The 135,755-nt window shown below is 40.1% G+C and overlaps 2 protein-coding genes across 5 annotated transcripts in view; both read left to right on the forward strand.

Annotated features, from left to right (window-relative positions):
• The first annotated feature begins 29,659 nt into the window (after nucleotides 1-29,659).
• Nucleotides 29,660-121,002, forward strand: ANO1 (anoctamin 1). Of its 4 annotated transcripts, none has more exons than XM_067296266.1 (26): nucleotides 29,660-29,792; nucleotides 67,957-68,135; nucleotides 72,388-72,714; nucleotides 74,945-75,043; nucleotides 76,656-76,807; nucleotides 78,129-78,183; nucleotides 81,171-81,222; nucleotides 83,883-83,948; nucleotides 84,440-84,495; nucleotides 86,093-86,134; nucleotides 91,405-91,469; nucleotides 92,721-92,855; nucleotides 94,380-94,540; nucleotides 98,285-98,367; nucleotides 101,071-101,142; nucleotides 104,595-104,669; nucleotides 106,320-106,521; nucleotides 107,238-107,349; nucleotides 108,069-108,126; nucleotides 108,232-108,332; nucleotides 108,796-108,941; nucleotides 110,908-111,060; nucleotides 113,036-113,088; nucleotides 115,200-115,384; nucleotides 117,188-117,293; nucleotides 118,277-121,002. In XM_067296266.1, exons 1-26 carry the CDS (start codon nucleotides 29,735-29,737, stop codon nucleotides 118,535-118,537), a joined length of 3,054 nt encoding a protein of 1,017 aa, XP_067152367.1. In that variant the 5' UTR covers nucleotides 29,660-29,734; the 3' UTR covers nucleotides 118,538-121,002. The 4 variants fall into 4 exon arrangements, with proteins under 4 accessions (XP_067152367.1, XP_067152368.1, XP_067152369.1 ...); XM_067296269.1 differs by having other exon boundaries at nucleotides 29,665-29,690; XM_067296267.1 differs by lacking the exon at nucleotides 83,883-83,948.
• Nucleotides 121,003-133,824: 12,822 nt separating this feature from the next.
• Nucleotides 133,825-135,755, forward strand: part of FADD (Fas associated via death domain) — a 4,782-nt gene continuing 2,851 nt past the window's right edge. The window contains exons 1-2 of the mRNA XM_013959598.2: nucleotides 133,825-134,295; nucleotides 134,720-135,755. The exon at nucleotides 134,720-135,755 is cut by the window's right edge and continues 2,851 nt beyond it. Coding sequence (XP_013815052.1) covers nucleotides 133,998-134,295; nucleotides 134,720-135,006 — 585 coding nt within the window. The 5' untranslated portion in view covers nucleotides 133,825-133,997 and the 3' untranslated portion in view covers nucleotides 135,007-135,755. The remainder of the gene's footprint in view (nucleotides 134,296-134,719) is intronic.

A 135,755-nucleotide genomic window follows, 5' to 3' on the forward strand; every position in this document is an offset into this window, starting at 1 on the left:
AGTCACCTATGTGTGAGCAACTGAATCAAGCCCACAGCTTCAGTAAGTCAGAACTATGATCTGTGCTCAAAGCCTGGCGCTTTTGTTGCAATTTCTGTCAAAATCGATGCAGTATATAGCTGGTGATTTTTGTATTAGCAGTTTGTTTCTGTATTCCTTCTGTGAGAGACAAACTGCCACAGTACTTGATCAGATGAGTGATTTGTTGCATCTTTTTCTACCAAAATCTGTATAGGCTTTGCTGCTCAGAACAGTATCAGATTCAGTGGCTTCATACTGCTAAAGGTTGCTGCTGGAGAGCCCAAACCACTGTTTTCATTGCTAGTGATCACTGAAGTAACCAGGTTGTCTCTCAGAATGAGGTAGCCAACCATTGGGCAGCAAATTTTTGCCTATGAAAGACTAACTTCATGGACTTTGGACAGTAGGACATCTATTTCTGGGCTTCCCTCCCACTGCATCCTGACCCAAGAGCGGCCGGGCATTGCCCTTTGAAAGCTGCCCAGATCCAGTTCCTGTGGCTCTGCAGCGCGGTGCGCAGCAGTTGAACACTTGCAAGCCCACGGGGGCTGCTGTCAGACAAGGCTCTTTGAACTTACACACCATGCGCTTGACTCCCAGGACCACCAGCTGTGGTGTCCCAGGCAACGCTGCTCTGTTCAAGGCAGAAGCCCTTCAAAGTTGGGGTCATCCTTGTCCCTCAGGGGAGGAAACAATTACTACATTTGGTTTCCATCTGCTCCTTGGCCCTTCTGGTCAGTGAACTCTGCAGAGATGTGGCTGTCACATGTGCCTTTCCAAAATTGTTTTCCCATAAACATAGTGTAAAGGATTCCTCCTTGGTCCACATTGTCGCTCCCCCCGCTGCCACCAAGGGCAGGCTGCGCACCGCTGACTCACACTTATGAAAATCACATTACGAATAAGAGGACTACAGAAAGACAGAAATGGAGCAACAATTCTGTCAGCAGCTTTGGGTAGGCAGCCTGGCTGTCAATCTGTGCTGCCACCCATGCTCCTGCATAGCATCACAGGACCATAGGACAATTCAGGTTGGAAGGGACCTCAGAAGGTCACCAGTTCAAACTCCTGCTCAAAATGGGGTCAGCTCTGAGGTCAGATCAGGTTACTCAGGGCTTTATCCTTTAGGGTCTTAAAATCCTCTCTGGACAACATGTTCATCTTCACTTCCACCCGTTATCATCCATATTTGACAGATTAAAGCCAGTGTGGATACACCTGTCTGCTAAACTCACTCCTTTGGCTTGTCCTGAAAGCTCTCATTTTTCAGTTAAATAAATTGAGGAACAGAGAAGTTTTCTTGGCCTCCAGCAAGTTGCAAAACTTCTCTGTAAATTTGCTGCCTACTTCAAATCAAGCACCAGCAATGTCAAGATTTTAGAGAAAAGAGCGTTTTCCCTTCTTGGGGGGAAAAACATAGACAGAATTCAGGCAGATCTGCTATGCTTAATCTGCTTCTGACCTCTTCCAAGAGGGGAAGTTTCTAGTTCTAGTTTCCAGTTTCATCTAACCTCTTCCCAAAATAGTGATAGCTGCAGAGAATTATAGCCAGCCCATTTCTGGGATTTTTGTTAGAAGCCAGTACTGATCTGAAAAAGAAATGATCTGATAATGAATATACATGTGCATATTCACAACTGTGAGAATCTGTTGGCATATATTTAAAAGCACTAGGACAAGATGATTACCCCAGAGCTGCTGTTTGCTGGTCACAGAATGCATGGGTGTCTGCTCTAATTTCTGATAAAACAACAAATAGTAATAAAGGAGCGGGGATGGTTTTTTTTTTTAATTATAGTTAGTAGGAAAATAGACAGTTATGTTAGGAAAATATACCACTGCTATTCTTGATTCATTTTTTTGCTCGTCCTGCAGTGGAAGTGAAAGTTAAGGATGAAGCATGTACTCCAAGGTAATTTGTTTTCTGGGATTAATTCTGTTCCTTCATTTTTCACAACATACTATGTACTTTTAAATGACATCAAAATCATCAACTGGCATCACTAGAGACAAGTTAATTTATGTCTCCCGAGAATCTGGCTCCACACGTCTCAGAGTGGAGCTCCCTTTCTGCAACTCTTTCCTTTTTTCTTTGCTGTTATCTCCCTTGCTGTCTCTTGTCTGCCGCAGAAGAGAAACCAATGGCTCCGACCACCCACGGTGAGTGCTTAGCAGCCGTAAAACCCAGGTGCCAAGATGCAAAGTGCTTTTTCTCCAGTAGTGGCATCTCCTGTGGCTGGTGTTAGGAACAAGGTCTGACGGCAGCCAGGAAATTTCCTTTAAAATACAGAAGAAAAACATCCTTGTAACATTTCCCTTGGTCTGAATGTTTCCCCTAGGGAGTTTGCTACTCTGTGATACATATGAAAAGAGGATCTTATCAGGGTGGGCGGGCATGTTCCCCATTCAAGGCCCTAATGGCTCGGGTTGAGCGTTCTCAGCACTTTATGGGAAAACAGCCGTGGCCCACCTTGGCTTTTATGGGAGAAGAGGAATGTGAATCAAAAATTAAATTCACATAACATTGTGGGTGGCCTTCTCTGCTATGCAGAATATCTTTGTGTATGCACATGTCTGCCATGACTTTGAGAAAGAGCCTTTTACTTGTGTAGCAACAAACTGTCATAAGTCAGAGTGTTTACGTTCCTAAGTACTATATCATGTTTCCCGACTAAGTTAATGAAACAAATTAGACAAAACTCCACACAGATTCCTGTATTCACAGAAGACTTTGTAAAATTCTTACAGATTCAGGTTATAGTAGCAGCTAAGTATGCTAAACTTTATTCTCTGTTTGCTAAAAAACATAAGCTGGACTTGCCTGCTCTTCACTTTTACATCTCAAAGAACAGAGGACTAGTTTATAACATTCTTTACAACTACCTCTTTTTTTTTTTTTTTTTTTTTTGCTTGTTCAAAAGTTACAGTTTTCAAAGTAATCTAATAGATCAGTCAAATTCACTGGGGCCTGACCCACATTTAAAGTTAAGAATATGATTGATTACAGAGTGCTTTGAATACACATCTTCCTGACTTGGGTCATTAAGCAAATGAATAATTTTATTCCTTCAATAAGAATGCTGTAAAAGCCTAAATATGAAAATGTTTGCCATGCTGGATCCTTAATATGGTGTTCTCCACAGAGGAGGTATCATCAGATCTTGGGAATACTCTGCTTATAGTCAGTAAAATGTGTGCCAGAGAGCTCACTCGGAGTACAATGGGGCTGCACTTCTGCATTTGTGCCTTATTTTTCTGATCGGCTTGGAAACACAAGGAAAATAATGAAATATCTGTATCTGCATCCAAACTAAAGTGTTTCCACAAAATACAAGAGGATCTTGAATTTCAAACTGTTTTTGCATACCCATTTAATGTAGCTTTAAAAGTCAGGCTCAGAACTGGTTACATATTCACCTTTTGTGGCAAGGCATTGTGGAAGACACTTCAGCATAAAAATGAATGAGTGTTACTCAGGAGATACTCAGGCATTTACCCTCCTCAGCTGCTTCAGTAGATGCTGCTTCTAAGAAGGGACCTAAGAAGTTCTTCACCCATACAGTTCCCTTGACTCTGACGGAGTAGGTCATACAAGTAATTGATCCCTGAGTGTAAAGGTGGTTCAGAAGCTGGCCTTTTGCTATCATACTTGTTAGGTGATCATTTAAGAGTTTCAAGTTCATTCAGATTTTCTACAGTTAGCAAACTTTAAATCTGTATATAAAGAATATGTGATATACAGTGTATATAGACTATGAATAGTAAGTTAGGTTATTCTTAAATTCTTAAACACTTTTCTAGATAAATTAAAATTTTGATATTTGGACATTAAGGACTTTTTTGGTTTTTGACTGTCAGCTTTATGATGTCTTATGCCAGCTTTTTGTTGGTTTTCAATTTTGCAGATATTCAAGGTCTAATTTGCTTAGTAAAAGTTGAACTGTGCTGTTTTACTAGTCTTTAATCCCTCTAATCTTTCTCTAACAAATACAATATTGCTGAAAATGCATTGAAAATGCTAACCAATATGTAATGATATCCACTAGCATGTCTATTAAAAAATATTCCTCCAAATTCAGCACTGCGTCTAACATAGAAACAATTGGATTCCAAACTATGCATACTTTCAAGAGCTTACTCTTGGTATCCATTTTTAGAAATACAGAACAATTCCTCCAGCTTTTTAAATAGCTGAGACTTAATGTGCCATAAAAACATACTGTAAATATTTCTGTTGCTGTAATGGTGTCTCAGTTACCACAAAGAGTTGCTAGGATATTATCTTCCTCAGGAAGTTTGTTGTGCCTTTATGAAGGAAAACCAACAGTCATTTTGATACATTATGCAAATAATATCCTGTTTTCTCAACAGATTCCTTTGGAGCAATCAAAAAACCTCCCGGTCTCTGAGCATCTAAATTACTATATTCTGCTGTTAGTATCCTTGGAAGTAACACTTTCCCTCTTTTCTCCAATGATTGCAATAGTAAAGAAACTCCTAATTAATTAAATTTAGTGCTAGAGATCATCGTGCAAACATACGTGTAGGGAGCATTTTCCAATCCAAAAACAGGAAAAATATTTAAAATGTTATAAATAATATTTATCATCAAAATAATATTTAGAAAGAACACTGTTAAACTGCAATGTCTCAGTTTTTACCTGATGGTTATCAAGTATGATATATTTGATGAAGATGAGGATACGTAATAAGGTGCTGAAGTTAATTGTAAGAGATAAATGTTGCTGTAAAACTTCTGCTGACCTCTAGGTAAGAATCTGTGATAGAATTTAGCGTTTTTAGAGTAATTATAATAAAAAGAGGAAGCTGGTTTCCCTTTAACACACAACATTTCCTCCTGAGTTGTGTTTGAAGTTCCCAAGTTTTTTATGGGATGTGCAGCAAATCACTTTGGACCTAGTTTAATTCAGGCAAGCCAGAACATTGCTGTTCTGCGTTTTGCCATAGAAGAGTGACAACCAGAAAGCAAATTTGAAATAAACAGGAAATGAAGTTGCCTGGTCTTATTGTCTTAGAATCTAAGTAGGCTATTATAGAAAATAGAATGATTAATTGAAAACATTAGTGGTGAAATGCTCATCTGGAAATACTAGCAATATTGAGAGGCTTATAATGTCTGGCATGTTTGCACAGGAAAGGTAAGATACAAAGTCCTTAATTTAGGACTGTGCTATGTACATTGGTGTTATTCTAAACAACCCCTTTAATTTATTCTAAACAACCCCTTTAATTCCTCACTCTGCTCAGTAATGAGTTCCTCGATTTCAAGCTGTTTGTCTGAATGAGGACTGAATGAAAGTTAAGTAAAGGCATCCAAATTACGGCGGCTGTCCCTTGCTGCTAAAGACTGCTAGGTCAGTTTTTGAACCGGAATGAACTTGACTTTTGCAGAGCTCGGCTAGCCTCTCAGCTGGCTTAGGTCCGCTGCCTGCAGCCCTGCGCATTGCTTGGCGCTGGCCGGAGGCGAGGGCGAGCACGTGGCGTGGCGTCCCTGCCCCAGCCAGGCTTGCTGCCACCAGTGCCGCAGGATGGTCTCCCCACATCTGCAACCCAAATTCCAGGGGAAAGTTATTCAAACAAGTATGAAATGACTGATGCTAGCTCTACTCAAGCTTCACTCATTGCTAATGTGCTTTGTACTGGCAATTTCTGTGCAGATTCAGAAAAATGGAAAGGATGAAAGGAAGTATTTTCCGAGATGATCACAAAGGAACCTGTGGTAAAGCTGTTTTTGTCCAGCCCTGGGGTTCAAGAATGAGAAATGCCATAATGGATTCATTACATTTGTTCTTTATACTAAGCGAATTATGAAGAGGGATTAGATCTCTTCATAGGGTTTTAGTGGCATACATTTCTTTGGATTTATGCAGCAGTGATCCAGGAAAAATTTCATAGCTCTATGTCCTAAAGATACGTTTCCTTTTTTTCAATTTAGCATCAGGTACAGAAAATTATTCCCAAATGTCAGTATCAAACTGATTAATGCCGATTGATCAATCTGAATTAGTTGAGTTTTAGTGCCACTGCACAGGAGATGCTTTAGAAATGACAGGAGACCTTTGCAAAGCAGCTGTGAGGGCCCTCCCCATCCCTGAAAAACACAGCTCCTCTTGGCTTTGATAAAACTGGCAGCAGGTCATGAAGAAAGCAGCGACCGTCCTGCAGGGTTCTTGAGACTTGATTAAATGGGGGTGAAGTTTGGGTCTGGCTGGGGAAAGCGCTACTTCAAAACCAGGTTGTGGACGTAGCACCACACAGGTAAAAGAGCCAAACAGAGTTCCCTACCACCACCTCCTTCTAGCACATGCTCTGTATCTTTTGAAAGTTACACCTGTTCATCTTCTGCATACTTTCTTCTCCGCAACACAGACTCCCAGATACTGGAGGAATTGATCCCTTGAGCCCGCTTGTCCTCCTGCAGGGCTGAGACTAAAGCCAGGTGCTCATTGAAAATCCAAAATATCAGGTCCTGCTCCGTGGTTGCAGCCACAGCCTACCTGCGTGGTAAGAGCGCTCCAAGCTCTGTTTGCCCGAGTGGCCTCAGAGGTGTTATTAAAATGAAGCTAAGGATGAAAAAGCTGTTTATTATTTCATCAAAGGAAAACCACTTTAGAAGAATATTTAGATGGGGAACTCTATTAAAAAAAAGAAAGAAAAAGTGAGACCCTGAAAGTGCCAAAATTTGGCCTGCCAAGACCAGCAACATTCAGACATGGATGTGGGTGGGTACATGTGTGCAGCACACATTTGATAAGATGACCTTTGATTCAATGCACTGGTTCTGCTTATAGAAAGCTTTGAAAAGGCACAGTTTACTGGGCTTTTTTTTTTTTTAAGCATTTCCCTTAAATTTGCATCTTTCTATGACAGTCCATACTATAGAAGCCATCCTGCAAAATTCTCAGAATACTTTCAGATAGTATTTCATCATGATTATTTGTATTGTGATAGTGCCTAGAGATGGTCCAAATTAGAGAATAAGATTTCTAGAAATTATGGCAATTTAGGCAAAACTTCTGCTCTTAAGATGTACAAAATATATATAATGGAAAGACATGCTGGAAGTATTTGTTATCAGAACTAAATTTGTTTTGCTTCTTTTAAGAACAAGAACTACATTATATGTATGTATTTAGCATTTTTACCACTAGGCCAATATAGGAAAAATTAAGTATGAAGTATTTACTTAAAAATGCATAGGATAGACATGGAGCTGTAATGTACCCAAACATATACAAGCATATTTCTTGCCTATTCACATGGTGTCTAAACTAGTAGTGGGGTGGTAGCAGGATGGGATAAAGTATACATGTTGCTGTCTTTACACAAAAGGAATCCAGTATAGAAACTTTGTATTATAATGCAGATGTAGAAGTTCATTTCTAGAGAAGCTTGAATAATGTATATGACAACAGTGTGTGTTGTTATTGTAGTGTAGTTAATACAGTATAATACTTGAGTCAAGAATATACAGGAACAATGATTTTCTAAGCCTAAAACACTTTTAATAAAATCATTTAATTTGAAAAGTTGTCATCCCTGTCATCTTCAATGAACTAAGATTAGCATGAATACAGGTACATTTCAGCTGCTCACCATTTATCTGCTCCCAGCTGTTTACATGTGCCAGCCTCCTGCCCTCTTTCCACAGCAGCAGCCCTGTTTACCCAGTAGCCCATCTTCTATCAGTAAAATTCCCATTTACTTTAATGGGCCAAGGTTTCATTAAATCTTTGTATTTGGCATAGGGTCCCAGTTTTTGGCAAGACCAGTTCCCATTAAAATCAAAGGAAGCTCAGCTGCCAACTCGGTGGCGGGAGGACTGGAGCGAACCCTTCTGCAGTGGAAGCTGTGTTGGTCCGTTCAGAAAATGGTCTGGCTGGGTGGAAGAGGAAATATTTACATTGCCATACTAGAATTACTTTATTTTATTCTTACAGAAAGAGACACTTCCATTTGAATGGCAGACTTAATTGAACAACAATTCCTTGGCTGCTTTTTGAGTCAAAAGTCAGCAGCAGTTCACAGAAACAAGGCAGAAGTTGAGGTAAGAATCCAGTGGACAGAGGATGTTAGGCTGGATTTAAGAAGGCCTGTCTTAAAAACTTAGATTTCTCTTTTTTTCTTTTCTCATCTGTTTGGTTTTTTTTGTTTGGTTGGGGTTTTTTACTCTCTGCATTTAGAAACAGCTACTTACCGTAAAGAGTGAAAATGATAGTGTAGGGCTATTCATATGCGAAATAAGGAAAGCAAAAATTTGCCCTTCTGCCAGCCCACAGGCACCCAGCATTGCTGCTTGCAGAACCTCAGAAGTTACTGGGAATCTCAAAGTCGTAAATAAGCTACTTATGCAAGGGAAAGGAGTTAAACATACCGGGGCAAGTTTATCCCTGGTGTGAGTCAGCTGAAATCTGTTGTTTTACACCAAAGATGTCTGCAGCATCTGTTTATACCTTCTGCTTTAGTGTGTTAGCCCTCTAAAGAGAGCAAATTCACTTGGAGAGCAAAGAGTGTTACCAAATACTTTGTTTGTTTTGGTATGGTGTCTGCTGTATAGTAAGAAGGACTGCAGCTCATCATCGGATTAAAAAATTTCCAAAACACAGCTATGTTCAGTCTTTTAAAATTAAGTAGATACACATTCTTACTTCCTTAGGGAAATGCATTTAAAAGGAGGTTGCTTTGCAATGGGAGGTGAAAAGTAATTTCTAAAGCACAGTAAATATATAAAAGAGGGAATAATATAGGCCACCTAAACTTCTAACTTAATATTATTATACAGCAATTCTCTATGAGATTTGCTGAATCCCAAGTTCTGTTTCTGAGCAATAGGACTGACCGTGGGGTAAATATTTCTGTATTTACAGGATGAATTTCTTAAAAGACGCAATGTCAGTGTCTCCTTCCAGCTACAGTGGCACACGTATAATAATGATGATGCCAGCTTGAACTAAGACTGAACAACAAGGATCAAATACAGAAATCTATACTTGGGCGAAAGCCCTGCCAACACTAATGCTTTTCTACTTCAGTAAGGATTTCAGGTTTGGGCTTTGGGAATTATTGACTTAGAATAGAAGCACATTTTATCTGTAATTGATATAAAGTAAAAATCTGAGCTGTGTGAGGTTCTGGTATCAAAGTATGAAAATAGATTAAGCTCATCTAGTTTTAGATTTTGTGACTAGCTAAAAAGGCAGACTTACCAAAAAGCTTGAGTTAGTGAACCTCACAAGTAATCTGAGTTCAGTTTTGAACTTAACAGCTGATTCATCTCCCAGGCTTGGAAAACAGTGTGAATCATTGTGGTGTGTATAGTAGCTCTTCAACACTGGACAAAATTTAGTCTGAACCAGTAGACATAGTACTAATTTATATTAGCACATACAGCAATACCCATTGTTCCATTGTGCCAGGTGCTGTATGTAGGTATGTTCTGAGACATCCATGCACTCCAGAATCTAAAATCCATGTAGGCAAGGCAAAGAAAGGAAGCAAAGCTACTTTGTTTTACAGATAAGGAATGGAAGTATAGGGAAAGCATAAAACTTGCTTAAATTCACCTCAGAACTGCGGTAGAACTAAGGAATGGGCTCAGTTTTACTGAGTCCTAGTCCAAAGCTCTTAGTTCACCAGCTCTTTTTTTTTTTAATTAATTTTTTAAAGTTTTTTAGTTTTATTAAAATATTGTAATGATAATATTCAAATATGATGAGGGTTTCTAATAAGGTACAATCTAGGCAGACCAAGAATGGAAAAGGAAATAGGCACAGAGAGATGCCAAAGGTCACACATTACGTGAATAATAGAAACTAGATCCTTTGAGTACCATCCTGCTCTCCCTTTTCCTGCAAATTTTGCTGTACTTTTGAATCCTTTGAGACTCGAGATATGGAAACTCCCATGGACTAGCACTAAGAGACGGGCACAAGAGTCTTCACTGCTTTGTGAACCAATAGGTCAAGTTTCTTACATTTTCATTTGGAATATGATCATATTTTGGAACTACTTCATAGAAATTCATTTTTAAATTTAGACCTAATTATACCATATGTGTTGTTTCCTGCACTGTGGATGTTTTCAAAGCACAAGCTACCTTACATTGATAAAACTCATGAAAACTAAAAAGCAAGTTTTTAATGCCCTTGGTGAAATGTCTCAAAAGTCAGTGAAGTCCATAGCTTGGACTGACTTTAAAAATGCTCCTGGACTCTCAAGGGTAGCTCTTGCATAGCAGCAGCTCTAAATAACATGCAATAACATCTTTGGCTAGAATGAACCCAGTGGTCCTTCCCTGGTGTGACAGAGTTTTCTACAGCAAGGGTAAAATTCACCTTCTCAATCAGGAAAGCTTGCTTGCTTATCAGCCCCAGTTTCTGAAACGATTTACCACAGAGCTGGTGACCATCCTAAACATCACAATCTTCCAAGAAAAGTACAAGGAACATGTCTTGAATGTCAGTCTTTCTCTAACTTGCTTGCACAGCTGTGTGCCTTTACATGCATGCCTGTGAGCATGTGTGCATGTATATTATAAAAATAAATGCCACTGTGCACACTTCTCCCACTGGGAAGATGATGAAAGAACAAATGTGTGGCAGGCATTAATCATGTTGCTTAATCACTACTGAAGGGCATTCAGACAAAGCAGGAATGAGTAGGGTAAAAAAAACCCTGGAACAGAAGAATTTTGGTGTGCTAGATCAGAGTTCAGGAGGGGCTGAACCCATCATGGCCACTGACTCTCACTCACAGGCAGAAGCTCTCCAGAAGGAAAATGAGAAAGAAGAGACCTCAGAAAGAAATGTCAGCATAGTCATTTTCTCATAGGACTCTTCTTGGCAGCTGGAGACGGTGACTCTGTGATAACATGCTAAAGTTTTGAAGGGGGATTCCTCCGGAACGGAAATGTCCTTACAAGGACCATTTTCCTAACTATATTCAAGTCTGTGGGAAACTATTACCCTATGACAAGTTCTTCTAAACTAGATAGGATTTATATTTATTCTTAAATTACGGTTTATTTTTGGCAACTCCCCCACTGTGACTTGACATCCCAGAAACAAGACCCTTTGGATTCTCAGAAACCAGAAAACATGCTAACAAAACATTCAGAATTGTCTTTGTCAGTTTACTCATTTAATAATTTTTTCTTTCCATTCTACTATTCCTTTCTATACTAATTCTGGAACTGCTGGGATGTATATCAATATGTTAATAGCCACCTTGCTGGAGACATATAATCCAAATCAAGAGAAGGAAGAAAAGGAGTTCTCTATCTGCTTAATCTGATTATATTTCTATTTTATGAGGTTTGGATTTTGTAGACTGAGACTTAGAGTTAAAGGCAGGTGCTGAGTAAATAGTTATCTCGGAAAATATCCCCAAAGTATTCCATTTGTGGATGTAAATCTGAGCATGCAATACAAGTTTTGTGGTTCCTGAGTTTTGTGTTTAGAAGGTTTTATTCACTCCACTAAATTCCAATTGTAATTTTACACAGCTACAGAACTGTAACAGCTCATATTTCATGGGTCTGATTGTTACAGTTTTTTTCCTTTCTCTGCAAACCTTACAATCTTAATCTGAGATCTAAGAATAAGACTGGATTATTTCCTAATTACACATCCTCTCAAGAAGCAATAGATTTGCCCATTTGCCACATTATGCCTTCAGTGATATTTCTTGAACTCATGAATCCCTGGAACTCTATCAATATGAAGCATACTCATGTAATAAACTATTCTGCTGGTTATGTGCAATGTAAGAACACATTCTAGTTCAATATTTTAGTGGTACTGGTTGTTCAGACTTGGCAGTAGCGATGAATGGTGAAAGCTGCTGCTATTAGATGATGAATGACTCCGAGCACATGTAGCTGACACTTTTCCAGCCTTTCAGAGCAGGACCACAATTTAATGTGTTGTTCAGTACTTTCCCTATTACTCTTCCAGTTTTCACACAAGGGTAAGAATTCGGTGCCTCCTGTTGTTACATTTCTCTTTGGACTCTTTTGCTATGTACGCTAACAGCTCTTTTGAAAGTGAGTTGACAAACTAACAATTCAGGAGCCCTTTTTACTGGTGAAGTGAAACCCTCTCCCAAGCAAGAGATCATGCTGCATTAGGTACCACTCTGTGCCTCTTTGAGGGCTAAGGAGCACCAGCAGAGAGCTCCTTTGCCAGCTCCTCTGCTGGAGCGACGGAAAACATTACTGCATGGATGATGTGCTCAGACGTCTGCTCTGGAGCAAGCAAGCCAGAGGTTGAAGCAACTTTAGACAAGCAATTTGGATTGAACCTTGTATGTAATGGGCACAAACAAATCCAGAATAAAATGCTCCCACATTTCAGGGTTTTTTCCCCCCAAATATTCCTACCATTATTTGTGTTAGAATTTAGCAAAGGCAGAATTAGCTCTTGTACTATATGTAGTCACATCAAATAATTGCATTTCAGTGACCATAATTTTCAGTAACAAAATGGAAAATTTGCCTCAAATGATGCCAAACCAAAAGCTTTAGTGCTTGTGTTTAGCTCAGAATTTAGAGTTTAAATTTACACTAATAACCAGGCAAGCTGGAGGTTTATGTTAGTACAGGCAGGTTGTCACATGCCGGTAAGCAGGCAAGAGCAATTCAAGCAAGTTAAAATCGGTAAACTCCCTTTGTTATTGAAATTGAATTTGGAAAAACAATGTTGAATTTAAAATTTTTAAAAAGGTAAAGAGTATTTCTATTTCACTTTTAAGAGTGTTGCTGTTTTTCACAACCATCTTGAATGACTCAATAAGAACACGGGCACTTATGGAGCCAGGTAACATGAAGTATTAACAGTCCCTTGGCAAACTTGATCCCATACCCAAAACCCATGAGTTTCAGGGGAAAAGAATTGGAGCCTTTCACTCAGTCAGGGTGTGCCACAACAGCTATTCTCTATATGTCGTCTGCAAGATCCCACATCTGTGAGAAAAGAGGGAGTAAAGCTCAGATGCTAGTGCTTCAGTGCAGGGGTCTGAAGAGGGTGAACTTTCTCCTTTGATAGTGTATTTGTACAGGTAGAGGCCCTATTTTTGAATAAAATACCTTATTGTGCTATAAAACTCCAGGGAATGTCATGCTGGTGGATTTTTACTGCTAGCACCTCCAACACTTGTGCTTTATATGAACCTTGGCTGAGCGATGTCTTATTGAATGAATTCTGTCTCCTTGAGCTTCCACAATTGTTTCTTTTATTCCATTTAAAACATGCTTATCATATATAAAGTTATTCATATGTGTATGATTTAACAGCTTAAGAATCCAGACCCGCACCCAACACATGGGCAAGCACCGACATGTGTCTTGCAAGCTTAGCTCCTTCCCCCTGTATAAATGCCATCAACGCGCTGGGAAGCTATGTGGTGATTCACATCTGAACACTGTAGAGCAGTACAGAGCTCTTAAATGCTACATCTATGTTTAGACATCGATTGCTAACATCGATTCCAGATAACTAACCTGGAAAATGAGATGCAAAGCAACGTGAAAACCCTTACACAGACTACACGTCCAGTCACTGAATGTTGCGTTATCGAAGATAAATAGAAATCTTGGTTACAAAGCTTGAAAAACCTCAGGGATGGAATGCTTGTTGAACATAATACTGTCTAACTAATTCCTCTTTTGCCAGCTGTAAAATTCATCTCCTCATTAAAAAAAAAGGTCAAATAAACAGAAGTTTATGAAATGTATGTTTGTATTTAAAACTGTTTTGCTGTTCATTTTCAGATGACTTTGGAGACATGGCCTGTGTTATAATACCACTTCCATTAAACATTGGAAGCTCGACTTTTTACAAAAAAATTCACACAAACATTCTGCTTTTAATCCAAACATAGGGGTTACGAACTGAACCTTCAAACAGAAACTTTCAATATTTGGCTTCTCAGCTCAGTAGCACCAATATGGTATGCCAACTGTCATGTGCTGCAATTAATAATTGTTGTAAAAAAAAAAAAAAGGTCTTTAAGGCAGAATACCCACTGCATATAGCCTGTCTGCTTTTTTAACCAAATAAGGCAATAGGGCATTACACTGTTTATAATAGCAACATGAAATACGATGTTTCAAACTGTTAAAGAAAACACATTTAAACTTTTCCTGCCCATTTCCAAGTTTCTCTAACTTCTAAAAAACTGGCTATGAGTCTCTGGCAGATTTATAGAAACCTCCGTTTTTCGCTTTTCAAAACACTTTAACAAAGCTTCAGAGATGAACAACATATCACCCAAGTTCTGGCATTTATATAAGGATTGCACACACAGTTTAGAAAGAGTAAACATGCAAAAATCAATTCCAGGGACTGACAGAAAGCGGAACTAATTAAAGAGGCCTAGGCAACAGAGATCATTTTCTAAGACAAACATGCCAATATTTGCCACATAAATAAGGCTGGTGCTATAGTGAATCTGGTGATATTTATAAATATACATTTCATCCCATAACATTTTGGTAATTAGAAAATGAATGCTAGTAAAATGAGTGTAAATACTTAAGCCCTACACTAGATGACTCTCAAACTACTGCTTTAGACTCTTATCAAAACTTAAACATTACACTACCTGACAACACTGTGAAGCCCTTTAATGACCAAGTGTTTATTACTGTTCCCACTTACCATTGTAACTTTATTGACTTAGCTGGAGTTGCTTTCGATTACACCAGTGTAAGATGGACTCAGACCACGTAGTTCTCTTTAAACATTTTTGTTCCTACGCTTTTCTTACCCTGAAAATCTGGTAGCTGTTTAACGGAGCTGCCTTAGGTGCTCCTGGCTGTGATGCCAGCCCGACACAGCGCTGATTGCCCCTGCGTCTTGCTGGAGGGCTTCCTGGCGTCAGACCCAGGACAAATCAGACAAGCTCATCCTCCGGGTTTTATCCATACTGCTAGTTGGCATTATGTGTCGGAGCACAAAATTTAAGTCAGTGGGTTTCCACTTTCCAGAAGCGAGAGCAATGAAGTGTATTTGGGATGGAATGGGTGTCTTCCTCAGTCCTGACAAAAATCACAAGAGGTATAATCATTTTAAAAGTCTTTCACTGCTGAAGGTGGCGCTGGTATAGTCTGTCCTTTCAAATAGTTCTCACTAGTTAAGTGTTTGTTGTTCAAGACTAACAAAGCGATGTTCCACCAGAAACTATGGCCAGCGCTTTCCTTTTTTTTCACGTCCAGGTCTTGTTCTTTTAAGGCAAGGAGTACAAGTATTTTACTATTTCATTTTGTTTTTAGTGTGGTGTGCCACTGAAATGCAGCCACTTGAAGAGGCAGCACCCACTACATCTGCCACTAGAGAACAGACTTCTCCATGCTGGTCCCAAATATGAAAGGTGGGAAAGGGCGGTGGGGGTGAGTGTATGTATATGTATGTGCGTTTTCCAAGCTCCAGGCATTTCTATGTTCAATTTCATTACCTCTTCCAGATTTCCTGGTATATTTTATTATTCAGTTTATCTGAGACTTTTAATTGCTTCTGAGTTTTGCACATATCAAATGCATTCAGGAAATACTTTAACTAATTTTAAACTACAGTTCTAGAGCTCATGAATAGTGTAATAAAATTCTGCTCTGCAGATCAAAGTTCCTTTTGTCATCAATACAAATTCAGCATGCAAAACACATGGGAAATCTGCAGCAGACCTGCACAACACAGATGATAAAGAACATTGTGGCTGGAGAGCTTCCCCTTTGAGTGCGAGTTTTCGGGTTTGGCAAGGTTAAGACCACTGTAGGTACTGTGACAGTATTGCCTTGATACGATGGAGATTCTCTTTCTATTCTTTCCATTGTCTCAGGTAGAAATTAAAATATAACAGCAAGAAAGCCAGGTTGTATTCATCATTTGACTTTATTTCTACTTGGTTGGTTAGTAATAGAATTTCCTGTCTGCAGGAAAGTTCCATGTTTTGGAAAAAACACTGTATTTCAGGTTGATTGAAACAATATATGGAATAGCTGACATTTTAATTTATATTACAAATCAAGTGAATAAAATAAAGTTCAGAAAGTTTGCATTTTTGTCTGAAATGAAATTTTATCAAACCTGACATCCATGATGTTGGAAGTTTCAGTATTCACAATAGGACATCTTCTGACTTTTCTATGTTGCTGCCAGTTTGGGCTCTAGTTGACATTCAGCAGCATGGTTATTTTGGGTGTCATAAGTAGCCTCCTGCTCTTCTCCCTTTCCAGAGCTGCCTCCTGCTCTGGACCATCACCAGCATGTGTGCTGCCCTGTTGTGGTTCGAGGAATGGATTCAGCAGAAAACAAAATGAAACAACAATTTTTTTTTTCATTAGGTTCAGTTTCCTGACTACTTTCTCAAATGCTTGTGAAGCCATAGTGCAGGGGAAGGAGGAAGCACAGCAATAAAAGGGCCAGCACGGAGAGACGCGATGGCTTAAGCCAGCATTGCTACCAAAAGCTATTCACATGGAACCATAGTGGCTGTAAAATCTCATTTTCATGTATGGACTACCTTGCTTCTTTAGGACAATGTGTCCCAATCCCCAAAGAGTCAATTCATATGTTATAGGGAGATATATTAAGAACCATGCATAGATGAGAAACAGATGTTTTATGTGAACGTTAAAAATTCCAGGACAGTTTTTGCAATGATAGAGATTGCTCTGGTGTCCTTGGCTAGTTTCCCTGGTGTTGTCACTAGTATTGTATATAGTTTGGATACACTGCAGAGATGGATGCTTCAGTCATGTTTAATGTAAGGCATCTATCAGAGGCATCTCAGGAGTCTAGGGTACACATGTAAACTAGCTGTAGATAAAAGAGGGAAAGAACATAAATGAAAGGAAAGCAGATTCAAATGTTTTTAACTAAGGGAAAAGAGCAGGTAAATATAAAAGCAATTGTAAGAATAATATGTAATGACTCAAGTGAAAAACAAGCAAAACATGCAGATGTGAGTGAATACCGATTACTGAGGCCCTGAGCAAAAGCATCAGGTGATGCCTTGTATCTGCTGTAATCCTATCCACTTATTCAGCTGGAAACCAAAGTGAATGAGCCCTCCCTGTGAATGAGCTAACTGTGGTACAAAACAGCAGCATAAGACAGGGACAGGTTTACTTGAAGGGGAGACGCTGGGCAGCTTAGCACAAGCAAAAATCAAGCTTTTGCAAGTACAAGAATTAACACTGCCAACAGCATTCACAAAGAAATGTCTGCATCATAAACACAATTGGAGACATGTGGCATAATGGAAGCAAAAAACACTACTATTTTTGGAATTAAGTAAAAAGAAAGGGAGAAAGATTTGGCTTAGGCAACAGCTGGACACTCCTAAACTGACCTGCTCCTCATCTTGTCTCCATCCCACCAACTATTTCAGGTTAAGAAAGTGAAAAAAAAAGCCCCTGTCACACACCTACAAAGTCTGCTAAGCTTTGTTAAGCAAGAGACTTCCCTGATTTAAGGGGCTGATAAGTGCAGTTGGAGGCCACTGTTTTTAAGGCTGGAAAAGCAAGGCTTACATCTCAGGTTTGTAGAAGCGATGGCCTTTTTTTCTAGTAACTGGGCCTGTTGTCAGTAATGTACGACGTAAACATCTCTAGATGAGACCTAAGGCACAGACAAGTTAGCTGACTCATACGCACAAGCCAGGTAGTTAAGAGTGTGAAAAGGAATTGGATCTCTTGGCTCCGGCTCCTGTGTTTTATCCACAAAACCATTCTTAAGTAACAAGGTACTTTTGATTATCTGATGAATATAAAGAATACATTACATATTCTCTTTAATGCAGATATATTTACAAGACCAAAAGAGTTTTCTCCATCTGAAAAACACAAATTATCTGTTCTACCTGCATGAAGGAAATCAAAGGCTAACAAGAAGCAATATTTTCACATCTGCAAATTGGAGGTTATCTGGACAAAGAAACTCAACACCTGTGATGCCACTGCAGTACAGGTTATACTTGCATGCATTTAATGTGGGGGTAACTCTAGTACCAAGCCCCTTCTCCCACAGCAGCACCCCTGCCCTGATCTCCGTGACCTGCCTGTCTGCCCCAAAGCCCTTCTGCCTTTTGTTCTGCACAGCCATCCCTATCTCTGCTGTTGTGCAGATAGTCAGAAAGCACAGGTTATCCCATCTGCAAGTTTCACGAGTGGACATTCACCAATAAGCCCTTCCTAAGCTTGGCAGACAGATGAGCATGGCAGTGAACAGGCGGTTCATAAGCTGCATGGATACAGAGAATGGGAAAGCAATTCTGTGCAGGCCCAAACGTGGTAAATTATCAGGAAAATCTTAACTGTGAGATCTGTGTCATTGTAGAATGATTTTCCCAAGCAGAATAATAGATGCTTGAAACTGTCATATTTGGATCATCATCATTTGAATGGTATGATTGTCCAATGTATGGTATGACTACATTGCTAACCCATTTTAACTCTATACAGGATTATGCAGGGCTCAGCTGCCAATTAAAAAGAGCAAAAATAGTCTGTCATTTGAAAAAGCTGCATTTCCTCCTTGTAACTGTTACCTGCTGAATTGGGGTTCCTGCTTAAATGAGCTCTCAGTTGGGGGAGTCCGTTTTGAGACCTTCACCTGCAAAGTGTTAAATCCTTTGAAAACTAGTTCAAACAGTGTTTGTGTGGGCTGGGAAGAGGGAAAGGTCAGGCAGATAATTACCTTGAGAACTACAGGAACACACAAAATCCAGGAGGAATGAGAGTGCGCCCAACAAAGCAGGAAATGCCTAAGGAGGAAACCCCCAGTGTCTGAAGTCAAAAAGAAAAACGTAAAAGTTAGAAACAAAAACCATTCACTGAGGTCCCAAAGGTGACTTGTTTTCATTCATGATGCTACAATGTCGTGTTCCTTTGAAAACAGCTGTCTTTTATGAGCCACAGTGGGAACACAAAATGAATAGTAACCGAATTTTCACATACGTAACCTTAAAATCCGTCAGAGGCTCTTGCAGTGGGACTAGAAAAGCAAAGCAGAAGTTTAGCAGTTAGAAACCTGAGCGCTCAGATTTTCAATCGCCCTTTTGTAGTGATAGATCTCAGAGCATCGCAGTCCTGCTCTCAGGATTGAAGTGATGCATGAGCCTTGCGCTCACCCTCCACGCTGGGACAAGTCCCACTTGCTCGTGTATGCACATAAACTTATTTTAATAGATCAGATTACACTAAATTAAGAATGTTTAGATCTTAATTTGTGTTTCAAGACCTCCTTTTCAGTCAACCTCTTTGAGGAAATACAAAGAAATCAAAAAGAGATTGCAAATTTGATTAATACAAACATCATAAACATTCCTATATTAAAAAATGCTAATGGTCAAAAATGGTAATGGATTGATCTTTACATTTTTCGGGGTTTTCAATGATTTTTCTTAGAAGCTCTGTTGCCTCTCTATAACACAAACCTTCTGAGAGAACCATCAGCAGTCACAAATAATCCCACTTCTAGCTAGTAGAAGGAATGAGGCAGCATAATACGCATGCACCAGGGATTTACTTTTCAAATCATATCAGACAAAAAAATGATAAAGCATTGCGTTGCTTCTTTCCTTTATTTTCAAAATCTGTCTCATTTGAAAAGTCTATCGACGTTTGTAACAGTTTCCTCTTACTATAGGTGAATAGTTTCTATCTTGCTCCACTAGCTAGTTGGTGCCCCCTTGTGTTTGAAAGAACACGATAAATATCAATTGTGCTTGTAAAACTTTTAAGCCATGAGATTCATGGAGAAGAACTTAAATAACTATGGCTGATCAAGACATTAAAATCAAGGCAAAGGAAAAGCATTTTTTTAAGTTTTTTTAAAGAAATGAAAACAGATTTTTAGCTTGTAATTTTTCAAAAATGTTTTAAAATATTTTCAGATGTGACCAAAACCACTAATAAATTAAAGATGTTAATATGCTTACAGTAAACAGATTTTTAAGTGAAAAAGAACAAATGTGCAAAAAGAACCTTGGGATTTATTCTCTTTATTCTATTCTGTTCAGGTTTATATTGTTCTCATGCATATAATCAATGAATTAATTGGAAAAAAAAAAACCAAATCCAACAAACAGACCAAAACAAAAAGCAAAAACAAAACATAAAGTTTCCCAAGGTAATCCCTGTGCTTCAGCAATACTGCGCTCATGCCTGTATGCAGGTAACATGCAACTCCCTTCTTCTGTAGTCCTCCTGTCTCAGTCTCTCTGCTTCTTCCACTACACTGTTTATTATCAGAGAGTGACAGATATCTGAGGAGTTGTTTTCAGGTACTGTTATTTTAAGGTGTGTGGGTTGTCAGGCGTGCAGATGATATGAGTGAAAAAAAGGGGTTGTGGCAGAATCAGTCACTGCAAGCTCTGTTACCATGTCACTGATTCCCGTTCAGACCTTGTGCCGTGCACATCACTTAACTTCTATAGCTGTCAATATCTTCAGCTTCAAAATATGTGCTGGCACCTGTCCATAGGATCTCAACCTGCTGTTAAGACATTGCAAAAAAACTGAATGTGAGTCTCTCATTTTTATTTTATCACTGTGAAATGTGATGTAATAGCTCATAGAGAAAAAGGGATGTCTGCAGTAATTAATGACAAGATCTCCCCCCTATTCTTGTGCAGGAATACAGGACAGGAAGAAATACACTTTTCAGTCCCAGCATGAACACAGATGGATTTGGATCAGCAGGCATGCTGCCAAGCACATATTTCATGGGGATCCTCGTTTATGGCAGAAAATTGCATCCATCATGTCTGTTGTAAGTTGGGAGTGTAGGACGAAGCATGTCAGCAATGGAGCAGCTGAAAGAGCTGCCAGACTGTGGCAACCAGTTATGAGAAGAGCAGTGACCAGCCACAGGTTGGGTGGGTGGCAGCCGTCCAAGCACAACACAAGAATCCAGCAAGTTTAAGAGCGGTCTTATGTTTTGAAAGGGAATATGCAAAGACTGATCTTGAAAAGTATATGAATCACCAGAAATCTGTGTGAATGGCTCTGTTTCCCGCTATGATCCACATAAGCAATATGTGCAGAACTTCCTAAAACCCCTGAAGTTTAATTTTTACCTGTGGTCAGCAGGAGGCTGCTGTGATTAGAGTTCTTCTGGAAGGCAGTGTGCCTCCTCAAAGGGAAGTCCTTAATCTGGCACCTCTTGGATTGCAGTCCTGGCAAAAGTAACAGTGAAACACCCTTTCTTCTTTTCCTGTGGGTAGATATCTGTTTAACAGTTTCCAGGGCAACTTACATGTAATTAAGTCCCAAGTGGTGCCATTAAGGGGATTTGCTAAGGCTAGACAGAGAAGGTGAGATGAAAGCTAAAGAAATGGCCTGTGTGTTACACCTACCCTGACATGTGGGGAGAGCCAAGCCAGGAAGTGCTACTTCAGTCTAGGCACAGAGATTAAAGGGTTTACAAAAGTTTACAAAGACTCCTTGTTGTCCCGTCTTGTCCAGCCCCCTCCTCTGGTCCTGCAGCCGAGCCCACCATCACCTGCTTTTGTGTCGCCCTTCCCGCTCTGCCTGACTTCCTGCTCCGTCTTATCGGGAACACACAGAACCTGCTGTCACCCTCTTGTATTTAACACGCCGCTGTGCAGGTGACACACTTTGCTGGTATTAGTATACTGTGATGTATTACACAGGTTTGTTACTCCTAATTATGCAGCTGGGGATAGCCAAGCTAGCTGTATTTGCAGATATATTGCTGTAAAATGTGTGCTGTGTTCACTCTGGCCAGGAAACAATCACTGTTGCATTATTTTATTTATATAAATTCAAAGCATAATGTAAAAATGTTCATATGCTTTCTTGGATCCCTTTGATATTCAAAAATAAGTACATGAGCATGAGCAGGCTAGTCAGCTCTCCAGGATCAACTGAAATGCGTACCGACAACGTAGACAACTATGCCTAATGACTAAGGCCAGCACTCACCGATTACATGTGATTTTCTGTCCTGCTATGTACCCTGCCCTGGACTAATGATTGCATATTAAAACATTCTTTTCCAATTCTTTTATATATTTATTTCTCTCGGTAACTCTCCTGCAGAGACACTCAGGTTGGAAGTTGGAAAAGCCAACACAACTGTTTCTTTAATCAGCTTGCCATCCTCAAATATTCTCATGCGGGTCCTTGGATATTCATACTTTGGAAAATACTGGTGAATTCATCTGAACTTCCTATTGACTCAGCCCTGAACCGGGTCCTAGATACTTTGTTCCCTTCTCTCCAGGGAACCTTCACGGAGTCCTGACTGAATTCATGCTTCGTGTGTTTAAACCTCAAACTCTTTGGAGATAATATATTGATATTGAAATAGATAATGTAATCAGTTAAAAAGAAAACAACTAACAAACACCTGTTACCAGCAGTTGTAACTATTTTTAAGTATGAAATTTAAACCTACCATTCAGTGATAGTCACATGTGTAATTTCACTCTAATTTTTGATGTCCATAAAAGTGCCTTATAATATTTGTATGTTAAATACCTGGAAAATAATTGCTGTATATAGACCAGTGAGACTTGTGCTACCATTATCTAAATCTGAAAAAAAGCAGCCCTGTGATAATATGTAACACTATTCAAGCATTAGTGCAGCAGCTTCTCTGCTGTTACACAAGGATCTGGTACTGTCATCACTTCAGTTCTTCACTCATTCCCACAAGCCCTGACTTGCTGCTCCTTGTGAACTGCTGCTGTGAAATTATGGTCTTAAATCACCAGCCACCATTGCATGAAGTGCACCTGGGAAAGGAGCCCAGCAGCCTGGGCAGAGTTAATAAAGGTGCCCACATCTCCCCGGCTGTGGTCAAGCTACCAAGTGGCAGCACCTGGGAGGAATGGGGCAGCCTGGTGGGGAGGGAGAGATCCCACTGGTGTGGTGGGGCAAGAAAAAGGCTTTTTGCTTTTTCATCTCTCTGCTCATTAGAAGCATGGTGGTGGAAGTTGGTGTAGGACTCTGGGTGTGATCTCTGTTATTTGCGGTAAGTGAGTGCCTAATTTAAGGTGGTGAGAAGAGTCCTGGGTGGTCACGTGGAGGGGCTGGAAGCACCAGCACGTCCTTCTGGAGGTGCCATCAAATTTCTGAGTGTTTCAGGATCTAATCTCTAGTGGCCAACAAATCTCTAGCGCCAGTCAAACTTCTAGCTGTTTCAGTGGCATATCTGTTGATAAGTAATGAGGGTATGTGAGTATTTAGGTCCTGGCATGTAAATATGCAAAAACTGTTGATGTTCATGGCAAAACTCTGGTTAGTGTTAATGAAGTATTAAAAAGTTCCTCTCTTTGTGGCCTTTTAGTCTGCACAGGCTGCTACAGTGCTATTCCTGACACCTCTCCGCCCTGTAGATGTTGGGAATAGCACGTGGGCTGCAGCCTTCCAGGGCCCAAGCCACTTAAAGGGTATTAGTTTGAGTCATTATTAGTGCTTCTTTGTAAGAAAACTTTTTGCTGTTTCATGTATGAATGGTGCAACAATTTCAGGTTAAAAAGTGAAGTCATAGTGGAACACCTATACTAAATGTGTGTCTAGGGAGACGCTGGCTTCTGTAATTGTAGAGTGGCACGCCAAGTTCATCCCTTTCTTCCTTGTATGATCCAAATGATAGTGAAGCTATAAAAGTCGCTTTTAGTAAGTAATATTTTTTTTTAAACTTCATTACTTAAGACCTAAGATACAGAGGCAGGCCACAGCATGCAGCTGCAGCTTGCAGACGTACACGCCACAGACTGATTTTTGGCTTTAGACTGTACACCACAAAGGAATAACAAGGTATATCTAAATTACTATTACTTTTCTAACCTTAGTTACCTGAAGCTTTGGTTCAAGCAGATAGTAATCAATAGCTGCTGCTAAGGTTTAGCCACATAGATCGAAGAGAAGGGAACATACATTTTCACATCTACTGGAAAGGGCCATGGACTGATGGACTTGCACAAAAGTAAGGAGGGACTGAGATTTAGAGGTTAGGATTGAGTTAGACCGGACCCAAAGATAGAGAGGGCTCTGTTTCACTTCTCCACGGCTCTGCCAGTGCAGCTGGGAGAGCACTGCGGCTGTCATAGTTTCCTTGCACCAGGAGCAAGTGAAGTGCAGGCGACTAACTGTGACTCAGACAGGTTTGAGTCAAAACTTCTCTCTCACCATTCCTGTGAAAGCTTACAGCATCTTCTAATTTAATTCCAAAGTCCTGGCTGGTCTCTTGGGTGGTGTTATTTTCAATGGTAAACTGCAGAAAGGAAGAAACAGGAGGTTCCCCTAACTTCTGTACGATGACACATGGAAACTCTTCACCAGCATTAAAGGGAAAACCCTGTGCATATCCACAGTGGCTAATAGTAACTAGTAAAAGCATTTCAAGGAGAAATTAAGAAAGAATAGTTTTCACCTACGCAGAAGCAGGGTGTTTTGTTGTTTTAGTCTTTTTGCTCTCATGCAGAAGAACTGTATCTTTCCTTACTCTTACTTGTCTGAAGTTGTGAAAATCAGGCATCCTATTTCTTTTTTTAATTTAGGGAACATGAGGTGACCCCCAGCCTGCTTCTGTTGTTGGCACAGGCAAAGACCTGCAAAGCAGTGGATTTTTTTTCAGTATGGACACTGTCTGATTCAATTCTTAAACTGCGTTCAGCTTTGAGCATGTGTTTGGCATACTGGACATTACTGCTTACAAACTTTAATATTTTTCTCACTCAACTTTGGAAAATGTTGAAGCATGAAGAAATTAGAAGGGAGAGTTCACAGAAGTAATATTAAATATAAGCATGCATAAAAACATTTGCAAGGTTGGGGTATTGAGGAAATAATAAAATTATGTTTTTAGCAGTATTCACTTACTAATTTCAATACAGAACTATGCTTGACTTAAATGAGATCTCATAGCAAATAAAATATTTTGTGCTGTAGGTGCATCAGTGCTTTAAAAATGCTAAGTATTATACAGCCAAAAGACTTGCCATACTCTGTTAGGTCTGAGGTCCATCTAGCCCAGGACCCAGGGTCTGTCAGTGGTGAGTAGCAAGAAAAGGAGATAAGAAACAGAACATCCTTCCCCACAAATGCCTTTCTAACAGCCAGAGGCTTAAGAGCTTACTGAGCTGAAAATTATATCCAGACTACTTTGCACAATAGACACCACTGGACCTATTTTTCATAAATGCTTCATATCTCTCTTAAAAAACAAAACAAAACTATGCTTCTGACTTCAGTTGTATTGCATGAAAATGTAATGATGCTGTGTATCCACAGTTTTATTATATTTGATAATATATAATAATTACTTAATATAATCAGTATAGTAGGTGGAAAAAATGCAACTTCCTGGTTATCTTAATATTGCCACCTGCCAGTTTCTCTGCATATGCCTTAATCTTTATTTTGTGACTAATCGCCTCCTGTTTTCTCTCTTCCACATTGGGTGTGATTTTACGGATCTCCTGTATCTGACCCTCTACCTCATACATAACATATCTATTAACTCATGTGTGTCACAGGCAGCCCGGGAGCGCCTTGCTTCCCGTGCCAAGCGAGAGGAGGCAGGGGACCCCGGTGTGCCCTGCCGCGGCCAGGCTTTGCTTCGCCCTCATGTGACTGCGTCCCGGCAGCGCACGGCAGCGGCTGCCAGGGATGTGGGCTCTTATCTCCGGGCACCCCTGGCTGCCGGCCCGCGGAAGGGGAGCGGGAGCGGTTCCCTGCCTGCAGCCGCGCTCACCTCCAAAGCGTGAGAACGCCCATAAAAGCAGCCCCGGCGCAGGCGGCCGGCCGGCCGGGATGGCGCTGCGCCCCGGCATTTCCCACAGCGCGAGCTCGTCTGCGCCCCATCGCAGGCGATGAGCACGCCGCGTTATTATTGCTACGGAGGTACACAGTGCATTTTGCAGGAGCAAACTGTAAATATTTCCAGCAAGTGCACTTACTATAGGTGCGGATGCCAAGGAGCACTGTCTCCTTCCTAATTGTTAAGAAAGCATTTTTGTTTTATTGCACAGACGGGTAGGTTCTCCGTCCCTTCGCAATCCTTCTGGGCAAGTATGTGTTGAGATGGCACCCTGGGTATATCACACACTAAGGAAGAGCTCTGTGGTTGGCATCTGTTTCCTATCAGCGCAGCAGCCTATTTTAGCCCACAGGGCTCTTGAAAAGACAAATTGTGCTCCCTTCCCTTGGGTGCACAGTCACAGCCTGACCGGCCCTGCCGCTCAGCGCTGTCACTTCAGGCGCAGAAGGGGTCCAAGACTTTGACACTCGTCGAGCTCTGAAGCCCATGACCTGCCCGGGAGCAGCCCAGTTAGTCTCCACGGGCGAAGGCAAAACTGTGTGGAAGCAGTATAGTGAAGGAGGCAGGGCAGGCTCTGCTTCAGTCATGCTTTTTCCCATTACCTCTATAGCCATTTCCAACAGCAGGCTTACCCTGAGCAGTTAAGGGATCTGCTAGATCTCATCTAGAGGAGTGGGAAGGAAATTTGCCCTGCCTGCTAGTACTGCTGGGTACAGCTCAGCTTCCACAATGCATGTGGAGAAGATTTCCATCTCCACCTAAACCTGGGTCATGCCAGCCCAGGACCTCCTAAAATAATACTAGGCTTTTAATGTATTTGGATGTTCAGGACACTTTAAAAATACATGGTTGCTCATTAACACTCAAACAGCTGGAATGAGGTGGTTCTGTCAGGTCAACAGCTTTCTTCTGTTTGGTTGGTTGGGTTTTTTTCAGCATGTGACTGGAATATAAATTTGATATTTGAAATCCCGCTGGTCAGACTAAAACTTCTAACCCCTCCCTTACAAAACGGTGTCACTCATCAGCTGATCAGCCTTTGGCTAGGCTTTCTGTAGAGAATTACTTTTGATAGAGGGACACAGAGGGAATACTTTTGATAAAGGGACACGGCAAGAGCCTGCTGTGGCTGCCCGTGTGTGGACACACGTTTGCCTGGGTAAGGCTGCTCCTCTCTGTCCTCCCAGATTCCTCACGGTCAAGGCAAAAGCCAGCAATTGCAGTTTTGAATGGTGTCTGACCGTACATTGACGAATGTGACACCAAGTACCCTTCAATTTTGTTAAGTGGATGCTTTCACACTTGTTTCCTCTCAACATTGACTGTTTCATTAGAGGGGCTTCTGATTAAAATGGGAGGCTGGACCCTGGCATGCCAGGTTTCCTTGCATAGTCAGACTAGAAGGACACTAAAAGTGAGGGAGATTTGGGGCCTGTGGGCTGGATTATGGTGACACATACGTAGTCGTGGCTTGCTCACATGGGTACTCCTCAGTATGAGATAGGGTGTTGGAGTCTGGCATCATTTCCAGATTTCGTGTTTCACATTTGTAAAAACAAACATATATGTTGGTCCTTTTCCCGTATTTGGTTCTGTTGCAAATCTCCATCCAAAATAAATTAATTTTAGGCAAAGGAAAAAGAACGCTCTGAAGTGCTTCTGATCTAGAGTTAAGCAAGCCTGTTAAGTGAGGGTTTGGCACATTGCGGCTCTGGAATACAATCTGCTAGCCTGCTCTTCTGCTAATAATAAACTAAATAATGTGCATTTTAAAAATAGTCTAAATCCATACTTTCTCAAAAAACCACAGAAGTTAAAAAGGAGTAAAAAGATATTAAAACTTAGCCTAAAAGTATCCTGACTCAGTTTCAAAGCCTCTAGGGATTATATTCCACGAAGAAAAAGTCCATAAGCATAAATTCCCTTGTTTATGTATTTATCTGAATGTGTTTTCTATCCATGTCAAATCTCCAACTCACCCAGGGAAGATTCTTTTACCATCTTTAAAATACAGTCTCACAAAAGCGTCAAAACCATAATCTGTTACGTTTTTGCTAACGAAGCAGATTTGAGAGTGGAATTAGGACTGCCGTCTACCCGGGAGCGGCCGTGCCTGCTCACCCCAGGTGCACAGCCAGGCATTGCATACCGCGGTGTTCGTGCCCCGGTGGCACCCTGCTCTCTGAGCAAGGGGTGAGGAGGTTGCTTTGCCCTGTGGGCAGGGCATGGTCCAGGTTTTGGTTTGGTAAAACATGGTTATGGTTTGGCACAGCTTCTTCCCAGTCTGCAGGAGAAGAAAGGTGCTGTCTGCCCACTCGGCAATGTCCCTTCTGCAGCAGGGACAGTGCAGGGCAGCGAGGGAGGCAAAGCCTGTGGGCGCCGCCGTGCAGCAGAGTGCGAGGAGCTCGCCCTGGGATGGTGATTATGCTGTGCCTATGTGCTACTGTCAAAAGTTAGGAAACTTTTGCTTCCACTTCTGGTGGATGCATTTCCTTCTGGCAGAGCCCTGAAGTCTTATCCGATCCAAATCTCCATCTCTGGATACATTTATGAGGGTTAAGTTTTTGCTTGAGATCAAAACCAGAAAAAGTGGTCAGAGAGGGGTGCAGTTTTTCTTGCCTCAGTTTCTCCAAAGTGGGTTTCTGCACCGTGGCCCAGGATCAGGTGTGTGGGTGGGTGGGGTCTGGAGAAGACCAGGGAACACATATGGGGCATAAAGATAAGCCCAGAACTGGGTTCTCCCGTTTCTGTGCCAATACTGCAGCCAGCTGCTGGCTGGCTGAGTGGCAGTGATTCCACATCCCACACCCACAACCCCCCCAAAATGCGGTGGTATTTTGTGAGGGCCCATACTCGCTGATGGGTACGGGATATTCAGCGCATCCCTTCCGGAGCGGCTGGGGGGAGCAGCACCTCTGAAGCATCACGGCACAGCCAGCTACCCCCAGCAGGTGCAGCCCCACAAAAATCCGGCCTGAGAAACAGGGCCCTCGGCGCTGCCATGCCGGGGCGGGCAGAGGCACGCATCCTTGCGGCAGGCTGGGTGTGGAGGGCCTGGTGCTGCAGAGAAAAGTCCTACCGCTATCAAGTCAGCGTTCTGGGCAAGGGGGACCTTATCACTGTCAGCCCCAAGTTACGGCTTCTCTCTGGTAGAAGACCAAGTGGTGCTTTGAGAAAAAAAATATATATATATATATATATATATATATATATATATAAAAATAAAAATCCTCCCCTATCTGTGTGGTTTTTTTTTTTTTTAACGTGCACAAAAATAAGGGAAGGGACCACGGAGGGGGGGGGGTCAGGCCGGTCCCACCCCGCGGAGCCGGGGGAAGGGGGGGACGAGCACGGCGGGGCAGTCGCGGTGCGCAGAGGCGGCGGCCCGGCGGGGCCCCTCGGGGCCGCGGGCGCGCACCCGGGGCCGCGGGCGCGCAGGGCGCGCTGACCTTCGGCGGGCGCGCTCGCCGCCGCGCAGCTGCCGCCGTCGCTCCGGCCGCGGCCCTGGCAAGGTCAGCGGCGCCGCGCCGCGGGCGCGCAGGGCCGCGCGGGGCGGGGTGTGCGCGGGGCCGCGCGGCCGCGTCACGCGGAGGGCCGGCTCCCCGCGGCCGCGCTCCCGGCGGCCCGGCCCGGCCCCGGCGCCGTTATTTAAAGTCGGGCCGTGCCCGCCCCGCCGCTGGCCGGGGGGCGGCGGGGCGGCGCGTCGCTGCGCTGCGCGGAGCCGTGCGGTGGTGCGCGGAGCCGCTGGCCGCCCGGGACCCCGCGGGCCGGCTGCCCCCTGAATGAGAGCGCCCACCGAAAAAGCAGGAAAAAAAAGAAAAGGCGGAGGAGGAGGAGGGATCCCCGCAAGTTCAGGTTTGGTACCAAGTTGGAGCTGGGCTGGCGGGCGCGGATAGGAGATGGATAAGGATGAGATCCACCTGCGCAGGCTGCCGCCCGCAGCGCCCTGGGGACCGCGTAAGTCTTCCGCGGCGGGGAGGGCGCGGGGCGGCGGGTCCGCGCCCGCGGGCGCCCGCGGCTCCTTCGCAGGCTGCGAGCGGGCTCCGCGGGCGGCCGGGGCGCGCGCTCCGTCCCGCCGAGTGCCGCGACGAGGAACTTGCTGTTAGCGTTTGATCTGCTACTTTTAAAAATCCGGGAGTAATCGGCTCAAAGTGCCGGTGAAATAAAATAGCGCTCTTACTCCCCCCCCCCCCCCCCCCACTAAAGCAGTGTTAAGCCATTTTTGCCTAAGTACATATAGCAATTAAAAGCTCGTCTGACTCAGGGAGCCAGGCTAATGATGAAAAACTGCTACAATACAAAGTATATGAGATAAACGCCCAGTTTGATGATTGCTGTTAATTCATGCTGCGCCGTGGAAGCCTAGCAAGAAAAGGACTTACAAAATGACATGGGTCTGTATCAGATTGTCAGTAATGTTTTTACAGAACTGGCTAAATCATGTATCTCCGTATCATTAACTAATGTGTGCAGCAAGATAAATTATATATATTGGAAAGGGAAAATACATTCCTTGGCTGAGAAGTTACAGACTGTTTAGAGCCAAAGAGCAGATCGTTTAACTGGTAGGGGGTGGGAATTTCCTTGGCTTCCCTCTAGAAATACATCACAGCTCAGCGTGTGTGTGTGCATGCATGTGCACTGGCATATGCGTTTATACAAAACCTACATGCACCCTGTATGTAAATTCATGTACACACACGCTGTATATAAAATCTTCACGCACACACGTTGGAAAACAAATTTTATAAGCACTATTTACTGAACACATTTTTCTACTGGTTTAGAGGCTGTAAAACTAGGAACTTAGATGCTAACCAGGAACATACTGTAACACACTTGATTATCCAGCTGAATTGTATACAAATGAAGTAAATTTAGCATGGCATCATTTATAAATTCCATGCTTTACAATCAAAATTCCAAATCTAACTGTTTGCAGCTAATAATAGCACGGGGAGCCCTTTTCTTTACTCCCTCTTTTTGGATTCCCACGAAAACCATTATCCTAGAGCCTGCTCATTAAATGGCCAAATATTTCACTGGAGTTCAGCCCATTTCTAAAAGAAATACTGTGTAGTCATAGAACCATAGACTAGCCAGAGTGCTCAGAATGAAAAGAGAACTGTTTCTTTAATGTCTGACAGAAAACAGCTGGGCTTTATATCTAAATAATGGGGGAACAAGATTTCTGCATGTCATTCTGTGTATACTTATTTATTAAAAAAAATGAAACTTTTCAAAACTCAACATAGGGGTATACTCTGAAATGGAAAGCGAGTAAAGCATGGGAAGCTGAAGTGTTTTCATAGTATATTAGCAGCTATATCAATAAGAGGACTAAATGATAAAATGGCACGAGAAAGCTCTACCATTACTCATGGGGCATGTGGCTATTTATCATGAGGTAATCACAGTGATAGTTTGGGAGTGCCCTGAGAAATTGTTTGGGTGGCTCTTTATCTTTGAGAAAGTTTACATTATATTTTACAGTGACATTCTCCATTTAATTTACTGAATTGCCCATTAGTGGCATGAACACTGTGTACCAGCTTCATTGATAAATGCAAGGAGCAGCTTTGTTCTCAGAAGCACATCTTTGCATTTCTGTTGCTAACCTATACAAAAAACTTGTTTGTAAAACTGTTCGTACAAAGAAGCTCCTGTCTAATTACGTAACAGATCCATGTATTGCAGTACAATATAATAGTTCTATCCAGTTCTTTGGCAACTTCTGCTTTTATTGCTAGAGAGGCATGCGGGAACCCATTTTTGATGTTTTTACATGGTCCTTATTCAAATAAAATTCCTGCAGACAACTAAGGGAGGAACATGCTTGGAACAAGGAGTTAGGGAAAAATTAGGGACAGGTAGAGGACAAGAGAAGACAGGAAAGCGAAGGGGAGTCTGTACCTGTGACCTGGGTAAATACTGTGAGATACCTAAGTCCAAAATACTATTTTGCATCTCTCTATCAAGAAGCCGATCAAAGTGACCTCAGTTAATTTTTCTGGTCTCTACTGGTGGCATGGAAGGACAGCTACATCCATGCCCTGAAGACCGGTACTTCACCACTGAGGGCTGCCAGATCATTTTATGCGGTTCCTTCTTCATGTCTTGGAGTAACAAGTGTGTGCAATGAAGAAGTGTCAAGGGGCAGAGTTGGGTGGGCTCTGGGGAAAGGTGCTGGCATTTAGCTTCTGAAAGCTTAATGTGCTATCTGTGCTATCATGGTACTTCAGAGAGAGGTTTAGAGGTGTTGGGACAAGTGCTCAGGATTAAGCACAGGATTAGGAGTCATATCTTCACCTCCTACATTTCAGCAATCAAGAATTCCCCAGGTCAGAACCCCCTGACCCCATTGAAGTCGAGAGTTTTGCCACCACTTTAGATGATGTCAGAATCCTATCCTAGAAAATGAAATCTGTTTTCCCTTCTTTCTGTGGAAGAGATTGTTCAGCCCTGTGCTGTGACTTCCAGCACAGCTCCGTAGGTTGCTCAGATGTATTGCACTGCTTCCCATGGTAGCCCTGTAGCTATTTCCGTTAACAAGGAAAATGATGAAGCATATTAAGCTCATAATTAATCAGAGATGACAAAGGACTAATAACCGTATTGATTTAATTAGGACTTCTTTTCCAGCTCTGTAACTTGCAGTCATGCACATCATTAACTTAATATTTTAATTTGTAGTAATGATTTATTAATTTATGCAGATGGGTGCATGTGCAGCTGAAGCACGTCTCCCACTCTGTGCTAGACTGCAGGCTTGTGCCTTGGGCCACTGAGTAATCGCAGGAAGTGTGCCTTGTCCTGTACGAGACTGACAGCAAGCCTGGCAGTTTGGAGAGCTCTTATAGAGCGTACAGGTAGGGGGAAATGTGGCATGGCAGAGTCGGATGTGGCAAACGTGCTGAGGAAGATACATGTAGCTCTATGGCTACTCGCTGTGGCTGTACAGTTATGACAATGAAATATGGCAGAAAAGCGGCGTGCCAGAACAGAAGGCAGGAAAGTATCCCTGGGAAGTAGCAGTTTTTATTGGCATCAAGAGGGGAAAAAAGTCCCTTTTGACTGTAATTGCACCCTTTGGATTCTGGCAATTTTGAGAAAAGGAAATGCTTGGGGACATGCTGTGGTTGGAAAATGAGGCTTGCTTTAAATTAGAATTGCTTTGGGAAGAGGGAAGAAAGGAAGGAACACAACAAATTTCTGACTTCAGTGTGTGAAAGGCTGAGGAGTGCTAAATCTGCTCATCTCCCCTCCGTTTTGGTGGGGATACTTAGCACTCGCTGAGGCATGCTTAGCATTTTATGCACGCAGTGGGGCCCTCAGCAAGCCGCTCTTTCTGATGCACTCCTGACCGGAGCATAGTCCAGTTGGCGAGGGAGAGAGAGGCGCTTCTCACTGCCAGAAGGATTTCTCTCTCCGTGTTGAGAGCGCAGTGCTAGCTATATGCCTGTATCGTATTGTACAGGTGAGGTTTGTGGTTCCTCAGGAAGGGCTTCCAGTTTGCCTTAGCTTCAAGCTAAGCTCAGTAGCTTGTTTTGTTTTATCAAGTAGCTTGTAAATCTTTGTATGGCACCCTCGCAAGGCTGAATGCTCTGTGCTCACTTCATCCTCCACGGGGCAGTCCGCGCAGTGGTGGGGTCTCTGCAAGCCCAAAGCACGGAGCAGGTTTCAGAGGAGACCCTCTCCGAAGTGCTTGGCATCATCCTTCAGCAAGATGATGGGGAGTCTGAAGTACTTAAGCTATCAAACTTTCTTTTCACATAGAGCTGTTCAGTTACTTTATAGGTAAACCATTAGACTGATAAGCTCCATAAGCAAAAGCCACCACTTCTTTTTCTTATTTCCTGTAATCATTCTCAGGGATTCTGAAAAAGTACTCCTGCACACATCATTATATTTTATTATATGGGCTAAATTATCAATAGTATCATGAAACAGTTCTGCATACCTTTGGAGATTACAAAAGCAGTTTAGCTAGGGACAAAGCATGCCAGTAAGGGAATATTCACCTTCCTGGCCTCACCCATGTTTGCCGCAAAACTTCAGATTACAGTAGGACCTGCAGTTCTGTCATAGGTGGAGCAGAACCCCAAGAGTAGTTTTAGAGATTACAGTTTTTCAGGAATTATCAGCCTACATGTCTTGTTGGGACACTATCATACTGTTATTTTCAGTAGTGCTAAGTCAGCTTGTACCAGCTGGTAGATCTAAATGATATACTGCAGTAATGTGAGTAAAAATGTACAATTTTTTCCCTGGACTTTGAAGAGAGAAAAGATAGTGGTGTCTCAATTGTCACTGCAAGGTAATTTATGGTAAATAGAAGCTTTTTAGAAATAACCACAGAGACTGACTCGCTTGCAAGGCTCTGGATGTGCAGGAAGTGAAGCTCCCCGTGCTGAGATGCATTAGTCACTACCACTGCTTCATATGCTAGCCAACATACCGTCAAGGGAAATATGTATTTATTTGTTTGCTTTAGCCTTTGGTTTGTATTCCTCATCCCTTTTTTCTGTAAGTAGTACTGCATCCTGGTGGGAGGGCCAGCCCCACTTCTTGCACCTGAACTTTCCTGTGTCCGTTTGCCTTTATCCTCAGACAGCTAATCTGTGTCCCGGCGTATATTCTTGCTTCTCAGTTGGTCCCTTTCCTTCTGCTGCGCTGTATGTTGTGCCTTTTCAGCTTGCTGTGTTGTTTCTAGTGTCCTATCCCCAGAGCAGCCCTGCCTTTGCTTTGCTGGTGCTACTAGCACCCTGTGCCGGTATTTTCACTTTCTTCCAACTCCCACATGTTCACATCTCTTAACCTTCCACTAGCAATCTGTCCTTCCTGCCATTATGGAAACTATTTCCAAACTTGTATTGATTAAAAAGGCAGCAATAGTGTTAGATCCCTTCTCATTCTCCATAGTATCTTTGTCTGCCTACCTTATCTGCTTGCCTTACTTATTCTTGGCAGCTCTGTATCTATCCTAGAATCTGGTTATACATTCTTATTCCTGTGAGTGGAATATTAATAATGTATATTAATAATCACTGAAACTATTAGACCAAGTACAGATTATTTATTTGAGTAGCATCCGTCCTTTCAGACTGCAACTCCATAAAATAGAACATTAAAAAAAAACCCCGACCCTAATATGAATGCCTGTGACTTTTTGCACACAACTGTAACTGCTCCAAGGGAGTTTTAAAATACAAAACCTGTTATGAAAAGGTGAAGTGGTTTACGAGCATTAATGGCTCTTTTTACATCTTACAAATCATTTAACTCATATCGTGACATCAGTGATTACAGGTTATGTATTCCTGTCTCCCAGTCCTGCTGTCTTTCCTCTGTCTGCAAGCTGAGTGGGATGAAACTTGATGACTATACACTAGAAAGAGGAAAAACTTTGTTTTCTAAACACATTGCAAATATTTGTTGCCTCTTTTACATCTTCATTGACGTCAGTTGATGTCCTGCTTGGAGAACAAACTTGGAATGGGCAATAGGAATCTGTGTGTTGATAAGTAAGGTTCACTAAGTGAAATTCTGTCCAGAGAGAAAAAATCAAACATGTTTTGCAGCACTCAGTTAATAAAAAAAGGAAAAGAATGGCAATTTAATTACATTTCCAGTGCAGAATAAGGGCATGTTTTTGAAAAGTAAGTAGGGAAAATGAGCAGATACCAACTTCAGCAGCATTGTAGAGGTAAAAGTAGCAAACATCAGGTCTTTTGTATTTGTTTTAAAAATCTTATTTCCACCATCAGTCTTTTTCTTCTTTGCTGTTGTGGGAGTTTTATAATTGATCTTAATAAGAAGAGCCAAGGTGGAAGTTGCAGGGCTAAGCATCACTTGTTGTTTTTTTGTGGGTTTTTTTTGTAATTTTTGAAGTAAGGAAAATGGCAGAAACTTGTGCAGTGTAGTGTTAACAATCAAAGAAAAATCTATTCTGTATTTATGTCTGATCAGTTGTACTAGGGCATCTTGGCTGAAAACGTACTGCAAGATGCGGCAATGAATGTGTATTGTGATTCTTCCCGCATTTTGACCCGCAGAGATTCAAAATATGGTATGACTTTATCCTTGTGGTATGAGTGCCCAAAAGAAGTCTACTGCACACTGAAAAAGATGGAAGCTTTTATGCAAATATCACTAAATTCGAGCCAGTGTGTCGCAGCACTATTGTCTCGAAAAGGATTTGTACTGATTTATGCGTGCTATTTTGACAATGCAGCAATAGGAGGAAAAAGAAGGGTTGTGTGGGTGTACTGCATTTACTACTATGTTTCTGGAAGCTGAGCATCCAGATCTGTTTTAAAACATGTATTTGTTTTCATTTAGCGTTGGCGTGTTCTGCTTATATGGAGGAGCTGACGTAGGCCTGGGGCCCTTGGCCCCTGTGTTTAACTTGGTCTGGATGCTGTCGCTGGAAGGTGTGTGTAGCGGTGGGGATGTGTGCGAGGGAGGTATCACCTGTGGTGACGCTGCAAGGATAAGGCTGAGCAGACCCGGTCAAAGGAGCTGTAGCATGTGCAGCGAGCAGGCTCCTTGCAGAGGCTTGCTAGTGGAAACTACTACATTATTGTCCATATCCTGTGTTCCCTGGCACAAACCCTGAGACTGGGCTGAAGAAGGAAAACGGTTCTCTGTGTGTAGTCTGAACGCTGGTATGTGGTCAGCAAACCTCATCCAGATGCTTGTATCTTGATGCATATTTTTGAATGTTCTTTATTTGATGAATGGCAAGAACAGGTTTCTAAAAATAAATTAATGGTTTTCCCTTTTTTTTATTTCCTGTGACTTAATATACTTTATTTATCCATATAGCTACTAGTCATAATCATTCTTCAGCTCACAAGAGTATAAACAGAAATGAGCCTGAGTCACAAAGTAAGGATGTGGAGCCAAGCTTTTTCCAGGTTTTTAGCCAGGTGTAGAAGTTAGAGTCTGGAGCTTGCAGTCTGTTCTGTGGGTAGAAGGGGTTGGCTCGTAGGTTCTGGTTCCAGGTTCCCACGCATTAAATAGGCAGAATATACGTAAAATGCTCTCTGCTATCCTTTTCCACCTCTTCTTCCAAGATGTCGCAAAGAAATGTATCTGGGCCAGCCATGCAAGAAAATCTGAATGGATTTTTATGGTTAGTTTATCACTAAAATAATAAAACCCCAGTGAGATTCCAATTAATTTTTCCCCTAACACTAGATTGGGCCAACATCCAAAACAACAATTACTTTCATTTAATCAACTTGAGCAACCTGTTTTAACAAGTATAGTCTCCTAGGGCATACAGTCAAATCACCATGCTGCTCATAGCATCTTCTAAAGAAATCATAAACGTGAGCCAAACAGATCTGAAAAAAATACTGTTATTGGGGTTTTTAGGGAAATGGTGTCCTTTCTGTGGTGATTGCCAACTAAAATACGAGGCTCTTCTGTACTACAAGAACATAACATGCTATAATTTTGTTTATTCATGAGAAATGTGTAATATCTTACCTAAAACATGCTGAGCATTGTTTCACTTCCCCGAACATAGCTTGAGAGTACCTCTTTGTTGCTGAGCAGCACATCTGTGTGTTATAATGTGTGTTAAATAGGAAAGCAAACCTTATAGGGCGTACTGTACAATATCTGAAGTTGTGCTTGTCTGAAGCTCCGTGTATACAGGTATGGCTAATAGGACTTACTTTGTGTCCTGTGGGAGTCGAAGACTTGCTAACAAACGGAATAATGCAGAGAGAATGTCAAAATATTCCACTTTTTTTAATCTTATCAGAATGACTGATTGTACGGAGGACATGAATTGAGTAATTCTTAATTTTCCCTTCAAGTGATTAAATACATTCAGTTCAGCTCTGCTAAAAGTTTGTGTGGTATACTGGAACATATCATTTGACCTTGTATCTAGTGGAAGATAACATAAGTTTTTCCCCCCTTTGCTATCCATGTGCCTCTTCTGAGCTTGCCAAGACATAACATTTTTCAGTTTCATATGTACTGTGTATCTGTTTTGTATATTGTGGGTAGCATTTCTTTGAATGCCCTGTTATAGTGTACTTTCTTGGGAAGGGGAAATCCTTCTCTTGTTTCTCTTCTCATGAGTAACCATATTTGTTTAGCTTTATCCACAGCTATCCTTAAAATTGCTGTTGGATTGTTTGATGAATGTTTCTCTGAGTACTGTCATGTAGGATATTGTAAAAGTCTTCTCTGCGTCACTCTTAACTGTTGAGTTAATTAAAAGGAATCAAAGTCTCAAAAAACAACAGTCTCCCCCCTGCAGTTCCCCTGAGTTAAATGAAAGCCTTCTGTAAGTATAGAAGGACAGTATTTAGTCCAGAATATGTTGTATGAGGTTACAGGTTCTGGGGTGTGGATGACAGAACCGTACTAGCAGTATTTATAGGCTCTTTGAATTTGTCTGTGAACAGTCTGCTAGGGTTTAATGTTAATGTTGACAGGGACATAGATTTGAAGTGTTATTCCATCTTTTATTTGCTGTCAATAATCCGTTTGGCAGATAGCGGAGACTAGCTAAAATGCGTGAGAGAATGGCTTAAGGTACACTATAAGGACATGCTTCAGCTAACCAGGACAAGGAATTCCATGTTATGAATTTGTATTTCAAGTTCAGTCACTTTATAGAAATATCTTACTCCCATGTGCCCGGAGACTTAAGAGGACATTTGAACCCCCCAAAGAGGAGCAGATCCCATTTCTGAACAGCAGCACTCAAGGATGTGCAGCAGGTTCTCCTACCACTCACATGCTAGGGAGCCAGGCTGAGACGCAAAGGCTGAACACAGAAATTGCTTCCTAACCAAAAAGTGCAAAGTGTTTCTTTACTTACCTACTGAAGGACTTTATAAACCTTAGTGAGCCTTCAGGTTATACAGGAGAGTCCATCAACCCCTTTTTCTTCATACTTGTTTCCTGTTGCAGAACCCATAATATATGATGAGAAAATTTTACTTTAAAATCTCCTGTTGAATTTACAGGTTTGACAGGTAACAGAAAACAAGACTTGTCATTTTAGTTCACTTCAAAATGGGTTCAGCTGAGAGAAGATAATACTTGTGCAGAAAGCAATAATGTACATTGTATAGGTGATATAATGTACATTGTATAGGTGAGAGGTGAAGAAATAGAGCAGCACGTATCTGCCCCAGATTAAACCAGGTAAAACTGCTCCAGGTGCTCCTTAGTTAAGAATTGTATTTAAGACTATCAGGCCATGTTTATTCACTTTGCTATTTACTTTAAAGGGGACTGCTGGCCTAAGTGAAGTAACTTATTTTTTTAATTGCAGCCCATAGTTTTTTTTTTTCTAGAATGAAGCTGGTCTCTCAAACAGGCTAATAATGACAGGTCATCAACTGGAAGAGAAGTTGTGCTGCATCATTACCATTTTTACACTGCTATAGTACCATGTCTTTTGTATGTTGTAACAAAGTATTTTAATTAATCTTACCAGTTTAAGTCCATCTGACAATATAACTGAATAATTAGATAATGAGAAAGACCACATGCTAATTACCAATGGAAGAGCAGAAAGATGTTTTAGTTTAGATTTTGAACATTCTGTTGTTGTACCAGAGGCACAGAAGTTAAATCTAAGCCTTTTAAAGCTAATTGTTTCTAAATGGCAGATGAATGAATTTCACTTTTAAACTTTTTCCTTTTAGCATCTTGCTAACAAACTTTCAGTTAAAAGAGCCAGACTCTTGTTTCCAAAACATAAGATCTTTGTTGTCTTTATAATACAAATTAATGAAAGCTTCCCTCCCTTCTCTTTTCTCTCTTTCTTCAGTATATTTTTCTCAAAATAGTTCATGGGGGCTTTATCCTGCAATTTGCTCTGCCCTCTGGCCCTAGTCCAATAAAACACATATGTGCAAATAGTCCTAATGACTAGTTTTGGTGGAAAAACAAGGGGGCAACTGAGTGCAAAACCCTGCTCTATGCCCTGATAGCTTGCGTGCCGCTGTGTTTCCAAAGGACGTGTGCACCACGCTCACCACTCTGCAGAGGGCTTCCTCCACCAAATGTGGGCAGTAATTTACAATATCGTCCTTAGCCTTTATTCATGCATCTATTCAAGGAGTTTTGAGAACTGTTCAGTTTGAGTAAGATGTGGAGGATCTTCCTTAAAGGTCCAGTGCAGTAAGACGCAGAGCATGTTGTGTTTCAGGTGGCTTTCAGTAAACTCTGTTCTGAAATTCAGGGGAGATTTTGCCATTCATCTTAATTTTGGAAATGAAGCACATGGCTGATGGGAGTTGAGGGGTTCAGTGTCTCACTAGATACAGCACTAAATCTTTAGAGTAAAATCCAGTGAAAGCAGTTCTGGGGGGTATGAGCCTACAGTTGACTTCATTCCTGCAATTTCTGTGTCGATTGCCTTGAGCATGTGCCTCTGTCAGGAGCAGGAAATTCTCATGAAGACTCGGCGGGAAGCTTTCATGCTTTGCAGGTGGAAAATAAAATCGGGGACCTCAATTAGCATATTTCAACCTTTACACGGACATCCAAATGTTTAAAAACATTCAAATCTCATGGACTGTGTGAAGGGTGAATATGTGCTGTCATTTAATAATACAAGTAGGAAAATAATGACTTCTCATAGCCAGATTATTACACTACATATGTCTCCCCTCTGGAGTTTGGATATTGCTATTAGACCAAAGCATGGAGCTATTATTTTCAGCCTTTACCAAGTTGGATACCTTTGCTCTTTTTGTTTCTTTGCACAATGTCTCTTTTGCAACTACTTTCTTTTCTACTCTCTTTTATTTTCAGGATTCTGAAGGGGGAAGAAAAAATGATATTACAGAAACGGAGACAGAACTGGGCCAGTGTAGGGAAAGCGCCCAAGCTATCCACAGAGAGGAAATTCGATCTCCTTTGGAACCTGAATGAGTTCTGGAGCAGTCTCGTTATTTTTATATATTTATTCCCCTGTTTGGCTATTCTGTCTGCTTTTCCCACGTTATCATCAAAGTGGCCCCAGAAGGGACAGTTGTGAAACAAACTATCTGTGAGTACAGGAACAAAAACGGAGCTTTTGTTAAGCTAGAAATGCCTTGTTTTTTGCGAAAACAAACAATTTTAATTGCCATAAGTATTTGCAAATGTTGCTGCTGTCTTCTAAAAGTGTTTTAATTGGGGGGAGGGGGGGGAATAGAGAAAGGCAGAAAGAGCTGCCAGTGATGGTCCTCCTTCATGGAAATTTAGGTTGAGCCGGTGCACTGATGGTGGTTTCTACCTCTCCCTACTTTCTGCCCTTGCCTGAATGCAGACAAGTTTGTAGCAGTGAAGCTAAAGGAAAAAATAGTTTCTTCTCCTGGTTCACATGAACTGCTTTGAACTGGAACAGATGTGGATGTACAGAACTGTCTGCTGACAGCAACTGTTCCATTTATAACCACAGATTTTCTATTCAGGTCTCTTTATCATTTTAACTTATTTTGTGCTTCCATATCCTTTTCCACAATAAAATATTTTTAACTAAATGAGTTTTCAGCTCACATCCAAAACCTTTGAAAGTACAATTCCTTGCATGGACTTACAATGCTGACATTATTGTTCAGTGACTTTTTCTGATAATGATGGCCTGTGGAGGCAAGGTCTAATTTGGGTTGGTAGTATTTTTGAGATGGGGTTCAGAATATTGGCTTATTACCAAATTGGGGGTAGAATTCAGAGTCTGATGTAGTGGTAATAAAATCTCACAAAAGGTAGCTTGTAATATTTTGCTTCAAAGTGTTGTTTCTGTTAAATTTCTGATTTGTTGAGCTTTACACAAATTTGATATACAAAGTAAGTTTGTATACAACCCAAACCAAAATTGCTCCAGTGAGTACAGATAAGAGATTCAAATTCAACCACAAAAATTCAGGCAGCAGTGTTGGTTTTGTTTTGTATTTTTCGTGAACTCCTGCTCTGGAGTGAATTCATTCACTGTTGGTTTGATTAAGTGCTCAGTAATTAATTCTCAAAATGTTCTGTTAAGGAAGAAGATGAGCACTGTAGTTCCCACTGCCAGAGACATGGGGATGTGTCCTGTGATGAAGAAAAATGCCACAGATGAAACCAGCAGTGATGTTTGGTTAGAACTAATCTCCAGCTCTGCACTCCCTTCAGCAGACCATGTGGCCTTTATTACAAAATTAGGAATTCATTTTTTTAGAATTACTTCAGTTTCTCTGTTCTCTAATTTTCTATGGAAACAGTCAGTTGTTTGTATATTGGAGACTGTACTTGTCAAGCTCTTTGTTTTAGTTTGTTGCTTTTGGCCTTGACACGGAAAACAAAAATTTCATCAAAGTTGCAGCAGCAGATAGGATTTTAATCCAAACCATATTAAAAGTCAAAACCCTCCATGACCATGGGGACTCCTAGGGTTCAGGCGTGCTCTGCACTACCTATTCTGACATGAATGCCAGAGAGTTTTCTTAGTAATCTGAAGATGCTTTTCCATTTGATTCAATACCAGCCTTAAACTGGATTATGCAGTTCTGTAAAGCAATGTTTTGTTAGTGTTTGGGTATGCTGAAGAGCAGTCCAGGCAGGCAGGGTGTCCTGGTACCCCCCAGCTACAGCTTTGGCTCAACACTGGGCAAGAAATGCATTGCTGTTGTCTGGCTACCTTGACTCACTCGAGCTGCATTAAGGTAAAGGAAAATAAAAGTAGGTATTCGCAATACCTAAAAGAGATACATATTTAGAAATGTTTCTAAATAACAAATAGATGAAGAAACAGAAGAAAAATGCATGCTTAATCTGTTTGCACTAAGGTAGAATTGGTAAGATCTTTCTCTTCATCTATCGAGCTGGTTGGGTGTAGGCAGTTTTCTAAGGCACAGCCTGCACTTGCTTAGGCTCACTTCAGCTCTGGTGTAACTGCACCTGGGGTGCATCTTTTGGTGTGAGGTGTTCCTCTCGCTATTTTTCCCTTCCCATTATCCTTATATTTTTATTATCAGTTTATACATGAACAAACATACATGATGATGAACATCAAAATCAGAAGCTGTGTAGGAGTCAGACTGGCTTTTGGACAGAGACAGGGTGGTAATTGACCCTTGTGGAGCTGGTGGCTGCCCCGGGAATCCTTCTGCTAGGGACTCGGTAAACAACCTTTTTCTGGGATTCAGGATGGAGTGACATCTCCTAAGCCAAGTGAAGTGAGAATTTTGCTTCCATTACTAGTGCCATGATGAAGGCCCTTATAAGGGGAGGTGGGGGGCTGTAAGCAGAACATGAATCCGACTTAATGGTATTCTGATATGGCACAGGAATGCGGGATCAGGTGATGGGTTGGCTTGTTGCAAAGAAATGGAGAAAGGATCATGCTGATTTTGCATGCTACCATTTTGTCTGTACAGGAGAAAGCTAGGCCATTTGTTGTGGTCCCATCTGTCCATTAGCTGTAGCTCGCTTTATTTGCTCGTTTTAATTTTCATTTAAAGTTCTTTCTAAGAAAAAAATGCAAATATTCAACTGCAAATAATTATTTAAATTTCTTTAAATGTTTACAGTTATGTTACATACTGTGATGGTACAGAAAACCCATCCCACATTACCCCAAGCAGAGCTTCCCTCCTGGATGCTGGTCGTGTCCTTGCACTACCCTGCTGAAGCTTTGCTTCTCCCATGGGCATGTGCCCAGTCCACAACAACATCAAAGCTGTGGTGAAGCCCAGTTTTCAAACAACCCCCAAAGCTGTCCAAGTCTGGATTTTCAGGTTTGATTTGATATGTTATACAGAGATCCTCCTTGCAGCATTCAATAAAGGCTAAAGAGCAGACACTGAGCTCCCAAACGCTAATTGCTGTCTGGACTGAGGCAACTTCTCGCTTATCCATTCCTGTAACTTATCCACATGAGTTGTTTTATCCTCTTTTTAGTCAAAGCACTGCCTAATTCGTCTGGTTTTAATACTGACCAGTACTAAGTTTTTAATGTTAAGAATGTGCAGTGAAGGAAAATCCGTTTACAATTATTTGATAGATCAGTTCCACTTTTGTTTGCATTTGCCAGTTGTATTGACTTTATTTTTAAGGACAAATAATTATGTGGAGTCTGGTTTTAGTCGAGGACCTTCCTGTTTTATGTGAGGAATGGACAAAGACCTGTAGCATCAGAAGAGTACAATTAGGTGGGGGGGGGAAAAAGTGTTCTTTCCTTCCAGCAAATAAATCAACTGCTTCCACCATACAAGAATATATAACAATGTAACAAGTATGGACACTAAGGATAAGCAGACATATCAACAGAGGGAAATCTCTGACTAGTTTTAGGTATGTCACTTGAACATGCGATGTATCTCTGCAGACAGTCTGTCACTTTTATTCCCTAATAACTTTTGACAAGAGACAGATAATACTGCAGAGTTTATTTTAAGGTAGGTTGTTTAATTTTGTGTCTGTTCTCTTTTCTTTTTTTAATTTTCCTGGATACTTTTCTTTTTCATACAAAAAAATCCCCTGGCTATTTGTTAAGTTTGGAGATTTGGGGTAAGTAGCAGGTTGTATTTGGGAAGGAAGCAATGGATGCAGAGAGCAGCTGGATTATATCTGAAGTGTCAGTTCCTTGGCTTTCAGAAAGTGCCCTCAGCTCCCATGCTTCCGCGTGCGGTATTCCCCGGGACACCAATGGGAGTGTGGGGAGCTCGGCAGTGACTGAACCTCCGTTTGCAGGCAAGGGGCGATATTTCTGAGTTGTTCAAGGTTCAGAAGGAAGAACACAGATTTACCATCTTTTTCTGTCTGTCTGTCTGTCTTGATGTATGTCACTTTTTGGGCAGGTGAGCACCTGAGGGTATTGGTTAAATCCTCCTTCACGGAGCTGTGCTGGTCAGTCGTGGTGCTCTTGTATGCGCCAGCCCCCAGCCTTGAGCAGGCTCCCAAACTGTATCATGGTTGTACCCTGGATCGGGTGTCTAAATACATCGATTCTCTGAACAGCACTCGTGACCCCAAGGAGGTGGAAAGATGGGGGTCTCCGAAAAAGAGCAGGCTGGGCTGTTCCCTGGTTTGGTGCCTGCTGAGCTTTGGGAGGGCTGAAAGCGTTTCCGCGTCTTTGTGTTTCCGGCGCGGTTCTCGCAGCCTGCGTGCACCCACGGCCAAGCGCTCTGGCGAGAAGCCGCGTGCCCTCTGCCCCAGCCGCTTCACACGCTCGGGGGTGCCAGCAGGAGCCGTGAGCCAGAGTTGGCTCTAGGCAGCTGCGCAGCTGACTGTGGATGGAGGACCGCTCCTGGGCTAAGCGGGACTGGGAGCAAGGGCTCCAGAGCAGTGGGAAGGCAGGAGCCCGCTTGGGAACAGCACAGGAATATCGGCCCCATCCGAAGAGGCTGCACCTGGGAGGAAGGGGGTTTTAAAGCTCTCTGAAGGGAACAAAGTTTTGGTGATGCTTTCTCTCTTCTAGGTTCCCACCTCACGCACACTGATTTATTATCCATCTATGGCACAATAGATGGAAAGGCATTAGAAAAATTACTCCACAGATTTTGAAGGATGCAGGAATCAGCTGCAGGAACTTGGCATGTCCTGTTAGGCCAGGAGCTCGCCAAAACCCGCATCCTGTCTGCAAAAGTGCCCGGCAGCCTCAGTCCAGAAAGCTGCAAGGAGTGTTATCCCAAACAGATTTGGGATAGTCTGACCCTGAAGAATTTTCTTCCAGGTTCGAAACATTGGAGTTTCGGGTTGTTTGTATGTTTTCAAGTGTTGTTTGAAACACTTCTTTTTAAAAACACACGTCAAATCCCTTTTCAAATCTGGTAATCTCTTTGCACTGGTTATGTCTTGTAGTGAGAGTTCACCAAAGTTTGTGTGAACAAGTGTTTTACTTCACATGTATTCTACTGATGTTTTACAGCATCAGGAGTTTGCAGTGTAGGATCAAGGGATTCAATGTTTGTTAAGAAAGAGGGAAAGATTCATATTGTCTCACTAAATTTATGAAGTAAAATGATAAATCTGGACCATAAGGGTTATGAGCTGTAGCATTTCTAAGCCCTCACATCAGTTAAGTGCTTTTCTGTACATTGTCTGGGGTTTTAGAAGGGGAAATCTTAAAGCAGTACCAGCTTTTGGCTAATCAGAATAACTTTGACTTCCTCTATGCATCAGACCTCCTAGCATTTTTGAGGAGATTCTCCTTTGTTTGTGCACTTCTCTCACTTAAGCACCCATTTAACCACTTATAAGCCTGGTAAATGCAGCCTGAACCTTTTCTTGAACTTGGTAGCATTATTTCTTTCAACCCTAACTTACCTAATATTCTTCTTATAGCTTAAAATGACCATCCTGCTATTCCTTATTAGATGCATTTAGAACTTAAACCCAATTGGATGGATGTGTAATAGGCATATAGGCAGGAGAAGAACTGCAGAAAGTTTATCTGCTAAGAGACTTCAAATGAACCAGAAAAAAATAGTGCAGAGATGCATTCTAGCTTGTGCAGGGCCTCTCATTTTTGAACCTATTAATGTCTTTCAGTCTCACCAAAATGAAAACATAGATGTCCTTTCTGGTGATACTAACACTTCACTTCTATCCCTTAGGCCTATTTCACAGCTGTCTCAATCTCATTTTTATTATCTCCTCTAGTCCATTCACTCCCACTGAAAGGTGGAAGACACTACATGAATGTCTAAAATCGGTTACTATACTAAACCTAATACTATTGCTATACCTATGCTGGAGTAGTAAAGGTAAGCTTTTCATTTATACTCTCTTTATAATGCTTTATTAGGGAATAGCTTGTAGATGGCTAGCTTTTATTTTTCTGAGGGAGGAAAAAGTTAAATAAAAATCTCTCTGGAATAAGTGAAACTGATAGTCACCAAAGTATGTGTTATGGTTCGGAAAATTCAATGAGAAGCTATCACTGCGAACAAGCCAAAAAGGGAGCCAGAAAAAAAATTAGAAAGGGGGTGGAATGTTATTAAAGTTATAATTATAAATATAGGAGGCAGTTTAATATGTTTTTGAAACTCTAATGTGAGCAAGACTTGCTGTCTGAGCATCTGCAGCATAGGGTCAAGGAATTTGGTGTTAAGAAAGAGGGAAAGATCCATGTTGTTTCACTAGGTGTACACAGTAAAATGATGAATTTGGACCATAAGTATTATAAATTGTAGGATTTATAAACCCTTATATTAGAGTATTCCGCTCATTGGAGTTGTGTTACAGTAAGCAGGTAATTGATTTTAAAAAACCAGGCTCCCCCTCTACTGGAATATTTTTGATTCCTGACTAGCTCTGAAATGAGACTTCCCTTGTTTGCCCCCGGTGTCATGTGGTGTGTGAACATGCTCCATCAGCTGGGATGTGGAGATGAATACTTTGGAAAAGGCTTTAGAAAAGTATTTTTCTACCTCTGTTTTCCTTGGTACCAGCTGCTGTTGCACCCTGAAAAGGAAAATGCGAGTTGATTCCTTTGCCTCTTAAGGAAAGGGCATGTTAAACTAATGTTTATAATGGTATGTGTTCAAATTTCATACACTATTTGTTTGGGTGGCTTCGGAAACATTAAGTTTGGAGATAGGCACCAAAGCTTCAGTGAGATCAAGGGATGGGCGCTAGCTATAAGTTGTGTATGTGCAGGAAAGGAGCCGAGTTAGCCCCGTATCTGGGGTGATTGCTGCTATCTATGTCCTGTCGTCTGTAGGAGGGGACTCATGGTGTGGCTTTAATACTCTGAGGGCTGCTATTGATCGCTCTGATACAAATGCACCCTTTTCCCAGGAAGAAAGGCTGGAACAGGGGACAGGTCTCAATGTGCAAGTCGAAGGAGCAGTGGGTGCACAACGCTTACTCCATGTAATTAAACGCTTGGGCAGTGCCAGTGGGCCGCAGCTGCTTTGCAAATAACATGATGGAAATGTGCAGGGACACTTTGGTGGCAGCAAGCCCAGACATACTTGCAGCTGAGAGCACCCTGTCTCCCCTTTGATGCCCCACTCAGTGGCCTCATTTCGAATGTCCTTAAGGTTGGCTGTGTTAAAAAAAGCCAGTGGCTAATTTGCTTAACTGTTAAAAGCTGTAGTTTGTCGAGCATGTATATAACCTAAGGCACGTGAGTAGTCCCATTCAAAAGACTGGAAGTGCTCACGTGTTGCACTCAGGCTTGGAGCTATTACAGACTCGCATAGTCGCTGTTCAGCAATGTAATTAAATCTGCTCTTCCTGAGGGGCAAGCAAGATGGGCTCTTGTCCATGTTCTGAAGTGTTTAAATTTAATGGCAAGTTTCATAAACAGTCCAATAGAGGCTGGCGCAGGTTATTCCAGCAGAGTTGTCCTGATAGCATGTGCTGCTTTGTAGTCTCAGATTATAGGGTGTTTTTAAAATGTACTCTGTATCTTTCTGTTAATTCTTTGTAGAGCTCAGGGATATGTTGTTCCAGTTGTGATCCACGTGCGCCCAGTTGGGGCTTTCGTAGAGGTTTTGAACTTAAGAATACAGGAAACGTAGATGGAACTGGGGAGAGGAACCAAGATTTAATACCAAGTTGATTTTTAATACCAACTTCAGAATTTGTGTGGAATATCAAAGATTCTCTTACGCTTCTTTGTGACACCTGAGGTTATCAAAGTTACACTAATGCCTCTCTCTTGATAGTGAGAAACTCCTCTCTTAGTGGCCTGGCTGCACAGAATGGAAGTGAAATGTGTAACATTAACATTATTTTTTGTGTAAATGGGGGGAATGATGGCTGTTGCTTTGGAGGGTTTTTTCTTTTCTTTTCTTTTTTCTCTTTCTTTTTTCCTCCCTGTGTTGGCTTTTGTGTTCACTTATTTAGCTCAGTTGCTGTCTTAGAAAAACTTGAGAGATCTTTTTATTTGTGTTGAGTGCCTTTCAGGTGGAGGGTGCCATAGAAAAATACTTTGGTTCTAGATGGGAATACAAGAACTTGTATGTTTAGAAAAGCCTGCTGGACTCCAAATCCCTGTCCTTTTGCTTTGTGTTCTGCAACACTGATACTCCTGGGAATACCTTCATGGCTTGGTCCTACAAGTTGGTCAGTAACAGGCCAGACCTAACGGAGGGTGTTAACTTCTAGCCTAAGCGATCTTCTGTTAGCATCAACAAGACAAGTTTTCTGCTTAAATATGCACGCGTTTGTATTTTTCTCAATCAGGATTGCCATGCTTTGTCCTAATTATACTTATTTATTTTCAGCTTCGTTATAATAAAGGCCTTCCAGCAGGTTCCTGCCAGAGCAGGAACTAGAAGTCTGCTCCGGGTTGTACCCGTGACTCAGATTTCACTGAGTCAATATGCATCTCCATCAATCCACGTTGCAAACTGAATTATTAAAAATTACTTCAGTAAAATTTTGCATTTTGACTTCATGAAGGAGAAGTGATTTTAAATGCTGTTTGAACACAGGGAGTTCTAACTGAAGGGATCTTTTATATATCCATAAGTGTTTGTGTTCTGCTCCGCCATGTATTTATTTTAAAGTCTGGTTGTGCATCAACACATTCTCAATCTGAAATGTAGATCTCAGACTTAGATGTTTTAAATGTTTGAACTGAATCCAGTTTTTAAGCACCACAGTTATCTAAGAAGTACATCAAAGTTTCCTTCTCAGTGTTCATTTCTCATTATTATCTATTCTGGAGTGCTGATTGTTTTTCAGTATAATTAGCGCATGTGTCACCGTAAGTTCTCTTTCTGATCTTCCATCAGATGTGCTCTGGTGTTTACAGAGAAAAATCTCATCCCATATCTATGAAACTAAGTTTTACTGTGTCAAAAACAAACTTTTGCCCTGGTTCCACGATTTTAGATATCAGATCTATGTAGTATTGGGTCACTCAAAAGGACCAGTTTGATTTTCTTCGGATATGGACACGTTCTTTGGGTATGGATACATGCATTGCATTTCTATCAAATTAGTCAAAACACACAAACAAGAGTTTATGGTAGCTATATTCTTTTATGCCAGATTTAGGTTGGCTGTGGCAGGGCAGTTGATAATAGATCTGCAGTAAAGCCTGCTGATACTGAATTACACTAGCAGAAATTTCTTGAAACTTGAACCAATAAAGTGACTATATTTCCATTTTGTGATTATGGAGTTTTGGATCTGGTACTAGCAGCCTTAAATCTCATATTGTTAAACCACAGACTCATTGTTATTCACCTTCCTGGAAAAGGATGTGCTTCCACGGCTTGAGGAGAGAATCAAACAAGTGCAAAGAACTCCATTTGGGTAGGAATAATTAGCTGAAAAATTGCAGGATGGGGAAAACTGATTAAATTCCTCAGAAAAGACTCTAGGAATTGCAAACTGAACATAAATCCACAATATCCTATATTGGGGGGGGAGGGGGGAAGGGATGTATGCAAGAGATGATGAGATAGTTCTGCTCAGGCCTGGAGTACTATATCCAGTTTGGGATATCATTCTGCAAGAAAAGTGTGGATCAAACAGCTTGAAGCCCAGAGGAGAGCAACAAAAATGAAAAGAAATCTACAAAAGTATGTTTTAGAAGAAAATAGTGGAAGAATGGTGTTTGCCCAATGGGGTTTATCCAGTCTGAAGAAGGGAAGATTAAAGAGAACTGCCAATTTCAGAATATGCAAATGATACTGCAAAGAGAACTGTTTTCTGTGATTAGTACAGCAGGTTAAAAAGCTGTGTGTTTAGATGGGATTAGATTGAGCATCAGGAAAAAACTTTCGGGTTTGCTGAATTTGAATATAGTGCCTAAATTGCTAGAAGATTTTGAGGGCAAATGAGGCAGATTTCTCAAGACTGTCTTAGGCATAAAGATGTTAAGTCATAGGGCCATCCTGTATGCTGGAACTCATTCCTGTTGACATGTTTTTAGACTGACAGGTAAATGGGCCTTTGGTGCAGAAAGACTTTGTTCTCTTCTTTCTTTATACTGTAATATGCTACAAATTTCCAGTTGGTTTTCTAGGTAGAATTGTAATATATAGGGGAATATTCCCTATCTACTTTCTATTCCGTAGTGCCCTATGTTAATGTAGGAATCTATTTGGAAACTGGAGGGAAAAGTCCATTTTATAGGAGGGAAAAGGAAACAGTGGGAAACCCTCTGTGTGCGCATGACCTGAATGCCAGCAGCTTTCAGGAACTCTTGGGTCATCATGTCCAAATCTTTGCTATTTTGGGCAACCACATCATAGAATTCCATTCATAAATTTCTCAAGTACCATTTTAAAAATAGTTTATATTTGTTTTTTTGCCTCCATTGCTCTGATTCAAACATTGCGCTTCTGATTGAGCTTCATCTCTAATGACTATCTTTGAGTGTTTTAAATATTAATGTAGTCATGTGCACTTTCTCTGTACTTCATTGCCCCTTGACTTCATGATCACCAGAGTTGGGGGGAAGGAGGGTGATGAGGGGGATCCATCCATGAAGGATGGAGTAATTTAGAGCTAGTTTTCTCGCTCAGTACAGTCAAGTTCTTTTATTGTCTTCTAGAAAGACAAGCTTCTCCCTCCAGCGCCACCCCAGTCATTCTATATCTATTTAAATTTGAGTTCATCTTTCCTGAGTAGGGGTGGTGAGAACTGTAGTCGATATCCCGGGGAACACTGCTGTTGCTCTTTCATCTTTACAAGAAATACCCTACATTGTCGTTTGCCTTGTTCTGAGCTATGTCCATAGAGGGATGGATGTACTGTGATCTGCAAACATATAAAAAGCAGAAGTCCTGAAGTATCCTGCAATGCTAGGCAGAACAGCTGTGCGATACTCTGGAGGAGGACAGCACAGATTTGAGCAGAAACTACATCCCACTGTATTGAGAGCCCTGATGGACTTGTAAGGGAATTACAGTCATAGAAAAGATATTTTTGTTGGTGTTCCTTGAAACAGAGAAGTTCTGTTGCTTTTGGGCATAGGGTGGACAGACAGTGGTCATGTAGTTTGGTTGCAAGGTGTCAGCAATGGGTTGTTCTGACACTGCTTGAGTATGTGCTATTCTACTTGGAGAGCTCCTCTACTACCACTAGTGACTAGATGTTCTCAACATAAAGCATCTCCCAGGAGCAATGCGCACATGACTGTGGGAGCAGAGGAGTGCTGTGGTGGCACTTTGTAATACCAGCGTGAGGAGGTGCAGGCAATCCAACAAATTGAAGTTGGGTCTGTGGTAAAACCAGTTCCTGCTTGATTTGCAAGGAAGAAGAGGTGCAGATTGTTTTCCCTTAACTGTCGTGGGAGAGAGGAGCTGATGTACCAGACAAGATTTTATAACGTGATCAGGTGGAAGTATAAAGACTCAGAATATTCCCAGCTAATAAACCTCACCAGTTTCAGTGAAGGGAATCACACAGTCCCTGTGGATAGTAATTTCAGTTTCTGAGAGGAGGTATTTCTAGCAGGAGCTTAGGCAAAAGATCAGAATTAGAAAACTGCAGAAATGTTTTGTTAGGTGTGGCTTGGCTTGCCTCACACATTATATGTGGCTATATTGCACCCACTCCAGAAAGTTTGAGCGTTTCACTGTCATTGAAACCTGAACAGAAAAAAAATCATCTTTGGCACCTATGAAGCAATGAGAAGGCAGACTTGTCAGTAAATGATAAAATCAAAATATGTCGTCCCGTAAACCAGAAGAGGGGGAATCCAGCTCAAGGACTGTTAATCCTGCGATCCCTGCTCCCAGGGAGACGTGGTCCTTGGCAGCCTGGCAAGGGGGTGGTGGTGGGGAGGCAGGACAGGCAGGCGGCAGTGCAGGGCTTGGAGAATGGGATTCATGGCGACAGTGGGGAAATTGGGGCATTTTAAGATATTTCTGCCCCCTCATTCCCCCATGGCAGAAGAGCAGATTCAGCTGTGCTTCAGACACCCTGGTGCAGACACTTGGCATCCCTGCTTAAACTGATAGTTTGCACCCGTGAGGACTATGAATGAGTAGTTGGATGCTGCCAGTGTATCTAGTTTTGTCACATTGCGTCGTTCCTGATGAAGCAACAGCCTCTGTTTAGAAGGGCAGGTTTTTAAAAGGTCATGGCTGGATGGAAATTTTTATCTGCAGAATTGAGTCAATATTTGGCAATTTGTGAATCTTAAAACTGTTTGATGTGCCCTAGTGATGCAGGTGGATTAATGGAAGAAAAATGAATGTCTACACAGAAAGATCCACTTTTTTCCCCCCTCTTTTTTCCTAAGGCATGCTTTCACTTTGGGTGAGCTGCTACTACAGCGTTTCCATATTTAAACAGTACTCCAAATTGTTTATTGAAATGGGTATGTGATACGCCATCTAAACCTCTGAGAATCACATCATAAATTGCCCAAATAAATAGGCATAAGGCGAGAAGCCAAACAGGATATGAGTACTAAAAGGCCTCAAGATTAACAATATATCTCTGTATCTGTCAAACCAGCAAATAATTACTTTACTATCAAAAAATAGCATTTCAGATGTGGTTTTTTCTATTATTGGCTGGTTTTGGTGCTTAGCTTGTTATATCTTGTTTAAAAGGTCATAGGCTGAGTCTTTTCTAAGAGCCTGGGGCCTGATTAGCGAGGAAAAAGATTAGCAGAGAAACCGCTTGATATTTTCTTGTCCAAAGTTTCTGGTAGGGCACTGCAGGAATTGTTACACGGGCTGGAGTAGGTGCTATGAGGCTTTATTTTTATTTTATTTTTTTTTTCCTCCTTTCCCTTGGAACATAATGTTCAGTGGTAACAGCATCAGTCTGTGGATACATTCTTCTGTGATAGCTGGCACCCTAAGGCTTTGGGGCTGATCAGGTCATGTCTAAGTTTATACTTGCTTCAATTTTCATTACTATTAGAGCATCCAGCCTTCTACAAAATACAGTCTTGCTATGTATTTTTAGCCTCTGCTATTCCAGGACATGAGTAAAACACATTTTTTTGTGTGTTTTCTGAAGTTCCCTTGGAGTATATTGTCAGACTACTTTGTCTGGAGCTGAGTCTTAGTTTACTTTCCTTCCTGTCTTTGGTCACTAGGGCTTCAAAGACGAGAACCAGCCCTGCAGGTAGGCAATGAATAAACAACATAAACTGATCTCAGTTATAAATACTTCCTGAAGGAACATAATTAGAGACAAATGTTACCAGGAAAGAAATCTCAATTCCTTATAAACAAAAATCAGCATCACATTAAAATTAGGTAAAGAATATAGAATCAGAAACTTTGCATTTATTGTAATGTTGAAATATTTCTTCATTTAATTATGCATAACTATTGACAGAGATGCAGTCACTATCCAACAGCTTGGGGCACTGATGTCCCGTAGCTATACATTGCTGGTGTGCAAGGTTTGTGGATCCCATCCTCTCCTCACCACTGCCCCAGGAGCTGCTTGGAAGCTGTTCCTCGGCAAGGATTGTTGCCTTGAATTTCTCTAACCAAAACCCCTCCGATTTGCCCCAGTAAATGGTTTCTTAGAAGTTATAGTGCTGGGGAAGCCAATCGTGCACGCATTCTGCCCCAAATGCTGCTGGTGCTGCTGCTCTATGATGGCTCATGTGCAGGCGAGAAACAAGTAGGTGTCATTTGGAAAGCGTTGTCTTGTTTTTAGAGTGGCACCTGGCTGTGCTGTAATGCCAGGGAGGCAAAACGGTGGTGGTGACCGTCCTGCATGTCCTGGCGCGTGGGACGCAGATCGGCGCTGCCGCGTGCGCCCAGCCGTGCTGTGAGATGGGACAGAGGTGCTTGCGTGGCGCCACCGTGGGAATGCAGTTGGGCTCGCAGCGTGTGACTGCGTCTGTATGTCTTGACAAGGCAGCTAGTGTAAAGATGCCTTGATCTTGAGTTGGGCTGAAGAGTGACAGTGTAAAAATAATAATTTACACTTAACCCCTTGGAATTTTTTCAACCACTGTGACTGGTTCAAATATTTTAAATATCGTATGTCTCCCAAATTAATGCACTGTGCAATAGCTGATCCAGCGTTATGACACCTGTTCACTCTAAGTGCCGTTGCTCTATCACATCACTTCACAGAATATCTCCAATACATAGCCAGTCGTAATAAAAAATAGCAACAGTTATGGGTTCCAGAAATCCAGAAGGTTAATAAAACAAACAGTTCAAGGACGTTACTAGCAAACTATCTCCATTAGACTTGAAGTCAGTCAGAATTGCACCACCTTCATTTATATTTATCTAGTTGCCATCTAATCCTTTAAATACTGGTATTGACATAATTATTGTGGCCAGAGAGAAGAACTTTTTTTTTTTTTCCCTTAAGCAACACCAAATTTATTGCAGCTTTAAAAGCCTTCGTGTCATGGTAATTTCTGGAGAGCCTGAGTAATTTTTTAATCTAAAAAGCAAATATTCATGAGAATAGAAACCTAGCTGGCAAAAATGCATCATGCTTTTTGTAAACCATTTAAACTTACCAACCAACTTAGTGTGTGTTATAAAGAGTGATAAAGTTTGCAGATTGCAGTTTACAATATATTTTTGAAATGTTTATGGAATAACAGATATGCTAAAGGACAGTATCCAAATAAATTTCTAAATATTTTGGTAAAATAAAAACTTTCTTTTATATGGAATATTGTTTTTCTAAATGTTTCTATGCTTGAAGATAAGCAATATATTAAAGTTTAATTCCATTTTATTCCACTGTTTAGTTTTTTTCACTGAACTGATAAACATTTACCAGATAAATGAACAGAACATTTTCCTTTAAAAAAAGAAAAAAAGACAGCAAGTGAATTGTTTTTCTATTAAACAAAACAGAAAAAAAACAATAAAACTTTGCCTTAAGCTTATAAACTTAATCACACATTGGAGGAAAATAAATTCCTCTTTTAAATGCTAGAATGAAACTTTGGCCCTCTACGAAAAACAAAGCTACAACATCTTCAACGTCTTCGTCAGGAAATATGAAAATAAATTATGTTTTCTCTCCCTCTTTGTATCTGCATTTTTGTCAAATGCTTGCTCTTGGGTGCAGGTACTGTTCCCTTTCTCACCCAGTTTCTCTCCCTTCAGAGGGATCATCACAGTGCTCATGGCTGTGGTACAGTTTGGTCTGCTTCATGAGTATATCTCAGTGAAGATTTGTGGTGGTTAAAATACCTTTTGACCATTAATAATTTTGAGTGACTCCTTGCTCTCTGATGGGGAGCAGTAAGTTTTCTGTACACTGTAAACATTGTTTAAACACTTTGTGTCAGAGATGTAGAAATAAAATAAGAGAAAGCCATATTTTGGTGAAGCCTTACATTGTACCACATGGGAGCTACTGATACCATTTATTTGCTAAGGACAAACTGTTCCATAGTGGAAGAGTTACAGTTTGGGAATTAACGAAATCTGTGTCTACAAAAGAGATGCACTGTTTGAAATTGAAGGCATCATTTTTAGTTTGTGTTTCAGTGGGTCATATGTTTAAGGTACCCACAGTTGGTTGTTTTCTCAAGGAAAGATGATTTGCTCGTAGTACTAAATATACAGAATATTGAGAATATGTCATATGAAGACTGATGTCTCCCTGCTGATACTTGTAGTTGTGGGTCTGTCTCTATGGATAATTTCTTAAAGAATAATAAGCAAGATAAACAGCAATAGGGAGAGCTGCTTTTATCTGGCACTTTTTTGAAATAAAATACTGGACAACAGTTGCCTTTTATTAGTTCTGGTTTCATTAGTGTTCATATAAAGTGTATAAAATGATCATCTTGCTGACTACAACAATTTTCTTTTTTTCTTTGAGGCTATCGCTTAGCTTCTGCCCAAAGATGTCCTTGTTTATACACAGATTGAACATGACGATCTTTCTAAATATGATATCTGTCTTATGTTCTGATTATGTGAACTCACAGGGTTTTTTGCTGGGGGCGGGTGGGAATGTTAAGTGTCTATATGCTGGCTGTGGACAAAACTGCCTTAATGCAGAAATATGCTTCTTTAAGGGTCATACATTTTGTATGGATTCTGATCTCCTTTTGGGAAGGTACTGCTGCGGAGCAAACAAATAAGGGCAAGCTGGGAATAGAGCCTGGAGATGTGAGATTTTTGGCACAGTTGCCTTTAGCCACCTGCAGCCCCCACAGAGTCCTCCATATCCTGCTGGCTATACTGCTTACAATTTTACTGGAAACTTCATGGCAGTTTCCTCTCCTTTAATCTTTTCAGTGTGGATTGAGTAGCATCCCTTCAAATAATCCAGGCTTTTTAGTGAGTTTGTCTCACTAAACCTAACAGGACAGCAGTGTACACTTAGACTGGGTCTTGACTGCTCATTTGCTCTGAAGATGTAATACAAAGATTGTCAAAGGCTTGTTAAGGAGGAGACCTGGTGAGTGCAGGCTTGTGTCTGCTGTCACTCTCAGCTACCCAGGAGAAGGTATGAAGAACATACCTGTCTGCTCAAACATGTCAAGTGTGCCTTTCACTGGGGGTCTCCAAATGCCTTACAAATGCACTGGCCCGCTCCTTGCCCTTGCCAGTGCTGAGGCGAAGCTGGCTATGGTGACAGATTCGTTTTCTGCTCCATGAATTTTGCTGCCCAAGACGGGACCACCAAGAATGCCAAGCAGGAGTATCTGGTTTTCCCGTAGTGCGTGTCACTGTGCCTTCTGGGACCAGGCAAGCTCGTTGTTGGCGCAGGGCACCTTACTGGAGCATCTCGTTTCTGTGGCAGTCAAATACCTCAGCACTGTCCTAAAAGCAAAGAAGAGATGGCCTGGTTGCATAGTTGCTTCATAGGTCTTCTGCCTCCTGTGAGCCTAAGCTTAGTCTGGTAAGGCTGGAGAATGCAGAGAATGGTCTCAGACAGACAAGACTTAATAGTTCTTTTCCCCCTTACGGTTTTATGTTTTCTTCCTCAGTGAGAGATAGTGAGAGATCATTTCAATCACCAGTGAAATTTAAAAGTTTGTTATTATATAGGAATGCTGCTCTGCATCCAAATTAAAACTGCAGGCCTATGGAGAAAACTTACTACAACTTGGGCAGCATAACATGACTAAAACTCTTCCCCTTTATAAAAGTGACTTTCAAGCCTTGCTTAGCATAGGATTTTAGTTTTATTTTCTGTGGAAAGGTACCTCAGATAGCACAGAGCTGGAGACTGCACCAGGACCTGGGTTGAATACCAACTACCACCATCTCCTTATCAGATCAGCTCCACCAGTTCTGCACACCCAAAAACCATATATAATGTGGAACTCTGCCAGACAAATCCTGACGCCACCCAGACTGGCAGAGGGCCCTGGCTGTTGCCATGCAAAGGTAGAGGAGCTGCAGTTCCTGCACATGGTGATTCTAGTCAAAAGTCTCTTCAACAAGTTAACAAAACCTTCCAAGACACTGGGACTTGTGATGAGGTCCAAGGAATTGTAGCATCTCAAGAGATGTCCTGTACAGTAATGATTATCGTAAAAGTATCATTTCTGATAAGACCTATCCTCTATTGGTAGGTGTCCTCAGACTTAAGTCTATGCAGTCTGAATGCCTTAGTGACTTTGATGTGTGGAAATTTAAGCAGGAGTGCGAATGTTTGAAGATTAGAACTTTAAATTGGAAACCTCTTGGATCAATAACAGCTTTACTGGTCAGTATATGCTATGACTTCAAACCCAGATTGCTGTCCGTGACTAATATTTTAAATTTATTTGGATATCTTTAAAAAGCAGCTGTGAGAGTTTAGCTATGCATTGCCCCAATGTATACCTCAAATCTGCTGAAAATAACTTTCCACTACAAATGACCCATTATTTTTTTCCTTCCTTCTTACTGCACCCATTAGGAACAACAGCCTTCCCTTGGAACATACAAACAAAAATAATTAACATCAAAACGTCCTTCATAATGTACCTAACAGGATTCATAGAGCACAGATGCTTCCTTACCTAATCCATCCTTTTGTTCCCATGGTATGTGTATCAGGACCTGACATTACAGAGTGCATTCAAGAAGGTCATCTTTAGCTGTTTTGGAAGTCAAAGGTAACTCACATAAGTCAGAGGATTACAGCCTTCAGTTTCAATGAATTTTGTGTTGAGACTCCAGTGGTTCTGTTTTCATTACACTTAATATAAATACAAATAATGTTGCAAGAATTATTCTATATGTATATCAAAGTAACTAGAAGCAGGATTTGGCTCATTTTTTTCTATTTTGTTGTAAAGTGCAATCAAGTTATGGAAGTAAAAGAATAATTTATGATACTGTAATCACGGTTTGCAAAGAACAATCTGCCATGGATTTTAACATGGCTTTAATGCTACTGTGTGTGGAATGGAAAAAGTAGCAAATCTGAAATATTTTCCCAATGTCTGGCGATAGAAGAATGCTTCACTTTTATATTTTGCACAGTTACAGTAATTATCTGAAAACAGATGTGCCTAATAAACCATGAAATAGTTGTTGGTAATTGGAAAATATCAAATGTATTTGTCTTAGGTGCGTGTGGGGGAGTGGGTTTTTTTTTTGATCTTGTAAAATATGGAATTTTGCTGAGTCTAGATAAACTGGTAGTATGAGTCCTGTTACTTACATTAGAACTTATATTTGCAGGTCCTTTATGTCATTCCACCCAAAATGTGAATTAAGTATCATTAAATTTTTTAGGTAAAGTGGCTCTTTGTTTTCAGATTTCACATTTCACAAGCTGTTGCATCATATTACAGATGTGTTCAAATCTAGGGCTTAATACTGTAAACAGGGTAAATTAATCTTTAAAAACAAAAATAGAAGGGCAGAAATAGAAATGATGTCATAGCTATGTGTCCTTCTAGCCTTCTTTTAACATGTCACTGATGATAATAGATCAATAAGTTTAAAGCTGTGGACAGCCTTCCGGGAAAGCTCTAGTCCCACCCTAGAGACCTACTGTTGATAAGGCAGTACTGAGAAATAGAAGCAAGTAAGCCAATGTTTCAAATAATCCTGCCAGGAGCTGGATTTTCTCCACCTATGTGTCAGGAGTTGGTTTTTCAGGCTCCCAAATGCTGGACACAGTCTCTGAATGGGCTCTGCCACTGAGTATAATTTGAAGGGCTAACAGAGCTGTCAGCTTCAGCTATATTAAGGTTGTCCTCCATTAAAAGTATTTCTGTTCTGTAAAGAAAACTGTCCTTGGAATCCCATTTTATTTCACTGTTTGATACTTTTTTTAATGGATTGGATCATAACTTCCTTTCTGTTCACTTCATTAAGGTAATATTCTGTACAGATCTAAGCTACAGCCAAGTTTTAAAATAAATGCCAAAGCAAGGAGCTGGGCAAGTTCTGTAATGTCCTACGCAGCCCGTTGCTGCGAAAGATCAAAGGGCCTGGGACCCGTGACGGCAGGCGGGCGACAGAAGAGGTCAGTGTTGCTGGAAGCATTAATCATGTCTGGGGGTAGATCAGTTGTCTTTTACAGCAGTCCTGTGCCTTCCAGGTCAATTAGTGCTATTACTGCAACCTCCTGCATCTACCAAAGTAATGCAACTCGAGGGAGCATCTGGCTATTAGCAAATGGAGATGCAAGAGAAAATTTAAATCATATGATCCAGATGTGGATCTAATCAGTTCTTAACTTCTGGACTTCTTACAGAACAAAGTTCAGGACATGTAAGAGTGCCCCGAGGGGAGCACTGTAATTCCTGACCAGGCTGCTGGTCTCAGGCCAGTGCCTTGTAAACAGGTGTCAGGGTCCCAGAAAAGATCTCCGTGTTTGCCAGCAGTGGGTATCCTCGCTGGCATTCTCCGTGCAGAATTTAATGGGTCAGGAGGAACGACCCATAGGTCAGAGAGGAGGCACACTGGTGTGGCGGGATACTGAGGTTTCCTTGACATTTGCCTTGCCTTATTTTTCTGAGGGCAAAGCAGGGATTTTAGGCTCCAGATCTGACAACCTAGGCCTTTTTATGTTTAAGGGAAAGCAAAGAAGGGAAGGAAGTGATAGGTGAATCACTTGTGAGAAGTGTTTTTTTTTCTTTCTTTTTTTTTCTCTCTTTAGCCCAAGAATTAACCTGTAACTTTGAATTTAGAAGAGATATAGAAAGTAAAGAAATGGTAAGAATGTGCAAAAGGAGGATTCTGCTGCTAGGGGGCAATATATATTAAGCAAAAGCACACCGAAGAGATTTTTCTCAGTATCTAGCAAAGTTTAAAAAAAAATCAAAAAAGCTGACATTTTGCTACAATAGTGTTTCTTCTGCAGGAACAGCATAGTTGCAAAACAAAAAATGCTTTATATACATATTTACATACATAAATACATACACACATATGTAGGTATGTACATACGTATATGTGTATGTGTGTTACAGGCTTCCAGCAGCTTTCTTAATATGTTCACTCCCCACCACAGTAGGATCATAATCAGTTCTGGGGCCTGTGCACAGCACTTTTCCGTGATAATTGATATGAAACAAATATCTTGAGTTTTAGGATTCTAAAAAATAAATGCTAGTACTTCAGAAGCTTTTGTGAAGTACAGGTTCTATGACTCCTTTAAAATGGTTAGCTCATATAACTAGGAACATCTCTTATACTGCATGATTCTCAAATTTTCTAAGTTCTATCACATTTCATATAAGGCAAAAAGATAACTCTTTGTTTGGAGATTTTAAAGTCTTCATTTGCATGGTCATGTAAATGTCCTCCTTTTTCCTCTCTGAGAACAACTGGGACATCTAACTTAGATGTCTTTACGAGTTTTTTGTTCCAGCTGGTTTCTTAAACATAATTCTTAAAAAGAAAACAAAGGGAGTTGAGAGAAACCAGCTTCAACTAAACTATTGGTTTCAGGTTGAGGAGCAAAATAGCTGTTGGTTTGTTTATGTATACTCATGCTGACTTTATGATGCTCATTTTAGTGCTGGTGGACATTTCTGTAAAACTGCATTGTTTGAATGCAATTTTCCATTTATTTTAAAGAAAAACCCATTGCCTGAGAATATTCAGTAGTTGTAAGTAGTTATGACTATAATGTTAATAAGCTGGTTGATCCAGTCTGAGACTAGGGGTGGAAAAAAATACCCAATTGTAGAGCAGATTTGCAGTGCTTGTTCACATGGTCACCTTCAGACCACCAAAGTCAAATGAAGAAGCATTACCTAAATAAGTAATGGTCACAGCACCATGTGCCAGGTTTCTGTGGTAGAAAAGCTGTTGTTAATTAGTGTTAATTATTGCAAGAGGAGTTTGCCTGAGAATGTTTTACAGCTGCATCTGAAGACTGAACAAAGAAACAGATATTTGCCAGTTTGTTTGTTTTTTTTTCTGAATTGAATCTTGTTTCCTGTATTATTCAGAGAGAGAGAGACATATTGGAGATTCAGGAGGAGAATTAACTGGAGAAAAGACACAAGACATGCACACACCCTCCTACTTATTGTTATAATGCAGTTGTCTGTTCTGATCTTCGTATTCACCAGTTTTTGCCCTCAGGTTCCCACCTTTGTGGTTCATATAAGTTTATCTCTTTCAGCTGAATATAGAGCTTGCTTGTTTTCTGTGTGTGTTTTTGTTTGTTTTCATAGCAACTGTTTTTTTTAACTTTTTTTTTTTTTTTAATGTAAGTGAGTCCATCATCCCTGTGGGAAATCTGGGAGAACTGATAATTACCTGTATGGTATTCTTTACAACAATGTGCACCCTACATTTGCTGTTAAGCTTGGCTGTATGGCAGATTTGGAGGATGATTAGGACATCACATTTTCTTTCCTTCCCATCTTTTCCTTTTGAAAGGGATGGGGGGGAGGGGGGGGAGGAATTAAAAAAAGAAAACAATGAATTAAAGGATGGGGTACAACCTCAGTTTTGTTCCACCTTTTATGAGTAATGCAACTTTTCTCCGCATGTGCTACTCTCTACTGGTAGTCACTTTCCTGAGAACAAATAATTGCTGGGTGTCCAGAGAATCATAAATTTACTTCAGGTTAGTGACTAAGGGCTTTTCATGGGGCTAGGATTACTGAAGGATTCTGCTGTGGTTTTTTTTTTTTTCTTTTTTTCTCCCCCCACCTCCAAACAGGTCAGAACTTGTCACAGTTTATTAAAGGTATTGGGTAACATCTCTAGAGAGTAAGGTTGGAGTAAGACAGCAGATTATGTTTAATGGCTGGTGCAGGACATTGGCAAGTTCCTCCCCAAGCAAAAGAACCAGAAGAGGACTTTGCCCAAAAGATGTGTCTCACTGCCAGGCGTGAGCTGGCTGTAAGGTTGCTGCCTGGGTGCTGGGAGCAGTACAGGGCTCATTGCAACTGATGCGTCCTGCAGAGAAATAATTTCAGACTGGCCTGGGTATCCCTAACTTGTCTGCAGTTTGCAAGGCCATTATGGCTCCTGAGCCGCTGCACCTCTGGCTCTGCGCATGTGCAAAACCCTGTGCTCAGCACGGTAACTGATGGCTCAGTCTTGTCCATCGCATCCCGAGGTCTGTGGGAAAACTCCAAGGGAGGGAAAAGAGAGCGGACAGGTAGCTTGAGAGCTGCTACAAAGATCAGTAGCAGCTTCATCTTTTTTTGCTCTCCCAAGTTACCTCACTCCTAGCAAGAAAGGGACTGCTGTCAACATATGCGTGTGATCTGTTACCCTGTGGAGCTGTTCCTAAACGTAAGGGCTGCCTAAGAGCCTGTCCTTCTCTACTAGCTGTGAAAATACAGGGTTGTTGATAGGTATTGGAATTAGCTGACAATGCCTGACCTAAGGTACGTGGAAGTTATTCACGTATGACATTAACCAAATACTCTCTCAAGCCTAGTTCACCAATACTATTGAAATCGGTATCAAATGCTGTTTAGCCACGTGTTCTGCATGCATACAGAATCTGTATGCTTCAAGACAGGCAAGGAATACTTTGAAGTATTTCATTGTATTTTGCATGCTTGGTGGGTTCTTTGAGATGCATACCAAACATTAGGGAATATCAAAGCAATAGATAATAAGGTGTAGAAGAAGGATTGGGTGGGTCTGAGTTTACCTTCCATGAGTATTAGGAACTTCTTCTGTCTTGAAATCCACGGGTTTCAGAACAACATCAGTTGTGAATATAGAGAGGAAGCAGCTGGTTGTTTATATGGCTATGTTGAGATATGCTGAATACTTCTTTAAGTCTTTGTCTTAGTGTTTTCTGCTAAGCAAATAGAAAAGAGTAGGTTAGCTGAAGGACTTTGTGGCTAGAAGGCAGCAAAGCTACTGTTTTCACAGTATTCCTCCTCTTTCAACTCCCAGCAAAGAGATGAGGATATGTCTGTAGCTGAAACAGGATGTTAAGATCCTGTTTGTGCTCTTCATATTATGTCTACTAACTTTACATAATTCTGAATATGAATTGTTTTAAGATTAAATTATTTTCCTTGTTTAATATGATTAACAAAAAATACAGTTTTACATTTTTAAAGTCTTTAAAATACTCTATTCCATACCAAAGAAAGATGTTTTGTGTTCTGCAACAGAATGCCCTTACCTTCTCTGCCAAATCAGCATATGTGAACTAGTTATAATCTCTATATGTTTGTAATTACCAAAGTGGCTTGGATTGCTTTACTTAGTATTAAATCCTGACATCATCTTTAAGTAGAGAAATTACTTCAAACTTGTTGTAATTAAGATTGTATCAATAAAGCTCTCACATTTCACATCTTTTCCATAGTCATCATAAGCTGGAGTTTTATGATTCATTGCCTACCTTATGTATTTGTTCTTCCAGATATTGCCACGATACTGATGTGTAAACAGAGATGTAAATATATACTTGCAGATGGGTGATTGTTTGAGCTTGCACAGTAGCACTGAATCATTTGGACAGGTCTCCTTGCTCTGTACTGTAGACTTAACAAATGCTGTTCAGAAGTGCAACTCCGGAGCACACAGAGCTCTTTTGGACTCATTTAAGCATGTGTTTTTCTGTACCAAAACATCTTCTATCCTAATTGTAATTTCTAAACTAGCACTTTTCGGTTCACAGGCCCATGATGAGGTATTAAAAATTATCAGATTCATGAAGTCAGTAATTGGTGCTTGTCTTCTAATATCCTTTGTAATCCAGTAAAATAACTAGGGTTTTATTTGATGCGTGTATGAGAGGATGGGAAGGGAGAGAGGACTTTTATAGCACTTAAGGTGTTGTTACTAGAAAGTTGTTTCAGGCATTCTTCCAAATCCAAACTTAGGTTGTTATATGTAAGAGATATAGAAGTTCCAAAAGTTGCTATATGATTCTATGAGTGTATTACAGTTAGAGAATAAAAGCTTGAATACCCTAGGATTCTGCAGCTGATCACACGTGTCAACTTCCATGTGTTCAGGGAGTGTGTGTATGCATGTGTATGTTGGGAGAAACAGTGTGTATATTCATAGGGAATTGGTACAAACATGCTGATTGTTCCTAAGCTGATCTTCCCATTCAACAGCTGATTTTTGGTTGCATCTTTACCTTTCCACATAAAAAGGTTCTTTAACTATTAGAAGTTGTTATCTGAGTTTGAGGATCCTGCCCCAAGATCACAAGTGCAGTATCAGTTATGAAATAACTATCTGAGAATTTTAGTGGCAACCACGGATCTGCAGAGGTGTGGGCATTGCCTGCTGTGTGCATGTAATATGCAAGGATAATTACAGGCCAGATTTTATGCAAAGGTGATGATATGAATTGGACAGGAGATTGAGGAGGGGATTAAAATTTCATGCCTGGTACAGGAGTGATTTGCTAAGTTTATAAAGTTACACAGGAAATTCATCTGAGCTAAAGACATCAGATTTTTGAGCACTGACACTCTAAGGGAGCCCAGATATCATGCCTCAAACTTCTAAGGAAAAGTGTAGAGTATGTAGGAAGTAGCTTGGGGTGGTAGATTTCCCAAATACAGGAACTAAAGTGAGGTTCCACAAACTCCTGGCACTTCCTAATTCCGAAGAAGCATGGTAATAGTCTGAGATCTCTGATAAACTCCAGAAATGTGCAGAGGCGTTGGCCACACCTTCCTCCTCTCCTGTTGCAGGATGTTGTCTGTGCTAACTCCTGTACGTGCCGCCAAGAACCTGGGCTGCAGATTCGTGCCATGCTCTCTGAGCCAAACCTCCACCTTTAAAGCTGGGTCAGATTGCTCAGGGCCATGTCCAGTTGAGTTCTGACCATCTCTGGGGATGGAGACTCACAGCTTCTCTGGGCCCTTTTTCCATCATGTAACCACCCTCACTGTTAAAGAATTATCTTTTTCTTTTTTTTTTTTTTTTAATATCTGGTTATAATTTCTCCTGTTGCAACTTGTCCATTGCCTCCCATCATTTTGCTGTGCACGTGTGAGAAGAATCGGGCTCTGTCTTCTCCGTAACTGCTCGTTACGTAGTGGAGGACAGGAGCCAGATCCCGTCATTTGCCTTCTCTTCTTTGGGCTGCATAAGCCCAGTTCTCTCAGCCTCTCCTCATGCATCATGTACTCCAGCCCCCTAACCATCTTGGTGGCCCTCCCCTGGGCTTGGGTGGTTTTGTCAGTGTCTTTCTTGTGCTGGGGTGCCAAAAACTGGACACAGCACTCCAGTTGTGGTCTGACAAGTGTCAAATAGAGGGGAAGATTGCTTCCCTGGACCTACTGATTTTGCTCTTTACTAATACAGCCCAGTGTGCAGTTATCCTTCACCACTCAACACTTCATCACTCACTTTCAACTGGTCCCCCAGGACCCTCAGGTCCTTTCCTGCAAAGCTGCTTTCTATCCAGTCAGTGCTCATAGACTCTTGTGCAAGAGTCCATATACTGTTGCATGGGGTTAGTCCATCCCAAGTGCAGGACTTTGCCATTGACTTTGTTGAGCTTCATGAGGCTGCTCTCAGCCTATTTCTCCAGCCTGTGGAGATCCCTCTGAGTGGCAGCCTTGCCCTCCAGCATATCAACCATTCCCCTCAATTTGATGTCATCTGCAAACTTGCTCTGGAATGAGGTTTTCCCTGTTTCCCCTCTCCATGTCATCCCTGAAGTTTAACCAAATCTGGAAGGAGTAACATTCGCCTAGGCTAAGACATAGCTGATACCTATGCTCACCTCAGCATAAGCTTAGCAGCTGCCCTAGCTAGAAGGGAAGTGTTTTCCTAATGGGCAAGCTCTGTCCAAGGACCAGGTACATTACACGTAGTTTGTTCAACTTCTGATCATCTGCTCCAGAGAGAGAGTACTGAACTAGCTGGAGCAACAGACTGTTCTAGTCTAGCTGCTATTAGAGTCTGTGTGTTTTTGTTGTTTGGTTGGTTGGCTGGGGTTTTTTTTTGGGGGGGGGAGGGAGTATGCATTTAGTATCCATTCAAGGCTAAATTCTGAAATTCTTGCTTTATCTTCAATCTTCAGACAAGCAAATTCTGTTCTGATTGGTTTCTGTTCTGCAAATTCTGTTCTGAGTGGTTTAAAACAGGCTTTATACTGCAGCATTTTACTTCAGTGTCAAAATGAACTAAATGTTAGAAAACTTTGCCTCCTATTGAGCGCATAAATGCATATGTGCAAACAATAGTTTGTATTTCATCAATCATCCGACTGCTCAGTTTGTAGTGAAATTTTTACATGAAATCCTTTAACTTATCTATGTACTTATTGAACTGGAAGTGTAAACAGTAAGGGCGTCTGCCAGGTCAAGAAGGAGGAAAATAACCTCTGATTTTCAAAAGGCTACTTAAATAAGGAGCAGAATCACATACGGTGGTTCAATACATCATATGCAATACATAGGCACTTGAAGGGAACCACAGTATTTAGTTTTCCAGCATGAACAAGTGAAGCTGCTTGTTGAAGGAGCAAATGCCTGTTACAAAATGGGAAAGCATCATGCCGCCTGCATTCACCTGCTAATTTTCTGACTATTTTTCTTTTTTTCCACTCTTTTACTAAGAAATATATTCAAATCTTTGAGGCTAAGAAGTGGCCATTAATTAAACAAATCCTGAGACTGCACGTTGTAGAAAAGCCGCTAACTAAGCGTACATCCAGAGGAGAACTAGGTAGCGGTTAAAAGGGTGGTGGGCTCAGTTTGGTGGCAGGAGGGAAAGCGGAGAAGGGTGGCGTGGGCGAGGAGTGGGAGCGCTGCATGAAGGCTCATTGGCAGACAAAGGCAGGAACAGGATATGTTTCAGCTTGGGTGCCTCTGGGAGGAGCAAGTGTTGGGATTAAAGTGTCCTGATGAAACTGCTCCTTTTCTTTGCAGACACAGACAGTGAGTTTCATGGGGTGGAATTTCTGCCAGAAGATCTCAGTGAGGCCCCAAACAAGACAGGAATGAGGGTGAACGAAAAATATTCCTGTCTACCTGCCGAGGAGAAGGGGATCCACATTATCAACATCCGAGCTATTGAGGATATCGGATATGTCCAGCATGAAAGTACAGTGAGTAAAGGACTTGCCAGATGTGTAATAGCTGACATACTGCACTTTGCTCCATACCTTATTTCTATTTGCTTCCACTCTCAGAACTCTCTGAAATCCTCTCCCTTCCTTTTTCAGGGGTAACGAGGAAGACTATCACCCCCCACCATCTATGCTAATTTAGTGGGTTTTGTTGCTTCATGTATGGACTGAAGAAGGAAAGCAAGGGCTCCTGTTCAACCTGTAGCCTAAAACAGGGTTGATTAGTCTCAGATTAAGTAATTTGGCACTAGGATTCTGGTAGCCTTTAAATCTCTTTGTCCATACAGAGTAGAGTCCACATGTCTAAAATTTCATACAAATCTATTGTTAACATAGGTAACATTAAACGAATAGTCTGTAGCATACAACAGAGGTTTTTTTCCTGGATAGATTTTCACTGTTATTAATTGTGCCTGGTTAAATACCTTAACAGGAATTTTAAGAAAAGTCAGTGACATGAACACCAACGTGATTAGGAGTTGGTTATGTCATAAGCATATAAAAATGAATTTATTCAGGTGAAAGAATTGAGGTGGAGTGGGCTATATAACAAATCTTGCTGAGGAAATATGTAGCAGAAAGGCAATACTTTCCTCATTGTGGAAACTGATGCTTAATTAGGAATGAGTGGGGAGGAACAATGCTGTCAGAACATAAATACTCCTCTTCCTATTTTAAAACTAAAATGTCCTTTCTGTGTCTTTCATTTGCAATCAGAGAGACAGGGGCCTTACATGGTCTAAATCAATGCATCTCTATATATTTCAGTGCAGCAGCACTGTAAGAAAGGATGTGGCTGGTGAGTACCTTTCAGCATTAATACCACATCCTTAAAAAAAACCCTCACCATTATTTATTTAAAACAGGACTGACAGGTTTCTTTGGACTCTTCACCTCTACCTCTTTAGCCGTGGGATATAGCTATTTTCATATATTAATAGATTTATTGAGACTATATCTTTAGTATCCACAGTTTCCTAAATTTTCTCTCCTAAGTTAAGTACTCAGTGAGTCCCTTTGAGGGTCAGCTTTTCAACAGGAAAGTTCAAAGAACTGCGAAGACCCTCATTCAGACTCTGTAGTGTAACCTACCCTCTTCCTGGTGGTAGTGGCTCAAAGAAACCAAGAAACTGAAAATTTTCAATGCTGCTTTTTTCAGCCTCCATCAAAAGAGTCCTTCAGGACAAGAAAAGTTGTGGCCAGAATGTACTGATCTCTCCTGATCTCTCTGAACAATTATAAACATCTGGCAAACTTACTGCTGTAATCTTCAAGAGCCATCTTCAGTCCTGTCTGCTTCTGTGATTTATTACTCTCCAAAACAGACTTACTAATTGGTGCTCACTGTCCCTCCTGAAGGCAGGCCAATGAGGATAGGAAGCGCTTGGGATCTGATTTGTTTACCTGTTTTATCTTCCTGCATTTACCACAACATCTATCAGTTGAGCCCAGTTTTTCAGAAATTGATCTTTAATTAATTAATAAGATCAACACATCTTTTTAAAATAAATGCAATTAGTTATCTTAAAAAAAAACAAAAAAACAGTGTTCCCATATCTTGTTTACAGCTACTGTTCATTCTGAAGAAGCTTTATATCCTGAAAATCCAGTTAGTTTCTATTTCCTAATATTTTGTTTCTATAAAAAAATCACACAACTGAGTTGCCTGCCACAAGGAGGCTGTCAGCTTGCTTTAAAAATCTTTCTGAATTCACACATTCTTGCCATTCATCATGAAGCAATCAGAGAGTAATAAATATTAATATCTTCTTTATTGTAGTAATGCATAAGAATTAAATGGAAGGTCTGGATTCAGCAGAAACACAAGGAGTCTGTGCCTTGTATGTATGTTTGTCTGCCTTGAATGTAGTGTTTTCATGGATAAATAAGACGTGGAGCACAGGAAAGAGGGGATGGTGTAAAGACTGAACCCTGTGGTGGCAGCAAATGCTGTATTTGTTCCATGATTTTATTATGTATCTATATATTTGGAGTAGAGGGCATAGGTTAAATGGAAAAGAAAGCCAGGTTCCTGAATAAAAAAGAGAGAGCAAGGGATACTAAAGGCAGGTACGGGACAAAGGTGAGATCCAGGGGCCAACGGGACTGAGGAGATGGGACCTAGAGTCCTGCTGGCACTAGACAGATGTGTCAGGTCAAGCTTCAAGAGCAACGGATGCTCAGGTGTCCCTGCCTTGGCAGCCGCTGCTCTTGCGCTGACCACTAACCCGCATCTTGGGCTGGTTGCCCCCCGTCGCCTTCTCCCAGTGACGTGGCAGGGAGGGGAGGAGAAACACCCTTCTAAACCTAGAGCCCTGGTACATAAATTCTCAGCTCTAGTGCCAGTCTGGGACCTGGGACCGTTTTGCACAGCAGAGCAATCCTTGTTGTGGCTACTGCTGCAGCCTCTCCCCTCAGCTGGAGTCAAGCAATGGAACAGCGTTTACTGCACCTCCCAGAATGAAGGCTCAATCCCTCCAATGAGTAAATGGCACCTTCCCTTAAACTGTGTTATCCTTATGCTCTCACCTGATTGCACTGGTCTGATTCCTTCTTTAGTGTCCTTCACCTCTCCTTTTCAACTGAGAAAGATAGGATTGGTTGCTTGAAGAAAAACCCAGTGGAATTTGTTGTCTGATGTGAATGTTGCCCGAGTGAAAATCACTGGAGGTTCAGCCATATCTAGTAGGCAAAATGGCAGAATAGACTGTCCCTTAAAGGCATTGATTTATAGTTGTGGTGGTTGGGACATGTCCTCCTCAAAGCAGCATTTGGAGAAGCCTGCCAGGCTTGCGTAACATTAGGTTGATATTGCACCACTGCAAGTGGGACCTGCCCACTGGCACCAAGACTCATGTGGACTGCAGTGTATGGGACGCACTTTTGAGGAATCAGGTGGAGATGGCACAGTGCCTGTTACTCTGAAAAAATATGACTTCTCATTTATCAGAGATCACCTTTTCTTATTATTTTTATAAGCTCTGGGGATGCTGTTTTGATGAAGTTTCAGTCATGTTGGATCTGATATGCTGTACAGTAAGATCATAGGTCGCTCTTTTCATCTGGGTTTTAAAAATTGGGCTTAGTGACAGCTGTTTGCAAATAACCTACATTCACAGCTTTAGTTATGAAACGAGCAGGTTTATGTATCCCAAATGGATTTTGACCAGTATGATTTGCAACTGGTAGCCAATTGCTATTATTTGGAGCCGGAGTCCTTTTCCCTGTACAGAAGCTTAAAATTCTTCTGTGAGATTAAAAGCCAGATAATGTCTCTGATCTCTGAAAGGTAATGATAAGTTAATGATAAGCTGAGATAAGTGTTTAGTGTAAAAACAAATGCAAGTTAGTAGTCAATTTGCACTCTAAAAATGGTCCATGCATCTTCAAGGGTAGAATTAGGAATTATGAATGAAAAGTGTTATTGCAGGCAGAAACCAATATTTGTTGGTATTTTTATATGTTTCTACAGTTGTCCTGTATAGTTTTCAGATAAATGCTTGAAAGCGGAGTTGTGTTTTAAGCCTTACATTTCTTGCATCTTGCAACACTGTAGAGCAAATTTACACAGCAAAATTTAAGACTGGAATAAAGCCTTTATCAGCATCAGATTGCAAAGAGAAATGGGTTTTATAGGACGGGAAGAAAGTGATGAACTCAGTAAGCAATGAATCCCCTTCCCTGGCTACAGCCCATTTGCATTTTTGGCTGTGCTTCGTGACCAGCTGGCTCCCTTCAGTCTGCATCTAAGATGATCTCTTTCTCAGATGATACAAACTTGCAGCTATAGATAAGAGAAGTGAGAAATGCTTGCACATGATATTAATTTATTTGTCAGAATTGAAACACAGATGGCATGGGTGAAAAAGGACAGATGATCTTAGTGGTGATTAACCCACAAAGGAGAAAAACAAATCCACCAAGTAGCTGACTTATGAACTAGCATGCTGGTAATTAGATTAAATCCCAGTCATTCTATCTATTTGTTTCTGGCCAATAAAATCCCAGGTGGCTAATCAGCAAAATCGCAGGTGTTAACTTGCAAAATTGTTTTAAGGAAGTTGCACATGGGGCCTCCTCCTGTATGCTTGATATTTGAAGATGGATCATTGTGTGCTCACAGCAAGGAGGAGTACTTAATAGAAATACGTGGTTTGTTTGGTGTCCGTCAGCATGTGCACTAATTATTCTTCTCCTCTCTTCTTCTCTCCACGCATTCCCTGGCTTCTAGTTGTTAAATTCCCTATCCAGAAATCCAGATGCGGACTGCAAATATGGACTCTACTTTAGAGATGGCAAGAGGAAAGTGGATTACATCCTAGTTTATCATTACAAGAAGTCCTCGGCAGGGAGGACGCTCACCAGGCGAATTCATCACAATGATTCAAGTGCCCGAAGCACCAAGCAGGATCAGCCGCTTCCTGGGAAGGGAGTGCACCTGGAGATGGTGGAAAATGAGCCTCACGTGGACTACCACGAGGACGACAAGAGGTTTCGCCGGGAGGAGTACGAAGGAAACCTCATAGAGGCTGGTCTGGAACTGGAACGAGATGAAGATGTAATGAACCATTTCCAATGGTTAAAGATAGGGGAGATAACTGATGGCCAAATCCTGGGAGATGCTGAGCAGGTCCTGTGAACCTGACTCTAAACGAAGTTGTGCAGGCTCAACACTGCCAGGATTTGCTTTCAGTCTTGCAGTGTTGTCCTTGCCCACTGATGAAATTCGCTTCACAGGAATAGGCCCAGTGTTGGTAATGTCCCAGCGAGGTGAGGTTTCTCTCCTGGACATCTGCTTGGCTGTGGCAGGTTGTGGCACATCCATTATTGCAACACAGGTTGTTGACGTGTTACTGTATCTAGAAGTGAGACTTAAATTGCTCTAAACACTAATCTAAGTTTGGTCGGTTTACAATATGCTGTGTTTTGGGTCCACCGGTAATTCTAGTTCTGCTGAAAAAAATCTGATAAAGACACTGGAATTTTTATACCTCAAAAGAATGAAATCTGTTCAGGAGGTTTTAGTAAATGCTCTAGTTTAAGTGCATGTCTCCATTTGTTTCTCCATTCTTAGACACCAACAGTGCAGTATATAACTCCTTTCACCTGAACCCCCAAAACAGTATATTCTATTAAAAGACCATTAGACTATACAAAAAATGGTGTGTGTGAAGTACTGCCAGTGTGCGATTAGCAGAAATAGCCACAGCCATATTAATTTCAAAGGAAGCTATTACACTTAAGTGATCCAACCAATATGCCTGGAATTATTGTGAGAGAGGGTAAAATTTTTGTTAGTTTTATTAAACAGGATCCACAAGTTGAGATTAAACATCTAGATCTGATCAGAGTATTTAAAAAAAAATAAGGTGTATCTGTTACCTATTATTCACGAATTACAGTTAAAGCCAATGGTGCAATGTAAAAAACCTTGTACTTCTTGTCCCCAGGTGTAAATAAGAACTGCTTTCTGTCAGACTTGAAAATTGTTGTAGTAGGTTGGAAATCCCCTTGTGCCAAGTCATAGAGATCTAAAAACATTTACAAGATGGGAGGTCCCCACTTGTGACAAGCAATATGATTTCAAATGATGCAGAAAGCTTCCGAGTTCATGCCAGGACACTGTAAACACCTGTTCTAGGGAACACTGTCCTTTCAGTACAAGATATCAAAACAGATCAGAAATGTATGGAGATCAAAGCCCCGGGGATTTGCATCAGCTTCCATGTCCAGCACGTCAGTGTAGGGAAAAAACCTACAATCAGTTGAGCTTGAAAGGAATGCCATAAAATTGCATTGGAGGCCTTACTCATTGCAAAAAGAGCAACTGTTTCTTAAACAGATGATGTTTACTAAGTCACTTAAACTGTCTTTGATTAAGTAAATTCAAAAATGGTTTTGAAGCTGTGCCATGTTTGAGGGCTGACAGGTATTTATGGCCTCTGAGTAATGGATTTCTAGAAAGGAGGTGCAGAATATTGGTGTCTGAAAACCAGTTATTATAACTGCCTGAATTTGTAGAACAGCAAGATTAGAAAGTTTCATTAAAGTTTCTTACTCTTCTGTTTGCTGAATGCCTGCTGGTTTGATATCATTTGTCTGGTGTCTTTGAAATGATTACTCCCACGAGACTGGCAAACAAGTACAGGTATATTGGAGAGTGCTGGAAGCAAAACCCCAGACCCATGCTTCTGGAGCAGAGCTCAGATAAGTTGTAGGATCCAAGCATACTATTAATATTATCATTATTATTTTTTAAATTCTTCCTACTAATTTTCCCAATTAAAATGCTTAGTGTTTTAACATAGATATTCCTGTCTGCATATGAAGCATCTTTTCTTCTTTTTTACTGCAGTTCTGATCCTTTGAGATATGGGCGACTTAGACAGTAGGGACTTTCTCAACTCCATTAATTACAAAGCACTCAAGAAATCATGTCATTTGGCTGTATGCCTGTGATTCAAATTTAACTGGCTGAGTCTATATTTGTGTCCATAGACATTAGTCTGTGTTTCCCAAACAGTTTTTATCTTCTCTGTTTAACCTTGTGATAATTGTTTTGGAAGACAATGGTATTTGTGATGGGAGCATTTTATAGCGACTCAGCAAAGAGAGGTGTTTAGTGATTGTCCTGTTGTTAGAAACTATAGTTGTTTCAAACAAATGAGATTGATAGCGTTGTCTGCAATAGACCCTTTGTTCCTTAAATATGGATGTAACACAAGGGGGAGAAAAGTGTTTAATTTTCTCTTATCAGTAGCATTGTCACCTTTTTCTCTTTTTTTAAGACTAAAATCCATGGGGTTGGATTTGTAAAAATACACGCACCGTGGAATGTGTTGTGTCGAGAGGCAGAATTTCTTAAGCTCAAGATGCCCACAAAAAAGGTGAGTGCTGCTTTTCTTTACTTCCCCCCGACCCCCCCCGCCCCGAAAGCGTAGTTCAAAGGTATACACCTAACAAACAGACTTTTCTTCCCACAAGCATTTTTAAAATAGTGAACTAATCTTCACAGATGATCTGGCAAGAAGGTCAGTATTCCTCTTGTATTTAACGAGAAAATGTGGCGGAGTCACTAAATTAGCTCAACAGAAAAAATAACTAGAGGGAGGAATGGATATCAAGAATTCTTGGCTCCTGCACTGTCTGATTTTGTACAGTACTTCATGAGTTTTATGTGTGCGTTTTGGTGAATGTTTTTCTCACCCATAAGACTGGACCTCTGAAAATGAATGTAACTTTGTGTGCACTGGGTTTAGGGGACTATTCATATACATCATTAGTCATATTTGCAGGAATTAGGACTGTGCTACCACAAAATAAATTACCTTTCAGAATATTTGAAGTATCATTAAAGAAACTGTAGTATATTTTCATCAGAGGCTAAATTCTCAATCATCTGTGATAGATAGCTACCTGTTCGGTTAGCATAGCTTAGAGATGGATTAATATTTGATGACATACTAAGTGCATGTCCCAGACTGCAGAGAGAAGTCTGTAATGGAACAAGAGACAATCTCAAAGCCCAATGTCATTTATTACAAAACTAGAACTATGCTTTTGGTTTGGATTTTATATCAGTGTCCATTATTGCCTCACTTATCACCAATTGTGATCAGAAGCATAATTAAAGTAAATCAAAAAGGCCTGTTGTGCTCATGCAGTTAAAGCTGTTTTGCCGCAGAAGAGAAGTTAGGTTGGGTGTTTTGTCTGTTTGCCAAAGAGGCTGCTGGGCCTTGGGGCATAGCCCAGGAGAAGCGCGACGTGAGCCTAGTGTTGTGCCCGAGAGACAGCTCAGACCTAAAGCCTTTCATCGGGTTATTTCCCCACAGTGGGAGTCCTGCCCGTGAGCTGCAGGTAGATTTTGTTGCTCACACTGTGAGGCTCGTAATTTTCTTCTGCAACCTGTCACAATTCCCGTGTCTTTGGTACTTGTCTTAGCACTGCAGAACTGCAGTAGACTTAGTGTCTTCATTGTTGTTGAAGGATATGGAAGATATTATTGTTCCTTTGGGGAACCATAATATGGTTCATTAATTTTCACCCGTAAGGGGTGAAACTCCTGAAATCTACACAGTATTCACAGGAAAGCCCCCAATACACCATGGAGAGGTGACCACTTCTCTTGTTTTGCATGGGGTGTTTCTGTAACTCCTCCTTCCCTTTGTCCCAGAAAATACTAAATGCTAGAGGAGCTGGTGCCTCAGGAGCAAATACAGAGTTTGCCTCTGTGCAGCACCCCAAACTAATTAGCTGGAAGTGAACAAGGGCCAGGCTGTGGCTCCAAGAGAATAAATAGACTTCTTGTGTTTGCCTCAGTTTGACTTTTTCAATCCATCTTTGTGTTTCTGAATGTTTTCAAAAAGGTAAGCTACACTTCTCATTACTTTGTTGTATTTATTTAAGTGATGTTTTATTCCTTACAGCTCAGTCTCTCTTATGAATAACTTGAAAGCAATAAAGTTTTACTGTTTTTTCTCTTTGTTTTTACCCACTCAGATGTATGAGATCAATCAGACCCATGGTCTTCTGAAAAAGATCAATTCTGTAATTCAAAAAATAACAGAACCCATTCAACCAAAAGTAGCAGAACACAAACCGCAGACAGTGAAACGCCTCTCCTACGCATTCTCTAGAGAGAAACAACACTTGTAAGTGAAAGCTTCATGTAAATATTCGTGTCAACAGGTCCTAGCCTTTCTGATATCAAATGAGGCATGAAAAGGTGAAAGAAAAATGAAAACCAACACTTTGTTAGTGATTACTATAAAGAACATTTTTTTCCATTTTGCAATAATTTTTTTTGTCTCACTGGTGAAGAATGAGCCTTTGTAGAGCCACTCTGTGAAATCTGTGTGCATTTTAGTTGCCATTATGGTATAGTATGGTATATATTACATACATATATAAGGATACAGATATACTTCTAGGCTGCAGAACAGAATTAATAACTTAATGTGTTTTGCAGTGGTCTTTTTTGGTGTAAAATAAGTTTCTCAGTAAAACTTGTAGGCAGAGGTACAGGTTGATAAATTGAAGAAGAATCTCATACATCTTGTACGAGCACTCACCCCGACATATACTGCAAACCAGGCCTTCTCTTTGTACGTGGTATGAAGTCAGTGGTAGCTTTGTCATTGATTTCAATGATCAGATCAATGGAATAGCTATAAATGTGGGTGTAAGACAAAATCCTAAGGCGGGGCCCGACCAAAGTTTTGCCTGCCCTGGATTGCTTTGCTGCTGCTGTTCCTTGGATAGCATCCCAGAGGAGAAGCTTTGAAGATTGTGTTTATGTATGTGCCAGCTGGAACAAATAGCAGTCCTAAGGCAGGATTTCTTCACTGTACATATGTTCTTTTTTTTCTAATAAAGGGACACAGAACACTAATGGAGTTGTGTATTAGATGCATGTTAGAGGGGCCAGTCAATGCACATGACATTTCACATATTCTTAGACTTGCAGGAAATGCATCTACATGTTTTTTGCATAAAGGGTGTTCCTACAGCAAACCAGCCTGATGGCTCGGAGAAAGCCCAAATGACGTTTCTTAGCTTAGGCTAGGACATGCCTTACACGGTTTCCAGCGCTGGCTGTTTTCGGTGTGGCCCCCTGTGCATTTGCTGAGTGAGGGAGGACAGAGTGGCTTCACGCGGCTGCAAGTGCAGCCCAGGTGATGAGGTTATGAGAAATTCTAGGCCAGCAGCGGCAGGAGTTCAGCTTAAATGAGCATCAACAGCCTCTTTGTGCAGAAAAACCTAAATATATGAAACCGGTGAAACAGATAAGCAGCCTCTTTAAATTACAAGTGTTGCAATGGACTTCCTTTTTAATGAGGTTTCTACAAGGTATTCTTTAACGTTAACAATGAGAGATCCCTGGGAGAGATGAAAATATTGAAGAGGTCAACAAGAGCAGGAAATTACTAGCATTTTTTTAACCTAATGAGCCTCCTTCTCATCTTTTAACAGATTTGATTTGTCTGACAGAGATTCCTTCTTTGACAGCAAAACTAGAAGCACTATAGTAAGTACTGTATATAAATAATTTATGGTGGATAGTGTATTAATCATGGTGTTAATAGCCCCTTTGCCAGCTTTAGTACAAGCCCATTACAAGTTTGTCTTTCTTTACCAAATGCCAGGAATTGACTATGACATCAATTATTTAGATGCTAAGAAAGCATTTCCAGCTCTAGCTTATATGACAAATAGTGTTTGATACAAACAGGTTGCCATCTTTTGTAAAATAATTTGGATCCTCTTTCTAGTTCACAGTTAACTTGGGACCTAGTTTCCCAGTAGAAATATCACTAGAAAGGAATAGATTTAGATTCTACCACTGGTTCTGCCATTAGCTAACTGGGAAAGCAACTGTAGACCTCTGTGTCTTGGTTACCCTTTTCCAGCTATACATTGCTGTTTTTATAAAGTGTTCTGAAATCTCCCAACAAAAAGTTCAATGAAACAGCAATGAAACAGAGAATAATATTTCTAATTTTTAAGCCAGTTTGAGTTAGAGAACAATGTTAAATATATTGGGGTTTATGTGTTAACATCAAAATTTACATTAAGCAAACACAACAAGGACAGAAAACTGCAGCTTGTTCTGATTACCTATTTATATATTTGTTAAGTTGTATTACGTTAGCTAGTATGATGTACGCATACCCAGTACTGAGACTGGGTGCTGAGCCATTCCTGCCTTCATCTTAGAGATTCTGTCTGTTTGTTCAATGCTAGTATGGGACTTTTACTCTCGTAATTAAACTTCTGCAGTTCCCTTACAGGAGGGAAGCCTAGTATAGCAATGTTGTATCGCAGACTGCATTTGAATACTTTCTTATGACTTACAGAACACAAAATAGAATGGGAGATAAGGTTTAGTCTCCCCTATAGTCGTTGAGGGAGTAATTGTAAAGAAAGCTCATGTGACATCCAGGGGAGTTGGAAGGGGTTATGCCAAGTGCTGCAACACTATTGCAAAGTAAAATATGGCACCTTTGCCCCATTCCTCTGCTGCTTATCAGTGCATAGGAAGGTGACTGTGAGCATGCCGTTATCTTATTAACTAACTATATTCTTTCGGATGCTAAGTGGTTTTGAGAACTTATATCACCTTATGGCTGTCTCTTATTCCTTCAGTGATAACGGATGTAAGATTTCTAGCTTCTTTTTCCTTCTTTGAAGCTCCAGCGTACAGGCCACCGTGATGTAGTTCCCCTGTAGTTTGAAGTACAGCTTTTGACTTGAATGCAGATTATCATAGCTAGGTGAATTTGGCCAAGGAAGGCAAATTTAGCAGCATAGAAATGGAAAGAAGATGACAAACGTTGAATTGATTTATTTGTAATAAAACATTTCATTTGAGATTGAAAAAAATAGCTTTTGTTTGTAGACTTTCTCTTATACACCTAGAAATATAATTTTAAAAACTTGAAGGAGTATGTACTGGTAAGAAACTTAAGGGAGGAAGTGAAGAGTTAAAATTCATGAGAACAAGCTGTGTGAGAAAGGCAGCAAGACAAAATGGCACCGAAGGACAAAAGGATGAGCCACCTAGACTAAATGGGCACTGGACAGAAACACTGGAGCTAGGAGCAGAGGGCAGGAGGGAGATGAGGGATTCTTTTATTTTATTTAACCACTAAAGGAACACTGACGCATAACAATAATAGCTAGTATGTTGCTTTGTTGGAAATCCCTGTAGGTAACCTAGTACTAAAAGGCACGTTGAGTGTTTCTCAGCATCACTTTATTCTGCGTGCATTTTTCTTTCTATTCTTCTTTCTTAAAGTTTTCTCCTGCCTTTCCAATATGTATTTTTAAACCATAGTGCAAATATTGACCCTTCCGCCTACTGCAAAATGAACAGGAATCTAGTCACTCCCTATGAGTCTGTTGAATAGAAACTAAGCCAAAGACCTTTTACTTATTTAAAAAAAAAAAAAATTGTGTAACTGAAAATCTCTCTGTGACAGCCCTTTAGCTCACCCAAGGTAAAAGATAACACAAGGCAAGCCATGAGGGGGATTGCCTGGCAGGCCCTGGTCACTTCCCACTGTGCTGTTGGCCCATAGCTGAGTTGCCACCTGGCTGGAAAGGCGAGAAGCGTCTCTCGTCCGTTCCTTGCCCGCTTGGTCCAAAGTGGCAGATGTTTTGGATGAGCCAGGCCAAGTAAGCACATAGATTAATGAGCATCCCAAAGCTGTGAGTCTCCGGACAGAGGAGGCAAAGGGCGGGCTGTGCATTTACTCACATTGAATGCCTCCGTTTTTCTTCTGCTCCCACCATGACCCTGGGCTGGCGCAGGTGGCATTGCCTAAGAGCACATCTCTTCAGCAGAACAGCATGGGGTGAAAGTTTAACCACTCAGGCAGTGTGATAAAATGTGCAAAGTTTATTTGACAATAAACGAAATAAATCGTAAGATATACATATCCGTGTTGCCACCAAGATCATGCAAACTAAGAGATTTTAAGGTCAACTTGTTTTATTTAGTCCAGTTTCTGATAAACTGCTGCATACTTAGAGACATGCATAAACATTGTGGGCCCGAACCGCTGGCAGTGAGATGTGTTTAGCTCTGTTGAAGTTAGTGGCGTGAAGCCAACTTGCACCATCAGAGACGAGCCCGGTACACCGCTTACAGCTGAATGCCGGATCCTGCTGGAAACGTGTTTCTGGGCTTTGATCAATGTCTTATCTAACAGGAGTGAAATAGCATTTCTATTAATTGAATGGTTAAATGTAATCCTGTTTCTCTCCAACAAATGACAATCAGATATCTTGGTAATCGGCTATTTAGTTAAGCCTTTCTCTCTTGTACAGTGCTGTGTATGGAAATCTTTAAACTCTGCTATCCTGAATGCCATGACTTTTATTAAAGAATGATGACTTCATCAACATCTTGGTTTTGCCAGTACTTATATTTGAGCTGTACACAGAAAGATTTTGCTTTTCGCTGGCAGTATCTGAAGTAACCCTTTCCTTTCTCTTATTTTGTTTGTGTAGGTTTATGAAATATTGAAAAGAACGACATGTACCAAAGCAAAATATAGCATGGGTAAGGAACTTTATTTAGGTTTAAGATCGATGTCATTTCAGGTATTGAAATAATTACAAGTTGTAACTGGCTGTGGAGTTTAGGGTTTTCCCCTGCTCTATAATTTGATATATATGGATATAATTGTTTTATTTAGAAATTTAATCTAATTAATGTAGCTAATTGGAATTTTTTTCAAATGTGAATACAGATTCAACTCTAAATCAAATGGTAAGTGAGCATAGCCCCTGCAGATGTTAAGTAGGTCCCTTACAGCAGTACTGGATGATAATATAAAACAGTAAGATATGCCTTAGGAAGTGGATATGTGCTTTGTATTGATTCGGTTTTACACTTGCTGAAATATATGAGAGCATTACCATGGATTTCAGTAACTGTGATGAAAGCATATAGGTTGGTCCAGTCCCTTCAGTAGTGTCCTAAAATTTTAATCACAGGATGTTTTTTCAATCACTTGAGTGAAGGAGTCTTAATAGATGATGGTCCAAAACACCATTATATGTTGAACTGTGACTAACCCAGTAGAACAGCCAGGGACTGAGGTGTCACTGAAATTTGAGTGATCTCTTTGCCCTCGAAACTGTTGTTGCAGATCGGTGGATGTGAAGTTAGTACTGCCATGGCCCAGAGTTGCAGGATTTCAGCCTTAGGGCTTGAGTTCTAACAACTAAGTTCGTAATAAGGGTAAACATGAATTGCAAGTCAGGTCATCTGAAAGAGTTGCTAGCCAGTTTTCCTCTTCAGCTGTTCTACAGTTTATTTTAAACATGTTATGAGTTATAGGTATATATTTGGTTGTGGTACTAAAGTTAACAAATAGTTAATAGTAAACCCAATTATATAAGGTGGAAGGCTGATTTCCCTCATGTCCAGTCTTAACGACAGACAACCAATAGAAACCAGTGCAGATGAGAAAAGCATGAATGTGAGAGAAAATATTTGATAACTTGGGATCTGTTAAAGTGTTTATTTGCCTACAAGCAGTTAAATAAAACAATGGAAACTTGAATTACAGGTAGTTCTGTTCAATATTGACCCATAAGCTGCTTAGAAACCCATCAAATAATAGAAGAATAATTATGCCAGAAATTACTTCCATGCTTTGACTTTTCTGATGAAGTAACAACATACAATGTACGATTGTTGAGTCCTTATATACACTAAATTTACTTGGTGTTCAGCCAGTATTAACAGAAGTACTGTTTCCTGTAGCATGCGAAATCCAGTTTAATTTGTGACTTTCAGGACCCTGTTTTGAGTTCGGTGCTGGATCATTTTCATTGGAAATAATGTATCTGCACTCCTGAAAGGGGAAGGTCATAGAGCTCAATTTGAATTCCTGCCTTGGAGTTGGTTACTCACTCTCTTTTTTTTCGGTCCAGAAATGGGAAACAGGTCTGCTGAATAGGGCAGAGACTAAAGGAAGGTAAAGCATTAGGATTCCTGGATCATTCTTTTTCCAGACTGGCAAGGTCACACAGTATGCTTAATAAAAATGTCATTAGGCCAGAATGTCCGTGGGTATAGTCAGCATAACTCAATCGGGTCCTTTGTGTTCCAGTGCTGGAACGCTGGGTTACAACCCAACAAAGGTTTCAAACAGATTTGAGCAAACACAGATAATGCTGCTACATTTCTGTCCAGCAGGAAAGAGGCAGCTGCACAGTGAACACTACAGTCTTTGTTATTTATTTTGCAAATTTGTGAAAATGCGAATATGTCTTAATCTTTTAAGACTGATATGTAGAAGGGTGTTGCATAGCTCTTTGGTAGCACAGCCCTAGAAAAATAACTTATCTGCTCCCCAGTTGGTTCTGTCAGGCATGTAGAAACACTTGTAGGCAATTTGTAGTACTGTATGATCTTAAGTAGGACTTTCAGAAATAAAGATACTGCAAGATTCAGAGCATTCCTGGAGCAATTCCACCAGCAGGTGCTTAGTATCTTGAAAATATTAGTATATTTGAAAAATCCTCCCTTCAGGAATAACCAAAATGTCTTCTGAACCTACAGTGACCTGTTTCCTGATTCATACTCACTGTTCCTTCAAATCTAGTCCCATCCTGTTGTTAGCAAGAAGCTGACAAGCAACATGAAGCCCACCGTAGCACATTGGTTTTGTTTTCTTTAAATTCTCCACAGTGCCAGCAGCTAAATTTTTTTTTATTGGTGTTAATCAGCTTAGCTTTGCTCAGATGGAACTACTTGACTTTGCTCTAACCAGCCTGAAATAGCCCAGATTCAGTACTCAACGCTGGTAGGCAGAATCATCAAATATATCTTCATAGATAACATGGCACCTTGAGACGTGGGTCATGCTCCATAATTGGCAATTAGTGCCAGTGGCTCTAACGGAACGTTATTAGAGAAGTTGCGTGCTGCAGCCCTCCAAGGTCTAGGTCCAGTCCAGCAACCTGAGGGGTTTCTGCAGCAAGCTGACATTTTCTAAGTGCCCCTCATTCATTATGCTCTCCCAGCTGGACACACGACTTCTCCTGGTCCACTCTCACTTCCCTTACTCTGTCCTGAAGGATAAGGAATGATACCAGACCTGGGAAGGCAGAACTCTGCAGAGTCCATTATGCAACATACCTTTTGTAGATGAAGCATTTACTGCTTTCAGGCTCATGCATGTAACTAATAAACGGATGTGTAAACAGGGAAAGGAGAGGGAAGAAAGAAGGAAACTACACTTTTAAATAAAAGACGAAAATGTGGTAAATATGGTAAGTAAGCCAAGGTCTTTGCAAAGGCTTTCCCTACAATTTCTCTAATCAATCTGAAATCTTAATTCAAAACTTTGTGTGTATGATGAGTTTGTATGTGTGTTCCCATATGCCATCAATTCCAGCCATATTCTTCTCATGATCGAGCCTTCTGCTACACACTTTCAAATCTGCAGGCTTGCCCTTAAATCAAACTGACTTTTCAGAAAATGTAATTTATTATAATGACTAATTCCAAGTCATTGGCTTCTAATTCTTGATTCTCAAATATATGAGACTTCCTCTTGCTCTCTGCAGTTTTCCATTCCATAAAATGAGTCATGTTTAATAACCTATTTGATTAAAAATGAAACTACATGGAGAGGAATGAGATGGCAGAAAAATCATTATCTGACCAAATGACTGTTATTTTGAGGGAAATCTCAAGGAAGGAGGATAAAGAATGTCTGACCTCGAAAATGCAAATAACTCTTATGTCTTTATTTTTCAAGGGATCACCAGCCTGCTTGCCAATGGAGTTTACAGTGCTGCATATCCTTTGCATGATGTAAGTGATCTTGGAATATATTTTACAAGTCTACTATCTGACACCAAGAAATCCTTAATGTGTTATGTATTAATGGCCTCATCCCAAACAATAGTGTGTAGGAGCCTAATTTTCTGCTTGCTTTTATGATGACTGTAATAACTTCTGCTGATTGTTTCCATCACTGTGCTTGCTTTTAATGAATTTGCCAGCCCTGCTTTATCCTTGATGATCATAAGTGATGTTTTACCAAAACATTAGAAGAGTTGTTTTAGTGGCTTAGCAAATAAAATGCTTGTGTTAGTTTTTGACCTTTTGTTCCCAAGGACTCTGGCATCATTGCTACGATACGTATTTATTTTTGTGGCACTTCTGGCATTTCTGTGGCTAGTTTCCTGATCTGAATCTTCCTGGCATTCCCTTGCAAATAGGGAGATGTCAGTGACTGGGTGTTTGTGTGACTGGTTGCCACTGGGGAAAAAACATGAGCTAGAATTCGAAGTGACACTTTTCATGGAGCTGGATGTTACTCTAGACCTTGTTAGTGTTGAAATCTGCTTTTGATCAGTTGAGTAAGATGTCAAAATCTGTTAAACTGTAATGTTCATTGAGACTGAGAGGATTAGAGACAAGCAGGGAATTTTGGTGGCCTTCATACCTGAGTTTGGGATCCCCATCCTGTCATAGTAGAGTGGTAGATGGACAGCAATTGGGTGCTGATGAAATTTTACTCATAATTTCAAGGTGTGGCTAGGACTGGAAAACATGCCCTCTCAGCTAGACCCTTACAGAAAGGCTTAACAGGTATCAAGGGGATGTCACACTAATGCTGCCCTTAATGTACTGTTTGGGAAAGTGTATAAAGAATACTGAGCCTGATGCAGATGTTACAGATGCTTTTCCAGTGTGTGGAAGTACAGGAGTGCAGAAATGAAGTGTATCTTTTCAGTTTTCTGCTCTTCTCATTTTCACTGATTTTATGCTGGAACTTTTACACTAGCCATAATGTTTCATCTGAGAGTAATTGAGATCAGAACAGGCTCTTTGCCTACCCGATGTTTATTGTGAATGTCAGGCACTCTTTCTTAAACTAAAATGATAAAATTTAAAAATCCAGACCAGTTAAATAAACTGCTCTGCATGTGCTTGTCTAACATCTTTAGACAACTACTGATGTATAGCTTATTTATTGTCTTAGTTTACTCCTTTATTGTATTTTAAAATAGCTCCAAATTAAAACCTCAAATCTAATCAGCCCTGAATGTTTGGAGAGTCTGGATATGGATGAGCTCCCTGCTGGGCTCTTCTCTTTAAAGTGGACTGAGCTGAACCTCAAACGCCACGGAAATACCACATCCTTTCCCTTGACATTTTTAGGCCACCTTTATTACTTATTCATTCCTTTTTCCCCCATGACAGACATTATTACTCTTTCTTAATGTGCTTGATGACAGAAGACAAAGTGTGCTATGACAAATGAACTCCTAAAATACAGCATTATTTTACAGATTACTTTTCTGTTTTTGATGCATTAAGTGAGTAGGATACATGGGTATGCAAGATGCATAGCAGCTCTGGGTGCGACTCATTGGATGACGCAAATTTTCTTTTTTTAAAGGGTGACTATGAAGGTGAAAACGTCGAACCTAATGACAGAAAAGTAAGTTGATATAAGGGATTTCTGCATGTTCACAGATGTCTCAGCCTGAAGTCACCTGTTGGAATCTGGAAATTTGCCAAGGTTTCACAGAAAATACCACGGAGAGGCACCAAATGCCGTGCAGTAGAAGTACTTAAGTACTTTTCAGTGTTTAAATCTGCCCCAGCATGGAATGCAGTATTAATATGTATAAATTACCAAGCTGATAATGATACTTTTCTCTCCATATTGGTAAGAGTATTAATAGCATTTGCATACAACTCCTCCTAAAGTTTGGGTGGTGTAATTTCAGGCCAGATCTGATAAGATATACTCAACCATAGTATGATATCCATATGTGATGCAAATCCTGCTTCACTCCACAGAGAGCTCTGATTTAAGCACTCCAGCTTCTGGTGAAATAATGAGTTGCTAATTTGGAGTGGGAGGATCAGAATCAGGCTGGTGGAGGAGCAAGGAGGGAATTGAAAACATAAACAAAAAAATTATTGGGAGGGATAACGATTGTCATATTTCTGATAAGTATTCATTCTCTTGTATGTCAGCTAAGTTCTAATATGTGCTGTTCAAACAGAGCCTGCTCGATGGATGTATATGATACATATGTATCACTTTTCACATAAGTCTGTGGTTTAAATTGTGTGGTTTATGGGTTGTTTTTATTGTCGTATACTGAAAGACATTTGTTTACTGTAGTAAAACTAGTAGGAATTACTGTAAGGAAATGCTGTTCATCAGAAAATGCCAATTTATCTATACTTTGCAGAAAGCTTGATTTCTTAAATTCAGGGTGGAAGTACTACGTACTTCTGATCACTCTTCTAAAGAAGATGCGCATTTTTTTCTGGTTAGCAGACAAGACCTGAAGCAGAGAGGTTAAGACCACTTCTCTCAGGAGAAGTTACTAAATTTGGGTGCTATATGTGCTGGGCTCTCGGACTTGAAACACACTAACTTTGCCTTTCAGACTTGCTTCATGGTCACATCTCCAAAGAAAGTCCGTAGAAAAGTGTGGACTCAGGTCATATGAAAAGCAGATCTAAAGCCTTCCAAGTTGGTCATATAAAAATAGACACCCAAAATTAAAGGCCTGTTGGACCTTAAGGTGTAAGTGGCTCACCAAAAGCCAGCTACTGTTGTCAGCGGCAAAGCTAAGCTCCAGGTTCCTGGTCCAGGTTCCTGATTTTCAGGTCTAGGAACAACTTTTTTCATTCTTTCTTTCTTTTTTCCTTTTTCCTCCCTCTGTTGATTTACGTTAAAAATACCACATATGTGTCATTTCATTATTAAGCAACACATTGCTCAAACAAAAATGGGATGGAAGTCCACGTTTTCTCAAAGAATCTGGATTATCATCTTTGTTACTAACTTTCAAAACCTCACAAATTCACTTATTTCACAAGTTCACTGTGTGTTTTCCAATGTTTACGTTGGCTTTTGACTTCTAGTTCCTTCAAATAATCTTTTGGCATGTTTTGGCATGTCTCTTCTGGCTTCTTGAAGCTTTTGTTAATCTAATCAAGTGCTAGGCCAGGCTGTGCCTTTTTTACAGCAAAATTAAAGATTTGAGGCATAGAAATGAAGTAAATATTTAGGGCTAGTGTACTCATCTCCTATAATCATGTCTTTGAAGCTGTGCTTTGAATATCAGGCTGATAAACGTCAGGATAAATGAGATAATTCATTTGTATTTTAACTACAAACTTCTATGTTATCTTTATGTTTGAAGTGCCGTACAAAACTGAAAAATGGCACGGATGCAAAATCTCCTTAGTTCAGTATTTTCCTGCTATACTTGACGAGCTTAGGTCACAGAAAAAGGATCTAATTTTCAGTGCAAACCTAGACTGTAAAAAGGAAGCCGGTAATAAAAGGATAATCTCAGCTAGTGCACATGAATGCTGAGGTGTCCCAAAGCATTAATTGTTTCCCACACATCGAGAGTTGATCTTGAACTGTAGGAAACATGGTTGAAAGAAATCTCAATATATTCTAAAGCAAAGTAAAAATAAAATTTTCAAGAATGTTGAAGTTTATTAAAGGCCTGCCTTTCAAGCTTCGGTTTCTGCTCTTGCTGTTGTTAGGAAACTAATAAAGATTGATTAATTTGGGTTGCAGAGAGGAAAATGCATAGTTCACTCTATTTTTGACATCATATTTTTATAAAAGTAAAAATGCAGTTGTGTTTTTGAATGGTTTAAACCATTTGCTTGAGAAATATAGCACAGCAGTCCAGCTTGGAAAGTTTGTATTAACGATTTGGCAAGAGAATTGCAAAACTGCTCTAAGAACACTGTTTGCTGTATGACTTTTTTGTGACAAAATGCCAGAAGTAGGAATGCATATGGGCAGAAATTGGAATGGCAGTATGCCTTTCTTTTTCTTTTTTTGGATATCACTGGAGAAATGTAGGAGGCTGACATATGTTAAGTTTCTCCCTATCATGATAAGATAACCTACTGACTTCGAGCACTATCATCCTGTTTGATCTGTCCTTCTGTGTCCAGGATGAATAATGCTGGCTTCCCTGGTCATAGCGGTGATTAGTGGAGCATGTCATGTTTCTTAGGTTGTGGCTCCATGTCACAGTTTCCTCCACAGCAGGCCTGGCCATGCACCCTGCAACCACCCATAGAGGTTACCATCCTCTCCATTGTGCCAAACCAGTGCTTGGTGTAGCTCTGAAATTTTCTGCTAAGTTATTTGGTTTGAAACGGTGGGTTGTTTTTTTTTTTTTTTTTGGAGTGTTTTTTTGTTTGTTTGTTTTGTTTTGTTTTGTTTTGTTTTTTTAACTTGGCTCCTTCACAGACTCGGCATAGCCTGAAGCTGCAGAGGCATTTTCACAGTGGCAGGATGGTCTCTATGGTGGCTGCAGGGAGCAGGTGTGATGGCTGCAACAGGTAGCGCTGAAACCACTTAATTTAAGTTTGTCCTTAAAAGGAGCATATGGAGCCGCAGCCCACAGCACAAAAATTTAAGAATGACCCACTTCTTGATTTTGTAAATAGGCTAGCATTCATATATCCGCCTTAACTCTCCACACCTTAATGCTTTGCTTACTATTTTTTGTTAACAGTTTAGAGATAGCTTTAGGTTTAGAGTGGTGTCAGGAGAAAGCGGTGTGCCTGAGAGCATGCCTGTGCCGTACACAGAGCGATCAGATTTTCCCTTGGGTTCTCCCTGATTCAGATGAGGTTTGCTGATGGCCCGTGCTCCCCGTGCCAGTCAGCAAATCATGATCTGTTGAGCCCGCTGATAGTCCTCACTCACCTTTTGACAAGGTAAAATGAGTAAGCATCAGTATTCACTTGCTCCCACACATTTAGGTCCAAGATCAGATAGTCCAAGCAAGTAGGTAAAAGAGATTATTATATCTGGGTAAGACATTCCCAACTGAGACGCTCTACCTATACATGGGTAGGTAGTCCATCCAAAACTTACTGCTTTTCCAGTTATTTCATTCATTTCCCTCTCAGAATCTGAGTTTTATTTATTTATTTATTTTTCAGGGCAGTCTGGGTGGGGTTTTGAACAGTATCTCGGTGTTTCAAATCCCATTAAGGGTGACTAGCCTCGCTTTTGAAATTCTGCCATCTGGCATATTTAGTTTTGGAAGCTCCGTTGCTTCACTCTTATTTACATAAAATTCCCATGATCTTTCATGGGAATTACAGATTTTAAAAAAAAGGAGCATGTTAAAGCACAGCAATTGTAAATGTACAGTAGATGTGGCAAAGCATTATTGCCAGTAGAAAACTGGATTTTTAAACATTGTTAGAGTAAGGGATGACTGAGACTCAAAAGCATTGTACAGTTTACCCACTTGTGAGTCAAGCAGTAAATATTGGCTCTGCACTGTTGTACCTTTCCCTGTTAAGAATATGAGACCATAGCAGTTTAGAAAGTGATAACCCAGGAATAGTTTCTGGTCTGTGAAGTTTCTTAATATTATTAATCTGTTTGCATTTACATGATAAATATTGAAGGATTTATCCATTGTAACACAGTATAATATTAAATATTAAATGTGATTGCTGCTAGAAGTAAGCCTTCCCTTTGCTGATAGCATTTAGAATAGGTACACTGCTGCTGAATATGATTAAAATTACAGATAATCTTAAAAAAAGTGAGAAGAAAAAAGACCACCTGACAGCAAAACTTAAGACTTTTACTGGCTTTAGAACTTCAAAGTATTTCCTGTCTAACTTGTTCTAATTCTCCATAGTCTATCTGCTTTTTACTTTTTTTGCCCAGCATTCTATGAAAAGAAATATCTCAGTAATGATGAGTTCATGCTTTTATATTTGAGCGAGAAGTAGAAGAGAAAGAGATTATGTTGTTGCCAGATGAATTCATGAAAACAGAAGTGACCATCAAAGCATATCCTTTAATTATTAGTAATCTGTCCAGGAGCATCCTGTAATCTAGTTCATGTCATTGGGTCAAAGCAGGAAAAGAAGCAAAAAAGGAAGAGCTGCATTCACAAGTAGATCCAAAGCTTCTGTTCTCTCTTATTCCATAGAAGCTGTTATGGTAATGGGAGAGTATGCCTGGTGGTCAGTGAGCACTGTCTATTTTATCCAATATTTTTTGTACATACATACTGATTTCTTGCTCGATCTGTTGACCTGAATTAAAAAAAATTGAATCTGAAAAGTGCTATTTATATATTTTACAGAGTAAAGGATAAGTTGAAGGTCTCAGAAGAACCTATTTTTGTGAGGGATTCAATTTTATAAATGGCTAATGGGGATTGTTGTTTTCCTTGGCCCATATTCTAACCAAAAGGATGAGCGGAAATCATCACGTTCATCTGAACAGCTCTTAAATGCAGCCTTCAAGGCACTTCTGCACGTTTCCTCTTGATGGATGCTGAATATTAGTATAGTGAAAACAAACGAGTTTATTCTAGTTTGTTCTGTCTAACAACTCAAAGCATATTCATCCTTCACATCCATTCTGCTAAATACCTGCTACAAATCATAAAATCAGGACTACCCTCCCTGTCTCTCCACTGTAGTTATCCATCAGCCGTGCTGTTGAAGAGTCTTTTAATGCACTGGAACTCATCACTGTATTACAGCATGACAAATCATCAAATTTGATTTTAATACTTAATGCAGACTGCATGTATTGGCAGACTGGGTTATGTGTTGAAACCACAAAGTGGTGAGACGAGATCACAGTGTGAGCTCTGTAGTTTGTTTGAACAAGAGGAGAAACTGGTTGTTTGAAGTGCTTTAGCTTTAGCCTTTCTTTCTGTTTTGCAGCTCCTGTGTGAGGAGTGGGCAAGCTATGGAGTCTTTTATAAATATCAGCCCATTGACCTGGTGAGGTGAGAATTGCCACTGTAATGTTGTGTTTCCACAAGGAAGTTCTGAAGTTATGTAAACTGATGCTTTATTATACATGCTGATGTACCTGCACGTGATTCTGTTCTTGGGTATTGCCTGGTGGGACTCCTGAGAATGGAAAGTTCCTTGATTTTTTTTAGAGAAAATCAAAAATTTTCCACATGTTTAGAAGCAAGTTGCTGTGTCCCACGTAGTGTACAGGCTTTCAGGGGATGGGGCAGAAACAGGCAACCGCTGCCTGCGGGGACTCTCCATCTGGAACAAGTGGTGGCCTACCCACAGGGGAGTCACCAGGGAAGGGAGGACACGTCTCCACCAGGCCATGGCATGCGGTGCAGAGCTCTGCCAACAAGCGTGGCCCAACAGGACCTGGCAGAGACGTTAATTTGGGTTCCAGAGAGACTGCAGCACAGTACTGCAACCAGGCAATGGTGTTTGATCAGCGTAGCTGCGATTAACCTAGTGGAAACAAGGCAAATTGGGCTAGGCATAGAAGAAAGCTGACATGCCACCTCTGGAGCTCGGGCAGGTAGGGCTAAGTCAGGGATCCTGCGCCGTGGTATTGCACAGGATATGCACACCCTCAGGATATGCTCCTCAGTTCTGGCACTTCATCACTTCATTGATTATTGGATATGCAGCAAATGCATAAGAACCAGAAAAAAGATGCATTTATTGAGTTGTGCTATTGCAGCATCATACTTGAGTGATTTCAGACAGAAGGTACACTTGGGCTGGCAGTTCTGTTTAATTAATAGCCCCACGAGAAAGAAGTCTCATTTCTCTGTTCTAGATATCTGCCTGCTTGCCCCACACATCTAAAATCACAGCACAACTCAGAAGTTTTAGGTGCTCAAAAGAGTGCAGGATTTCAGTATTCTCAAAGAATTCTGTTTGCTCATGATGAGAGTTAAGACCCTTTGGAGTAAATATGTTAAAGAAAATGAGATGCTTTTTTAAAAGGATTAGCTCTCACAGATGATCTAAAGATACTAATTTACACAGCAGAAAAGCAGAAACAATTGACAAGTTGGAATGACTGGCTTTCTTGGTGCCTGTATCACTAGATTAACTCCAAGTATCATGAGAAAAAGAGTCTTCTGAGGGGAAAAAATTCCCACAGGTCATCAGATCTTACTTTCTCCATGCTTAATCCAGCTGTGATTCATAATTTTAGCCATGTTATATTTTAAGAAATAGGAAACATTGCTCTTTTTTTTTTTTTCTTTCAGAAAATATTTTGGAGAGAAGATTGGACTATATTTTGCCTGGCTGGGAGTTTATACACAAATGCTTATTCCAGCTTCAATTGTAGGGATTATTGTTTTTCTTTATGGTTGTGCAACTGTGGATGAGAATATACCAAGGTAAAACAACAACAGTAAAATGCTTCTGTAGGCTAATTTAGGCCAATTACAGGTGACGGGAGAAAATGATTTTGGGGGTTTGAACAGAGGGAGCATTAGCATTGTGGATTATGCGGAGCTTCAGCTTTCAGCATGGGCTAATCAAAGGATTTTCTGCTGAACAACAGATTTTTCTTCTATTATTTGAGGCAACTAGAAACTCAGAATAAAATGTTACCTGCCAGAATAAATGTGTTGTCAGTAGTGTCTAGGGTGAGCACAACTGAAGCTGTGGCTCCCAATTTCTAGGGCTAGCCCTGTGCTGTTCACAGTGTAACAGACTGCCTTAATCTGTGTTTGCTGGCTGTGGCTTCCAGGCGTCTGTCTGCCAGCAGGCGATTGCCAGAGTACAGTGTGCTCTGTCCACTTTCTGTCCTCGTGCCCTGCATGCTTCATCTCTTGGAAGCTGTGCATAAAATGAGGCAGCTCCACAAAGATGGGCTGTCTTGCAGTCCCACTGATTTCTGTTTGCAGTAAGTGGTGGAGCTCTACAAAGGGCTGGGAATGGGTCTCAGAACTGAACCACATTTCTAAATTGTTGATGATGCTCCTAGTGTTGCACTAATGTACTAAATAAAAATAACTCTTGGCTGGTTGCTCTTTTTTTTTTTTCCCCTAACTCAGATCATTATGTAAATTAATGTTAAAGCAAACTAACAAAATGCAGCTAATGATAGGTGTTGATGCTTCCCACCATAAAATGGTGAGGAGCATATTGGGAGTCATAAAGATAAATCAAGACTATACACGTCTAAAATAGGCAATTGCGGTCAGATTAACAAAATCTTGATGTCATACTTTCAATTCTTTTTGTAAGTTTGTATTATAATATTTTAACTCCCTATGCTTTTGCGTTGTTAGTCCTGCATCCATCATCAGCTGTAGATGAAAATAATCTAGTTTGAACAACAACCTATACAATCAGTGGCAAAGCAAATTAATGGATGTCAGAAACTAGATGCTTTTGTTTATTAAGATTGCTTCATACCACTTCCAACAGTTGGAGAAAGTCAAGGGGAGTGTCACTATTTCGATTGCGTGGATGGAGTACAGAGACGTTGAACTCCAGAGTCTTGATACTCCACGCTTCCTTTGTACCTATAAGTTTCTATTCTATAATTAGTATTCTGAAACAATTTTTTTTTTTTACTGTAAGATCCTGTAATAAAAAGTATACAGTCTTACACATCTTCTAACGATATCTCTAAAGACACTATTACTCACTGGAATGCAAGCTGGAGCAAGAAATCAGTCTTGCTTGAGGAGTCTGACCCCTGTGGCAGTGTGGGTTACAAACAGGCCTGTTCACTGGGGGCAAGATGTGCAAAGCATTATGAAAGTACTATTTGATGGTCCTGCAGACCAGATATGCATTCAGAAATGGATACTGTGCAGAGGAGAATGGTCTGTCAGAAACAATTGTCGGAGTATGGAAGATGAGCTATGCTGACCTTGCTTTTTGCCTGTCTTGTTGCTTCATTGCAGTATGGAAATGTGCGACCAGAGAAACAATATCACCATGTGTCCCTTATGTGACAGAACATGCAGTTACTGGAAAATGAGCTCTGCTTGTGCAACTGCTCGTGCAAGTCATCTGTTTGATAACCCTGCAACTGTCTTCTTCTCTGTCTTCATGGCTCTCTGGGGTAAGAAGATATATGACTTGATGTTAAGTTTTTAATTATTTAAAGTACAACAGGAAAAAACAAAAGAGATAAAGCAGTATATTTATACTCAGACAGTTAATTATATAAAGAACCATTCTACTTTTTTTTTTTCCCCCTTCCCATGAAACTGTCACCCCAAAATTTATTTTCTGGACTGAAGGCTAAAAATTCAAAAAGTTGCTCAAGATGAATATCAGATGAAACTGTTAAGCATCTGTCATAAAACTGCTGTGTGGTATGTCAAAATTTCATTAACAGGATTGCATAGCTTTCCAGCAAAATCTATTTGCAGAGCCAGCTTCCACTTTAGAACATTACAGAAAAAATGTATTAATGTACTTTGGGCCTGAGGAGAGGGCTCAGCAGGGAAGTATAATGGCCTTTAACGTCTCAGGACAAATCATGATTGATTCTTGAGTGAGCTCTGAGATGCAATTAAGTTTATCAGGAAACAGACCTCGTGTTTAGACTGTGAACCTAGAACTGCAGCATTATAGGTGTTTTTCTGGTGCTGACTGCCCCTGTATTTTGAGCAAGTCATTTAATCTTTCTGTTTCTTTTCTCATCTGTAAAACTTTCAAAAAATATTAATGCCCTCCCCATGAAATCTTTGTGTGTTCGGGGATGACTATGGAGGGCTCAGGGATGGTTATCAAGGGCTGTGTAAGGGCCAGGTGTCACTGCTGTTGTCCTGGTGTCATTCCTTACTGCAGACAGGAGATTGGCTCTGTTGGGAAGCCACCAAGCAGCAGATTCCCTTCGAGGGGGACTCGGTGCTTGGGGACTGCCAGGACTCCTCCCCTAGTCACATACTGCCAGTATCAGTGAGAGCAGCACAAGAAGATTTTTGCCCCTCCTGTAAACTTTGCTCAAAGAACCTGTTTTCAGTTATATTTAATCCTAAAAACATAGCTCAAGTTTTCATTTGTTCTGGCTGAACTAGACCAGCTTTGCAGCAGAGTCTTAAAGATCATCGCTGTCTTAAAGATCATCTTGCCATGTTACATGTATGGAGAAATGTGATATACCTCGAAGCAGGATGCCATGTCAGAGACTTTAAATAGTCTGATTCGCTCATGCAGAGAATCAAATATCAAATATCTCTCTCTCCCTCATTTACTATTGCTGTGAACCCCACGTGGATCTCAAAACATAATATTCTCTTGTCCGAAGAGTAATGCTCTTTGGCTCCTTTTCCTTAGCAGAGAGTTATGGGTCCTTCCTTCCATTTTTGACATTTTTGGGCAAAGGAAAGCAGACTGGGAGAAGACAGTCTTTAGGCTCTGTGCAGAATAAGGTTTAATATCTGAGATAGCTTTGGAATGGGAATCACATCATCTTTAAGTGCAATTCTATGAATATGTTCTCTCCCTGTCTGTAACAGAATGAAAAGAAATTCTTTTTTGGGGAAGCAAAATACCTCAGGTTCTTCTGGGTCAACATAAAATTTTATTTTGGTGTAATACCATCTAAAATAATTATGGTTTCAAAAAAAATGTCAATCAGAGTTGAGAAAATCCAAGACTTTTTCCAAAAAAGTCCAATGTTATGAGTTTGCATTATTGCAAACTTCATTTCCAAAGGATTTGTCAAAACAAATTTTTAAATTAATTTAGCACTTTATTTTTTTAAGGAAATGATATCCAGAAAAACTGGTTATCTCTAAATGTAGGTAGATGTATATTCTCCGGTGCCATTTCTGAGCACCTCTACATCTAACGGAAGGTTTTATTATGTTCATGTACAGTTGAAGAATTGAGACAGAGGGAATGTAAGTAACCTGCTAGGCTGACACAGGGAGTCCTTAACATAAGAAGGAACTTATTCCAAGTTCAAAGGTATCATTGCGAGCAACCATTTGGCCAGGCTTTCTTTTTATGATGGAAGGACTTTGACATTCTGGAGAACTACACTCACATGAGAGTTAAAACAGCTTTAGCACTGAATTGGACCTCTGTCACAAGTTCATCGCTAAACATAGACCATAGCACAAAATGCCGTTCCCCAAAAGAGCAGGCTCTCCTGGGCCCAACCCTGGATCTTACTTTGTATTGACTGGTACCAACTTTTTCTCCTAAGGAGTAGACCTGAAGCTTGGTATGAAGAGACATTAAAAATCTCAAAGAATCCAGATGAGATGATAATCTGGACAATAACCTTCTGGAATTTTTCAGCTCCATTTCTGTTTATAGGCCTAGATAAAATATGAAAATGCAGGTATACTTGGCAAAGAGGCAGTGCTTTGCTACTGCATTATGCCTGGCACGTTCACTCACTGCTTTTCAAATGAGCTAACAGCTGGCTGTGTTTCAGATGTAATATTTTCATTTTACATTTTTGTAAGTCAATGCCATAAAATGATTTCTAGTAGTAGTGTTCTAAGGAACAATATACCTTTTGTTTTTTGTATTTCTCACTGACATGGAAACTGTAGACCACACTGCGGGAACTCCCAGGGGTGAGAAAAGGGGAGGGAATTCCAGGATTGTGACACAGACTCTTTTAAGATACAGTTATGACAATACTGATTTACAGGAAGCATATGGCTCAGTTATAAGTTTTACACATGAGAGTTTCACTTGAAAGACTAATGAATGCTATGACCATAACCTGGTTCCAGTCATCATAGTGTCCTTTCCTCTCAATTCAACTTTGTTACCCTCTTCCTGCCTCCAGTTTTTCTGAATATGATGGCAAATGTTTCTGAGCACATCTGTTTATACTCACTGCAGAGAACTCCCCTGGGGACCCCATTTCTCAGTAGACTTGCGTCTTTCATAATCGCTTATTTATTATACAGTGCTGGTGTATTCCCAGCATCTAAATATGTCCTCTGAGAACTTCCTCAGTCTCATGCAGAGAGACTGATACAGGCTGGGACTATTTGTTGTGACTCAAGAATTGCTTTAATGGTGTTTCTTTTCTGTGTCTTCCCCAATGAAAAAGAAAACGTCAGTGTTTCTAATTCTAAACACACTTTTAAAGGTTTCCTCTTTAATCATCTGCCCACCTGCAGCTTTTACACTGGCATGAGTGTGTCAGTTTGCATGTGAGTATTAGAGCTAGCCAGACCCTTGTAAGCACTAGATGGATGTAATTATAACAATATACAATGCTTTATCTTAATATAGTTGAGGGAATAACTATACCACTAAAAGCACACATACAGAAATATAACTGCTTTAACATGCTAGACACAGTATAAGGCTTTAAATCAGCTATATTTTGTATCAATAAGAGCCAGTTTTGTTCAGATTTATGGACAGATTTATATACAGATCAAGACCAACCATATCATTAGTGTGCAAATTTAATTAAGTTTGGGTGTCTGACTTTCTTAGACCCCTTAAAAATTGTATGTATCTTCCCACATGAAGACATGGATATAATAAATGCCCTTTCTTTTAGCTTGCATTAAAAAAAAAAAAATTGGCTCCCAGAACTGATTATCAGTATTTCCCAGACAGACACTACTGCTGAATAAAAGACTAACAGAAATGGAGTAAAGTTAAACTGACCCTGTGTACTACACAATATTGTACCTGCTGAGACCTTCCAGGGATCAGAACCTGCAGATTTACACCAACCTAAGTGAAAATGAGTTTGGCCAGCATGCCTATTCATAGCAGTTACAGATTTAAGACAAATTCTAACCCAGGCTGATACAATTCAAAGACTTCTTATAAAATGTCCAAATAATTGTTTTAAAAACTGTTGTTCCAGCTGCTACGTTTATGGAACACTGGAAGAGAAAACAGATGCGTCTCAACTACAGGTGGGACCTGACTGGGTTTGAAGAGGAGGAGGTTTGTCCCTTAAGTTCTGACTTTTTGACTTCCATCTTTGTATTATAAATAGTTTTTTTACTTTGAGCTGCTAGACATTGCTTCATGGAATACTACTCCTGCAGTATTCTATCATGTAAAAGAAAGGAAAATCCTGTATGTGAACTATTTGAGATTTTTATAGCAAGGGTATGACTAGTACGCATTGTTGTCATAGAAACATAATTGTATAGCCACAAAATCTATTTTTTTGAATATGTAGTCAGGTCACACCTAGCAGTGCAGGCATGGAATATACAGCTCATGCATTACTCCCTGGCTGCCGTCAGGGTGCTAACAACCAAGGACCTCGTTTAGCTCGCACCGCTGTAAATCAGTAGTGAACGTATTGAAGTTGATAAAGTTACAGCATTGTAAAAGAGCACTGAAAAAATCCCATTAACTTTAATGATGCAGGATCAAGCCCTGACTTGGCAAATATCTAAGAAAATATTGCCAGACATGTGGGTTCGGGGCACTGGGAGGGACACAAATGTGGAGGTGGTATTTTTTGCATATGCCAAAAAAAAAAACCCAGCCAGATTTATATTAAATGTGCTAAACTGTGTGAAAGGAAAAAGGGACGAATCTGTATGAAAAAGGGTATTAAGAATCAATGAAGTTCTAGAAAGAAAGGAGAGAAAATATTCAGTCAGTTGAGAATCTGTATTAGTCACCTTTTGATTTTAATTTTGTCATTTTACAACAAGTAACCTCTTCCCTAGATCACAACCAAGTAACAGCCATGGCAGTCCTGCCTTTGACTTTAATGCATTTCAGAACGGACTGCGGCATGCAGTGCAGGTCTTTTCTATTGTCCCATCATGTTCAAAAAGCTATGACAATCCCACCACAAGGTCTGAGCGAGAACTTACACTTGGTGTAAAAGCTCACTGCCTTGCTCTCTGTCTGCCTGGGTTTTTTTACTATTGTTATTGTTAAAACAAATACAACTGTACCTGTCATATCATTAGATGTTCTAAATAGGTGCACAACAAATGTTGTTTAATTTGTTGAAACAAATACTTCACGGGCCCTTTGCTATACACTGTGCCGTGCAGCTTGGTGAGCCTGGTACAGTTATTGTTCCCCTCCCCACCAGAAATCTTTTTGCTGGAATTGTCTTCTCTTAACATATACATCTCCTCCATAATATACTGAGGCGCACTGTAGAGGCAACCTCTATGCCATGCACTTTGCTAGAAAGTATCTACTTTACTGAGAGAGAATATGGGGATTTACTTCCTGGATACTGTATTGCTCTTTTATTTTTGGTAACTTGTTGTTAGCATACGTGAAAGTGGAAAGGATTAACTGTATCTTTCCGATGACTATCTCCTTCATGTCTGAGTTCAGAGCTCTACACAGCTACAATGTTGCGTGACCAAAGGCAACAGCTATTAATAAAGTATATTTTATTCTTTGCTTTGTATAATCAACTCTAGACAATACGATCTTGAGTTCAGCAAAGAGTTTAACCACCTCCTATTTCTGATTTTGGTGATTAAGTTGGTACCCTGTGCTATAGAAAATATCTCAAATGATATACTAAATGATATACTAAAATACAAAGTAGCTCATCTTCTGGATTTTTTTTTTTTAGGAACACTTAGTTCATGCAATGTTTACAATAATGTTAGTAAATATCATTTTAAAGCATGAGTAGACTGAATTCCTCTGGTAATGGCTAGCCATCTGCTGTACCTATGATTTAATTTCATGTGATTTTAAAATATAACTGCAGTATAACCTACAACAGTTCAGTAATCAAATTTTTGTGTTTTGTTTTTTCTTGTTTTTTGTGAAATTTTTTCTGGTTTCCTGAAGGAGGCAGTCAAGGTTTGGAAAACTTTTTTTTTTTTTTAATTGCTCCTATCTTTTTTATCACGTCTGCTGGTGAAAACCATCTTTTGATCTCAGCCTTTTCTTTTTCCAGCATCAGATTTTCTTTAGAACTCCACTGATTCTTTTTTTCCTTTACACCCTTCCCCTCTCCACTTCTTCAGACTTTTTTCAAGTCCATTCTATTTTCCATCAAATGCATAATTTTGAGCACTTTCTGAATCTTTTAGCTGTCTCTTTCTTTGTATTTCTGAGTGTTTCCTGTATCCTCTTCTCCAATGTATATGGGCAATCTGTGGGTGTTGTCAAAGATAGGACTAGAACATCTAAACTTGGTCCATCTGAAGACCAACTGGCAATTGTGTGAGTTCCCAAAGCTGCATACTTTGCATATTTACAGCAGATAAGTTTCCCTCATGAGCTGAGAATCACAGAAATTACAGTCAACAACTTGTAAAATCTAATTTTTATCAAAAAGAAAAGTCATTGAAATCCAAGCATATCACATGCTTTAAAGCGTGCTTTTTGCAGGTTGTGCTGTATACTCTTAAGTATTAAATTTAATCTACACAGGGTAGACATATCACTTGTACACCATGTACAGGTGTTTGATAGGGAGTGCAGATCTGTTGTTTCTGCTGTAGAATTTAGAATGGTATGGTATTCTTACATTTTCTTTAATCTACAGTCAACTATCAATTGACATAAATGATGTCTCAGTTGAATTAGAATTCAATTAGAAAATTTGGAAATTATCAGGAAATCAACCTGCCACTCATTCATATGTAGCTCATAGAGAAGATAGATAATTTTGCTTTTTGTTAAATATGACTTACTTCACAGGATCATCCAAGAGCAGAATATGAAGCTAAAGTTTTAGAAAAATCACTGAGAAGAGAATACAAACATAAAGAGGTATGGTAAAAGTATTTACTTTTTGACCTATAAAAAGCTTTGAAAAAGGCCAGTTATAGCAGGCAGTGACCCAAGACTAGGGGAAAAATAGAGACACTGCATATTGTATTTAAATTGCAAGTATTTTCAATCCTAGCATATATGTAATAGAGTCTAGAAATATATATAGATATAACATATACTTAATAAATATATAGCATATATGTAATAACATCTAGAAATGTCTTCAATAATAGTATACAGAAGTGTATTTTAAGAAAGTTACTCCAGCCTGATTGAATGGGAGTTCCTGTTAGGCTAACAAATAAAGTTGGAGAAAACTGGTAGAGAACAACTTATCCTGTGCTATTTTAAGTAACTAAAGTGTATCGGGAGAGATTCTTCTGTCTTGCTAGCATGCATCCTTGTGACATCCTCATTTTAATCTTGGGGCTAAAATGTGAGGTTCTGTACATATTCTAGTTGAAGATTTGAATACGTGCGGCAGCCTCTCATGGCGTTCTTCTAATTTTTCCGGTAGAACTCTACGATTTGCTCTTGCCTTCTCACTGGAAACCTACATCAGCCTAGACGCTGTTCCGAACTTTGAAATTGCTCTGAAACATGAATGTTCTGCTACTGAATTTGAGTGTGGCTTTTTTAAGCTTAGGTCTTGAGGTCTTACTGTTTTTGTAAATTATCTTTTTGCTAGAGTATTAATTAGGAGTACTAACACCAATTTCCGTGCCCAATTCCAGCTTTGGTAATAACTTTCCACCTTTTAAAAACATAACTTCCTTTCTGCTTCACTGAATAAGGTATCCCTCACTTGTGCATTTAATTTGTTCTTTTCCATTGTCATGACCAAGGTGCTGCCTGTCTCACTAATGGGCAGTGCAGTTCCTCTGAGGAGCTTCTATACCCTTTCACTGAAGGCTGTAATTCCATATTGCTCTTTGTCAGCAGCAGACCACTTTGAAAAAGCTCCCGGTCTCCCCCATATGCTCATTTCAAGGCTACTTCCCCCTTACTTGCAAGAATTCAGCTGTTTGTGTGACCACATTTTTAAGCAGAGAAGTAAATGCTCTTGCTTAAACAAAATCTGTCAAAAAAGTGTTGGCAGAAATTCTTCTTTTGGATCTGTTGCTGGTGGAATAGTAGCATGGAACCATGGCCAAAATTGGGGAGTTATATTTTCATAGGGCTTTCTACCATCTAACTGCAGTAACCATGTTAACATTGAGTATGCTGTAGTAGACACCATACATAGATAAACTGGATTGGCATTGAATTAAATGTGTCTGATTTTGTCACATGCTTATACTTAAGGAATGGTGTGCCCTTAAAGGATGCTACAAAGCTGATACTGATATATTCTAGTTTATTTATAGAACACAACGCATAAGCCTTTCAGTGTAATGTGGAATACCTTACTTGCAGCATTGCTTTAAAATCCCTTGCAGAAGAAAAAGAATTTGGGTTGCTGCCCTTTTACATGATAGATAAACAATGTTTGAATACAGATTCTTTGTATTTAACTAAACATCTGTAACTTGCTGTACTTTTTGGTATATTAGGAATTCAGACCTTGAGTGTAGAAGACTATAGGATAACTGGACAATTAATGAATCATGACCTCAAAATATCAGAATATGAAAGCTGAGCAATTAGGAGAGGATTTTTTTTTTTTTTAACAGATTATTTATAACTTTTTGGGCTCTGTTCAATTTGGATGTTACTAATTTGGGAAACATGAGAAAATGAGTCTTTACGAAAGACTCAGTAATTATCTTTCATTGGATCTAGAGCGTTAAAGTTCAAATTCAACAGTTGTAAGACAGCTAGGAGATCTTCTTAAAGAAAAACTATCTAAAGCCAACTTAGAAATTCCTCATATTTTTTCTTCAAAAGTCACATAAAATAAAAGTTATTTTTAAAGATAAACTTTTCAAGAATCCTTTACACATCATAAAGAAAAAAGAAGGTTGCAATCCTAAATGAAAAGAAGAAAATCCTTTGCCAGGTCAGCTTGAGCTCCAAACCTTGAGCAAAGGGTTTGGGGCAAGGAGAGGAGTTTGTGTTGTTGGGTTTTTTTATTAGCCTAAAGCTGAAACATGAAGCATTGAGCAAACTAACAGAGCATTCACTTGTTGCTAAACTGCTGTGTACACTGACTCAGTAGAGAACATAGAGATTAATTTGGCAGTGCTTTGTAACATTGTGTTGCATGATCCTTTTTGTTTCCTTAATTGCCATCAGAAGCATCGATATTTTCCAGAAGTGACAGCAAACAAATGGAGACAAACAGTTAAGACAGTCATGGCTGGGGCAAAATTGGTACTTTTTATTCAAACTTATGAAGAAATTCAAATTATGAATTATGGAAGACTCAAATCAGTTGTTTTTCTCAAAAAAAACTTTGGCTGTTGAACCTTTGTGTAATATTCATCTTTAGTTCTGGGGTTTTTGTCGTTCCTCTGCCCCCGCCCCTTCTTCAGCACTCCTTTAGTCACCATTTCTGCATGCTGGGAATGGCACTGCTTGGCTAATCTTAGCTCCACTATATTGGATGGATGTTGCGCTTTGCAATGGAGCATGGGCCATGTGTTTGAAGTGTTGCTTGCTCTTCTCTGAGATAACACGCATGTGCCAAGAATAGAATTTAGAGTAATGTTTTTAGAATTTAGAGTAATATTTTTATGTTCATTATAATGTGTGTGTTGCCTTCTGTAATGTTACTTTGTTGTTTACTTTCTGGTGTTTAGAAACAGTTCCCAGCTTCAAAGTTTATGAAAGAATCCAGATCAGCAATATTATTCTAAATGAGATTTTCATACCCAAGTAGAGAGTGGGAAAAGCAATGGGTGGTTGACTGCATTTAGGATATTCTACAAAGAGTTATTTTACCTGCCTATGTTAACTTCTATCGAAGCGTGCTGCTGAACGCAGTGTGGATAATCAGGTGGTTCAGATTACTGCTATTGAAGCAATTTGAAGTCCATCGCGCAGCAAAACAAAATCTTCCCTGACCAATGGGCACTGAACCTGCAGGCTTCCAGCAATCTCTATTTCAGTGGCACCAGTTGTGTAAATGCAGACTGCAAATATTATTTGGGGAGGAAGAGGGGAGGGAGGTGAGTTTTTCCAGGGAAAGCAAAAGAAAATATTTAACAGTAGAAGAGATCTTACTTCACAGATGAAGGAGATGTGCAAATACTCTGTCAAAAGGTATTTAGAAAAATCTGTTTGATTTCTGCTCACAGTGCAGATGCTTGACCAATTTGAACCTAGATATGGAGTAAACAATTTTCCTGTTTGGAACTGTAACTGTAAACACTGCGTCTTTGCATCTTCTAATTGGATGTGTATTTGTAGTCCTCCTTCTCTGTGTTTTTGTCACATGCAGAAATAGAAGATATCTTTTTGGCTGCTCTGTCCTTATTTAATTTCAGCCTTTTTTTTCCAAATTTTAGACCGATAAGGAAAAACTGACATGGAAGGATCGTTTCCCAGCCTATCTCACCAATTTTGTTGGCATTATCTTCATGGTAAGAACATCTGAAATGTACGTTACTGAGTCTTTGCTTAGAATAGAATTGATACACGTTAGTGAAAGCATGACAGACCATCAGATTGATATGGTTTGCAATGGCTTTTTCCCACTGAAAAAATCCAAACACTTTATTGTTTTATAATCAAAAAACTTTTAAAGAGATTGAATTACTAAATTGCCTCTGCTATCAGTGAAGAAATAACTGTATCTGAAAGTGGTGAGTGAGAAGTGAGGGCGTGGCGATGGATATTACTACCACCACCATCAATGGAAGAAAACTTTAAAAGTACACAGGTCTAGAGAATGGCATAGTTTTTATTCTGAAGTTTTTGGAAAGAAATGGCATACCAAATTGCAATCCTGATTGCAAGGATTTTTACTAAATCAGTCAAGTTTGGGGTTGTACCATACAATGGGAGAACTGAAAACATGTAATTTAATTCAAGAAAAAGGAAAAATAATGATTAAACAACCTTTATTCATTTGCTGATAAAGCCTTTAAGCCATTTGCCTTTAAAACAAATTTTGAAGGAAATAAAATTCAAGATTTGCAACTGAGTGGCAGATGGATAAAAAGTTTTAAGCACTTTCCAAAGGTAGGATATGCCAGACTACCTTTTGTTTGTTTGTTTGTTTTGGTAAAATATCTGCTTTCATAAAATGGAGATGCAGTAAATCCAGTCTCTGTGGATTTGTGCTACATGGAAGTGATTAGTTGAAGGAGGAAGGACTGGAATTAATGTTGTTATTGTAAACTGATGAACAGCCTGGCTAGAAGAGATACTAGTGAAGTCTTTTTGAAGGAAATGCTGGAGCGAAAGCAGGTTCCTTTAGTGGGCTTTCCTCAAGAAGGGGCCTGAAAGGGCTGCGCAGGTGATGGTTGAGTGAGGTTGGGGTGATTTGGGTGACAGACTCCTCGCTTTCATCTGGAAGCTAAGTGTGAGTTAGGAGCAGATGATAGGAACACCCTTGTCACATCACCTCGCAAAGCCCAGGTCTGAGGTATTTTCTGTATCTCCTGCAATTTCACTGGGAGCTGAAGAATTGGTACCTTTTAAGTATCATGTTTTTAATTTATTCCTCTATTTAAGCAATGAAAAAATGAGTAAGACTTTTTTTTTTCCCCATATACCTTTTTGCTGTCAGCTCCATGTGTCCAGCATTTGATGTTCTTTACATTGTGCTGAAGCATTAGATTTAACTTCAATTTGGGACTATGACAGAATAGAGAACCTTGATAGGGTATTGGAAGGCTTGTGTGCAGACCTCAACTGAAAAACTCCTGCTTCAGCCTTGCCTTTCCTTTCTTGTAAGGCAAATACTATGTGTACATACTGTTGCTATTAGAACTGAAAGGAAGTACACTAATATTTTAATACAAACATGTAGTTTACATTTGGGTGCCTCTTAAAAAGCCTTTTGCTTGTGAAGGTAGCATTATTATATCTTTTTTTTCATGTGATGGTCACATTAGTAGCAAGAGAGGATTTCCACAGCTCACCAAAGCAACTGGGAGCCTTTATACAGAATCTGGTGGACTTGGGATGTGACCCAGAGATCCTGTTGTTAAGATTATTGCTAAGTCCAACGCGAAGGAATTATAGTTAATTTTTTTAATAAGAAACTATGCTATTCTTAATTGCAGGTTGGGCTGACATTTGCTATCGTGTTTGGAGTCATAATATACAGAATCTCGACTGCAGCAGCTTTAGCAATCAGTTCGACTCCATCCGGCCGGTCAAGCGTTAGGGTCACTGTCACTGCCACTGCCGTCATTATCAATTTGGTCGTCATCATCATCCTGGATGAAGTATATGGCTGCATAGCAAGGTGGCTAACTCAGATCGGTAGGTTCAAATCCTCCAGTCATGTCTGTTAGTGCAATTATAAATGAGAGGACAAAAAATGACTTGCTGTTATAACTAACTTCAAACTGGTAAGCAAACCCAGGAAATTCAAATTTAAGGCTAAAATTCTTGCCAGTTACTTAGAAATATCAAGGTGCACATAGACTCAGCTTTATTTTTAAAGTTTTTCTTTCAGCTGTGGTAGCACTGATCTCTAATCCAGTTATGGGTGACATGGATGCAGCAGAAATTCCTGTACCTAATCTTGAACTTGTACTCTACTATATCACACAATTACTAATTTCATTTTCTAGCATTGTTTATTTGGCATAAGACCTGGTAAGAAATGAATAATAGTGAATGCAAAAAACACTGTAGAAAAAATATTCTGAATGATTTGCAAAAACATCAGTGACAAAAGGCCCAGAAAACTTTTCAGATAAGTATTTGCCCATTCTGCAAACAAATATTATCATGGAGGTCAACCAGATGTGAAATGAAAATGGAATTATTGTTGTAATGCAGCTGAAAAGTAGGATCCTTACTAGATTTACCACTGACCTCAGTGAGGTTCTATTGGTTTAACACTCCAAAGATATATACCCCTTTAAATAAAGGGTGGCTGACAGTTTCCAAAGCCCACATTTATAAGATTTTGAAATGCTCTGGGTAGGATAATCCCTTGAAGTTTCTTATTTATGTCATATGGTTTCCAGAGGTTCCAAAAACTGACAAGAATTTCGAAGAGCGTCTGATTTTTAAGGCTTTCCTTCTGAAATTCGTCAATGCCTATACGCCCATTTTCTATGTTGCTTTCTTCAAAGGCCGGTGAGTATTGGAGGATGTCATTTAGGATTTCAGCTTGTTTTTTGTGAGGCAGTGGTAGCTGGGCCTGAGAAAAGGGCTGGATAATAAAGTAACTGTGGTTTAAAAAAATCCTCAGTATTGGATTAAAAACCCTGCAGCCTTATGGGATAAAGCAGTGACCTGTGTGATTCTGCTGTTTCAAATTTGTTAAAGCCATTTTGCCAAGTTAACTTTGTACATTCAGATAAAATGCCACATCAGGCATTGTCTATTTATCACACTCTAATTTTATGTCACAGCAAGTAGTATCTCTCCTCTTGCAACCAGCATGAAAGCACAAAGCTAAAATGAACTCCATGTCGCATGTTCTGGCTAATGCAGCAGATGTGAGGTTGGGTGTCCACATGTAGTCTGAACACCTTTAAGATGCACCTTGGAGGATTTCTGCAAAGATGTGTCTGTAATATGAGGGGGCACGTAAACAACTCAGTAAAAACTGTAAATCAAGTTAGCACTTTTGCTTTAAAATAAAAAAAAAAACAACCAACCAAAGAAATGAACAAAAAAAACCCAAGAAAACTCCAAAATTGGAAATACCTAATTACTTTCCTTTGCTTTTTCAGAACTAAACATTAACTTGTCCCACACAAAGGTATAACATTTCACAATCAACTTCAGGAATCAATTATGAAAAATATATATTATATATGAGTTTTATAATTCTAACCGTTGTGTTCTAGATTTGTTGGACGTCCAGGAGACTACGTCTACATTTTCCATTCTTTCCGCATGGAAGAGGTAATTGCATTTTACCCCATCTGTGATCTTATCACCTGGGAACAGCATCTTTTACTGTCACAGCAATGCAGATGTTCTGATTTATGTTTCCCCTGTTCACTTTAGTGCGCTCCTGGTGGCTGCCTAATGGAATTGTGTATCCAGCTCAGTATCATCATGTTGGGCAAACAGCTGATTCAGAACAATTTATTTGAGATTGGCATCCCGTAAGTCGCAAGGTTTTGTACACGTGGCTTTTTACCATGTATACAATACAGTGTGTATGAGCTGCTTGTTGATATGAATTTGCCTTCTTGGCTAATGTTTACAGTAAGGCTCTGCCTGCTCTATATAGTAAATACTTTTGTTCTACAGCACCGTCAGCCAATGTGTGACACTGAACAATGCTGACATCTTTGAAAAGTGTTAGGGGATCTCTTGATTTCCTCCTGGTTAGCAGTAGGTGTAATACTGAACGTGTGATTCAGCTATGACAAAGTTTGAGTATCTATATATGCTGATCCATGGTAGTTCCTTTTAGTATATTGTAACTCTTGCATAGTTTTTATTAAAATATACATAGAACTTGTTGTGTCTGTTAATATAAAATAACTGTCAATCTTCATCCACCTGAGCAATGGGCATTGTAACCAGAATAGCATGCTAATGGAATCAATCCATTTCTTCCAGAAAAATGAAGAAATTTATAAGATACATGAAATTAAAGCGTCGACGTTCTTTAGACCACGAAGAGCACATGAAAAAAAAGCAACGTTATGAAGTGGACTATAACCTGGAGCCTTTCGCTGGACTTACCCCTGAATATATGGAAATGAGTGAGTGAGGTGGAAAGGAGGCATTTTAAGCCATAATTAATCTGATTAATCGGGATAGAGAGCTGATGTTTTTCGACTGCAGATTTGGTGGGCAGTGGATAAGATGCATGTTAACTTAATTACTGAAAGGTAGACTCTGGGACTGTAGCACATTTCAGCCAACCACTGGCTGCTACAGGGTTGAATTGTGCTATCTCGTGTTCATGATCCCTTGCTATAGCACTATACATTAGGTATTTTCTATCACGCTATGTGGCATGTTACTGCCAAGTTTTAAATGCAAATGATTTAATAACATAAAACTGAGATTCTTGAGGCATATTTTGTTTTCAGTTGCACCTAGGTTGGAAATAACTTATTTAATTTAATTCAGATGTGACAGTTTCCACTGTATTGTCACTCCAGATTGACTCTGTTTTCTGAAGTCTGGACTGAATCTTCTCAGAGATTCGTGCCTGTTGACCAGGTTGTACTTGACAGATCACATATATATATTTTTTTCAATTAATTCATTATGTTGAGCAACTAAGCCGATTGCTTAAATTCCACATTAAGTTAGCTCTGCATTACTGAGGCTCTAAAACTGCAATTCTCCTTCTACCTCCAAACTTGGTACTACTGAAAGGCTGAAAAGAACTGCTGTATATAAAGCTGTTTGCAACAGTATCAGAAGTTCCTGAAGGATCAGTCAAAAGAGCAATCTTATTTAGTATTTTCAGGAACAGCTAGGCAAAAAGATTAGAAAAGGGTAATGAAATATGTTAATACCAAAAATTAGCATGTATAGTAAAAACAGGGGCAGATTAGAATATCAGGTGACCTTGAGTTTCAGCATAGTCAAAACAGGATTGAAATTTAATAGTACAAAATATGAGGTCATGTTGTCAGTTCCTAAGAATAAGAATATATGCAATTAGTTACATCAGCAGCTGGAAGTAATAGAGGAAGAGAATGATTGGGCTATAACAGTAACAGGATGAGGTTGTTATCAACGTGATGTGCTCACGAAACAAAAGCAAATATGATCCCAGGATACAGCAAGCAAGTTATTTCCAGTAAAGACAGAGAATCAGTAATGTCATTTATGAAGCAGGGGTAAGGCCAAGCTAAGCTAGAGCACTGTACAGAGTTCTTTTCACCCACGCTCAGAAGGGATGAGTGCAAACAGGGACAGGTGCAAGAAAGGCTGCTGAGATGATCAGAGGAAGAGATAGGTTGTTATGAGAGTACCAAAAACATCTTGGCTTCTTTTAGAATGCAGAATGACAGATCAAGGGAGCTAGAGATCATTCTCTTTAAATGCATATAGCGGGTTAACATTAGGAAGGGTGAAGACCTATGTAAACTAATGAACAAGGTTAACAGGACAACAAATAGATATAATCATGAGTAGATTTGGGCTGGCATGAAGAGGGTTTTTGAACTTCAGAAGACAAAGCTTCAAGGGGGATTAGTGAGGGCTCAAAGCCCGCCTGGTGGAGCACATCAAGTTCATTTAAGACCTAATATGGTCCCTGGAGGCAGCAGGTGACAGAACTCAATAACCCTGAAGAGCTGTTGTAATCCCATGTTCTTCACATCACTCCTACGGTCGAGGATTGTTGGGACAGGGTTTAGCCCAGCACTGCTTCCCTGGCTCCTGCCCTGCCCTGCTTGGAGGGCAGCACATGGCGCGGAGCAGATAGCACCAGCTTTGCCCATGCAGGAATGGTATTAGATGCTTCCCCACCTTTCTGGTTACTTTGCCTTGCTTGAACCAGCCCTGGCTTTTGGAAGATGGGCAATTGGCCCTAAAATGTCTGCACGGAGTACCAGTTGCTCCAACTGTGTCTAATGTAGAAAAATATGGTTTAGTCTCCCAACAAGTGGCGTCTTGTTAGGATTTGGGGGAATGGCACTGACATGATGCTGCATACATTTGACAAATACAGACATCATCCATTGAAATTGTTTTTTTTCTTTTCAGTTATTCAGTTTGGATTTGTAACCTTGTTTGTCGCATCCTTCCCACTGGCTCCGTTGTTTGCTTTGTTGAACAACATCATTGAAATCCGTCTAGATGCAAAAAAATTTGTTACCGAGTTGAGGAGACCGGTAGCAGTCAGAGCAAAGGATATAGGTAAGTGCATCTTGCTGTTGTTACTCCCTGTTTGTTTATTCCTAGATTGATGGCAGGATGTTGTTATGCTGAGTTAGTTTCATTAGCAGGAAGGTATTTATAGGACAATTCAAAACCTTAGACTGTGACTTAACTGTGAACTCTCATAATTTATCAAGCTTTTACTTTTAAAATAGAAAGAGCAGTGCTTTAAATTCAGATTAATATTTTATTAAGTAAACAATATCACTTTTCAAATCAAAACAATCAATGCAACAGTGAAATATGTTGCAGGGTTCTGCACATCAACAGTTCTTCCTGGCAATGCAAGTGTCTTGCAGAAGCAAAAATCTCTGCATTTAATTGTTCTGGACTGAGCTGGAGAAATACACTTGGGAAGGAAGGAGAGGAGCCCAGAATGTTGTGGATAAACGTATCCCTTCCTATTCAGCATGAACGTCAAAACTCAGCAGCTTGAAAGCTGCAGCAATTCTAGCTGGAGCCAGGCTCCACAGTTGTACAATGACAGCAAAGCAGTCTGCCTTTTATTGCTGAGGGGCTAAGAACGAGGTATATATGCAGTGATGAAGCTACTTCTCCTAGCTATTGGTTAACTGGGATATTGGAATCTTATAAGTAAAAAGCTCATTAAAATAATTATTCATATTACAGAGGAAGTCAGCAAGAGCAAAGAAGTTTACTATGAGTTACCAAACTCTGTGTTATTTCTGGTATTGTGCACAGCAAGCAGAGTGTTTCTGAGTGCTCATCCTAGCACTCTAGGATTATCCTAGAACTGAAGAACATGTTGTATTTTGTGCTGTTGCCTTCACCATGACATTGCTTCTGCTGTGCTCTGTGGCTATCTTATTTGAAGCTGGGGACAAGGTTTTTTGCATTTTTTTTTTTTCCCCAGGGAGTATTAATTGCAATTTATTGCCTTCCAGCCCCCTCAGAGAATCCCCATAGTCAGAGATCATGAGATGGCTGTAGGCAAACCAGACAAGTTTTTAGGCAGGCACCAGCAGAATCAATAAAAGGAGAAGGCTGTGCCTAGTAAAGGCTGTATGTAATCACTGGCAGTGAGTGGAGGTCTAGCTTGGCTGCTGCTGGTATTGCGATGTATTTTCCTGACGTTAAATTCTGTACTCTGTTCAGGCTGACTTATGTATGCTGTGCCATAAGACCAAAACTATATGAAGTGTGAGTCAGTTATCAAGCGAAGGCTTCTGTCACACCAGAAGAATCTTCTGGAGATGTAATATTGTATAAAGCCTCCTACATTTTCCTTCCTCTTTAGCTCCAGAACAGCAGATTGGCTCATCAGGGCTGTAACTGCACATATCTGATAGCAGCCCTCAATTTTTCTATCACCCATATTTTGCAGACCTCAAAGGTCAGAGATTTACCCTTTCAAATAGTACAGGATCAGGCCATACATTAGTTTACATACATTACTTGCAAATGTACATGGCAGTTAAGAGAGTATCTTTAGCCCTTGATTTAACAAAGATACCTTCTGCCTTTCCCACTAACTACCAGTTGTTACTACTGATTCTGACCGTGAACAAAGATATGCTTCGGGTGGGTTTTGAAGAAATAATGGAAAAGGGGAATCAAGCTTGCTCTTACTAAGTATATAGTACTGAGTCCTGTATGTCCGTATCTACTCCACCCTTCAAGATGAGTTTCACCAAGGGCCAGAGGAGTCCAGATCCAGGCTGCTGGGTTTTTTTTAGTGAACTGTGGTTACATACATACTTCATTAGACTCTGTAGTTAAAAATTAGGTGCTTAAATGTAGCTTTAGAAAACAGAGTTGGGCTTCCTTTGCTTGCAGGTCTTTAAATTAATCTGTTATAAGTTGTTCTTTTTTTATTTAAAATATAACTACAGTTTGGCACAGTCATAAGCGTTCTTAACATTGTTAACTGAAAATGTCATTTATCTAATTCTAATGACTGGAACAGCATTTACATGTTTGTCTCCTTCCTTAGGAATCTGGTATAATATCCTCAGAGGTATAGGAAAGCTTGCTGTCATAATAAATGTAAGTAACTCTGCATGAATAAAATTTTTAATTCAGGAGTCTGGCTCTTCCATTCTCTTCCATTGGTTTTATTTCAGCTTAAATCCCTTAAATTGAGTTAAATCATGTGCTATAGAAATTTTCTCAAATATTAGTGAATTGGATCCAGTGTTTGTTTGAAAGTTGTGATAGTTTTGCATATTGGTGCATTGTGGAGAGAAAATGGCAAAATTTAATACTCAGAATGATAGGGAGAATTGGCAATCTGAGTAGTAGCAATAATATTCAATAATAAGTAGCCATTGCAGCTTTTTTCTAGAATGTTTTCATAAAACAGTCTTGCTCTTCAAACAATTAAGACCACAGCCATCTGCTTAAATACTTTTTCTTCCTACTTTACTATTATGAAATATGATCACTAAGACTATATATTTCTTAATTTCAATGACAAAACCTATTGCCACAGAAGCTTTTAGGGTCGGATAGTCAACTGGATATGAATTAGTTTGGCTCATCTGAGTGTGATGTCCCTCCATTGAAAATCTGGCCTCAAAAGTGTTACAGTCTACTATCTATCACTCAGCTCTGGAAATCAATGAAAATATTATTGTTTATTTCAACAGTGACTACCCCAGCCCTTAGAAAATTACACACCTTATTATCAGTTTTCATTGGATCATCTTCATTCTTCAAAAAACCTGTATTTTGTGGCCATTTGTAAACAGATTATCTCTCACTTTGCTTCTGTTACATTCATTTATGTAGTTACCTCATATTCTGTATGAATAGACACCCACCCTGGTCATCCTCAAGAATGACAAGTAGAAAACATGTTTATAATGGAGCAAAATAGAGGCCATGCAGGGCTGACAGCCATGGGTCCATAGGCCCCCTCATTTTAGTCTGTTCTGAAACTGCCACTTCCCGACAAAGCCCTGGCGGTTGGACACATGTCACTGCCGTGCCTTTCTCCAGCTGGGAGATAAGGAAGCAGTGAGGGCTGCTGAGGCTTTGCAGCCCGTGGGGCTCCTGCGGCGCAGAGGAGCTGCTGCTTCACTCGGTTTCCCCAGCCCCGGGAGTGAGCTCTCGGTTGGAGCAAATCCGGCCTCCCGAAATCAACAGAAACACTTCTGTTGGCATCCAGGGGCTGGATCAAACCCTTATTGCCAAGAGGGGAAATCCCTTCACTTTGCCAACAGGTGTCTGTTGTTCTATGGCCAAACCATTCTTATATATCGGTGTGCCGCCTTAATTTGTCTTTACCATTTCTCTTCTTTTCCTTTAGAAATAATTTCTTTATTTTTCTGTTTTCTTCTGTGTAGCTTCTCTTTGTCATTATCTGGTGTTATTTTTCCCTCTTTGATCTAACTACTGTCCCTCTTTATCATAAAAAAAGTAAAACATTTTGTACTGTGTTTGTTCCACATGTACGTGAGATTTACGCCAGTGAGAATGTTTCATAATAATAATAAATGAGAAGGGCCAAAGTTATGAAGAACTCAGCTAAACTGGCTGTCTTATATTTTGTGGATGACATTTTTATAAAACTTTTTTAAATAACCAAATAACAGGAAATTTTTTGTGACCATAAAAAAAAAAAAAAACACTGGCTGAGTCTGCCCATCCTTTTATCTTGATGGAGTTAAAAAAATGCATAAAATAAATTCTCACTACAATGCAAAGGCCCGTTAAAAGGGTCAATTCTCTGTAAGTTGTTCGCAGAACACAGAAGTACATCTAAATGAATCAATCAGAGCTTATACAGTCCATCAGGGACAAGTTGTAATTGGAAACAGCACTGTGTTTTGCTTTCCTCTGCTGTTGGGGGGCACAACAGCCTCATTCTGCAGGACAGTTCAAGTGGTTATCCACATAGAAATCTTAGTCAACATGGACCTGCTCCATTTAATATCCTTCAGCTCAAAAGGATAAGCAGTAAATACCACCTTGTTGCAGCAGTTATTACTCCATTTTTAGGGCTCCATAGGCTGCAGTCTCCCCTTTTCTTTCTGAAGCAGCCCCCTATACAGCAGTCCCCAATTCACATGATTGTTTGGGCAAGATGTGCTTGAATATATTATTAACTAAACACTGTCTGAATATTGCGCTCATTTTTTACTCTTATGGCTTAGGCATTTGTGATCTCATTCACATCTGACTTCATTCCACGCCTCGTGTACCTGTATATGTACAGTGAGAATGGCACTATGCATGGCTTCGTGAACCATACACTATCCTCTTTTAATGTCAGCGATTTTCAAGCAGGAACAGCTCCAAACGACCCTATGGATCTTGGCTACGAGGTCCAGATATGCAGGTATTCTTTTGAATGATAACTAATCTTAAGTGTTTCCACAGCTAAGAATGTGACAAATTTTTTTCATTCCTGGGGTAAATCTAGGTCCCTTGTTTGTGTTTTCAATACCTTCTGAGCAGGCTGGTAGCCTTTTATATCAGGTAGAGCCATTGCCTTAAAGTCTTGGCTTGCAGATAAAGCGACCACAATGCTTGAATATTAAGTACTGCTTATTTGCAGAAAGACAGGTTAGCGTTGTTGTGTTCGGTGTTTGTCAAGGAATTTGCAAAGATTTTGACTATTGATTATGCATTCATTTTTTTTCGGAAAAGGATATAAATAATGACAAACAGATCCTTTAAGGAAACAAGGTTACTGTGATGTCACATCATTGTATCGTACGCTGCTGACATAATGACTGTGACTTCACAGTACACCTCTCATTTTCGTCCAGTTTTATAGTAATTTCTGATTATATTAATAGCAGCTTTATCTGCACTGGAACTTAAGGCCCACTTAAAATGTTATTGTACAGGAAATTTGCATGTGTATAACAAGTCCTACATGTTATTTTCACTATTAAAAGAAAGTTGTTGTTGCATATTTCAGCTTATCAAGCAATCTAGGTCAGTGCTGAAATCCATGCTTTGCCTAGGCTTCCTTAGATATGCATCATCTTCAAAACAAATGTTTTAAAGCTTATAATTGGGGACCAAAGCCAAAAGTAACAGTGAAAGCACTTAGAACAGTGAGGCTGTAGGGGAAAATGGGGGTGAAAAGGAGAAGAGGGGAACAAAGAAGGCAGAGACATTCCAAGGGAGAAAAATAAAGATAATTTTGGCATGCATGTACTGGAAAATTACAGAAACTGACTGGGGGAAAATACCTATATAATTGTACTATTTTTTAATTTATGCTCTTTATAAATCAGAATAGAGCAAGTTAATCTGCTAAAATGACTGCTCAACAGAAAAATCACTCTTATTCTGAGATGAAAGCTAAAACCAACAAGAACTGCTCAAATCTTAGCTTTTGTTCAGTTTTCCTTTTCGTGGTTTTCTCCTGGTGATCTTTGGGGACATGAGAAATTAGTTTGGCAGAAATGTTTTTAGCACAAAACCTATAGAAGGGAAGTCTTAATGTCATGGTCCAATATACAAATGCCAGTTTTATCTACTTCATAGTCCCAGCCTCTTTCTTCTTTCCATTCCATCATTTATCTCACGTTTGAGGGATTTTTAAATCATATTTGAAAATATGGAGGCGTAATTCCTTCAAAATATTGACAGGATGCTGTGGTTTAAATTTACTTTATTTTTCTTGGTCCCATTTCTAACAAGGTAATTAGCTCATAGATTTTCCGTATGCCATAGCTAAGGCAAAATTCTCCTGTTCTCTCTATACAGCAGAATTTGACTGCAATCTTTTGCTGATCTTGAAAATATAGAACTCCACATAGTATAATACACTCAATAGATCTGAGACCAGTATTTTCGTCTTCAAATTTAGTCTGAAACCTTTTTTTTTTTTTTACCAATTTTAAAAGGGAATAAATCATCTGAACTTTGTAGTTTACCCCCTCTTTATGCAGAGTTCATATTATTTGTACTAATCAGAGGGTATTAAGATTGAATTTTGATTAAAACTGGAAGGCTGTGGGAGGCTGTCAGCTTTGTCTTGTTTGTGTGAGGTTTGTACAGTTATGCTGTAATAGCAAATTTGCTTTTAGACAGTTCGATTCACTGTTTGACTATTAAGTATTAAATGCTCAGTATGCTAAAATTTCTAAATGACATCACTGATTTACTGAGTCTTGTTTTGCAGATACAAGGATTATCGAGAACCCCCTTGGTCTGAAAACAAGTATGACATTTCAAAGGACTTCTGGGCTGTCTTAGCAGCAAGATTAGCATTTGTGATAGTTTTCCAGGTATGTTATACAGCAGGCACTTTCTATATAAGAAAAGAGTTATCACTTTCTGTATAAGAAAGAAAAAGAGTTATCATATTTCTTCAGCTAAATAAGGCAGGCCACCTTTGGAAATAATTTATTAGGGCAAACAAAATATCTCCTTTCACAGCTGTTTCATGTAATAGCAAAGGAATTTGCCCATCCTTATTCATCCTCTTTCTCCCTCCCACCCAGCCCCAGATAGGTAATCCCCAATGGGTAATTTCATCCGCAGGGACTGCCTGAACTGCTTTGATGCAGAGCAATGTAATGACCTTAGTGAGCAGCAAAGCACAAGGATGATACTGATTAGGTCCCACCAATTTCTCCAGTAGGATATTACATATTTGCTGAAGAAGTGTAAGTTTTATTCCAAATCATTTCTAGATCTGGCCAAGATATGAAATTTCTGAGGTTTCCAAATTAGATTTTATCTCAAATTTGAATGAGATGGCAAAATCTTGTAATTTTTCACTAAATAGCATTGTTCAATCACAACAGTTATGTTGGTTATTGTGATGTAGGTGTTTTAAGAGTCTGCCTTATTTAAACAACTTGTTTCCAAAATTTTCCTTTTTTGACAAAATATGTATCTTTCTGTGAAAGACTTCACTTTCCTTGAATCAAGATTTTAAATTAAAAAATTTCACTTTTATCTGCTTCTGCCTTGCTGATGTAAAACTCATAAGCCACTTATCGATTATAGTATTTCCTTCTAAGTGGCTTTGACAGTATTTGTACATAAATTAGAAAGATCTGTGCCTGCCATTTTTCTGTTCCTTCTAGTATTGATAGGAAATTGAGGTAAATTTGGCTCAGGATCAGACTTGTGACATGCAGTTGAGCCCAACTCAAATGTTGTCCTTCATTCTTCCTTCTAAAGTACACTGAAAATAGCCCATTCCCTCACAGTCATCTTTTCATTTGACCTTGCTGACATTTTCTCACAATTTCATTTTCAGAACTTGGTCATGTTTATGAGTGACTTTGTTGACTGGATTATCCCAGACATTCCCAAGGACATTAGTCAGCAGATTCATAAAGAGAAAGTTCTCATGGTGGAGGTCTTCATGAGAGAAGAGCAAGGAAAGCTGCAAATGCTAGAAACCTGGAAAGATAAGGACATGAAAAAAGGTGAAAACTGTAACAGTCACAGCCCCAAACTCTCCAGGAGCCACAGTGGGAGCTTGTCCTCCTGCCATTTGTATCCCGTTGACATATAGAAGAGGAAGGAGTTGAGCATATTGGGGCATTCCACTGATGAACAGGCCATCATGGAAAGGGCAGGACTTGATTAATACTGGATGACCTGGTGCCATGTTTAAGGATGTGCTGCCATTTTGCACCCATCTTTGTGAGGAATGCTCTTCTTACAAATATGGAGGACCACGTTCTATTTCTGATCTCTTTTTTTTCCTTTTGCACAAGCAGTAATGCAGGGAATTTTTATATTTCATCGTTAGATAACACTATTGATGTTGGTGTGCATTAATAAATGCAGGTACTTAGTACATCTTGATAGAGATATTCTCTGAGAATTTGACCTTAGCCTATTAATTAAGTAAATAAAGGTAAATTTTAAGTAATAATACTACTAATAATTTAAAATATTTTTTTGGAACCCCAGGCTTGAAGATCTGTGGGGCAACTCTACAAAGTATATGCAAAACAGTTTTAGAGTGTGCTCTAGTATTCCCTTTGGCAGGAAGAGAGAAACAATATAAAGCTTACCAGACTGATTCACTTTCAAAGATATGGTTTAGCTCTGCTGGCAGACTTCTGTATTTGAACCTGCAGGTCCAAGACAAACAAAGCTGCCATTGAGTCAGCTAAGGTGTAGAGAGAAATAAATGTGTGGGGCACTTGTGGCAACCTGCTGTGTACTTGAGAACTCCACTGGGGCACTGTTCTGTTCAGAAACATCAGAAAATTGCATCAAAATTGAATGCCTTTATCTTCATCCCAGTTCTGCAACCATGGAAAGCTGCTTGCTTACTGGAAAAGCTGCTTTTACCAATGAACAACTAATGTGGATGAAGCTATCTCAGTGCCCCAGCCTGCATCATATGCATTTGAGCATTCCCCTGGAGATTCCCCACTAGTAGCCATGCAGCAGCAGCACAGTTTCTGAGAACCTCCCAGCAGGTAGATTATCACAGCGCATTTTGTTAAATGCCCTGAATTAATGAGCACGTGTAGAGCTCCAGTGTCTCTCACTGCCCTGCTTAGTCCTTGGACACTGTTCCTGAGGAGTTACACATTTTCCCATTATATTAGCACATCTCTTCCTTAGCCAGGTTTTTCTCTGTAGCCCTCTGTTCTCTGCAGGAGAAAGGAGTCTGCACCCATTTTTCACGGCCAGTTGCCCCTGCAGACTTTGTACTATTGAATGGCATCTCCCAGAAGCTATGCCAAAAGGGGTAAATCCAAACCATATTCCACATACTGTCTTCAGTGGAAGTTTTGCCTGCACTGGGGCTACAGGACCAGACCTTCAGTTACAGGACTTTTATTTTTGTCTTAAAATACCCTAGCTTTTGTACAAGGAACTTCCTTAAAGTGTTAGTCTAAAATCCTTACTTATGAAGCCTATCTAAATCTCATCAGTGCAACTCTTTTTATGTATCGTACATTTTAGTTTTGCTTTGTCAATGATAAACTGCACTTCCAAATAATATTGGTGCAATTAATCTCATTTCTTTTATTGCTGTCTTGTCCATGGCACTTACGTAACAAGTATAAAACTGAAGAATAAAATAAAAGCTAAAGATGTTCTTTAAAGTCTAACTACTGTATGGTTTGTTACAAAACCAAATGTCGAGACTGTTTTCAAGAAAAGTTAGTTTCTCTTTTTCCATTTCTTTTTTCTTTGCCAAACTAATTTAAAGATTAATGCTAGAACTTTAAAAATGCCATATTTAGCTTTTGCTATATTTATTTGTTTTAAAGTATGTGATAAACTTGATGTTTTTCTGTGGTCTGTCCAAAGAAGGTACCAGAAAAGAAATTGTGTGGAAGAAAGAGAATGATATTAACCAAATACTCTTAAAGCTAATTTAAAATATTGATCCAACCAAAGATTTTTATTAATAAAGGGCTTCTATTTTGCTAACTCTTGTTTCTGTTGTATTTTGACTTGCAGGAATGTCACTATTTTTAAAATTTGTAACTTATGATAGCTTACTATTATGGGGCCAAATCCTGCCCAGTTTATTCACATGATAAGCATTATGCCTGGTAGTAAGTGTTTACAAGATCAGGCCCATTGACTGCAATAGAACTGTGAATGTGAATAAATTAAGCAGAATTTTGTCCACAAATCCTGTTGGAAAAATATTCTTCCTTTCATTCCTTGGTAGCCCAAAAGTTCTACAAGAAAGCCAAATATGAATTACCTATTCTGAAGACAAATGTTAGGAAACTTCCTCCAAAGGAATTTCATCTGTAAATATTTATCTAAAAGTGTTCCCAGCTTAATACTGACATTCCTGTAAATAGTAAAACTATATCCTGAACACACATGTATCAGAATTTTTCTTTATTTGCTGAAATCATAAAATAGTAACAGTTGCTTATACTTTCTTTTGTACAGTAAAATGTTTGAAATGGAATTTTGTATGTAAAAACTGTATTACTACTTAGATAATGGTAAGACTCTTTCATGGAATCATTTTTTAAGAAAAGTAAATATATACTAAATCTCTTCAGTTGTTTTTTTTCTTTGAAAATTTACTTGAAATATACTTAAATATGCAAAAGTTCCTCCTTTGAGACAGGTTCAATTTCCAGCAATCCTTGTGCTCCAAGGATGCAAACGTGAGTACTAGATCTGAGTTATAAACCAAATCATGTCACAGTTTGCATAAACTGGTTCTTTGATACCCTTCACAGTGCTTCTTATCTACTCAGATAGTAGAGACCAGAACTGAGAGATTTTTTTGCAAATATTGGCTAATTCATTTGTAGACATCTTCCTGACAGCTGAGAGTGCAAATCCTGCACTCTGGCTGCTTTAGACACCCATTTTGAGATGAGATGAATCTGTGTCCACAGAGGGAGGTTTGGCTGCTAGCACAGACAAAGACATGAAATCCTGTCCTGGGAGCTTTAATTTTCTTGTCTTTAGTCTTAAGCATTTAGCAGAATGTAATGGGTAAGAGTTTTCACTAAGTTATTTGAAATGGGCTCCTAACAAGGAAGAATGTTATTTGGTTCATTCAGTCTAATTGAAAAAAATGTATTCGTTATTAGAGGAAAAATGTTGAATGGTTAAAGAATTGAATCCTTCAAGTACATCTTGCTGACCCCAGCTCTGAAGTGCAATAGTGCAGGAGGCAGAAAGGCTCTGCTGCGTAGTTCACAGTCTTACTGGTGTTGTGTGACCGAACAAACAACGCCGGGCTCCGAACCTGCCTGGCAATTCTACTTTTTCGTTTCCTTCCCACCTTTAACTGTTCTGTGAGAAGGCAAAGAGGGACGTTTCATACCATTTCTTCCTTTCTAGCTAGAAAATATTAATGTTTCTAACTCTAATCAGATTTAACTAGAAGGTAGGGATTCTGTTCCTGGATAATGAATATGAAAACCTGTTCCTAGACCACTCTCAAGATCTTTCAGCTGTTTACTTTTAGGGGATAGGTACAAGATATCCGGCACTGGAGCATGAGTAATCACACTGAAGTCAGTTTTGTATTATGCTTGTTTTGTGGTTTGTTTGTTATCCAAATAAAGGTAAGGCCTTAGTCTTATAGAAAAGATGTGTCATCAGGTTAAGTCAAACACAATGTTGCCCATGTCAAACACAAAATTCTGTTCCTCAACACTTCATCATTGTGAATAACTTTTGTAGAAGCAGATGAATCGCTGCCCATATGGTAACTGCATTGGTTTTGTCACTTCTTAAAGATAAAATAGTAGGTAGGAGTTCATTAGCTATAAGATAAGGGCTTCCATAAAGAGATTTGCACTGCTGTTGTGTAACCTTAATGAAAGTTTTTTTCATATTATTGATACAAATAGAAACAGGTTTTGCTCTTTTGCCAACAGCAAATTTAAGGAATTATTATGCTAATAAGGATTCATTGGAAGATGAGAAAAGTACAGTGAAAGTTAATTCAGAGGAGCAGAAATCTGAAAGTGCCCAAGAAATAACTGAAGAGACCTGGATGTGACATGCAGCTACTGTGTGGACCAGCTCTTATATCCAGGTTTTGAAGAAAGATAGTTTCTGTATTTATCTTGTCAACTGAATTCTGTATGGATTTGACAGCGTTCAACCTGTTCTTGGCATGCTTCTGGCAAAAAATTATAAATACAAAACTTCATTCCCTCTGCCCTTTGATTAAAAAAAAGAAAAAAAAAAGATTTATTAAACAGGAAAATTAGTGTACTAGTTTACTTAGTCAAAAAGCAGATAAAGACAGAATAGTAGGATAGCTTATAGTTGGAAGTGGCTACATAGGACATGTTTAAACTCCTGCTAAAATACACTGCTTGCTTTACGCTATCCAAAGTTGTGGAAAAGACACAATTTCAACTGGTACTTTTGAGGAGGAGATCACACACACCCTATTGTGTTGACAGAACAAGTCTGAATCTTCTGGATTTCCATGTCATTGTGTTTCTAAGATACTGTATTACAAATATTTTGCAGTCTTAAATAGCTTAAGTCTCAAGTCAAAGCAAAGATACGTTTCTATTTTTAACCCCTCAGTACTTTCTGGTGCTGAGCTGTTAATGATCTTTTTGGCTCTTGTGATCTCCAATAACCAACAAAGCAATTTACTTTTCATCTTGTTACCTCTGAACTGTCCGGAAGTTTTGAAGATCATTTGAGTGCATTTTAATTTTCCTATGAAGTTTTCAAAGTAAACAACTCTTTCCTTTTGCCACTGAAGAAGCACTGTGTCTTAAAACTTAACTCTGGTTCAATTATTTTCCCATTTGAGTACTATTTATTCCATGACCAAACACAATATGCCATTTTTAGTACAGCAGAGAAAAAAATATATAGTGTTTTCTTTTTCTTTTCATTTCATTTAAAAGCTAAACAGACCTTTCTGAGAAACTATTAAAGTGGCCTTTTTTTTAAATTTTAAACTCTTCCTTAATTTTTAATACCATGAATGCAGCCTCATTCAAAGCCACCTGAAGCCAAAGAAAATATTTTCTTCGATTCTCTTTGACTTCAGTGCACTTTACAGGAGACACTAAGCATTGCTTATTAAATGATTGGTTCCACTTATAATAAAAATTGTTAGTACTTACTATCTGGTACTTTCATAACTTTTAGAGTGTGAGCTAAAGCCAAAATATATCGATTCAGATGAGTTGTGCAAGCAGTAAAGAGATTTACATGCTATTGTGTTAGCTACCATGAAGTAAAGGGCTCAGAAAATCAAAGGCATTGCATAGTCATGTTAACTTAGCTAGTTAAACAAGTCTGAAGGTTTTGAGGTCATAGCCTTCATTCTGCTTAGTACCACAGCATGCGTATGAGAAAATTCAAGCCAATGTGGGAACGTATCCATCAAGTTACACAAGAGAAAAAGAATCAAAATACAACATAAAGCATTTTGAAAGTGCTTGTGCTGAATAAACTTAAAAGCTTAACAGAGTCCATTTTTCAGAACAGGAGTTAAACTTCTGTAGTTAAGCAATCTTCCTGAGTGCGGAAGTAAAGGTTATTCCATATATTTATTTCTAAATGATAAAGAGTGGCCATCTTTTCTACCTGAAATAAAAGAGAGGGATGCAAGGGAAAAGTAGCAAATAGGGAAGGGAGAGGGAAAAGGCTTTTGGCTGAGGTTCTCAGGACCCAAGCTAGCTGGCAGACCAGCCCCAGAAGTTGTTTTTCTGGTCTCTGAATTGCTTCCCAAGGCAAGGCCATGTTGTAGATAGGTTATCGGGTAGCCTTTACTATTCGTTTTCTGACTGTTTGCAATCTCATCCTGCCAAGCAATGCAATACTGTTGATCTTCTTATCAGATGCAAGTTGGATGGCAGTGGGGAACAGAACAAAAACAAAATAAGAAAGGGGAGATGTCTCAGGCAGCAGGGAAGCCTTGGTGACTAGGCATTGTCCGCTGACTGACAGAATTGCAAATAATACCACAGGCCTTGGCAATCAAAATTAAATAGGTGCAGTGAAAGCAACACTTTTCCCTGTGAACATGCCAGCCACCTCTCCACTCAAAAGCTGTCTTTATTTCACTGACCCAGAAAGACACAATTACCCAAATAGTATAACCTATCATCATTTTGGTCACAGATTAAGTCTAAATTCTGGCATACCAATTTTGAGTCCTTAGTTTTCAGTCTAACTTACTTTTTTCTCTGAGACATGATCTCTAAGCCCTTGTAGACACCAATAGGCCTTTTTATTTAGACTAATGCAATTATTTTCTCTCTCATGTTCCTTCAGGAACATGCTTATTTTTAACATTGATCAGAGGAATTTATAAACTCTCACACTGTTTCCAACATTGAAGTCAGGCCCCAGTTATTGCAGCCCTTTCAGTTTTGTAGTAGCTAAGTCTCCATAGTTTAAACCCTCAAAGAGAGTATGCAGGTAAGTGGCTAATCTGTCTCTGTTGACTGCTCTGAAGGAGCAAAGCAGCACCACGTCTAGGTAGCACCGTCTTTACAGGAGGCAAGTCCCAGCTATCCTCACAGGAGCCTGTCATTATCTAAGCATCTCACATTTCTTAATGTTTTAATCTTCAATCATTAGCATCATCAGTAGGTAAAGAAATATAATTACTCACAGGTAATTAACCATCAAGTGGGCAAGTAATAAATCTCAGCAGACTAGATTATTCCAGGTTTACTGATAGGAAACTAAGCCCAGTGGAAAAACTAAGCTTTCAGCCCTGTCTGCAGCTTAAAAACCTGAAGAGGCCAAAGTTTCATTCAAAGTAGAAGACTCCTAAAGAACAGGTCTCATTCTTTTTAAAATGGGGACACCCATCTTTTACAGACTGGAACATTCACCCAGCGAGTTGGAGAACCAAGGTCTAGGCCATTTTTAGCTTGAAAGGAATCAAGGCCACATTTCTGTAGAGAGGCTTTCCCTAGGTCAAACTACAGAGTGGTCTTAAACTGCTGCTCTCCCTCCTCTGCTAACCCCTCTGTGCCACCAAGAACACAAGAGTTTGCAGGTCAGAAAGAGCCCATGCATGTAAGGAAGGGGTTCCATAACCTCGTGGATTCCAGACCCACTCCTAGATTTATTTATGCATTTTACTCTGCACAGGCATTGCTGGGGGGGGAGGGGGTTGAGAGCTGCCAGAGGAACAGTGAAAGTCCTGAGAGTAAATTAACGTGAATTTCAGCTGCATCTTCTTCCTGGCTCCAAAGAACAAAAGTAAAACTGGAGTCAGTTCTGAAATTCTCCTAAATCTCACTACTTTTAATGGTTTTAATTTTAACTTTGAATCCAAATTTCTCCCCATTTTTACAATGTTTGTCTTTTAGCTCTAAGTGAAAAGAGCTGTAGAGCAAAGCTGTTAGCCATCTCTGTGTCTCCATGTGGATAAGGAATGACAATCACTTCCAGGTATTTGGCAAAGGCGTAATGAAGGCTTCTTCTGCTTTAAAAGGTCTCACTCAAAAATCGGTGAAAAACAACATAGCTATATGTGTTTTGCAGAGGCAGAGAAAGTGAGCATGGGTATGATCTTATGTTGCAAGCCACTTGATTACAATTGTGTCTCTGAATGAGAGCTTCTCAGGAAAAATGAATGCAGCATGTTATTTCTTTTGAGGGCAGGCAGATATATCTGTAGTGCATGTAAACTCTTCCTTGCTTTTCACTGAAGTGTACACACTGTAGGCAAAATATATAAATGCTGCATTTTGTATTTTATCGATCCATTGTTCTCCCAGTATGTCACTCCTTCCTAGACTTTTCATCTCTGGAACAAAGACAACAAGTTTCCATTATGTTTGTGTATGCAAATGAATTCCAAATTGTGTCTTAAAACTAATCTGTATCTGGGTCTGAATAAAGCACTGGGGACTAGCTCAAATTATATAGTTTAGAGAGCAGAAAATAATACTTTCTTCTGCCCACCAAGGATCAAGGCAGGGGCATCATGAAAGCAGATTTGCTTATTTATTATTTTTAAATTCCTGTGAGTAACTAACCTAGTCATATCCTGTGTCATTTAATGGTTGCCTAAAACAATTCACATTTTAAAAGGAAATAACTGATCCAGATAATAATTGTACTGTGCTGGAGCAGACAGGGCACTCCTTCTCTAATCAGATTTGAAAAAAATTTACACCTTCCAACTTCAATGAAAGTGAGATAATGACTCAGATGTGAAATACTGTAGTGGCACATTCTTGAAGGAAAAAAGAAAAATCTACTCATCTTTCCTCTAATTAGTAGTTCATTGGTAGTTCTACTGCCAATAAATAATCACACGTGTCTGAATTAACACTTGGTTTTAAGAAATATGTCCCCCTCTTGGTTTGTTGCTATTTGCAGTCAACATAGTGAACTCACTACACCTGAGTTTAACTCAAAAATTAAGCAAGCATGGCCAGGCTCATTCTTTTATATTTATTAAAGAGACATTTTAATAACTCTGGGAGATATTTGGAGGCTGAAATGTTTTCTGATCTGTGAACAGGCTATTCTGCCTGACGAATGCAGAAACCTGTTTGGGGAAAAAATTTATTTTGACAATTTTCACAGTAAAACTGCAGAATAGCAATGACTAGCCCCAAAAGAGAGTCTGATAATTCAAAAGAGACAAGATAAGGAATATTCACAGACAAAAATTCCTGCCACTACATTTTCAAGTGTAGATGCAATGTAGCAGCCAACTGAGTACTGTTGTACTCGGTGAGGATAGGGGCAGGATTGCAGAAGATGAAGTTCAAGGGTATGGGGCTATTTGCATGCTTTTATAAGAAGTATTCCCAGTGGTGCAAACTGAGTGTGAAATTGATCTGTTTAATGCAAAATAATTAATTGTAAGATAGGCTAACCTTTTTCATAGCTGCTCAGAATGTTGTATTTTCCAATGCAAAGAAGGAGACAAATAACGTCCTCTACTATCCATGAAAATAAATCTTATGTGGTAAGTATTTACCTTTTCTTATTTTTATTGGGCTTGGGAACTGGAAATACGATAGCTCAAGAAAAGAGAGAACAAACGCATGCACTCTGCAGGAGTTAATTAACATTGGCTTTGGAGTCCAGCAGTCAAAACTGCTAGGTTGTATCCCTGAAGGTACAGCAGCTTCCAGATTGTATCCTAACTTCTTTTGCTTCGTTCTCAGGCAGTCACAGAGCACACTTTTGCTGTGTGATGGAGCATCGTCTCCAGTATATGTATGTGAGTCCATGGGTCTGACCAAGTGTCAGACTCCCAAGTCACTTAGGTACAGTAGCTCTCCACCACACTAATTGAGATGTTTTGTCTTCAGAGCCACGCGAGTATCTCTGCATGGCACTGTAGAAGACATGCACGAGGACATGCCTTGGCATAGACTAACACAAGCTTTGGTGTCACTGTATCATATTCTGCTGCAGGTTCATCTTTGTGAGGAAATTGCCCAGAATAGCTACTTCATATAGCTACTCTAAGGTAACCCCCCGGGGGTGGACACCAAATGTCATTGTTCAGGTTGGCTTCACCTAGTTCCAGCAGGGACTTAATAGAATAAAAAGTGCCCAGAAAGAAATCAAATTATAATTAGCTACTATCTGGGGAGTTTTTTTATTCATTCCCTGACTTATTTCACAATAACATTCCTGTATAGACAACCCATGCTTTTTCTGTTCTTCCACTTATCCAAGTGCAAAATTGATGTTATACAGCTTAAGTAACAAATACAGTTGAAAGGAATGAGATGTGCTAGTCTAATATATACACATAGTTTTATTGACATGTGAAATGCTTGTCTGGATGGCCTAATGCTTACATGGTATGATGAAAATTCACTACAAAAATAGGTAAATGTCAAGTCAGAGGTTTTTAGCCGGACAAAATAAACAAAAGTTTACAATCTACCCTTCCCCTAAAGTTAAACTAACTTCTCCTGCCAACAATAACACAACAGAATTATTTCAACAGAATTATATCAACACTTCTTCTGTTTCAATATTAAGTTCAAGCATCTGTTAACAACTTATTGCTTGTTGTTGTTGTTACTTGGCCAGATCCTTTATCTGTATACAACCTATTCATGCTGGAGTTCACTTTCTTTTCAATACTTATTTGCTTTTCCCACAGTCCACTTCTAATTTTCTCTCTTTCAACCCACAACGATTTGACATTTCTTAAAGTCCCTTTTGTTATGGACAGTTTTCTCCTAGGATCCTAAATCACTTCACAAATAGTTTCTTTACTACAGAGCACTTTTTTCTACCTTAGTCATTGTAGCAACAGGAAGAGATAATATCTAACAAAAGAAACATGGACAGATCAGTTCATTCATAATAAAAAAATGCAGAAGCTATATTTTATTTGCCAAAAACATATATTTTATGATTTTGCAAACAATTGAAGAGATATTGAAAAAGTATATGAATAAATTTTATGGAACTCAACTTATTCACCAGGGGATTAAAAAATGAACAAACAAAACCCATTACTGCCCAATTAAACTACTGGGGAGGGGTTACGTTTCTTAATATTCCTCTTCTCTTGAAAACAACAAAGAAAAACTGAGGTGCTTCTAAACCTCTTGAGACAGAATGGAACTCATAATAAAGCAAGTGTATGGTTGACTGGACCTGAAGAGATAAACAGTTTCCCAACCCTGTTCTGAGAGGAGATTAAGTGTAACAAGTCTGTGCTAAGAGATCTGTCTAACCTGTTCTTCAGAACTGTCACTGAGGAGAGTTTTAAATTCTCCCCGGGTTATTTGTTACTTAATTGTCTGATAAGTGAGAAATGTAGCTTATCAAAGGTACTTCATTCAAAGAGACTATACCACCTATAAACTCCAGCTTCTAAGGACTCAGGCAACTAGAAACTGCAGCCGGTCATCAAACTGTTACCTGGTCAAAGAGGCAAGAGGGCTCACTTCTCATCCTTCTCTAGCTGCAGGTCTTTTGGAAGCAGTGTGCAATCCACATGCAAGGTGTTCATCAGCATATCGATTTATCTTATCATGAAGGAATGCCTGGAATTTTGATCTTCCCTTTCTTCCTTCCACTTGCTAAAAAAGAAACAAATACTGCTCTGACAATTTTACCTCCCCCTTGACAATCAGCCCAGCTGTGGAGTCACAAGAAGTGCCACTGAACACTTCTATTTGAGTAGAGAAAGAGTACGCTTTCCCTGACTTGATTCCAGTTTCTGCCTCTCAAGATACTTGTTGACTGTCTCTTCATCCTGCACAATATTTAAAGTGGCTAGGACACCAGTGATAGGCCTTTATAACTCTGTAAGGACATAGTCGTGATCCACTCAGACTTTCACCTTTCTCTGCTCTGTAAAACCAGCCAGGAATTCCTACAAAAACATCGTAGAAACCTGGGAGCAGAGCATTACCCTCATAGGACAGAACAGAACTAATTGCAGTGACTTAAGCTTTAAATCTATCAAAGGTAAGCAAAGTAAGTACAAAGCTGCAGGATGTATGTAGCTCAAAAGCAAAGAAAAAATACCTGCATTGACATTGGAAACTGTGTATTTGTGCATATCCCTCACCATGGGCATCAGAAAGAAGAGAGACTTTTCTGTGAATATCTTCATTACTATCTCTGACTTTGAGCAGGCTCATCAGTGTGCTGAAGTGGTTACACTGCAACCAGCACCTGAAATAGCTAGTTTAAAAACTAGTTCTAGTGTGTTAACACTCCACTACAAGCACATCCCATGTTAGAGGAGAGGGACTGGCTGAAAAGAGAAGATGAGCTATTAATATTTACAGAAAGCTATTTGTCATATCAAGAGTAAGTTGACAGTAACAGAGAAAACAGTCATCAAAGCTGGATTTAGCAACTCATATACTTGTTAATGAGCACTATTAGCAAATTAGATTACATCAGATGGATTACAGCTCTGGAGAAACCGTGACACATTTTCACAACTCCATAGCAGATTAGAATATAACTTTATTTTAAGAAGAGCCAGCCAGAAATCTAAGTTGCCTTGGCTGGAAAATACAAAGCATCTTCCAAAGTTTCAATGCAAACAGATCTCAGTCACCTGTGGTTCCACACAGCAACGTCCATTTTATTAAAACTTTATTATGATTCAATGCATATAAAATAATATACCGCTTTTTAAAGCAGCTGTTTAATAAATCATGAACCCTCCCAAGCAACCTTTCAGCTATCCCATATTTATTCACACAGTGTAACTGCGCATAGACCCTAAGAAAGCCAGCCACATGCTTTGCTGCGTTGTTGCTATATTTTCTAAATGCATGTTTGTTGCCTGTGTGTCCTGGTGACCGACATCTTACTGAAGTCATGGCAGAGATGAATCAGTTTGCTCTCTTTGCCCTACTCCTTCAGCAGAGATCATGAAGTCAAAAAGCTCAATCCAGAACACTCCAAAGCTTTGAGCTCCCTCTGCTGTATTTTGGACGGAATCGTCTTGCCCCAAGAAACCTATAAATTATTTGGTTAGTAACAGGATCATTCTTAGCACTTAATTTCTGGGAAACTTCCACTGAAATCTGAGCTGGTCTAATAAATCATTCCTATTAAATTTTATTCTGATGTGGAGCAGTTATGATCTGTTGACCCTGGCAAACACTTCCTTCACTAAACCCCTGTGAACTGCCTTCAGGGGAAATAACTGGAGGAAAGCAAGTATTTTGATCTGTGAAGGTGTCAAAGTAGAGTTAATAGGTCAGATACAGACAAAATAAAAGGGATTACTAAATCACTATGCCAGACATTAGAAGTAAGTTTAAAAGCATTTAAGTGATGATTTAGATAATGGTCATTTATATATTTTAGTTTCGTATTTGTTAGTAATTTAGACTCTCTTAGAATTACATTGATGTATGGAATTGCTATCACACCGCCTCACACATCAGTGCTGAATTTGGCCACTAAGTTCATAAGAACCTATTAAAACCTAAGTTTATGTTGGTTTCAATTGCATGTCAAGGGAGCCAGAATAAAGGTACGAACTATGCCGACTCAGGCTTCCTTCATGTAGACTTGTCTCCAAATTTGGCCCACTGACATCACCAAGCACAAGCTATGCACCATGCACACACTGCTTTGTAGACTCATCTTGCTTTGCAAAATTAAAATGAGATGTTAATCAACTGGATTTTATACTTCCTATATTGTTACTATGGCTTACATGTGCAGTCTAAATTAAACCACACATAGCAAATACATTTCTCTTTGGCATCATACTATCCCTGTTTACCAATGTTGTTTCCTTCTTCTGATTAAAGTATCTTCGGGACTACAGAAAGAAAACACTTTCGTCTCTTAACACAGGCGCATCTCATCCCAGCTCAAATGCTCAGTGCCAATTCCTCTGTCTACTTTCACAACTTTTCAATGAGATTCTGCAGTAGGTTAATTCCCTCCAATTTGCTGCATTTAGGGACTCCACAGAATCTCTTGTTTAAATGGGTTTAATATTTCATCTGAAAGACTGGGAGTAATATGCACTTTAGATATCTTTTAAGATCTGCATGATTAGATGACCTGTTATCTTCCCTGTGTGAGGAAAAAAAGAGGAGGCTGATAGAAACCTCGTTGTTCATCATGAATTTTGGGATTAGTTGGTTAAAATCAAAGAAAGCATTGCTAATGCTATAGTAGAGGAAACGATTTTAAGGGAATGTTTCTTTGGAGGAGACAAGGTTGTCCAGTGCTCATATAACCTGGGAGGACTCTATGGGAAACGAATCTTGTATTTAGTATGAAATGCACATTTTCTCATATCATTATGGCCACTGTTCCGGATGTACAGATTGGTGTGTAGCTAGCCCCAGATGATGGCTTTTTTGATCATGCACAAGACTGGCTCTGTGTAACAGACTGAAACAGGACGCTGAAAATCTAGCAATTCTATCTAAGGAGGGCTTGTGCTTGTGGGAGTTTTATGTTTTGGGAGTAGGAGTTCTTCAAGTTGGAATGTGAGACTGGAGAAGGAGATGTGAAAAATGATAACTCTTAAGTTCATGTATCTGAGACCGTAATCTCTTTATGGCAAGGACCATAGTTCTATTTGTGTGTTGCAGCAATAATAAATTAAAGGATATACTGGAAAGAATTTAGTAATGGGGGTAGCTTGGGGTATCAACATGCCAGTGTTCACTGAAGGAACAAGGAAAGCCCTGAACTACCTATACATCTTGTGAAGCAAACCAGTATGGCTGTTCTGAATTTTAGAGACCTACAAATCAATGCGATGAACTTGAACTTTCACATTTAAGAAAAGTTCACAACCTTTCACCTTGTTTAAAAATTGCCTTTAAAATACAAGGACTTCAAGTTTGCCCTATCTCTTCTTTTTTCAAGGTCAGGAGTTATTTCACATCAAGATTAATCTTTGTGAGCAAAAGAACGCCACGTTGTAGGTCCCAGGTTTCTAGGGAAAGGCTTGAGTCTCTGGGGGCAGCAGAGGCAGTGCAGGGAGGGCAGGGTGGCTTTGCTGGGCAGCCACAGGGGACACCAGGGGAGCAGCAGCAGCTCTTTTGAGAGTGGGGCTCTGACGCTGTATTTCTTGCTCTTTGTCAAGTCCTTTCAGCATTGTATTTCTTTGTCTCCTTTTTCCCCTTTGCAAAAAAAAAAAAAAAAAAAAGTAACCCTTGTAGATTTAGGTGCTAGGTAAAATCTTAGTAAATGACAAACCTAACCAGAAAGCTGACAATTCTGTATGAAATGGGTGACCTACAGACCCCCCAGCTTAGTCACAGACACACCACTACAACTTCGACTCAGCCCAAGCAGAGATGCAGGGCCCTGCCTCCCCCCTGCTGCAGCTCCCACAGCCAGAGACAGGCCTTGTCAAGGTTGGCTCCAACCACGCATTTTGTATTCAGTACAACAAAACCAGTCGGTTAATCTCTGTGACCTTCAAAACACCCTGCATTCCTAAATACTTTTAAATTACACGGTGACTGGCATTTCCACACTGCCGCACAGAGAGCCCTGCGCCCCTGACAGCGTGGCAGGGCTGCCGCCAGCCCTCTTTGTCCCCCAAAACGCTCCAGTGGGCCTCAGGGGTCGCTCTGGACAGGCCCTGCCTAAACGGACAAAGATAGCACAGATTATTATTCTGTTAAACTGTGTAAAGCATCAGGGAGGTGGGAGTCCCTCCCTGGAAAAACGAGGTTTCGCCCCCCAACTTCGCCGTCGCGGAGGGGAAAGGCCGGCAGAAGCGTTTCGGGGCGCGGGAGCCCTGAAGTAACGGGGCTGCACCGCTCCCCGCCCGCGCCGCCTAACGGCCCGCCCAACGGCCAACTGCCGCCTGGGGGGAGGGGGAGAGCGGCCGCCGCCGCGCCGCCACGTGACTTCCGGGCCGGCGCTGCGTTCCGCCATCGCGGCGGGGCGGCAGCGGCCCGACTCAACCCGGCGCGGCCCGGCCCGGCCCGACCGGGGCTCCGCCGTTCCCGGCCGCCCGGGGAGGCGGCTGTTGGAGCAGAAGGGAGCTCCTTCTGCAGGCCGCCCGGCGCGGCTGCCGGCTCGGCTCGGCTGTGCCCGCGGGTGGTGCGTCGTGGCCGGTCGCCGCCGCCATGGATCCGTTTTTGACTCTGCTGCACTCGTTTTCCTCGAGCTTGTCCGAAAGCGAGCTCTCCGACCTGAAATTCCTGTGCCAGGACAAGATCGGCAAGAGGAAGCTGGAGTCCGTGCGGAGCGGCAGGGAGCTCTTCAGCCTGCTCCTCGAGCAGCGGGCCATCGCCGGCGACAGCGTCGGCTTCCTGCAGACCATGCTCCGGGCCATCAAGCGGGAGGACCTGATGGTGCGGCTGGAGCAGTTCGTAGAGGGAGGGGAGCTCAACGCTGCCGACCAGCCAGACGTGAATGAAAAACGTAGGTGGTTCCCCCCCCAATACATAAATAAAGGTATCCCCGCCCCCCAGCCCTGGGCGTGCGCGGGCACGGCTCCCCCCAGGGGCCTGCCGTGGGGACCCCGCTAGCGCTGCTTCCCTGCTTGTTCCCGCGAAGGACTTGTCCTACCCGGGAAATGTACCCCCAGGGCAGCACCTGCTGCAAACAGCTTTCCAGGGTGGGAGTTTCTTCCCTTCTATACCTAGTGGTCACTTGGAAACCCCATGGCGTGCTTGCTAATATACCGTTCTTAATACATCCAGCAGCTTCTCAGGCATGATGTGATCTTTGGTATGTGCACAAACTTAGGATCGTAGCAATGCTAAATACAAAAAATATATATATATTTCTGATGTCTGTATATCCGTCATTCATTTGGTATAAGTGGTTTGTTCTGCTTTTTCAGGTCTGCAGAAAGCAGCTATTGAAGTCATATGTGAAAATGTTGGGAGAGACTGGAAAATGCTGATGCGAAGTCTTGGCTTTCCTGAAGTGAAAATGGACAGAATTGTGGCAGCCTATCCATTTAACTTGCATGAACAATTGATTCAGTCGCTTCGAGAATGGCAGAAGTGGAAGGGAAAAGATGCGAAGGTGGCTGACTTAATAAAAGCTCTTCGGGGTTGTAGTATGAATCTGGTGGCAGACAGAGTCGAACAGAAACTCTTGCAAATGAACACTGAAACCAAGTGAAATCAATATAAAAACATTTTCATGTCACACTGATATTAATGAAAAAAGTTGAAGTGCCTTCTATTTTTCTGAACCACAATCAACATCATTGGTTCTATTACCTATTCTGCCATTAATTTATGAGCCTTAAGGTTGCTAGGTTAATTTGTTGTCAGAAGGCTAACATTTAAAAAAAAAAAAACTTTCAGGTAATGCTTTGTAGTTTGGTGCTTTGATTGTAGGCGTTTTAAGAGAATGCAGGATCCCCCTGAATGTAGGATTTGCCTTACTGATGGCACTTTTCAGATTTGTTCCCTGGATCTACATCCATAGGATCACTGATGATTCCAAATTTCATTGGATTCCTTATTTTTATTTATATTTTTTTGGTGGTGTATTAGTAACTGTAGTGTGAAAGGAGGAGGGAGATAGAACTCTTACCTGTGTACTGGGGTTGTGGGGGGTCGTTTGTTTGTTCGGGGAAGCATAAGATAATGTCTTCTGAGTTGCTGAAGGCCTTTGCGCTCCATAAAAGGACACTAAACAGATTGTGACCCCAGGCCCTAAAACTGCAGTGCAAGAGGGCTAGTAACTATTGTGGCTATTTCTCAGCAGAGAGTGTGCCTGGTTTGAGAAATTAAGTGCCTTCATCACCCTAAAGGGAATGTTCTGAAACTATCAAAGAAATCATATGTAACTAACAGATGTTTACAGCAGCCTCTTTTCACTGCCTTGAATGTTTTAAGATTTCTTCCAGGGAAATCCTCGCA

Source organism: Apteryx mantelli, chromosome 4, assembly GCF_036417845.1.
Source record: "Apteryx mantelli isolate bAptMan1 chromosome 4, bAptMan1.hap1, whole genome shotgun sequence".
NCBI classification, from domain to species: Eukaryota; Metazoa; Chordata; class Aves; order Apterygiformes; family Apterygidae; genus Apteryx; species Apteryx mantelli.

Bases quoted from the DNA above. Each gene is read 5' to 3' on its own strand.
- ANO1 (XM_067296266.1), top strand. From the start codon at position 29,735: ATGGATAAGGATGAGATCCACCTGCGCAGGCTGCCGCCCGCAGCGCCC. The intron at 106,522-107,237 runs GTAGGTTCAAAT...TATGGTTTCCAG, and splicing joins AAGGTGGCTAACTCAGATCG to AGGTTCCAAAAACTGACAAG. The intron at 108,333-108,795 runs GTAAGTCGCAAG...CATTTCTTCCAG, and splicing joins TTATTTGAGATTGGCATCCC to AAAAATGAAGAAATTTATAA.